This window comes from Zymoseptoria tritici, chromosome 7 (assembly GCF_000219625.1).
Source record: "Zymoseptoria tritici IPO323 chromosome 7, whole genome shotgun sequence".
Classification (NCBI taxonomy): Eukaryota; Fungi; Ascomycota; class Dothideomycetes; order Mycosphaerellales; family Mycosphaerellaceae; genus Zymoseptoria; species Zymoseptoria tritici.
In genome coordinates, this window is record NC_018212.1 from 2,524,655 (window position 1) to 2,665,280 (window position 140,626).

Below are 140,626 nucleotides of genomic sequence, written 5' to 3' on the forward strand. Positions count from 1 at the left end.
ATCGGCTACTTCTATAGCGACAACGTAGCTAACAACGACACTTGCATAGCCGCTCTCGTAGTAGAGTTCGACTTCGACGCTATTAAGCGACGACTACGCTATGTCGGCTATATCCTTAACCTCGTAGCTAAGGCCCTTATGGTCGGATATACTAGCGACGACGACGTGCTCGAGCTAGAGCTAGACCGAGATAGTAAGGAAGAGCGTAAACAACTCCTTACGTAGCGGCGTAAGGGACTAGTTAGTAAACTCTACAACCTCGTTACCTATATCCTTTAGTCGACTTAGCGTAAGGAGCTGCTCGCTTCGCTATAGGCGGAGCCGTATATTAACTATGTTATTAAGGTAAGGATCTACCGTCTTATCCGTAATAACGACATAAGGTAGAACAGTATGTATACTATAATTGAACGCGCTCTTATGCTCCGAGAGGCACTAGACGCCTTCGTACAGCTCGAGGTTAATAAGTAGACCGCTTATAAGGTTTGTAAACGTACAATAAATATCGCTACTTCTACTAACACCTCGTAGAATGCCTACGACTACAAGAACGGCTATAAGCCTATGAACTAGCGACCGGCTAAGCGATAGCGTCTATCCCTTCTTAATAACCGCCTCTCGTATAAGGACTAGCGTATATTATAGCAATACTACACTCTCTTAAAGCCCTTAGCTACAGCTACTCTTCGACTTTAAGGCACGGTTAGACGACATAGTTAGATATAGCTTGTGTTGCTAGTCCTTAAGAAGCTGCTTACTTACTTCGAGGACAACAAACGTATATACAACGTCGACAACGCTATAGAGGTTATTATATAGTTTCCTAAGGCGGTAGAGCTAAATTAAGAGTAATACTTCCGCGCTAACATTAACCTCGCGTAGAAGAAGCTAGATGCCTACTACACCCTTATAGACAATACGCCGGTCTACGTCGCCGCGGTCGTCCTTTATCCGCGCTACAATATAGCTTAGTTAAGGAAGTAATAGAGTAGTAGAACGGCGTAGATTACTAACGTAGAAGCTAAATTAAAGGACATATAGGCTAACTATTTAAAGAAGCTAGACCTCTTTAATAGCGACGACGACGACGATACGATTACGCCCTTATAGTTAGCCTTACAACTACAACCTTATATAACCGGTAGACGACATAACCGAGTCCTTAACTAAGAGCCGTCCGACTTCGTAGCTATAGCCGGCAGTAGTAACGAAGAACGAGCTAAGGAGCGGCGACCGGCAGCAACACTTAATAAGCAATAGTCACTTTATACGAGCCTTAACTATAACTACTATATCGACGACCCCATCGACATCCGCACTTCCATTGCACACCCAATATTGACCCGATTATTACCAAACACGCACTATTCGAAAGCCCTTATTAAGGCCGTTCTAACGAACCCGCATTCACCCCGCTGCCCTTAAAACCTACGCCGCTACTAGAGTTCAAAGATTCACCTTGTTGCCCCCTTTGGGGTGCAAATTTTGAAAGTTGGACCCTAAACTCCGGGATTTGGCCCCCACCTTCGAAACCTTATTCCGACCTTACCTCCCCTACACTCGAAATATTCCCTGTTTAGGGCATTGCATAAGGAAGGTTTATAACCTATACTACGACACTTTAATACACCATAATACAACTAATACGCCGCCGATTCGGACGCCGTGTAGCCTGTTTAAAAGCCCTCGACGAGAGCTTTTATTCTAGCTATTAAACGCCTAATTTAGTCGAATTTTAAAAGAGCTAAAGGCTAAACAAGAGTAGTGTTCCTAGGATATATAAACATATATATACACTTAGTTCTCTCTACACTAGAGTTACCTATTGTCCTACGCCGCCGAGAGAGGAAGCTAAAGGAGCAGTATAGTTTAGTAAGGACGAATTTGCACCTCTAGGGATTAGAGTAATAGTACTAGCTATATAGCTAGATACTCTATATAGAGTATAGGCCTACCTTTCCCTAGAGACAAAGGTTGTCCTAAACCTGCTACGGCTACCTATAGAACGCCTCTAAAGCCTATTATAAAGACGCACGTTACTATAGGCTAGAGTACTTCCTAAAAGTAGAGGTATATTTATATATCTCTTCTCTCCTCTTTAAAGTATACCTTCTCCTACTTTGTATAGTAGGGAGAAGAGTGCCCTAGTGTCGTAAGTAGGCTAGGACCCGAACGCGATTAGAAATAGAGATAAATAAGCAGCCTTCTTAGTATAAGACTGCTAAGCCTCTTTTTAAATAACAAATAATAATAATAAGACAATATCTACCGAGACGGAAATAGAAATAACAGACGCAAGCTTAGCCCCTTAGACTCTAAAAGCTACGGCTAGAGGGGACGAGGAAGTTACGTTTAAGTCTCTTAAAACCCTGCCGTTACCGAAGGAACTACTAAAAAGAACCGGCATTCCTTTCCTACCTAGGAAAAGGCAAAACCCCTTCGAATTTAGTAGCTCCCCGACTCGTAGCCCTTCTCTCGGAAAGAAACAAACACTCTCTCGCATACCCGCGAACAAGAAGATCCTACAAGCCCGATAGCTACTAGTCGAAGCGGCGGGGGATCTAGGCGGGATTCTAGAAGAACAAACCCGGGTTCTCGACCTTCTCGAAGTCTTTCGGCACTTTACCAAGTGTATAGACTTTAGGATAACGTCCTAAATCCTCGTAAAGTAAGTCTCGAACCTAGAAACGACAACAAAGAAACTAGCAGCATAGGCGAAGAAGCCTACTTTCATAGACGTTATTAAGGGAGATAGCGGATCCGCTACCTCTACCTCTACCTCCTCGACAACTAAGACAATATAACAACAATAACAATAATAGTGGACGACCGTCTCCCGGAGGGCTAGTAAGCCGAAAGAACAAGTAGAACCGATGCCTCTTATCCTTGTACTAAAGGATAAAGAGAAGGAACTCGACTAGATCGCAACCCGAGACAAAATCAACAACGCTCTTAAAGGCGAAGACTAAGAGCTAGCTATCCTTGCGATAAAGAAATTAGTTTAGGGTAACATTATCCTAAACTTTGTAACAGAGAAAGCCCGCTAATAAACGATTAATAGCCTTACTAAGGTTACCGATATCGTAGGCGAGGCATAGGTAATAGAGGACTCTCTCTAGCATAAGGTCGTAGTCTACGGCGTCTCGACCGCAAACTTTAACACGCTAACGGGCCTATAGGACATTTAACGAGAAATTAAGACCTTTAATAGAGGTCTTAAACTCGCAGGCACCCTAATTTAGCTAACAAACGAAGAGAGAAGAAGGACTCTTACTAGGGCGACAGTTCTAGTAGGTTTTGCTACCGAGGAGGAGGCAAAAAGGGCTATTTAAAACCGTCTATACGTAGGCGCGGACAGCCTAAGAGTTAAGAAGGCGAAGGATCGTATACAATAGAAAGGGAGGCCCCTAGAACGTTCTATATGTTAGAACACTCTCTACGGATTTTCTATGTTAATCTTAACTAATCTATCGAGGCTATAGAGTCTACCTTAGACGTCGCGGTTAAGCAGAAAGCCGACCTTCTACTAGTCTAGGAACCGTGGACTATAGAAGACCCGATAACAGGCTACAAAGAGACAAGATCTATCGTACACCGGGATTATAACTAGCTATTCCTAACGACTACGGATTCGACGATCCGGCTAAGAACAATGCTATATATTAGCATAAGACTTAACGTTAATATCTCTCCTATTTTATTAGACGACAGCGACATACTTTCCTTTGTTATTTTAGACAAGAAGGGCAATAAGATCTAGATAGTTAATCTCTATAACGAGAAGGACCTTCGGGATACCGAGAACCCGTAAAACCGACGAATAATAGAGAGAAGCCTCTACTCTCTACGCAACACGTTCCTTCTAAACACTCTACTAGTAGGAGACTTTAACCTTAGACACCTGTCCTAGGATCCGAGGGGAAAGGATACTACTAGTGCCCGCGAATTTATAGAGTGGATAGAAGACTAGGGCTTTACTCTACGTAATACGATAGGTGTCGGGACCTTCTATAGGCCGCACCTAGACGCAGAGTCGGTCCTAGACCTTACGTTTACAAAAGGATCCTTATCTACGAAAGAAATCGACTAGAGAACGATTCCGATAGGCTTAGACTATAAGGCTATATCTATAGACCTTATTAGCGCGCAAAATCGAGCCTAACAGAAGAAAGTAGTACTAAATATAGCTTCCGCGGATTAGGAACTGTTTACAGATCTCCTAATAAGCAAGGCGACGTCTATTAACTATACGAACTCCCTCGACGACATCGTAGACTCCTTTACCTCGTATATTACCGAATCGATGCAGGGAGCAATCCCAGAGAAAGTAGTACACGCCTGCGCAAAACCTTAGTAGAATAGAGAGCTACGCACGCTACGCCGTACAATGTCTAGAACATATAGACAGACCTTTACCTACAGACGTACGCCGACGCTAGACGAGAAAGAGGCGTATACGAAAGCGAGAAACGAGTACTTCTAGGCTATTAAAACAGCTAAGAAGAACTACTAGAACGCTTTCCTTAAAAAAGAAGACTCGAAATCTATCTTTAAAGCTATATCCTATACTAGGAATAGTAGCCGAAGATAGATACCTACGATAAACAACGAAGATTCTTTCGAGGGGAAATGTAAGGCCTTCTCCGAAGCCTTATTTCCGCGCCCTCCTGCTAAGGAACTTCTACCTAGCCGTTAGGAAGCGTATACAGCCGGGGATTAGGGCTAGACTACGCTAACTAAAGAGGAACTCGCTGCCGCCTGTAGTACGAAGATAGTAAAAGGAAAAACGCCGGGCCTAGACGGTATTACGTAAGCTATTATTAGTAAAGCGTACAGCGCTATTCCTATTACCTTTCTACGTATATATAGTAGGCTACTCGACGAAGGACACTACCCCCAATGCTAGAAAGTTGCGACAGGCGTAGTTCTAGCAAAGCCGGGAAAACTAGACTATTCGGTCCCTAAGGCCTACTAAGTTATCTCTCTCCTAAACTGCCTCGGTAAGATTAGCGAGAGAATACTCGCAAAACGCCTAGGGATTATCGTAGAGACAAAGCCCCTTCTACACGACTCGTAGTTAGGAGGGCGAAAGAAGAAATCGGCTATCGATATAGTGCTTCTCTTAACGAACGAAATTAAGGAGAATCGAAGAAAGAAAAAGAAGACTTCGGTTATCTTCCTCGACGTAAGAGGAGCATACGACTACGTTACAAAGAACCGACTATTAAGAATAATAATCTAGTTAAGGCTTCCGCATAGCCTTATATATTAGGTTTAGTCGTTTATAAGTAATAGACGCTTACGAATAGCATTCGACGGACAGATATAGGAATTCTAGGACGTAGAGATCGGCGTTCTGTAAGGCAGCCTAATGTCTCCTATCCTCTTTCTTATCTATATGCGCAATATATTCTTCTCGCTATAAGGAGTTACTCCTAGTTCCTATGTCGACGACATTAGACTATCTACCTCGTCTACGTCCCTTAAGAAGAACTCTAAGGTACTAGAACATAAGGTAAGAAGGCTAATAGACCTAGGAAAGAAGAACTCGATTGCTTTTAACCTAGCAAAGACAGACCTAGTACACTTCTTAAAAGGGAAAGGGTCCGATTGCCTAGTAATTCTTCTAAATAGTAATATTGTTCGCCTAGCAAAGAAAGCGATAAGGTAGCTTAGGATTTAGCTAGACGCCGGTCTTACCTTTAAGGAGCATATTGCAATAAGATCGGCATAAGCATAAGCGGCATTCTATCGATTAGAAAGACTAGCAAATACCGAACGCGGTCTATCTTCTATATCGTTAAGAAAGATCTACCTAGCCTGCGTTACTACAATAGCAGACTACGGGGCCCCGGTTTGGTAGCGGTCGAAAAAGAGTATAAAACCTCTAGTATCTCTACAAAGTAAAGCTTGTAGAAAGATCCTAGGCATTTTCCGTACCGCCTTAAACGTCCTGTCCGAAGTAGAGTTAAATCTCTTCCCCCCGGATCTACGCCTAGAGAGATAGTTAATTTTATACTCTCTACGCGTAGCAAAGCTACCCGAAAACTACCCTATAAGACTCGCTATCTAAAGCGCGCCTTCGGATACGCGAGAAGTCTGATATAAGGACTCGAGAGAGACACTTCTACAAAAACGATAGAGAACATAGATACAACTACTCTGTTATCGACTCTAATAATACAAGCATTTCGTAGAACACGAGAGGGCTAACTACGCAAAAGACGATCTCTTTAGCGTCTAGAAAACCTAATACGAAATAGTAAGACAACGGGAGATTAATAAGGTACCTAGGAATACAAATAGCTACCTTAGTCGATTTCTATAGAGCTCGCTAGGAAAACATAGAATAGGAGGAAGACGCGCTTTAACTAGTGCCTTCTATACTATCCTATTAGGACACGGATACCTAAAGTCCTATCTCTATCGCTTTAGACACGTAACGACGCTAGACTGCCCTTACGGACGACGAGAAATAGCAGAACACCTCGTATATAGCTGCCCTATCTACGATGTATTTAGGCTACTACCGCTACGACAAGCATAATCTCTACTAGAAATAGTAGAAGATAAGGAACTCCGGAAACACCTTACTACCTTTCTCTCGGATACAAAGATTGCTTCTAGGTCCTAGCACCTAGTAAGAGGCGAAGACGAGACCGTCTAGCCTACACTCCTTTTACTTTTCCTTATTTGTCTTTCTTTAAAGTCCTTCGATACTAGCTTGCTACTATCCTAGGCACGGGTCTTTCCCTAAGGTTAAGAGATATAAGAGAACAACGATTGTACATAGATAGACTGCTGTCGCGAGACAGCCGTCCTACATAGTCATAGACTCCTATAGGACGTAAATGGAACAAACAAACAAACAAACAATATATCGACGACCCCTACGCGTAGTAGTAGAAGAAGCGCTTCGAATGGCCTTAATTAATACGTATAGCATTAGATATCCTTACAACGCCGCCGATGAGCGACGAGCTAGAGCGTCTATTTAGCGCGACCGGACTTATAGTTACTAACCGCCGCAACCGCCTTAAAGAAGACACTATTGCCGCTTTAGCGTTACTACGAAGCTAGACTCGTAAAGGTGCTATATTATAGGCTTAGTTCAAGCCGGAAGCTATGCTAGTAGACGCAATAGCCGGATAATATAGTTACTAAGAGCCTTACTACGAGCCTTACTACGAGCCTTACTAACAACACCTTAACCGCGCACACTACTATAAACATGACCGCGGCTAAGTTATGAAAACTAAAGGAGTTTCTAGCCTTCTTATTAGCCGACTATTTAATAGCAGATTCGTCGTTTCTAGCTTCCGTACGAGTCGATTGCGTAAGTAAGAGATGTGCGCCGTCGTGCTCGAATCTGCGGCCGGAGGTGTCGATATATATACAACTATATCCCTTAATCCAAGCTATATCCTTTAATCTATTAATCCACTACTAATCCACTAATCCATCTAACAACACTATTAATTAATTAATCCGTCAATCTATGCTCAACATGAGGATTAGTGGATTGGCACCCCTGCAATGCTGAGAAATAGCGAGGATTGATTAATGGATTAACCAATCCGGTGGATTGGTCAATCCAAGGATTGATTGTTCACCACACTGATTGTGTCGAGATACCACTTGGCCCCCGTGAAGTGCTTACACAACCAACGACAACGTCGAGCTCCGCCACGACCTCGTCAAGCACCAGAGGTACAGACTATCTCTTTCTCTCTCTGGTCTCGAACTTTCATTACTCTTTCGCAAGCTCTCATACTCCTTGCCTCGTCCTCGAGATAGCACGGGGGCGGTGGAGGGTCAACCACAGCAGGCTAGCGCAGGCCTCTTGGCGAGGCCGAGGAGTTTCTGCATCTTCTCGGAATGAGTTTGACGGCAGGGAGCAGTGAAGTACCGCTGTCACCGGCGTGTCTGCGTGCCAGTACGCGGTCTGATATCTTGGCCTGATTCACGATCATTGACACGGTTTCCCTCACCTCGCGGCCGCCCAGCTCCAGCCCACGATGGCTCACAACTCCAATTGATCCATGCCACACCACCAGTCCAATCAAAGCGATGACGGCGATTGTCACGCCGATATCTGCCTGGCGGTCATCCGCGATCTCACTATTTCTGCTGGCGCTCCATTCATGGGATGGTGCATCTCTGCACGTTCAGATTGTGCGTTCAGGGTCTTCCAGGCTTGTCTTCAGCATATCTCATGGCCTGTTGGCCCGGCTCGAACATTTTCGACACTTTGCTGACACTGATACTCTTTGCTCTCAGCCGGACACTTGGTACTCCAGTAGATGCCTGCCGCCGTGGCAACTTTCCGCACGGAGGAGGTTATTGTGTCTTCGCAGCGGTGAGCTTCAGTACATTCCGATCTCTCGTATAACCATTCTGACGTTCTGCTTGCCAGGACTGTCGATCCGGAACCAACCAGCCTGGCGGCAACGGGTAGGTCGACGAGATGAGTGACTTGTCTGAACCACAGCTGACCTCTCGAAAAGAAACTGCAACGCCGAAGAGGTAAGATGAAATTGCAAAGTTCTCCCAGCTCTGTCCGAGGATGTTGGCCGCGCTCTGCCCGTGTTCAAATGCTGATCACTTCCTCAGGATCCTTGCAAGAAGCCTGAGATTTTTGTCGACGATGGAAGGCTCAGATGCAGCAGATCACACTGGCACTCTGAATGCCGTCGGAGGCGCTCAAGAGTGAGTACCGAGGAGCCCGAGCTTGCGAGGACAGCGACGGGCGTACGATACCCGAGCGCGTGAGGCATAGGCTCGTTAGAAAGGTTAGCAAAACTATTCTGGCCGCCGGAGGCTCCAATGCGAAGGTGTTGGAGAAAGCTCCAAATAGCGAATTGCTGATAAATCGAATAGCTCCAAATAGCATCGAGCAAAGACACCTGCGGACCGCCTCCTGGATTCAACTGCCGCGCTCGAAGCGGGTGACCGTGCATGAATCCGCCCAAGTCTGGTCTTGTGAGGCGTGGAGGGCATGCCGCATTATCGAATGATCGTTCGATCGAGAAGTCCATGCTCAACACGGATATACACACGATATTGAGTGTCATGCTTACCCTTGGACAGGATCACTCCACATCCGAGACACTGCGAGAGTGGCGCGGTCACTCAGATTCGCTGTGATATGTGCAAAGTGAGGCAAATTCTGCATTGAATTTGCACTTGGAATCGCAACAGCTCGCCACGGACAAAGATACAACAGACGCAGTGCATTGTTTCGCTCTTTTGCACTGCGTGGAACATCGTGTCGTTGCTGCAGTCAGCTTCGGGCGCGGGATGAGGTCAAACTTTGCTGCTCCGGCAGGGACATGGATTGGCCTGATACAACGACCACAACGTCCGAGATTGAAAGTCAATTCTGATCCCTGGACGACATTACTTAGCAGCCGTACTATTGCAACACGATATAAGCTTAGTGCCTCGACAGTAGTACGTATCCGGCTGTTATTCGAGCTCTTTAGAACAGCGTATCCACCTTCTCTTGTTCGCCGTAGCCGACCTTATATCCTTAACTAAGCTTAGCAGCTTAAAGTCCTATAATACGTATACGAGTAGCCGGATGCCTACCTCGATAAAATAGCGTAGTTCGTGTTCGATATAACCGGAGTAGTGTTATACGATAAGGCGATATATAACCTGCTAAGTAGGCATAGCTTTAGTCGGAAGGTAGCTCGAAGGATTGCTAGCGAGCGCAATAAGGAGTTAAGATACTACTAGAGGGCAAAGTCGTTAGGCTAGCAACGTAAGAAGCTAGTGTTTATCGACGAGTCGGCGGTAAACGAGCGTAATAGTCTAAGGAAGTATTCGTAGGGCCCTGTTGGTAGTCCGGCGGACATACGGTTACTATCGAAGCGGTTAGAGCGGTAGTTATTAGTGCCTACGATTACTATTAATAGATACCTCGAGGGCCCCTTACTTAAGTAAGGAGCGATTAATGTAGAGGATATTATCGTATAGCTCTAAGATATAGTCCTTCCGTAGCTAGTACTAGGCTCTATCGTTATTATAGATAACGCTAGCATTTACCGGTACGAGGATGTAGCGGTAGTCGTCGTAGACGCGCTCTACTTCCTCGAATACCTCCCTCCGTACTTACCGGATTATAACCCTATCGAGCAGTCCTTTAACGTACTAAAGTCGTAGATTAAACGGTACCGGATAGACCTGCCGGCATTCGATAGATTCGAGGCGTTCTTAATGCATACGGTACGTAAGCAGAAGTTTAATAAGACGGCGTAGAAACACTTTAAGAAGAGCGGTTATCGCTAAAGAATTCGTTATCTAAACGGAAGCTCCCTATTAGCCTCTACCGACCGGGAGCGACCGTTGCGATATATTACTAGCGCGAATTAAGGTAAATATGTCTACTCGAATTGCACCTTCCTATGCTAGTTGCGCAACAACTATTTAATTATATATCTCAAATATCGAACTCTATATATAACAAGAGCGCGCGAGCAAGCACGAGGAAAAAGCTAAGCAAAATGTAGTAGTAGTAGCCTACAATCGCGACGGCTACTTTAACTTTACTCTCGAGGGCTCCGGCGCCCCTTACGAATGTGCCTTTTCTACGCCTTTATAGCGCGATAATACTTTAACCGGTAGCTAATATAGAAGCCCTCCTATATATTCTAATACTCCTTGTCTAGCGAACAAAGGTTAGCAATAGCCTAGTTACCTCTAGAAACCGCTCGTTGTATAGCCTCTAAACCCTTCTAACCGGTAGGATTACTAAACTCCTTACGAGCGCGTATAAAGGCGAAGAACGCGCTAATGTCGTTAACGTCGTCCGGCTAAGAGCTCGGCGGCTTACGCTCTTAATAGCCTAACGAAGGCCGTAAGGGTTTACTAGTTCTAGTAGGAGAGACTAAAGCCTTAGCTAGGTTAGTTAAAGAGCCGGCTACGTAGATGTAGAAGACGAGGTCCTACTATATAGTGTAAAAGGTGCAGTTAAGAATAGAGTAGCAGTATGAATCACTTCAGAACAGACTCGATTCGATACTCTCTCGGAAGGAGGAGATTCTACGTATCCTTATACTACGGGCGCAATCTAGCTTAAACGAGCTTAAAAGGCCCTAGTAGGGGTGCATATGCCGCTAAGGCAGGGGATTAGATGCCGATTGTCGGTATTCGGCGGAGGCAGATGTAATATAGCCCCCCTCCTTGCGCAGAGCGTCGCGCTCTAAACGGTTTTACCTCGAGTAAATTCTTTTTGGTGTTTGCCAAGTTTAATAGCCTAAGGCCTTAATCGGGGTCTACTGCGGCTTTAAAACCTAGGCTCGGATCCCTCGAGTTCTTCTCTTCTTTAACAACCTTGTGCAGACTTAGTAAGTGTAACTTAACCCTATCCGATAGCTAAACAGGTCTAAAAGTGCCCCCCTAAGGGGCATTTGTAGCCTGTATAGTGCTAACGTAGCGTTTAGTTCCCTTCTAGCCCTATTTTCTACCGGACGACCTCGAATTTCATCGAAAAACCGCTATTCTTACTAAACGACGCTATCCGCGACCGAACGAGCCTATTATAACGCAACCCGCCTCTATCGCGACCTAACGTAAGCAATTCGCCGCTAACGGCATCTTTAAGGGCAATCTGTGCATTAACTGCCTTAACAAGCCCTTAAACAAGGCCGATTTGGCCTAGTTCTGCCTCTTTGCGCGCGAATCGCCGGACAAGTAGGCAACTAATAATAAGGACGAATATTACCTAAAGTGTTATAATTGCTCTAACCGCGATTGTTTCTAGGTATGTACATATGGGGTCAAAAGGGGGCTTTCGGGGGCTAATGTGGTTAAAAGATGCCGGAACTAGTTAAAGGCGACATTACGAGGGCTAATAAGCTCTACCGGGGACGGCCGAACAGACTGCACCTTCACGTGGTGGCCGTCGTAAGTACCTTCCTCAGAAGGGAAACCAAGACAGTCTGGAAGAAACCTCCTCGAAAACCTCTCGAAAACCTCTCGAAATCCGCCCAAAATCCTCTCGAAATCCGCCTCGAAAACCTCTCGAATCCGCCCGAAATCCTTCTCGAAATCCGCCTCGAAACACGAGCTACAACAGAACAACAGCACGATTCGAACGAATAGCCCTCTACGCTACGAACGAGAAGAAGAAGCAGTCCACTCTGCCCTATACGCGCACCTCCTCGAAATCCGAATCGAAATCGCATGTCCCTTCTCTAGAGACTTCGTCGCCCTCGAAGGAAGCATACATGCACTTCAAAGAGCTAGAACTCGGTGGAATCTACAACTCTGCGATCAACCTGCGTAGCTATATGCGCTAGAAGGCGGCATATAGTTCCACAAAGGCATATTGAGGACAAGAGAAGGCAGCGAGTTGGACAGCTGCTTTTTGCGCCTTGCGCTGCATCGCCTTGCGCTGCATCTCTTTCGAATTCGCAGCGTGTGTGTGTGCGAAGCGGAAGGATCCGCTGAAAATTCTGCAAAAAGCTTGGCGCGAAAATTCTGCAGCCCCGGCTGTAGTGCAGCCCCGGCTGCAGACAACGACACTCGTTTGATTTCCTTTGTCTTGCGCTGCTTTTAAAGTCCTTTGGCATTTTGCCTTAGGCACGGGGTTTCCCCTAAGGTCAAAGAATACCGAAAGAATTTGATTGTAACTAGATCTACTGCTTTGCCTTTATGGCAAAGCCGTCCTACATAGTCTTGGACTCCGAAAGGACGTAAATGGAACAAACAAACAAACAAACAAACAACAAGCTCTACCGGGCCGCTATTGCCGCCGATAGTACCGAAGCGATAGCTGCGGCGGCTTGTTCGGCCTACAAGGCGGTCTACGTGCGCATTTAGGGGTATGTGTAGTTAGTTCGGGTCTGTTTGGCTCCGTTAACCCCCTTTTAGGCGCTTTAACTCCTTTACCGGTGTTAACGGCCTCTATCTGCACTAAGGCAAGGCCGAATTCGACCAGAAGGGACCGCTTGTGCTTAGAAAACGCGAGAAGTTGCTCGCTAAGGAGGCTGTAAAGCGAAAGAGGGAGCTTGTAAGTATTTAGGTCCCTTTTTGCCCAAAAGTGCCCTACTAACCTTAACAGGGTAAAGACGTGCCTAACACCCCCTGTAAGCGACTTATTCTAGCCTAAGGATCTACCGAGGACCGCCTAAGGCGTCGCGTTCGGGCCCTTTCGGCCGCTCTAGATACCGTCTACACCCGTGCGGGCGCTAAGAAGGGCTCGAAGGCCTCTATTATAGAGGGAGTGCTCCGTCCGACCGAGTACGACCTCTCTAGGGACCTTAAGCCTAAGGAATAAGTATATAAGCGCTTTTTCGTGTTTCTTTTGTTTCTTTTAGCCTCTTTTAGGCTCGTTTTAGGACTAATAGGCGCGGTAACGCCCGGGTTGTTTCTTTTTGCTACGACTTAGCGACTTATAGATTAGATAGAATTAAAATGACTTTACTATGCTCGATTGTCTCTCGTTGTGTGATAATATCGTCCTTAGGGGCCCGTTTGGCCCTTAATTTCCCCCCCTAGGATTTTATTAGATTAAAATTCTTCTAAGGTAGAGAAAATTTTTAGGTAACTAGGAACCGGACTAAGGAGTCTATATAGTATTAACTAGTGTCTTTTGGGCCTTAATAGTAACTAATAACGCGTTTGTATATCTATCGTGCTGGTCTACCGCCCTTAGTACCTCCCGTGCTTTTATTAAATGCTCTTATCGCAGCAGGGCTAATATAAGTCGCAGGTTCCTAAGTGTTTTCAGACGCGGGCTAGCCCTTCTACGCGATCCTATATATCTATCTGCCGTGTTGTTTCTTACGCTTTAGGATCTTGTCTACTACGTAAACGTCGGGTTCCTCTAATCGGATCTCCTTTAGGCTATTCTAGGCCCGTTTAGTAATTTTAGTAGGTTTTTCCTCTTCTAGCAGGGAGATGTAGAACATAGGATAGATGTTTATTGTTTCCGGCAGTTCTAGCGTGTACGCGACGTCGTTTACGACTCGCTTAATCCTATATAGGCCGACATACTTGTAATCGAGCTTTTCCGACGGCCGGATAGACTTTAAATATCGAGTAGAGAGGTACATACGGTCGCTAACCTTATATGTTTTCGCAGTTTTGCGAGCATTATAGTATCGTGCGTATCTCTCCTGTAACGCAGCTAGTCTTTTATGTAGCGTTTTCTACAGGCCGATTACTCTGTGCGCTATTTCCGCCGCACTAGGAGCTTTGCCCTCTAATTAGGGCAGGTCGGGCTATCTAGCGGCAATTAGATCGCGAACATTACATACTTAGAATAGTGTTACCCCTGTTGTCGCATAAACGCTATCGTTGTAAGAGAATTCGGCTACCGACAGTATCTATGCCTAGTCGTCCTGTTCGTAGTTGTAGTACACTCGTAGGTATTGCTCTAGCGTTTAGTTCTAACGTTCCGTCTGACCGTCCGTTTAGGGGTAATATGCGGTGCTTAGGCCCCTTCGGACCCTAAGGTAGTAGCAAAGCGTGCTCTAGAACTTAGATATAAGGATTAGTCCTCTGTCGGACGTAATTAACTTAGGAGTTCCGTAAAGGCGGAAGATTTCTCTTAGGAAGACCTCCGCGAGGGTTTCGGCGTTAATGTCCTTCCGTACGGGAATGTAGTAGGCTATTTTGGACCACCTGTCTATAACGACGAGGATTAAGTCGTATATGTGCCCTATAAACGTACTTAGGGGCAGATCGGTAATAAAATCTAATATTAGGTCCTCCTAGGGCCCGTTTGGTAGAGCTTCCGCATAGAGTTCTCTATATAGGCTATGTCGCCGTAGCTTCGCCCTATCGCATGTCTAGCAGCTGTTTACGTAGTCTTTAACGTATTTTCTTATGTCTGGCTAGTAGAACGACCGTTGCAACAGCTCTAGGGTCCGTTTAAAACTAAAGTAGCCGGCCAGGGGATCGTTATAGCACTGGCGGAGAGCTGCTAGGCGTACTAGGCCCGCAGGTACGTATAGTTTCCGTTCGTAGAAGAGGAATTCGCCCTATATAGCCTACCTTTAGGTCCATTCCGGCGGATCCGGGTTATTTATAGCTAGTTCGACTATCGATGCTATAGGGTTATGTTTTAGGCTTTCGCGTATTATATTAATTAGCGGGGAGTCTAATAATTCTTCTATTAGAGTGCTCGCTATTATATACGTTTTGCTATAATAGGTCCTAGCGAGCTGCAGATAGTAGGTTATAACTACTATTATAGACCGAACAGGGCTAGATTCGGCCGTTATTCCCTCGGACAGACCTAGTTAGTGCCGAAGGGTGTCTAATGTAGGAGCACTGTCGCTTTCGTTAATCTACCGTCCCGAGTAGTCCCTATCTTCTAAGTCTAGGCGTCTGCTTACTCCGTCCGCGGCGGCATTAAGCAACCCCGGGTTGTACATTGTGCGGAAGTCGACGTTTGACAGCTGCTCTGCCTATCTTGCCTATCTTCGGCTTAGTTGCTTAGTTATTATAAACTATTTTAGGTTATAATAGTCTGTTAAGACCTTAATTTGGTACGAAGCGCCCTTAACGTAGTGTCTCTAGTGCTTAAAGGCCTCGACTATAGCGAGAAGCTCTTAATCGTATATGTTATAGTTCCTTTCGGCCGCGTTTATCTTGCTAGAGAAGAAGGCTACTAGGTGCTAGTGCATTTTGCCCTCCGTTTTATGCGGTTAGGACAGTACTGCCCCGACGGCGAACCTAGAGGCATCTGTTATAACGCGGATAGGCAGTTTTAGGTCGAAATGCCGTAAGATAGGCGCTTTAATAAACCTGGTCTTCAACTGCTAGAATGCTTGTACTACGTTAGGTAGGAGTTCGAGGGGAACTAATTCCTCCTTTCTCTGTCGGTGTCCTCCTTTAGCACTATTTGGGCCTCTCTCTATTAAGCGGTTTAGTAGGCTAGCTATGCGGGAGAATCCCTTAATAAACTAGCGGTAGTAGTTCGCAAATCCGATAAAGATGCGAATGTCCCTAACTAAGGCCGGAAGGGGCTAGTTAGCGATAGCTTAGATCCTTTCTGCCTCTATTTCGACCCCTTTTAGGGTTACTACGAACCTAAGGTAGCTAACTTGCCGCTTAAAGAACTCGCACTTTAATAGTTTAGCAAAGAGTCGGTGTCTTCTAAGTCTCTCGAGGACTATCCTAACGTATTTCTTGTAGCTTTTAGCGTCTTGTAAGTATATTAAGATATCGTCGAGGTATACTACAACATAGTAGTCTAGCAGGCCCCGGAGGGCGTGGTTTATGTATCCTTAGAACACTGCTAGGGCGTTAGTTAGCCTAAACAGGACTATAGTGTACTTAAAGTAGCTATACCTCGTCCGAAAGGTAGTTTTCTACTAGTTACTCTCCTTAATTCGGATGCGATAGTACGCGTCTCGTATATCTAGCTTTATAAAGAACTTTGCCGGCGCTAACTAGTCCAGAGATTCCTAGACGAGGGGTAGGGCGTGTCTATTCTTAATAGTAACGGCATTAAGGGCCCTATAGTCGACGCATAGACGTAGGCTACCGTCCTTTTTCTTTACAAAGAGGATGCCTACCCCCGCTAGGGAGGTTAAGGGGCGGATCTACCCCTTCTCTAGGCTGTCGGCGAGGTAGTTGCGTAGAGTCTCTAGTTCTGTTACAGAGAGGTTGTATAATAGGCCGTACAGGGCCTCCTTGCCTTCTTCGAGGTCGATACTAAGCTTATTCGGCCCTGTCTCGGGGAGAAGGGACTCGTTTCCTTCTACGAAAACGTCCGCGAAATCCGAGAATTCGCTTAGAAGTTCCGGTTCTTTTGGCGCGTCGTCTGTGCGTTAAGCGGCAAGGGCCTAAACGCGCCCTGAAGGGATGCCGGAGGCGTCCTTCTAGAACTCTTTAGGTAAGACGAGCCTAACCGGCCTCTATTGTCTGCCTTTCGTCCCCTTCTAGGTAACACTTTTGCGGATGAAGTTCACCCTCGGGTTCTATCGTTCTAGCTAGGGCATGCCGAGGACTAGTTAGAACCTGTGGATTCTTCCGACTACGAAGGTTTCTATATATCCTCTTATATATCCTTAAGTGTCCGTTACTTTGAACAGGACGCGGCATTCTCCCTAAACAGCTATCCTCTAGCCGTTTAGTGCTACGTATTAGGCCGTTTGCCCTAACTCGGGGCTTAGGCCTAGCTCTTTAGCTGCTATGTTGTCTATAAAGTTGCTTTGCGCTCCGCAATCGAGCAGTGCTTAGAGTGTCTTAGTCCTATTAGGACCCTATATCTCTACTTTAAGGCGTATTAGCCCTTCCCCTGTAGTTCGGGGAATTCCTCCTAGCTTAGCAGCCTTTCTTTAGGCCTCTAAGTACTAGACTTAACCCGCAGCGATTAGAGGAGATCTACTACGGGCTCTCCCTTTTCCCGACTAGTCCTTGTTAGGGCATTCCTAGCGCCGGTAGCCCTTTTTGCTATATGTCTAGCAGGCGGTAGCCGACTTCTCCTTATTAGCCGCCTTCGGGGGGGGTTTGGCCCTTCTCGGCCTACTCGGGGGCTTATTGTTTTTGTTTAGGCGCCTTCTGTTAGTCTCGTCGACGGAAGTCTTTGCTAAGCGCTTTTTGTTAAATTCCTATATCTGTCGGTATAATATGTTAGCTCGTTCCTCCGTATCTACGAGGGTCGTAAGGGTAACTTGGCCCTGTTCGAGCCTGTTTCTAACCGCCGGGGTAAAAGCTCCCTTAAATTTATAGATTATCCTAGGAATGTCGGTGCAACCGATCTTATCCTACTGTTCTTTTAGGTAGTTTATTAGCCCGGTTAGGGTCCTGTCGCCCTATTTGGCCTCTTTAATGTTGTCCATAGCTCTTTGGGTGCGTTCGTCTTTTATACCTATAGATTGTTTGTTTGTTTGTTTGTTTGTTCCATTTACGTCCTATAGGAGTCTATAACTATGTAGGACGGCTGTCTCGCGACAGCAGTCTATCTATGTACAATCGTTATTCTCTCGTATCTCTTAACCTTAGGGAAAGACCCGTGCCTAGGATAGTAGCAAGCTAGTATCGAAGGACTTTAAAGAAAGACAAATAAGGAAAAGTAAAAGGAGTGTAGGCTAGACGGTCTCGTCTTCGCCTCTTGCTAGGTGCTAGGACCTAGAAGCAATCTTTGTATCCGAGAGAAAGGTAGTAAGGTGTTTCCGGAGTTCCTTATCTTCTACTATTTCTAATAGAGATTGTGCTTGTCGTAGCGGTAGTAGCCTAAATACATCGTAGATAGGGTAGCTATATACAAGGTGTTCTGCTATTTCTCGTTATCCGTAAGGGCAGTCTAGCGTCGTTGCGTGTCTAAAGCGATAGAGATAGGACTTTAGGTATCCGTATCCTAATAGGATAGTATAGAAGGTACTAGTTAAAGCGCGTCTTCCTCCTATTCTATGTTTTCCTAGCGAGCTCTATAGAAATCGACTAAGGTAGCTATTTATATTCCTAGGTACCTTATTAATCTCCCGTTGTCTTGCTATTTCGTATCGGGTTTTCTAGACGCTAAAGAGATCGTCTTTTGCGTAGTTAGCCCTCTTATATTCTGCGAAATGCTTGTATTGTCGGAGTCGATAATAGAGTAGTTATATCTATGTTCTCTGTCGTTTTTGCGGAAGTATCTCTCTCGAGTCCTCGTATCGGACTTCTCGCGTATCCGAAGGCGCGCTTTAGATAGCGAGTCTTATAGGGTAGTTTTCGGGTAGCTTTGCTACGCATAGAGAGTATAAAATTAACTGTCTCTCTAAGCGTAGATCCGGGGGGAAGAGATTTAACTCTACTTCGGACAGGACGTTTAGGGCGGTACGGAAAACGCCTAGGATCTTTCTACAAGCTTTACTTTATAGAGATACTAGAGGTTTTATGCTCTTTTTCGACTGCTACCAAACTAGGGCTCCGTAGTCTACTATTATAGTAACGTAGGCTAGGTAAATCTTTCTTAACGATATAGAAGATAGACCGCGTTCGGTATTTGCTAGTCTTTCTAATCGATAGAATACTGCTTATGCTTATGCCGATCTTATTGCAATATGCTCCTTAAAGGTAAGACCGGCGTCTAGCTAAATCCTAAGCTACCTTATCGCTTTCTTTGCTAGGCGAACAATATTGCCGTTTAGAAGAATTACCAGGCAATCGGACCCTTTCCCTTTTAAGAAGTGTACTAGGTCTGTCTTTGCTAGGTCGAAAGTAATTAAGTTCTTCTTTCCTAGGTCTATTAGCCTTCTTGCCTTACGTTCTAGTACCTTAGAGTTCTTCTTAAGGGACGTAGACGAGGTAGATAGTCTAATATCGTCGACGTAGGAACTAGGAGTAACTCCTTATAGCGAGAAGAATATATCGCGCGTATAGATAAGAAAGAGGATAGGAGACATCGGGCTGCCTTGCGGAACGCCGATCTCTACGTCCTAGAATTCCTATATCTATCCGTCGAATGCTATTCGTAGGCGTCTATTGCTTATAAACGACTAAACCTAACGTATAAGGCTATGCGGAAGCCTTAACTAGATTATTATTCTTAACAGTCGGTTCTTTGTAACGTAGTCGTATGCTCCTCTTACGTCGAGGAAGATAACCGAAGTCTTCTTTTTCTTTCTTTAATTCTCCTCGATTTCGTTCGTTAAGAGAAGCACTATATCGATAGCCGATTTCTTCTTTCGCCCTCCTAACTGCGAGTCGTATAGAAGGGGCTTCGTCTCTGCGATAATCCCTAGGCGTTTTGCAAGTATTCTCTCGCTAATCTTACCGAGGCAGTTTAGGAGAGAGATAACTTAGTAGGCCTTAGGGACCGAATAGTCTAGTTTTCCCGGCTTTGCTAGAACTGCGCCTATCGCAACTTTCTAGCATCGGGGGTAGTGTCCTTCGTCGAGTAGCCTACTATATATACGTAGAAAGGTAATAGGAATAGCGCTGTACGCTTTACTAATAATAGCTTGCGTAATACCGTCTAGGCCCGGCGTTTTTCCTTTTACTATCTTCGTACTATAGGCGGCAGCGAGTTCCTCTTCGGTTAGCGTAGTCTAGCCCTAATCCCCGGCTATATACGCTTCCTAACGGCTAGGTAGAGGTTCCTCGGCAGGAGGGCGCGGAAATAAGGCTTCGGAGAAGGCCTTACATTTCCCCTCGAAAGAATCTTTATTATTTATCGTAGGTATCTGTCTTTAGCTGCTATTCCTAGTATAGGACATAGCTTTAAAGATAGATTTCGAGTCTTCTTTTTCGAGGAAAGCGTTCTAGTAGTTCTTCTTAGCTGTTTTAATAGCCTAGAAGTACTCGTTTCTCGCTTTCGTATACGCCTCTTTCTCGTCTAGCGTCGGCGTACGTCCGTAGGTAAAGGTCTGTCTATATGTTCTAGACATTGTACGGCGTAGCGTGTGTAGCTCTCTATTCTACTAAGGTTTTGCGCAGGCGTATACTACTTTCTCTAGGATTGCTCCCCGCATCGATTTGGTAATATACAAGGTAAAGGAGTCTGCGATGTCGTCGAGGGAGTTCGTATAGTTAATAGACGTCGCCTTGCTTATTAGGAGATCTGTAAACAGTTCCTAATCCGCGGAAGCTATATCTAGTACTACTTTCTTCTGTTAGGCTCGATTTTGCGCGCTAATAAGGTCTATAGATATAGCCTTATAGTCTGAGCCTGTCGGAATTGTTCTCTAGTCGATTTCTTTCGTAGATAAGGATCCTCTTGTAAACGTAAGGTCTAGGACCGACTCTGCGTCTAGGTGTGGCCTATAGAAGGTCCCGACACCTATCGTATTACGTAGAGTAAAGCCCTAGTCTTCTATCTACTCTATAAATTCGCGGGCACTAGTAGTATCCTTTCCCCTCGGATCCTAGGACAGGTGTCTAAGGTTAAAGTCTCCTACTAGTAGAGTGTTTGGAAGGAACGTGTTGCGTAGAGAGTAGAGGCTTCTCTCTATTATTCGTCGGTTTTACAGGTTCTCGGTATCCCGAAGGTCCTTCTCGTTATAGAGATTAACTATCTAGATCTTATTGCCCTTCTTGTCTAAAATAACAAAGGAAAGTATGTCGCTGTCGTCTAATAAAATAGGAGAGATATTAACGTTAAGTCTTATACTAATATATAGCATTGTTCTTAGCCGGATCGTCGAATCCGTAGTCGTTAGGAATAGCTAGTTATAATCCCGGTGTACGATAGATCTTGTCTCTTTGTAGCCTGTTATCGGGTCTTCTATAGTCCACGGTTCCTAGACTAGTAGAAGGTCGGCTTTCTGCTTAACTGCGACGTCTAAGGTAGACTCTGTAGCCTCGATAGATTAGTTAAGATTAACGTAGAAAATCTGTAGAGAGTGTTCTAATATGTAGAACGTTCTAGGGGCCTCCCTTTCTATTGTATACGATCCTTCGCCTTCTTAACTCTTAGGCTGTCCGCGCCTACGTATAGACGGTTTTAAATAGCCCTTTTTGCCTCCTCCTCGGTAGCAAAACCTACTAGAACTGTCGCCCTAGTAAGAGTCCTTCTTCTCTCTTCGTTTGTTAGCTAAATCGGGGTGCCTGCGAGTTTAAGACCTCTATTAAAGGTCTTAATTTCTCGTTAAATATCCTATAGGCCCGTTAGCGTATTAAAGTTCGCGGTCGAGACGCTGTAGACTACGACCTTGTGCTAGAGAGAGTCCTCTATTACCTGTGCCTCGCCTACGATATCGGTAACCTTAGTAAGGCTATCGATCGTTTGTTAGCGGGCTTTCTCTGTTGCAAAGTTTAGGATAATATTACCCCGAACTAATTTCTTTATCGCAAGGACAGCTAGCTCTTAGTCTTCGCCTTTAAGAGCGTCGTTAATTTTGTCTCGGGTTGCGATCTAGTCGAGTTCCTTCTCTTTATCCTTTAGTACAAGGATAAGAGGCATCGGTTCTGCTTATTCTTTTAGCTTGCTAGCCCTCTAGGAGACGGTCGTCTACTGTTGTTATTGTTATTGTTGTATTGTCTTAGTTGTCGAGGAGGTAGAGGTAGAGGTAGCGGATCCGCTATCTCCCTTAACAACGTCTGCGAAAGTAGGCTTCTTCGCCTATGCTGCTAGTTTCTTTGTTATCGTTTCTAGGTTCGAGACTTGCTTTGCGAGGATTTAGGACGTTATCCTAAAGTCTATATGCTCGGTAAAGTGCCGAAAGACTTCGAGAAGGTCGAGAACCCAGGTTTGTTCTTCTAGAATCCCGCCTAGATCCCCCGCCGCTTCGACTAGTAGCTATCGGGCTTGTAGGATCTTCTTGTTCGCGGGTATGCGAGAGAGTGTTTGTTTCTTTCCGAGAGAAGGGCTACGAGTCGGGGAGCTACTAAATTCGAAGGGGTTTTGCCTTTTCCTAGGTAGGAAAGGAATGCCGGTTCTTTTTAGTAGTTCCTTTAGTAACGGCAGGGTTTTAAGAGACTTAAACGTAACTTCCTCGTCCCCTCTAGCTGTAGCTTTTAGAGTCTAAAGGGCTAAGCTTGCGTCTATTATTTCTATTTCCGTCTCGGTAGATATTATCTTGTTATTATTGTTTATTATTTAAAAAGAGGCTTAGCAGTCTTACGCTAAGAGGGCTGCTTATTCGTCTCTATTTCTAATCGCGTTCGGGTCCTAGCCTACTTACGACACTAGGGCACTCTTCTCCCTACTATACAAAGTAGGAGAAGGTATACTTTAAAAAGGAGAGAAGAGATATATAAATATACCTCTACTTCTAGGAAGTACTCTAGCCTATAGTAACGTGCGTCTTTATAGCAGGCTTTAGAGGCGTTCTGCGGGTAGCCGTAGTAGGTTCGGGACAACCTTTGTCTTTAGGGAAAGGTAGGCCTATACTCTATATAGAGTATCTAGCTATATAGCTAGTACTACTACTCTAATCCCTAGAGGTACAAATTCGTCCTTACTAAACTATACTGCTCCTTTAGCTTCCTCTCTCGGCGGCGTAGGACAATAGGTAACTCTAGTATAGAGAGAACTAAGTATATATATATGTTTGTATATCCTAGGAACACTGCTCTTGTTTAGCCTTTAGCTCTTTTAAAATTCGACTAAATTAGGCGTTTGATAGCTAGAATAAAAGCTCTCGTCGAGGGCTTTTAAACAGGCTACACGGCGTCCGAATCGGCGGCGTATTAGTTGTGTTATAGTGTGTTAAAGTGTCGTAGTACAGGTTATAAACCTTCCTTATGCAATGCCCTAAACAGGGAATATTTCGAGTGTAGGGGAGGTAAGGTCGGAATAAGGTTTCGGAGGTAGGGGCCAAATCCCGGAGTTTAGGGTCCAACTTTCAAAATTTGCACCCTAAAGGGGGCAACAAGGTAAATCTTTAAACTCTAGTAGCGGCGTAGGTTTTAAGGGCAGCGGGGTGAATGCGGGTTCGTTAGAACGGCCTTAATAAGGGCTTTCGAATAGTGCGTGTTTGGTGATAATCGGGTTAATATTGGGTGTGCAATGGAAGTGCGGATGTCGATGTTATACCTATAGAATCTAGCATTACGAGCTGCATGTCGCTCCATGTTGGCCGAACAGGTGCCTTGTCGAGAAGGTAGCGCTTCTAGTGCTGCTTTTAGGGTCTCGCCATCTATTCTTTAGCGAATTCTATCTTTTCTTCGTTAGTAGCTATACTAGCCCGGTTAATTGCTCGGTTAATGTCTTCCTGCTACTATTCCTAGTCGGCGCGGTTCTTTCCCTCGAAGATGTAGGGATTCCGGGCCTTTAGGAGCGCGTTCTTAGGGATAGATGGCCGAACTAGGGCATCGGGCAGGACAGTAGGGATAGATCCGTTCTGTACCTAGGCGATGCGGTCCCTTATAGCCTTGTTGCGTGCCTAGAGAAGGCTAAGCTAGAGGAGGCGCTCCTGTCTAGCGGTAGCGGCCTCTTCCTTACGGATTTGTTTATTAATGTCGTCTTCTTCTTCCTTAGGTAGAGTGTCTTCTTCCTGTAGAGGGTTCTCCGGTTCTTCTTCGCCTTCGTTAGCGGTATCCTAGTGCCCGATAGGTTCTTCCGGGTTTTTAGGCCCGCCTTCGGTGTCTTCGTCGTCGCTAACGGCAGTCTAAGTAGAGGTTTCTATAGTCTCCGGGTCGTTAGCGGGTTCGTTCGTACGGCGACGGGTGCTCTTGCTCCCTAATAGGCCGGGACGAGACGAAGCTATATCGGAAGTAATTCGTCGTACTGTAGGGTAGATCGAATCGTGTGTAAAAGGTGCAGTTAAGAATAGAGTAGCAGTATGAATTACTTTAGAACAGACTCGATTCGATACTCTCTCGGAAGGAGGAGATTCTACGTATCCTTATACTACAGGCGCAATCTAGCTCAAACGAGCTCAAAAGGCCCTAGTAGGGGTGCATATGCCGCTGAGGCAGGGGATCAGATGCCGATTGTCGGTATTCGGCGGAGGCAGATGTGACATATAGCGCCGCCCTTTATCTTAGATCGCATAGTGTTAATAGAGTAGTCGTCGGCGGTTATACTATTAGCCTTCCTGTTTACTAGATCCCTATATATCGTAGGCCCTAGATCCTTAGCTATAAGTTAATTGTTCGTAATACTAGTAGCCTATGCTATAAGGTAAGGACTATATAAAGGGTAGTAGTTAGTAGGCTCGTCGGGGCTATAGAGATAGTACGTCTAGCTAACGTTCTTACAACGAGTGTTAGTGTAAGGCTATCGTCTTATAATATCCTTAGCTCTGTTACTAGAGCCGACTTACGCCTCTCGATTACTAGGCAATTAAGATAGTTATATCGTAGTAGCCGTTCGTCGCCCTAGTGTAGAACTAACGACCGGAATCTTAGCCTTAACAATAATATCTACCTTTAAGTCCACCTTGCTAGAGCGATACTATAACTCTAACTACTTAATAATACTGCCCTAGCTATGCTCGTTCTTCTACGGAAACTATATATACGAGCGGACGGCTAGCTTAGAATACGACAGACTTATCTTTACGCGACTAATAGCGATCTTAAGGTCTATCGCCGCCGACGAGATCTAGTCTTTAACCAAATACGCCGCTATGTCTTAGTCGTTACTAGAGCTATATTAAGTATCCGCCTATAGCTTACTTCGTCCTTAGCGTACGTATAAGGCGACCGTAAATTCGAACGGTATGTCGTCTACTTCCTCTTCCTTATCGACACGACGACGAGCTAACCGCGCTAACGAAGGAGGATAAGAGCGGCGAGCAGTAGTAGCGGACCTCTAATATAATAGCGGCGGCGGTAATAATACTCTAGCTTTATCCTTATCCTTATCCTTATCCTTATCCTTATTCTCGGCATTAACACTAACATCTATACGCTTCCTCTTGCCGGTTATTACTATAATTATACGAGCAGCCTTCTTAGTAGCCCTACGCTGCCTATTAACCTCCGCCTTCTTCGCTCTTACTAACTTCCTCTTATTATCCGCGGCGAGCAGATCCTATAGATATTCCTTTTGCCGAGCGGCGAGAGTAGCACCGATAGACTCGACTTCCTTATTAACGGCTCTATCGACTTTCTTATTAGCAGCTCTATCGACTTCCTCTTTATACTCCTTAATCGTACTTAGATCTACCCTCGATTCCGCCTCTTGCGCGCGCGCACTAACACGACGACTACCTAGCTTTAACGCGGCGATAGCTTCCTTACTATAAGGCGTTCGCACCGGCGTTCGTACAGAGCGACGAGGACTCGATTCGTCTTACTAAGGGCTCGAAGGTAGTATAAACAGAGGGCTCGATAGCGGCACTAAAAGAGACGGCATAGCGGCGGCGATAACAACACTTCAAAACGATAGATAATAGTCTATACCGACGACATAAGAGCATAGAGACAGTAAGGGTGAGATTAGGGCAGGGTGGAGGACGCGCGCACCAAAACAAGGTGAGCGCGTTCTCTAGCTTGCCCGTGTGCCACCTAATAATTCTAGCGTTCTAAGATTGGCTGACATGGCACCACTCCAAATCACAAACGGCATCACTCCAATCACGCTCGTGCAGAGAGCTGTGCGTGGACCGACTTCTCCTGACGAGCGCACAAAAGCAGCAAAGCATCCTGTCCCAATTCTGCTTCCTTCAACAACACACTTCACACGAGTACCATCAAGATCCACTCAGTCATCATGAAGATCACACTCCTCTTGTCCATCCTTTCCGCTTCGGGCGCTCTGGCCGTCTTGGTCAAGGACGCAGGCGAGCTCGGCTTCGAGAGTGAGTGAGCATTTGAGTCCTGCAGGAGCTCGAGACTGTTCGACGGGAATGCCAGAAAATCTTGCTCTGCGTCGTGTCCTTACCGTCTGCACTATGGCTGACTTGGACAGGCGGCGTGGGAGGAATGCGTATGCTGGAAGCGCGCGAGGAACGCAAGTCGGTATGCCAACACTTTTCGCCAAGAAGTACTGCTTTCGATGGACTGACGCAATCATAGTGCCAAAACAACGTCGATTGCAACGGAGGTTGCAACGCACACCCATGCGCGGGCAATGGCGTCGTGAGTACCAGGTCGCAGAAGACGAGCACCGTCATGGTCTGGCTCGAGACGTTGCTGATCATTTTGCTCTCTTGCTATTCAGGGCGAAGACGTTTGCTGGAATAACAAGTGCTGGTGAGTGGCGAACGCCGCAAGGCTTGGTTGAGACAGTCCTTGTCGTCCTCGACTTTGATATTCCTCTCGCAATCTTGACGCTTTGGTCGATCTGCTGCTGACACTCTTGCTTCGTTCGCCACAGGTGTGGTGTAGGTCTCCATGATTCATGCCTTCTCGCCGATGCTCGACCGAATCTGACCTATCGACCATAGGTTCAATTTGTGAAGGACTACTGCAGCTGGTAAGCAATTTCTCAAGCCGGAGGCGGAGCCTCACTCCTGCTTGAGTACCCAGGAGTTTCCAAGACCTTACTGACTTCCCTGACTTTCTGTTTAGCATGTAAGAATTCTCTGGAGCACCCTCGGCTTTGTCATATTTGACCAGCTCCTGATTTGACGACGCCAATGTGTTTGAGCCTTGCTAACCTCCTTCGAGCTATCAGCAACAAGCCATAGACGGTTCTCCTCTCCTTTACACTCCATCCTACTCATGACACCCGCTGACGAGTCTGCTTCGTTTTCTCATTTGCCGCCGAGTGAGTAGGCTTCGCCTCGACCCTCAGCGCATGCTAACAGACAGCAGAACGAGGGCGAATTCCCAGGCGGACAAGGCTTCTGTGAGTCCTCCGAAGGGGACAAGACCTGCTGCAGGCGTGAGAAGGCCTCTCCGCTTGCTCCAGGTCTTGTATCCGCGCCAAGATTATCTTTCTTGAACTGTTTCGCTGACCTGAACCTTCGGCGTCTTCCACTGCGGTGAGGAATTTTGCTGCCGACATGTTACAGATCTGGTCTCTGACTTTGGACACAAGTTCCTGTTCCGGGAGAGACAGGCAACGGGTAAGCTTGGTGGCAGAGAGTTCACGTCGATCCGCTGACACTTGAACGTACGCTGACCTTGTTCCAGACTCTGCGACGCGGTAAGCAACCGAACGGCAGCCATCGAACATATCTTGACTGCTTTCTTTCCCACCCGATTGTCCAAGTCAAATGCTGATATTCGCTGCCGTGAAAGGTCCTCGACCCTTGCAAGGCTTCGTAAACGGAAAACATCGCGGCACTATGTGCTGCTTGGGGCCGAGAATCTCATTGGTCCTGAGATGGTTCGCTGGTGGATATTGGAAGGCTGTGAGAAGGATGACTGCTGGGTTTGTGGGAACGAGGCTGGCAGAGGTGGGTGGGAGGAGACTGAGATCTGGGAATGGGTTCAATTCTTACTGTCTTTTGGAGTCATCTCTGGCATTGTGGAGTGCACCATTTTGTGGCTGGAATGTTTGGTGGATGTGTGGTCGAATACAATGGTGCCTTCATCTCGCCTGTCCAGTCTTGACGTCCCTTCTCCGTGCGTTTATGTCTGCTCCAGGTTCGCATTCGTCGTTGCTCTCTTCGAACGCAAACGCAATGGCGTGCGGTTAAAAACCTCTTCTGCAACGCCGAACGATGCACTCCAGAAATTTGCTACATCCTTCTCTACTCTGCAATCCCAACATACCCTTTCAGACCCTTGATCCGCTCGCACCATTGTCGCACATTCGGAAGCTCCTCCCACTGAAAGCCAGCATCACGGGCCATATGCGTGTAAGCAAACAAAACAACATCCGCCACAGAGACTCCTCCACCGATGAACCATTCTCTCTTCTCCAGATACTCACTCATTAACTCCAACGCCGCCTTCGCCTTCTCCGTCAATCCCGGCAGTGCAGCCTTCTGCTAATCCGACAGATTCGCCTCGCCAATATACTTGATCCAGATTCTCACTACAGCAACTGACGGTTCGTGACTGTACTGCTCCCAGAACATCTACTGCAGCATCTGCGCATGCTCGAAAGCGTCCGTCGGGATGAGATCCGTGCCGGTCGCGAGGTAGTAGCCGGCGGCATTGCTCTCCGGGAGGAATTTGTCGGTGCCGATTTGGAGGACTGGCACTCTGCCGTTCTTATTAACCTGCTGGAGGAACGCTGGAGTGCGAGTCTCGCCTGTAAAAGTGTCGTATTCGATGAGGCGGTCGTGTTTCTGACCGGACAAAGCGGCTGTGAGTCGGACCTTGTACGAGTTTCCGGAACTGGCTTGTTGGTGGAGGACGAGGGATTGCCGTGCTGGCGACATGATTCTTGGAGCTTATGTCCGAACTCGTGCGTACTAATTTCTCGGAATCGTGGACTGGGAGAGACTGCGGGAGAGAAGGTAGGATCTGGGTGGAGGTGAGGTCGACAAACCAAGCGCTGCCAAGCCCGGTGGCATGAAGGCGGGCGTGCGGCTGAAACAGATAAGGCATAGCAATTTGGTCGCGGGATGGACACGAACGATGATTATACCTGACGCAGAACGTTCATATCGTGTATCAGGAGAGGAGCCGACGTCCTGCCAGCGTTGAGGGTTGACTCTATGGCTGCTTTCGAAGAGTGTCTGATAGTTAAGCCATGGTTTTTACGGACAACTAGAACGGATATCAACAACAACACAACAACGGCGAACAAAGGGAAAACGATATTCAATGAAAAGAGCTTGGAACACTGGTTGAGACAACTTTGATTGTACGTATTGAATCTATGCATACGTACTGTTGTTCATGACCATACTCTGTCTCGAAAGCCACTAGCACTGTTTGTAAAATGCAATGTACTCTCAGTCGCCGCCATTGTTCTGACACCCATAATCCCTCATGAAACTTCTTTCTCCGTCCGGCTGGCTATCGACCAAATGCGGCCGAATCCTTCATCCCAGCATAACCAATCACCGACGTGCAGCGCCCAATCGCTATCTTCAGCTCCTCTTCCTTCTGCAGATTTGCTGTCCAAGGCGGCGATATGCAGTAGAATGAACCGACTGAAGGAGACCAACGATAATTTAACAATTTCCCGACTATGCTTCACAGGGCGGACACCAATCTGGGTTCTGTCGCTCGAGGAGCTGCTCGGAAGCAGGTAAGTAGTCCTCATAGTCATTGCTGTATTCAGAACTCCTCAGTTTCAGATTCCCGACGTGTACGTAGGGATGCCGGACGTGTATTTGGGATCCGCAGGCGAGTCAATGGGGTATTCGCAACGTACGGGCGAGAATGGAGCAGGAGTCGTGGGCGAGTACACGGGACTCTTGGGCTTGTATTTGAGACTCGTGGGCGAGGATTCGGGACGCTCGAGGGTCGCATCAGGAATCAGCGAGTCGTCCTTGCAGCCATTGCGGTGTTCGGTACTCACGGGCGTGTGTGTTGGTTTCTCGGAAGAGGATACGGGACGCTCAAGCGACGAATCTGGAATCGGCGCGTTGTCCTTGCTGCCATTACTTTGTTCGGAACGCTTGAGGGGCGGCTTGGGAACCGGCAAGACTTCCGTGGAGGGACGCTTGCCCTTGTACAATGGCGCTGAGAGACCATGCGATCCGAACCAGGCCTTGCGCTCGTCCAGATCGATCTCAATATTCCTGCTGCCGATGATGTCTGCGCCGATCAGGATAATGCGATCTGCTCCCCCGAAAAGGTGGACTTCCTCCTCGACTCTGGCTAGAGCGTATGCACCTTTCGCGTCCTCTACGGGAAACAAGAGGACGACAGTTGCGAACTCCGTGCAGGTCCCTGAGCCAAAAGCGCCAGTAAGCTCGAGAGGCTCGTTCATGCGCTGGATGGAGGCGTCAGGATAGTTCTCCACCAACCATTGTTTCGACGCTTTTGTCACACAAGAACCCGTGTCGAGGAGAGCTCGGATCGTAGGACCATCCGGATGCGATTGAATCGAAATGAATGGGACCCCGTGCAGGCGCCATTTGTCCCCGGACTTCATGATCGGTTGGAAGTCTTTGAAGATAGGCTCCATGTTAATGATGCGCTGGGAGAATTTCTTGGCAGTGGGTGCGAGACCTTGTGGGGCTACCATTGGAAGCGATGGTGCGATCATATTGGGGTTTGCCGTTGGTGAGGGGGATTTGAGCTTTGCCATCGTTGGTTGCTGGTATCCTGTCGCGCCGGGATTGGTGTAGCGAGCGTAGTTGAGGTGGAGCGGACGACCACCGTACGAGTAGCCCTGCAACCTCATGATCGCAGTAGTGGCGTCGCCTTGACTTCCGAACTGAACGACACCGGCTCCACGATGACGGCCATTGGCTTTGTACTGAACTTCGGCACGCTCGACTATGCCGATAGTCTGGAAAAGCTCAACGAGGTCGTCGTCGCTAGTGGCCCAGGGAAGCTGTTTCATGTTAGATATGTAAAGATATTCGTGGCGTTTAGGAGATACTCACGTTCTTGACGTAGATGATGGCGTTGGGCTGACCTCCACCAGAGACCTTATTGGTGAACGGGTTCGGAACGACGTTGGCGTGAGCAGCCGGAGCAACTGAAGAGCCTCCGCCATCTTGATGATCACCGTATTCACCGCCGTCTCTACCGCGTCCTCCTTGGAAACTTCCTCCACCATTGCTGGAGCAAGGAGGAGGTTGGGTTTGAGGCTGGACACTCGGGGCAGCAGAGGTGTTGTTGCTGCCGAACGCACTTCCATTAGATTCAGTAGTCTGGCCGAAGCTACCGGCTTGTCCGTTGGTGTTGCCGTCTCGTCTGCCCTGCATGTAGTCTTCGACCCTCAATTCCTCAAAGCTCTTGTTTCGATAAGGCTGCTGGGAGGTGATTGACTGGTAGTGGGCCGTCTGATTGGTAGTGCCATCTTTCTCGGTGAAAAAGATGATTGGGCTGCGCTCGGTTGCAACAGGACTGTCCCGCAAACGGCCTCCCTCGGATCGTAGCGTCTCCAGATCCAAAACTCCTCCGCTTGCCAGATAAGTTCTTCGCAGGAACAGGAACAATTTCAGATTAGGATCGCAGAGCATTTTACTGATGCTTGGACCCTCGGCCAATGTCCACAACGGTGTCCCGTTGTAGGCGGAGCTAGCACCGAGGATGGTGACCCAGGAGCGTCGTTCGATGTCTTCGGGGCTTTGAATTCCCATCTGATCCAGAAACGTTTGCGCTTCTCCGAAATATTTGAGACTGTCGAATATCTGTCGCAATCTCTCAACCTCAACCTTCAGTTCGTCGTAGCGCGAGTGTTTGAAGCCAAGCTCGATGAAGGCATCGTGCGCCTGCTTCATGTCGCGCAACAGGTCCGCGGCACCGGTGATCAACGCCATAGCTGATTCTCGTTCCCCCGACGTACAGTCGTGAATTGCGCGGATGAGAGATTCCGCCATCAGCACCTTTGAATGTCCACACCGTTCCATCTCTGGTATTGCAAAACTTGCTGCAACAGCTTCGGTTTCGTCGAGATTCTTGCACCTGTACTGAAGCCATTGCATCAGCGGGTCCCGCGGCCTGTCTTGTTTTGCCGTCCTGTTTGGAACTGCTTTCTCGTCTGACGCTGCCCTCGTCTCCGGCGCAGGCTTCTTGTCGTACATTGGTTCAGGCGCGCTTTCCTTCGCACGGAAAGCCAGGTCGACCGGATCACCCATCGTAGCGATTACAAAGGCGAAGTCCAACGAAGGTATGTTCGAAGATGTTCGGGAGAGAAAGTTGAAGTCGAGGTAAGGCTTCGAATTCGAGGTCGAGAAATGTTCGGCGCTAGAGATCCTTAGCGCAGAAATATGTGTTGTGACCTGACTTGTCTCGTGAATTGCGCGCGACACGTTCGGAGAAGGCTGAGACTTTCCGAAACATCCGGGAATGGCCGTGTGATTGCACATTCTTGCCGCCGTACAAGGCTGGTACCGTCAGTAAATTTAGAGTCAATAGCACTGCTCGGGACAATCAGAAAACATATCGTTAGCCAAAGCTGTCTGTGCTGTCGCCTAGGGTCACTCTTTATTGGTTCGACGATACGAATATTTCCATTCGTCGAAGCGGGGGTTAAGACATGATTGCTCGTCCCCGTGTATACTTCTCGCCTTCGCGCTGTGTATATTAGGACGGCTGCGAGAAACCGGATGCCGCGAGTGTGTTTGCCGTAGCGAAGCATGTCTTGTCTCCTTCTATTTCGAAGTTTCATGCCATGGTTCCAAATCGAGGTTTGTGCTGTTCGCCAAAATGCTTTCCATGGTATTTCGAGGTCGGCCACGGTCGTTTGCCAAGATGATTCGCGGCTGGACCATGGCGAATTGTCCGACGTAGAGCTGCACGGAGTGATCACAGGCCCATGCGACCGAAAGCACGCATGGTGGTCAGCGAGACTGAGCACCATGCCATGCTCTGCCGTTCATAGGGCCGACCTTGCGACGATAAGATGTAAGAGCTAGTGAGAAAATTGTGTCGACTTGCAATGGTCTAGATGCTGCTCCTTGCTCAAGAGGTTTAGGCTGCTTGCCAACCGATCGAAGTTCTGTCAAATGATATTAGCTTTCTTGTTACGTTGCTACAATGCCTTGTATAAGATCGCGGTGGCTTCGGATTGTCGCTAGTTTCCAGCCATTGGTTCATTGTCCGCAGCAAAATCGGTAGCTGGTACCAGTACACCGTCGGACTCCTCCTCGGCGCATGCCTATTCATGGGTCTTGCTGCAACGACCGTTCTGGTTCGAGGGATGGCGCCTGTCGGCAACATTGAAGGCCAGCATCGAACCATTCTTGACCTTACCAGTTCGGCCCTCGTTGCGACTCGAGCTCCGCGCTGCGCAGCGTAGCCTTCTCGCGGCATCACACAAGCCGTGCGTAGACGTCTCCGTGCGAGCGAAAGTAGGCTTTACATTCGACGCCGCTGACAACGATATGTCCCTTCGTCATGATGTCCCATCCGATCAGGACATCACGAGGGCAGTAACTGGCAGCCCGGACCTCGTGTTCAATCTCAGCTAGAACTTCCCTCCCTTTCCCGTCCTTGACTGCAATCAACAGGATCAGAGTTGCAATCTCGTCGCAGCTAGTCCGGTGACCACTAAAGTCCACAGACCACAGAGGCTTGGAGAGAGTCCGGATGGTTGCGTCGAGATAGTGCTTGACGAACCATACTTTCGCCACGCATGATGCCGTACAGCCACTGTCTAGCAGAGTTTTGGTCCCGGGACCTTGCGGTGAAGCATGGACCATAATGTCAGGCTTGCCGCACCCTTCCCACACATATCCTGTCGCGTTTTTGACCGACTTGTCACTGGATTTGCTTATCTGAGTAGTTAGCATCAAAGTGGATTGAGGTTGTCCAGATCCCGATTTCGCCTTGGACGGGTTGAGGGTCCCGCCGGCAGAGGAAGAATTCGCCAGAGGGGACTGTGACTTGACACTTAAAATACTCTCTTAGGTGGTAATGGCGAAAGAAGGCGCCGCAGCTCCGGGCGATCGATCGACACGTGTCGGTCGGGGATTTTGCTCGGTGGGGATTCGATCTCCGGGAACAATGTGTGCACACGTTCGCACAGCGCTGTCTCAATGAGGTGGATAGACACGTCCGTATCCCCTCCTCCCGTCAGGCGCGCTTTCTGCAATAACTCTAACAGTCTGAGGTTCGGATCGCGTAGCAGTCCTTCAGCAGTTGGGCCCTCTGGTTTCGTCCACAACGGAACGGCATTGAAGACGGCGCTACTTCCAAGGTAGACGACTTGCTCAAAGCATCGCAGGCCCTTGGGATCCTGTGCGGCAGTCATGTGGTCCAGTATCGTTTGCGCTTTTCCAAAGAAGGCGGCGTGGTTCCAGTGAATGCGCAGGCGTTCGATTGCGAGAGCGAGCTTCTGGTATCGCAAATCTGTTGGGCCTAGGTCGACGAAGCGACTGTTCATGCTGCGCGGCAGATCTTCAGCAGCAACGACCATCGTCACGCCATATTCTGCATCACTCTTTTGCCATTCACCGACAAGGCGGACCACGCTTTCCACGGCCTGCACTCTCGTATATCATTTTATTAAGAGCATCTGCATTCTGAAATTTATCGCGGCAGAGGCTCTTGAGTAAAGTCCCACGTGGCCGATGACGGACTGACTTCTCTGAACTGCCTGCTCTTCTGGAACAATTTCAACCGTTTCGGACGGGCCCGCCATAACTCTGGGATTGCTCTTCGTGGCGGCCGGGATGGTGAAGTGAAGGACGTGTGAGGATATCAGAGTTTGCAAACGCCCACAACGAAAATTCCGGATCCATAGGATCTGTTCGTGGCTTAAATCCAGAATGATTGGCTTGTGAATCTTGGCACTAGAGCCTGCGCCGGGAGCTGCGCACGACAATCTTGTGGGCTCGCACTTGTCCGTTTGGCGATCGCAACGCTTCCTTCATTCTCCGTCCGAGTTTGTCTCTTGCCCGCCAGGTCCTCAGACACAATATCTCGCAGACGAATGCACATCAAACATCCTACCGACGCAAACCGTTGCTTCTGGAACAACTCGAAGCGCATCGATATGAGCGACATGTGGGTTCCGCCGCAGTCCGCAACAGCACCAATATCGCCCCGACAGCCTCTAGCAGGACTTACAGAGCCCGATGCCATCTACCTGCCCGGACCAGACAGCCACCTCTTTCTTGAAAGGGCATACAAGAGCTACTTCATCAAAGAAGTCGAGCGTGGAGCTCTGGGATTTTGATGCTTTGCTGGTCGTTCTACTCAACGATGCTCTCAATGCCTGCGCGGACGAACTCCGCTTCGACGGATGATTTCTTCTGCGACAGGCGCCTGAACTGGACTACCATCGATTCGAGCCACAGGCATTTCTGGCGATGACGCCACGCTCAGCAGAAGAGCGCAAGATCTGGCGCAATTCTTCGTTTAGCTAAAAGGACAACATGTCAGTCGCTAGAGAGTCGTCTACTTCTTTTACGAGGATGACTCCGGTGCTTCTAATCTGGACAGTGAGCTTGAAGACCAGGCCAGTCTTTGCGGAAGAAAAGACATATCCACGACCCTCGGCTTTTGTGCCTACGTATTCGATCACCGTGGCCGACAAGACGGTCGCAGTGCCCAAGTAAGCTGCTGCCGCGAGGAAAGCAGAAATCCCGGGTCTGCTGGGCGTCGAGATTGACATGTTTGAGAGCCTGTTTGTGCTCAAAAACGCAGCAGAAGCTCGGGAGGGCTGCGACTCCTTCGTGGGCTGGTCCATAGCTGGGGCATGGGAGCGCTCAAAGGCAACCTTCAAAGCCATAGTCCACGACGAGCATACACTGGCACCCGGAGAAGGAGAAGATCCGGTCATTCAGCTTCTGTCGGCGGTTTAAGCGTGCGCGGCAGGCGCATAGGAACCCACGGACGAATATGAGGTTTGTTACGACGCTGGACTTGTGGAAGTCTGCTTTGGCGAGTTACAGTCGCTTTATGGCCCAGGAAGAGGATCGCGAGAATGGCTCGCGGAAGGATTTCACTGCTGACGGTGATACGAGTCATGACGAGGAAGTGCCAATGCCGGCCTTGAGATTGCCAGATGTAGCAGGCTCGAAGATCTCCGACAAGGTCAACAGCGACGGAAGTGAAGAGAAGGGTCCATGGCTAGAGCTGGCAAGTCCAAGCCAGACGAACTCTGATCACATTGGCGATGACAGCGGACATCGTGGCATCGTGGCGGAGATAGAGAAAAAGGGAAGATCACGAAGAGAGTGACGAGGGAGCGGGTGAAGAATAGTTCAACCGAGGACAGCTCATCTCAGCCGAGTACATGAGTTCCGTTGGCGATGAAGGCGAAGAAGCACCGGAGGTCGGCAGTGATGCCAGCTCCAACGAGGTCGAGGAGGTGCCAACTATTCCCAGTGGCGGGTGTCGTTGTCTTCAACAACGCCAATCAGAGCACCACGGGTTGGATCATCCCTCGCGACAGACGCATGTCAAGCCGAGCTCAGCTCGAGCTAGCGCTCTCATCTTGGGTGGTTCTGGGTAGTCCCTCTGGACACAATCTCGGAGCAGGAATGTTGATTGCTCCGGCTGCCGCATTCTCCAGGACTTTGACCGACGCGAGAGCGCAATTCAGCAATCGTTGATTCCATTCATCATTCGTAGCCCGTCAGCGATCATCGCCCGGAGAGCTTCATGTCCGGCCTTCCCTTTCTGCACTTGCTCTCGACGCTTCACATTCGCATACAACTCCGACGATTAGAACGATTGACGAAGATGCTCAATGCCGTTAACTCGAGCTCATTCAGATCCAGAGAAGATTCTCGGCGGCAGAGCGCCATGTTTGCGGTGCGAGTGGCGCTTCCTGAGTTTGACTGTACATTCGAGTAGTGCAGGTAGCCTCGAACATCGCTCTTTGTTGATTCTTGCTTGATCGTGGCGTATGAGATGTGGCTTCGACCACAGACTGCTTGCTTCCCATTGACGAAGTGTCGGTCAGGCTTGATGTACTACTGGCTGCTGACTCGTCATCTGCAGATAGACATTCATGTCGTGGTCGCCGGTTGAGCTTCGCTCAGTGAGGTTTCCAATGTACCATGGCTCCCAACGCAATTCTTCATCTCAGCCTGATAGTCGGTGCCCTCCAAGTCTCCTCCGGCTTCCCACCCAAAATCCCTTCCACAACCTCACTCGTGCTCCACTCCCGTCCATCTACGAGCTCGCAACCTCCGTCCCAATGATGAAATGCAACCGACAAACATCTATACGGCAGGACCTCCCTCGCCAGTTCCACAATCGTCTCCGCTCTCTCCCTGTACCTCACCTCCCTCTCCGTCATGCCCTTCACCCTTCCATTCCGTCGCAGATCCGTCCCGGCAGCAACGAGATACCACTCATCCACTTTGAGGAAGAGGTGAACAGATTTCAAATTCGGACAGTACGTGGACAGCATGCGGAGTTCAGCACACTCCCGGTCCATATTCAACATATCCACAAACTGTCTCGAAAACCTCTGCGTGAACGGCGCTCGCAAATCTGAGACCGAGACATGCAGCTGGATGTGAGTGAGACTTTGCAGCAGTACCGAAGTCGGATGCTTCGTCACACCACCCGGCGGAATGAGCGCCACTGCAGACGCTCTGATGTCGGCACAGTTCAGCACCGCTAGATTCGAGCGGAGGAATTCGTGCTTGGCGATGGCGTAGAGACGTGGATGGCAGCGGAGTGGGCCGAGCAAGTGGCGGAGAGAAAAGTGGATGTCGCCTGGAATCACTCCCGATGGGTAGGAGAAGACGGATGTGACGGCTCTGGAGCTTCCTGTGTGGATCATGGCGAAGGAGAGGATGAGGGAGAGGAGTTCGTCGGAGAGGCTGAGGAGGGAGGCGGGTGGTGGAGGAGCGGGTGAGGTGGCATGTTGGGTGGGTGGAGCGGAGACTCTTGCCGGAGATGAGAGCGATGAGGGTGCTGGCGGTGCAGAGAGGGATGGCGGATTTCCTCCCAGCGCCGAGAAGTCCCAGGTGGGTGCAGACCAGGACACCGCGGCCTCCAGCCGACTGCCGAGAGCGGTGGTCAAGGCTTCAGCCATCGAGGCGGAGCGGAGCGGAGGAGGAAAAAGAAGCTGAGGTCGACGGTTAGGTCCTCTTTCTGATGGCTGAGGTTCTGGGATGATGTTGTGTATTACGAGGATGCATGTCCGAGGATGTCGAAAATCTACCCCGCAGGGATATGTCTATAACAACCTATTGACCGCGCCCGTGCACACGCCCAAGCTCAGAACCTCCGGAGGATGCTGGATCCACACTGTTAGCCAATTACCGGTGCGAGTCGCGACTCGCTGTTACTGTCGCGTTCTTACCGTAGGATACCTTACCGTCGCCGTCGCTGTCGTTTTAAGGGTAGTAGATAGAAAGTTAAAGGAGTTTCTCGCGCTCTTATTAGCTATACGTTTAACAGCGGCAATAACGTTTTTAGCTTCCGTACGAGTCGTTTGCGTAAGTAAGAGATGTGCGTAGAGCGTGCTAGTAAATGTCTACCTTTAGACTATAACTATCGTTCGTTTATTAACATTACTGTCCGTTTTGTTTATTACGTTATATCTACTATATCTATAGTGTTCTTACTAGCCGGCGCCGTCGCCGCCGTCGCTCCTACCTTCCGTCGTTTCTTTAGTAGGCCCTTTACTATAGAAGGGCTAGCCTCCGGGTTATATTGCCCTCCTTACGCCGACGGTAGAGGTTAGTATAGATTATTTAGTATTGTCGTTACCGTCGTTATTACCGTCGTTATTACCGTCTTCTTCTTCTTTATAGTCGTCTTAGTAGTCGTTATAGAGCTTCCTACCTTAACCGCTACTACCTTCCTTAATGCTCGCTTCTTCTTCGTCGGTAGTAGTAGAGCTACCGGTATAGGCTCTAAGGGTGTTATTATTGTTGTCGCGGAGTCGGTAGATTCGAGGGTAAGATCGATATAAGGCCTACCCTTAATAGGCTCTAATTTGACGTAGAACTAGCTTAAGGGGAAGCCCTTATCGAGTAGTCGTTACGTAAGCTATAGTAGAGGTGTTTTATTAGGAAGTTCTTAATTAAAGTGCTCTCGTATAGCGAGTCTTACTACCTCCTTACGCACTAATCCGGCTATATAGTATAGTATATTAATCTACCTCTTCTAAGTACGTAGCTTCTCGTCGTAAGAAGCGTTGCGGCGTTCGAGGCCCTCCTCGATATTATATATAGCTTAGCGGATGTCGTAAGTAGCCTCGGTAACCGTAAGTCGGTAAGCTTATAGCGGTTTAATATCGTCCTTAATGTTACGCGCGAAGTAGTCCGTTAAGGCGGTATTAAAGACTTCTATACCTTCGAACTTACCTATGCTTATAAACATAAAGAGCTAGCGGTCCCTATGCTCTTGTTTAATGTAGTTAAGAAGCTTATACTAGTACTATATGTACGTATACGGAAGGTTGCTCTTACGGTACGCCTTATACGTACATCTAAGGTCGTTAGTTAATAGCATTAGCGTAAATCCGTCCTACCTTAAGAGCTATATCTAAGCGCTAATCTCCTATTATATACGCTATAGAAACTAAGGTAGCTAGTTACTAAGCTAGTATAAAGGACCTTTAGTTATAATTAGATAGACTCGGTGGCCTTCGCGCTTACGCTCGTTCGTAGTCCGTTAGTCGAATTAGACGTACTTCTACTCGTAATGTATAGCCGTACTAACGAACGTAAAGTTAGCCGCTATCTATAGCTTCGTATCTATCTTATATACGTTATGTACGCCTTCGAGGGGATTAGTCGATAGCACCTAAAGTAGTAGAAGTAAATGTATACGATAATAAAGGGCCTAGAGCTTAATGTTGTCCTTTAGCTCCTTCTTAATATAGTTACGGCTGTCGGTGTCGTCGTCCGGCAGTAGGTTAAGTGCCTCTTTAAGGGAAGAACGACAACCGGTAACTAACTGCCTCGCTACAACCGCCGAGAAGAGCTTTTAACGCACCTTCTCGTAATTCGTACTACTAAACTTCCGCTTTATCGTCCGCTATATATAGATATAGTAGAGTAGGTAGACGACGACATAAAGGCTAAAGTTACTAGCGTCTTCGTCCTTACTATCCTTAGCTAGACCGTCTTCCTTATCGCTAAACGCTAGCTTAATAGTACGTCGTTTAGTAGCTAAGTCGTTAGTTATAAAGTAATACGGACGCTAGCCTCTACGACCGCTAGACTACCGGATAATTCGCCTTAAATAAGCAGCGATAATGTCGCCGTCTTTAGACTTCGTAAGGAACTAAGCATAAGGGCGCTAGTAACTATACTTATCGCGAACAATAAGGGTAAAGAGAAACTAGCCGAGATAGTTAGTTTTGTACGTTAAGTCTATAAGGGTAAGGTAACTACGGCGTATAAGGAGTCGGATACGTTCTAGATAAGCCTAGACGATGCTATAAGCGGTCTCGCCGTCTAGTTCGCGTATAGCCCTAATCTTAGAGCATTTTATACCGTCTATAAGTAGAGAGAAGTTAGTATATATTATTTAAAGCTCGAAATTCTCGGAAGTTTTAAGAAATAGTCGAAGTTCTACTAGCGTTAAATTCGAGTATATTCTCGAATTTATAATTAGCTTAAATTCGCGGCCCGCGCGCGGCCCGCCTCCGAGCCGAAATTCTAGGGTCCTCTTAGCGACACCTTAAAACTTCTAAGAATTGCTAGCTTTAAAACTAAAGCTCGGAATCCTCTTCTAAACGACTCGAATTCGAGCGCGTTTAAATAGTAGTAGTCGTAAGGTAACGTCGAGAGTTATAATAGCCGGATTAGGTAGGTCTCCTTCCGTATTAGGGTATTACTAGGAGCTCCCGCTACTAAGTAATCTAAATTCGACACTAATCTTTAACTTCTTAACTTCTCGTTTTCTCGTTCGTAAAAACTTACTACGTTGTTTATACTACTCCTTTAGCTCTTACTACTACGCCGGCTAGTCCGTAATAGTACCGCCGAGTCGGAGGTTAGGGAATGCCTTCCGGTATACGGTACCGGCGTTATTAACGTCGTAACGGACTATATAGAGCCTACCGGCTACCTTAAATATCTCTCGAGCCTCTAGATTGCTAAATGCTTAAATACTATTCTATACGGTCGTAGGGCGGTAGCCCTTATAACACTAATAGCTAGTAGCCTTCTAAAGTGCCGAGTAGCGCCGGAATAGGTCGAATTAACGTATAGTATAGTACTCGGTATACTTAACTCGGCTACTTATCTCCGTTCGCCGGATTACTACGCGGCTAATAACTAGAGCTCTACCGACCTTATTAGCGTCGTCGTCGACCTTAAACGACACCTTTATCCTTACCGGATACGAGTATCTACGCTTAATCTTCTTCGGCCGCGGCTTCTTACTATCGCCCTTCGTTATAACAAGGGCAGTCGCGAAGTAGCACTTATAGGTATATACCGCCGTACCGTCTACCTTATATCGTATCTCCTTCCGAATCTAGAAGTTGTCGATAAACGGCTCTACCTACGACTATAACTCCGGCGTTATAGTTACTAGAGCGTCGAGATTAACTATCTACTTACGTAATGCTCTAAGGTTGTCGACGCCTTAAGGGACTATTAATATGCTATAGCCGGCGGCAACGCTTTTAATAAGACGCCTCTTTATACGCCGGCGTCGGCGGATAACCGGCCTATTAGTCCGCTCGTCTATACTCGATTCTTCTACGTTAACTTCTACGCCTTTACGCGTTAGTAGCTCCTCGGTATGTACGATAACCTCCGGTAATAGTAGCGCTATAGGAAGGAAGGCGTCTAAGTTAGCGGCGTTAAATACCTATAGTAGTCCGACGTCGGCGTCGTCTATAGCGGCGGTAAGGGCGGCGGTAAGGGCGACGGTAAGGGCGACGGTAAGGTTGTATGAACGCGTGAACAACAACAACAACAACGCGAGATTACACTGCCAAGGGTGTGGTGTGGTGTGTTACTAATGCCGGAGGGGGCTGACTTAATAGGTTGTTTTAGACACCACCGCCCGCAGTGGACCTGAACCCTTGCTGTCGCCATCACCCTTTGCCCCACCGCCATCATCCGGGCATCAACACTCCCCATTCCACCTCATCGTCGCCATTCCACCTCCACCGCCATGTCACCCAGCATGTCCTCCACCGTTCTCCTCCGCCGCACCCTCACCGCCGCCACCTCCACCCGCTCCTTCTCCACCACCCGCCGAGCTCCCGCCTCCCTCCTCTTCGCCCTCGGCCAACTCTCCAACACCCGCGAAACCCAACACTTCGCCAAACGCTCCAAGCTCGATCACGTTGAACACTCTCCGCCTCTGCAACTCATTCGTAGCAGTGAAGTCGATCCTTTCGCTCCGCCGAAGAAAGTAAGAGCTACGAAAGCGAAGGATGCCACGGCGGGCACAAGAGCTGCGAGCATCAAGGAGGAGTTTGAGAGGAACATGGCTCAGTCAGATGGCAGTGGGGTCGCACCTCTCACGGGTGTGCGCATGAACGTGGATACATCTCCGTGCGATGCTCAACTGGCGAGTGTCACGCAAGAACTCACGGCTCGACTCGAGCGGTCTGGAAGGGATATTCAGGATCTAGAAAAGGGTCTCGCGGCGGTGCAGAAAGAGTTGGGATCTCTGGTCAAGACTTTGGGAATATTCATGTTCTTGCTCGTTGGTGGTGTGACGGGTGTAGCGATGTGGAATTTCTGGCCGCAAGAGAAGAGTGGGAGGACGGGTGAGGAGTTGGGAAAGAAGGTGGCGCAGAGGACACGGGCTGCGAGGCCCTTGCCGGCGGCTGGATCGCTGAGGAGGGATGTTGGGATCCAGACTGGACTGGGGGCGACGAATGCGGGTTTGGCGGAGGTGATGGGCGAGGCGGCTGTGTTGCCTGTTGCTGCGAGTGCTGTGAGTGCTCAGCCTGTGGCACCGGGTGTTCAAGGTGTTCAGTCGACGCAGGATGAGTGGAGGTGGTACAAGAATCTGTTCTGGAAGCAGAGGTGAAGAGCTAGGTGAGGGGGATGCAGGATGGCGATGGAATACGACATGGCACGATTTGACGAGATTTACGATACGACGAAGCGGGAGAGGATGAGGAGCAGGATCACACATGACACAGAACTGAGGAGGAATTGAGGATGGGTATACATTTCGAGCTTGGAGTCGCCTTTTCTTTTTCGACGAGCACACATTTTCTGCAATCTGTTCCACATTTTTCTCTCACATTTCCTGGTCCAACTCACGCATTCACTGCTCTGACTCAAATGAGGTGGAACGATCGAGCATCTTCTGAGACATCGGCCTGCACGCTTCCAAGAGCACCCTTTGCTCTCATCCATTGCCTCCATCTCCCGGGCCGTGATGACAGAGATGCCTCGCACATTTGGCCATATTTTCACTGCGTGCGCGCAAACTCCGATCACATCCAACATATCGGAGCTCTTGGATACGTCCATTATGGCCCTGGAGCAGACAAAGCCGACTCAGGATAACATTTTCGAGATCATTGTTCTCAACACGCCGCAAGGAAAAGATATCGACGCTCTTTTCAACGACGCCTGGTTCGCAATGCCTCGCCCGGTCGCAACTTGAGCAACGCTATACTGAAATTCCTCGCTGGCAGTCTCTTTGCATCCATGCCCACCAGAATTGGTGTTCATTGCCAAACACTGTGGGACTGACCTGGTTGTGAAGCCGTCGACAAGTGGCTCCCAGACATTGTATGAACGCACTGGATCTCCATAGAGCCAGCTCCATCCTTGCCGCGGAGAGGGGCTTTGAATAACAAGATTCTTCTCGGGTTCATCCCCGTGGGAAAGCGGAACGACATGCAAATGCACCGGAGTGCTCATGCAGAGACTGGGCCGGACTTTCTGCCAATACTTTCCTGGCAATCCTTTCGCAAGACCGGCTAGTACTACTGTTCAGTACTCTGGAGTACCCCGGCTTCTACAAAGAGATGCCCTCCCGCTTGCAAACGAGGCTCACTGCCGACTGTACAGTGTACACCGAAAACGAGGCGACCACCCCGAGATGCGTTCGCACAAACTTGTCCCTCTTTTCGTATTTCTTGCGTGGTGTGACCTGCATGTACAAGGCAGTCAACTGTGCTGATAGAGGACATATAGCGCTGCATTGTCGCCCTCGTTCGGCCTGTTCCTCAGCGGTAAGATGTACCCTTTCGTCAGCGCAAGCGTGATGATCGCACACCTGCATTACTATGTCTATGGCTTGAGTTTCTGCATATGCAGGCTCCAGGAATCAGGCAACTACCGGCACTCTCCAAGCGGACCTCCTGCGGCGGAAAATTTTTAGAAGAACATTATCTCAAGGATCCCATTGCACAACTCGACCGTGGGCGACGCCCTGTCCTTCGCATTGTCGGCTACTCGGCTTGCTCATGGCCAGCAATAGGCTGCAAAAATTGGCTGGAAAATGCCGTCTCTCGATGTCAAAGCAGGAAGCCGACGACTGCGAGGCGAATCCGGCCTCAGGCTACATGGTATGATTAGCGTGTCCGTCCGATCATGGATGCCAATTGTGCTATACAAGCCAGAGATCGAACGACAGGAACCTCCATCTTAGCAGCCATGCTTGCTTCCACCGCCGCCCTTCCCTCCTAGAGCTTCGGCCAACGGCGCGTGTCTGGAGGAACGGGTGTGTTCCTTGCTGCGTCGTCGAGGCGTACTTCAACAATGTCGTGGGCTGGTATTTGCTCGCAGGATTCGGTGTCAGCAACAATCCGCCACCAATTCAACTGTGTTCTCGGCATCTGCAAAGCGAATGAACTACACAAGAATTAGCGTCCATGGCCAAAACTCTAGGATCACGGTTGCAGCGAGCACGGGGCGCTCTGTGTGGAACAGCCACATACTGAAATGGCGTACTGCGACTGCGAGGCGGTAAGTGTTTCGAAAGGCAAGAGGTCCGCGGCCTAGATTCAAACAACTCATACCCCGCGTGGACTCTCGATGCTGCACTCCTGCCTCGTCCGATCGGATATCGCTGACGCTCATACTTTTGTTGGTAGCAACACACGTGCTGGACCTCTAATCCCTCTTCAAGCCCACCAGTTCATGACGATGGCTCGGCCGGCATATGGGCGACGGACTGCGTTTTGTTGAAAACGTTACTGCGGCACTTTCGATTCCATGATCGGCCGCAGGCAGATGTTGGCGTCGCTGAGTGTCTCCGCTGATTTCGACCCCCCAAGCATTTTATATCACAAAATCGAGGGACTCTGAACTCATTCAGCCGCTCCAACACCACATCCTAATGATCATAATGATCATATGCGGCACGATCGCGAACCCGGAAGCGGCAAGCTGATGCACCACAACGTGCTCGGCCAATGCATATTGTCGTCCGCTGTTCTGACCCGTTGTCTTGTCGCCTTCAACATCTGAGCGGCCGCAGAATCGCCGTCGGTTGTCTCCTTGAAGTCGTATGGCGTCTTGCAGTGCGTGCTGGACGTCTCTCGTCTCGGCATCGGGATTCTGCGTGCAGTCCTACACAGTGCTCCGAGGCTCGGCGACTTCAGCGCTGAGTCATTCCACATCGTTGGGTACGTGGCTCCTCCGTCCAGGGAAATGCATCACTCTTGGCCTGGAAAGTTTTGGTTTCTGCAATGTCGTTTGGCCCCCAATCGCTCGGAGTAAGGTGTTACGAACCGGACCAGGGTTCTGGCAGAAGCTTTCAGGGGGGAAGTTTGTTCTATCCGGTCTCTTTTCTCAACTTGCGACTTGCCTGACCAGTCCTTCCACCAAGACCGTCGCAGAAGGCTCACTACTCAGCAGTGAGAAGACTGTTCGCGATGCACAAGGACAACTTCGGACCGAGCGGCGTCCGGCATGGCAGAGACGGCATCATCCAACAGACGCGACCCATGTTCGGCAATGTCATCGTCGATCGAACCTGCAGCATGTTCGCAGCTTGTTTGCAGCAGGACGGACGCCGAACTTTTGCCGTCCAAATCACGAAGCTTACGTTACTTCCTGACCAGGCTGCCTCATCATCAATCCGAACTCTATTCTCAACTGCCGCAAATCTTGTTGTCAAGAGGATAAGGGATACTTTTGTGTCTCGCCTCGGTATGGCCCTGACACCATCCCACGGATGGACCGTAGCATGACTGAATTCAGGACGGCCTTTGACAGGATTCGCTTCCTATAGACGGCCTCTGCATATGCAAAGATGTGCCGCGAACCGAACTCTCTCTGCCCATGCAATGTCTCAGAGGATATCCTGGTCCGTCAAGTACCCCGGAAAGATCGCCGAAGTCCCCGAACCAATTCAAAAGAACGTCAGCCATCGATCCCTACAAGAAAGGTCGGTGACATGGGTTGTGGCAACTGAAGTTCGAGTCCCGCAATTTTCCTACAGGCGGGACGACTGACGAACGCCTGCCACGTCTTCCTGGTTTGTCGTTCGACTTTGGAACCCTGGCTCCAGGGAAGCGTGTGAACTGTGAACTGAGCCCAGCTGCCGAATGCCGAATCAATCCATTACAGACGACATTCCACAGTGTATACTGCTTGTTGTTCTCACTGGCAGAACCGGTAAACCTATACCACTGGCAGACGATGCTTTCCGGGCCCCCCAAGCATGAGCTCGCCGACAAGCAAGCCAGCTTACATCAGCTTGTCTGATGCACCCGGCATCTTACAAACGAAGAATCGTATCCGCACAGACTGGTCTGGTCACTAACGCGGCTGTCCGGCATAGGAGCGAAACCGGCAGTTCGATCATGCAGAGAGACACGTTGTCCATCCTTGACGATAGCCTTTCAGAGATTCAATCACAGCATGCTCTCGAGGGCCATGTCCAATATAGAGCTAGTTTGTACGGTGCGTTCGTATACTGCACATGGCCATATCGAGAAGACAGCACAAAAGGTACAGCACAGAAGTCATTGCAACGGTGCAGCAGGAAGTATTCCACGCTCAATACATAAGGTCACAATATCCGCACCATTCCACTCTTGAATCATTCTCATCACCTTGCATCCCATATCCACTGCAACACCTTCCCGCCTCCTCAATCGATCGAAGTGCACTTTCTCCTTTCACTCTTCCAGCCTCCCTTCCAGCAACCTTCCACGTCTACATCAACTTCAACATGCAAATCTTCATCTCCGCGACGACTTTGCTAGTCCTGGCCACCAACGTCGGTGCTGCTGCTCTGGCGCCACGCGAACCGTTCCTCACCGAGAACAGCCCAAACATCTATATCGACGCCGCCTCCCTCATGCCGCGAAAGGAGATCAACATCATCGGCAACAACCCAAACCTGCATGCCGGAGCTCATTGCCATTTCGCCAACAAGCAGCAGCAGGCGAGCTGCATTTTCCAAGCACTCGAAGCTCAGGGATGTCGCTGGCTTGGTACGTTGACGCATCTTATGCTGCTTAGGACCTTCTTCGTGAAGTTTTCGCTGACGAACAAATCATGTTAGGCTGCGCCGCTGCGTACACCGCGAGTATCGCTGCCTGTGCCGCCTGTTTTGCGGCGCCTGTGGCTGAGCCGCTTCTGATTACCGCTTGTATTGCGGCGGCGGGTACTGATGTGGATGCGTGTGCTGACTGCGGCATTTGAGTTGAGATTTCAGTCCAGCATCTGAAGACGACGGACGGCGAGGTTCAGCTGGCTGCGTAGGGTGACTGCAGCGAGGAAGAGCGTAAAGAGACCTCGTCGGGAGGCAAGCTGTAGCCAGAAATGTAATGAGCATGACCGGCCTATAATGTGTGTGATTTGATCCGCTGCGAACAATGATTGTTCACCTTGACCTCTTCTACTTGTCCTTCCTGTAAACGTCTCCAATCTGTGTTCAAATCAGTCCACAGTCAACTTCGACCCGGTCGACCAGTCCTTGACCTTATCTCATGCTTCTTGGGGAGAGGAGTCGTTCGGTATGTAGTGGCATGTCCCAGCATATGTGGAAGAGCCTGTGCTGCAAAACGGTTTCCATTTTGTGCAACCCTGACCTCCTGACAAATGATTTCAGATCCTTGTCCACCCCTTGCACTTCCGAGACGATCCCGCTCCGCCCAGCCGCCGGCGTGATCGGAGTTGCTCCCTGTCCTTGGCACGACTCGTTCGCCGTGAACGCCGCCAACGCGAATCTCTTCTGCTCATCGAACATCGATATCTTCGTCAACATCATCCCGACCTGGAGATGAGCCACGGACATTCGAGCGCAGCTCGCGGACTTGGACGACCACGTAGACGGCGGCACCGCGGGTATGATGCGGATCGCCTTGCACGATGAGCCTTCGTGGCTCTCCCGGCGTTCTTCCGCCTCCAAGATTCGACGTGGTACAACCCGCACCATTGCTCAAAATGCTCGAGATGGCCGCCGCCGAGCTTGGCAAATATGCAGCTCGCCATATACGTCGGTCTGCATGGAGCAGTCCCACCTGGTAAGTTGAGCCGTCCTTGATGAACATGGTCTGCTTTGCGTGCTGGCCATCGGAACATAAATATCGCTCAAGAAGACGGCGTGCTGCACTGGGTCCTGTCCTCGCATCCTCGCTTCATTCTTGACTGTGTTCTCCATTGTCATGAGACCGATCCTCCCGACTGCAGCCGTTGCGGCGTTGACTTTCGCCTCCGCCGCGGCCGACTGGCGATCTTACACTCAACATGTCATCGACGGAAATATAAAATCGACCAAAAGCGCAAAGTATGACTATATTATCGTTGGAGGAGGTACCGGCGGATTGGCAGTGGCCCATCGTCTTGCTGAGGATGGTCGCAATTCTGTCGCCGTGATCGAGGCGGGCGGCTTCTACCAGGAGTCTGGGAATTTCTCGGTCATTCCGGCATACGGTGAAGCTGCTTTCACTTCGATCAGCCCGGACGCCATCAACGAGAGTCCGGAAAGGGACCTGACCTGGCCTTTCGTTACCGTGCCACAAGCCTCTGCGGGTAAGACTCACATGGAGATCTCTGCCGGGACAGTAGACTGACACTTTGACCTCAGGCGGTGCTCAATTTCGCTATGCGAGAGGCAAGACGCTGGGCGGAACGTGAGTCAACATTGTCTCGGCGCCAATGCATGATCGCTGACACAGCAACAGATCCGCTCTCAATTCGCAGAACTACCAGAGACCTCCGGTCGGCTATCACAAAGTCTGGGCGGAACAGGTGGGAGACCCGAGCTACGAGTGGTCCAACATGTTCCGGTACTACCAGAAGTCTACAAATTTGACCCAGCTCACCCACCTGAGAGCGAAGAATGCATCGTTTCCGCCAAACAACCTGGCCGGAGAGACGTCCGGTCCTCTCCAAATCTCCTACGGCACCTGGGCGACTCCCATTGCATCTTGGATCCAGCGAGCTTTCCGCGAACTCGGCGTTGCTGACGCTCCCAGTCAGATCAATGGAGCCATTCTCGGAGCACAGTACAATCCTGTTACCCAGAACTACGATACTCAGACCCGAGAATCCTCCCAGACCTCCTACCTGGACGCCTCGTTCAAGCATGGTCGCACCAATCTCAAGGTCTACAAACACTCACTGGCACAGAAAGTTATCTTCAACAGCAAGAAGGAAGCCGTCGGAGTCGCCGTGCAAGGTCTCGAGTCAGGACATCCTTTCGTCTTGTCTGCCGACAAGGAAGTCATCGTCTCGGCTGGCGCTTTCCAGTCGCCTCAACTTCTCATGGTCTCCGGTGTCGGTCCCAAAGCTACGCTACAAAAACACAACATTCCAGTGGTCGCCGACCGTCCTGGCGTAGGTCGGAACCTTCAGGATCATACAATCTTCAACGTCGCCCAAGAAGTCAATGTCCAGACGTACACTGGTCTGGCGGGAGACCGTGCAGCCATTGATCTCGCGGAAAAGGAGTACAAGAACAACTCGCCGCCGCGAGGAATTCTCGCAAGTCAGCTTGGAGACTTCCTCGCCTGGGAGAACCTACCCGCCAAGTACCGCACGGCCTTCACCGCCCAGACTAAAGCCGATCTTGCGCAATATCCAGCAGACTGGCCAGAGGTCGAATACATCGTCGCTTCTGCTCCCTTTGGCGCCGCCGAATTCTCCACTCCCAAAGACCCGAAGAATATCTTCTACTTCACTCCCTGCCTCAACCGCCCACAATCCCGCGGCAACATTGCCATTTCCTCCTCCAACATGCGCGATCAACCACTCATCAACCCAAACTTACTCTCCACCAAGACCGATGAGCAAGTCCTCGTCGCTACATTCCGCCGCACGAGAGACTTCTTCAACGCTAAGTCTTTCAAGCCGGTGCTCATCGGTGAAGAGCTGCTGCCTGGAAAAGAGAATGTACCGCTCGATGCGACGGATGAGGAGATTTTGACGTACCTGAAGGCTTCCAACTCGGGTTGGTCTTGGCATGCGTCTTGTACTTGTAAGATGGGTAGGAGGGATGATCCGATGGCTGTGGTGGATAGTGAGGCGAGAGTCTATGGTGTGAGTAGGTTGAGGGTGGTGGATGCTTCAAGTTTCGCGGTCCTATCTCCTGGCCATCCGCAGAGTGTCGTCTATGCATTGGCGGAGAAAATCTCGGAGGACATTTTGAAGGGAAGATGAGGAGGTTGCGAGGATTCTTAGTAAGTGTGTCTTTGCTTCGGAACTTTCTGGTCGGATGATCAACTAAGCCCTGCGGTACACTTGCCGTCTCCTCTCTCTCGGTGCACGTCGCAAACTTGCACCCCTGGTATCTCAGGCTTAACACGAAGAAGTTGGAGCACTGACCAAAAGCTCTTGCAGCATCGAGTCGCTACTGAAGTATTCAACTCGGCACAAGAGCTACGCACATCACGTATAAAGATAGCCCAGGCAGCAGGTTGCAGGCAGCTGCATTCATGAGGGATTCTGAAGTCGACGAATCCTTTCGCTTCGGAATTCTCGTTTGATCCTTCCATTCTCCGTGCCATCCTCCCAATCGTCGACAATCATGCGTCAACATTACTCGTGCACTCCCCCTTCGACAAGATCATCTCATGAAACCGTGAAGCAAGTCCTCAGTTCGGAATCGGGCAGGACGCACGGAAACAAACACGCCTTTCGTTCTGACGATCCGGAAGCAGTGACGACGCTGTGTAACCTGAGATGTCAGCAGCTTTGTACACTCCGTTTGCCGTTTCAGGCAGCGAGATTGATCAAACACTCGGATCGTGCGCACAACCGCAGCGGTCTCTGCACTTTCGGCGACTTGACCACATCCGACGACGACCAATCTGTCCTTCAAACACTCCTCGAGCCGTCTCCCGGCAGCAAACCTCGTCAACATTGAATGCAGCATGGCGAACGGAATTCCAGGTTTGTCGATATCGACCGGAGCTGTGCAGATCATCCCTGCTGACCATCCGACTCAGTCAAAGGGAGCATCTACATCTACGCACCGAACAAAGGAGCACCAGTCTTCTTCGCAGTCGCCTTTGCGCTTTCGCTCGCATTTCACACCTGGCAATGCCAGTGAGTATACCTTCATGGCCGCTCATCCCCGGCCAGCGCTGACAGACATTGCAGCCGCTACAAAGCATGGAAGATGATCGGCCTCCAGCCACTCTGCGCACTCCTCTTCACTCTCGGCTATGCGATGCGAGAGTGGAATGCTTTCAACTACATCTACGTTGACAAGACGACGTCTTCAAATGTCCTCTTGGTCTACATTCTCAGCCAGGTCTTCGTCTACATCGCTCCGTACGCAGTTGTCTCGAAAGTCTACACCACATCACCGCTAACATGTCATTTCCAGACCACTTCTCGAACTCGCCAATTACCATGTGCTCGGTCGCATCCTACACTACGTACCCTGGCTCTCACCACTCCGACCAAGCTTGATAACCTCTCTCTTCGGCGGCATTATGCTAGTCGTGGAGATCCTGAACAGTGTCGGCGTCTCACTCAGCGCCAATCCATCTGCGACAAAGGCGACTCAGAACCTGGGTGCGATACTCACCAAAGTGGCCATTGCACTCCAACTCGCAGTCCTGCTAGCCTTCCTCGCCCTCGCCGGCTGCTTCCACTTCCGCTGCCGCAGACACTCCGTGCCGGACAAACGTATCAAAACGCCCTTGCTCACGCTATACTGCAGCACAGCCCTCATACTGATCCGATGCATCTATCGCCTCGTGGAGCATCTCGGACAAACTCGGGTGGACTTCCGCGATCAGGACGCACTTCGCAGACTGTCGCCACTCCTACGCTACGAGTTCTGGTTCTACATCTTTGAGGCGACGTTGATGCTTCTCAACTCGGTTTTGTGGAATGTGTTCCATCCTGGCCGATTTCTGCCGGCGGAGCAGAATGTGTTTGTTGGGAGAGATGGCGAGGAGACGGTTGATGAGGTGGAGGTCGGTGACGATCGAGGAGTATTGAAGAAGACGATGCATGTTCTGACGTTTGGGGTGTTGTTTGGGAGGAAGAGTGGTGCTCGGCAGGAGTTGGAGACAGAGACTCGGTCGAAATAGCGCGGTCAATCTCGTCAAGTCTCGGGTAGAAGAATCGCGGTGTCGTGAAGTGGCAGAGAGATCGGTACAGAATGCTAGAGAGCGGCGATGTGGATCTTCAATCTGTGTTCCGCTCTTGCATACCTCAACCAAGATTTGATCCATTGCTATCTACTTCCTGTGCAAGGACGACGAAAGGAACGTATGTCTCTATTGCCACTGCCGCAAGCACTCTTCACAAGAAGACTGTATTCAAACCGCCAGCTGCCTCCAGTCGCATCTGCCACCAGCAAAACAGCCTCAGGCGCCCAAAGCCTTCGGATCCGGAGCGTCATAGAACTTCTCCGCGGAATTATCATCGCTATCCGTCTTGACCCTCGCTCCAGCCTCATCATGCTCCCGATCCCACTCCGCAAGCTTCTCAACCGGCACCTTCACCAAAGCGTGCGCCTGCGCCCCACCCTCCAGCACCAACAACTCCGGCCGTATCTCATACCCCTTCCACTTCGGAATCAAGTTGACCCACATCACATAGTACACGCCGGCGGTAATGAGCAACGCGATACTGACGACCACGTAGGTCGCGTACCAGAAGCTGACGTCGCCGCGACCTTTGCCGGGAGGATACCATGGCATGACGAGCGTGTAGACCATGACGAGGATGTTGAAGTAGAGGACTATGGTATAGACTTTGAAGGTTGGTTCGGGGAGGTTGAAACGGGCGCGTTTGCGACGGAGGAGGATGAGGCCGATGCCCATTGCGAAGGCGAAGACTGCTGCGGGATAGATTGCTAGGTCGACGACTGGAAGGAGGGTTAGCGAGATTGGGAATGGAGTTGAGGGAGATGTGGTGAAGATGTACTGAAGCTGAAGGCATCACCCGATGGGACGGCCACGATGACCAAGATGGTGGTTGCCCAGATGACGAGATATGGTCCGGCTGGGGTACCGAAAGGTTTGGTGGACGCCCAGAATCTGGAGAATGGAAGCACGCCTTGCCGTCCACACTCTCGAAGCATGCGGGAGCTACCGAGGAGGACGGCGATCAAGTTCCCGAAAGAGCTGAGTGCGATGAGGATGTTGAAACCACGCACGGCTTTGTTCCCAGAGCCGAAGATGGAGGTGAAGAAGTAGCTGGCGACGATCTGCTTTCCTTTCTCGATCTGCAACTTGGGGACTGGAGATGTCAGCTGGGAATGGGAGGTCGGTGTCATCTCCAGACCAGTACTCACTGGCAGCAAAGAAAGCAATGTTGCAGAGGATGTATAGGACCGCCGTCATAGTCAGAGCGCCGAAGCCGCTATTTCGGATGCTTTTCACAGGGTCCTGCCTCGTGTTTAGCGTGAAGACTTGAGCAGTGTTCAAAGTGGGTGGCATACCTTGACTTCATTGACGACGTTGAAAGCGTTCTCGAAGCCAACATCTGGGGAGAAGAAGTCAGCGACGGTCAGATCATCATACACCAGCGACTATCTTACAGGAAAAGATGATCTTGTACAATGAGCTCGTGAGTCCGTACGGCGTGGTCTCTCCCTCAAAAGCGTTGCGGAAATTGGCGCCTGGATCTTCGACTCTGGTATGGCCACCCAGCACGACCAGGCCGAGAATGGAGACGAAGATCAAGGTCAGAAGCTTAATCCCGCCAATCGCGTTCGAGACGGCGAAAGAGAACTTGGTGTTGAAGAGCACGAACACCACGGCCAGTGTGTAACAAGCCACAGCGAGACCCTTCGATTGCCATTCCGTTGGAGTGTGGCCGCCAATCGCAAAAAGATACTGCGCCATGACGATGGCGTTGCTGCTTCGGAAGGAGAGCAGGACGTTGAGGATTGCGAACGTGCTTGGGAAGAACCACTTGGGACGTGGGTATGCTTGCTCCAGATATGCGACCTCGGAACCGGAACGACTGGGGAAGTAGGCGGCGTACTCCAGATAGACGGAAAGTGTGGAGAGCGAGATGAAGTAGCCGAGTGCCCAGAAGATGAGACTCAGTCCAACGGATCCCGTTCCTCGGAGGATGGTAGACGCTGGGAGAGGTGTGAGCGAGGACTGATAGTGTAGCAGTCGCACTGCTCAAGACTCACGAGTGGAAAAGATGCCGGTGCCGACCATTCTGCTGAGGTTCAAGAAGAGGATAGTAATCGGCCCAACATTGTATCCCAACGGCGAGTCTGTCTCGACAGGTGCGCCGCTGGCCTCCTGGTATGCGACGGTCGCGCTGTTACCGCCCTGCTCTCCAACAAACTTCAAGTCGCCATCAGTCACTGTGGTACTGCCGGTCGCAGACGTCGCCCGTGGTTTGTCACTGTCCACATTGGACTTGAAGCCGGCCCTTCGAAGGAGTCCCGACATGTTGACTCCGCTGGCAAGATGCGCTGGACTGACTCCACGTGGATTGTTCGAAGACGATGTCCATCGCAATGTCTCTGCGGCGGGCGCCAGCAGTGGTCTTGTAAGCCAGCAATGTCCGCTGCCAGCATCTGACCCCTTGCAATCCAAGCGGCGTTTGCATGCTGTCAGCATCGCACGCCATACCAGCGGCCGGAAGATCTGCCGTTCGTCTTGCAGGTGCTCTGCTAGGACAGTGAGACTAGACGACGAGCCTTTGCCAATCGTTTGATGTAGTCATCAAGGTGAAGCGAGTATCTAAAACCTTCTGGGCGGAGATCTGCTCTGCGACCGGGTTTTGTCCGTCCATTGCATGCAGTCGGATACGACGGACCGAAGCATAGCCGAAGAATGCGACGACTGTAAGCATCTCGACCGGCCGGAGTTGTGGCCACGGATTTGATGTGTTTGACGGGAGATCCTCGCATCCGAAATCTGTCTTGGGAGTACGTCCGAGACAAGTCGCAAATCGGTAGAATCGTACGGCCTTTGCGACAATTCGCCGATGCCTACGTGCGTACGGCTCGGGCGAAGAAGCGGCGTTCGTCTCACTCTTCGAACGAGAGCTCAGCTTGGGATGAGAGGAGAGACGACACGAGACGAGAAGAAGGAGGGGCAAAGACGATGTGGAGGAGGAGGTTCGGCAGAGAGGAGATAAAAAGAGGTTAACGTAGATATAACCCGGAGGAAGAATAATAAAGGAAGGACCAAAGAGAAACTTCTCCGGCGTAGCCTTAGGTACGCTAGTATAGACTTTAGTACGGCTTTTCATCGCTACTGCAGATAGATACTTATTTAATAAATAAGTTATATAAAAGTTTAGAACGGTAGTAAAGCTAACTCTATAGTATAATAGAACGTGTCGGTAGTACTAGTACGTAACCTTATATTCCGAGTATTAGGGTTAAGCTTTAAATATTCTCCCTTAAGGAGATTAGGTATAGAAGAAGCCTAAGGGTACCCCTACTAGAATAATTCTAATATATATAGGAGCGGCTTAGTCTACGTAAATTAAATACTATTATAATTTCCTAGATATTAGAGCTTACTACTATCTCTATTATACTATTAGAATTTCCTATATATTAGAGCTTACTACTATCTCTATTTCGAGCCCGCTAGTATTAGTCTTTATATTATAGTAGTAAGAGTCGACTAATCTAGCGGTCTAAGGAATTTTCGCCGAAAAGGGTTAAATTCGTATTATAAAGCGTCGTAACGATCGAAGATAGGTCGGCGACGAGGAACACCTGTACGTGGTGCCGGCTACGAACCTGCGACGATACCGTCGTTGCAGAGCTAAGTTTCCTCCGGAGGATTGTTTGTTTGTTTGTTTGTTTGTTTGTTCCATTTACGTCCTTTTGGAGTCTATGACTATGTAGGACGGCCTTGCAAGCAAGGCAGTAGATCTATTTACAATCAAATTCTCTTAGTATTCTTTTGACCTTAGGGGAAACCCCGTGCCTAAGGCAGGACCTGCAAGCAGAATCTGCCAAAGGACTTTAAAACAGCGCAAGATAAAGGAAATTAAACGAGTGTTGTTGTCTGTAGAGTGTTGTTGTCTGCAGCCGGGGCTACAGAATTTTCGCGCCAAGCTTTTTGCAGAATTTTCAGCGGATCCTTCCGCTTCGCACGCACGCTGCAAATTCGAATATAAAAGCAGTGCAAAAGCAGTGCAAAAGCAGAAGCAGCTGTCTAACTCGCTGCCCCCTCTTATCCTTAATATGCCTTTGTGGAACTATATGCCGCTTTCAGGCGCATATAGCTACGCAGGTTAATCGTAGAGTTGTAGATTCCACCGACTATTCTAGCTCTTTAAAGTGCACTTTTCCGTAGAGGCGACGAATCTCTAGAGGGAAAGAGGTGCGATTTCGGTTCGGATTTCGAGGAGGTGCGCGTATAGGATAGAGTGGACTACTTCTCCTTCTTCTTCTTCTTCTTCTTCTTCTTCTTCTTGTTTGTATCGTAGAGGGCTGTTCGTTCGAATCGTACTGTTGTTCTATTATAGCTTGTATTTCGAGGCGGATTTCGAGAAGGATTTCGAGCGGATTTCGAGAGGTTTTCGAGGAGGTTTCCGAGGAGGTTTCTTCTAGACTGTCTTGGTTTCCCTTCCGAGGAAGGTACTTACAACGGCCACCGCGTGAAGGTGCAGTCTGTTCGGCCGTCTAGCGGTCGTAGTAAACTGTTAAATATAAGCCTATTTCCTAGTAGAAATACATCCTTTTTAATACAAATGTTCCTAATTTATTAAGCGTTTAGTTTACGCCTTAAGGATTTTTAGATTCGAGATATATATACTTTCCTATAATATCTACGACTAAAGATTTACTTTTATATATAAAAGTACGTTATATGTTATACTATATAGCAAAAGACAGCTTTTCCGTAACAGCTATATGTCCGTTCTGTACGAATATTCCTTAGGCGCTCCGCTGTAGACTCGGGAATACGCTAAACTATATCGGTAAGGACAACGTAGAGGAAGGCAAGAAGGAACACGTTATGCAGCAACCGTAACAACAATCGGGTCTACCTCGGAGCGCGCTAAAGAGGAGGCAGGCGTGCTAGACGTTTCCTTTAGGCACTATCGGGTCTACTACTCTCGGATTTAGACCTCCGCAGGATCTTATGCTACCGAACGAGTCGCCGCTTTCTACTTAGCGACATTTACTTCTATCGGATTTGTCGCAAGAGGGGAAATACTGCTGCTAAGCGATACCGTCGCATTTTGTACTGCTAGTCTTTTCTAACCCTCTTGCGCGCTCTTTCGTCGTCGTGCTCAGAAGACGATTTGCGTTTGACTACTTTGCTTCCCAACGCACTCAGAGACGGTGTCTGCGTAACCTCTAGCGTGGACAACTCGACATCAAAACGGCTGCGAATCCAATTACGGAGTTCGACTCCAGCCAAGGAATCAATGCCGTAATCAATCAACGATCGTTCCTCCTCGATGGGTTGCGTACTTTGAAGGATCTTTGCGAGATGGGCCTTGATGGCCGCCACAGCTCCCTGCTGGAGGGAGGCAGTATTTGCGCCGTTCTGGACGAGCGTTTTGAAAGCGCGCACCTCTGCAGCCCCTCCAGCTTCAATCTCGTCGGCCGAGTCATCGTCTTCGCCGATGTAGCCGCGGCCCAAGGCACCAAATCGGGCGTCGGACAAAAGTGCGCCGCCAGGCTTCTGATGATGGGAGATGCTGGTGACTAGCTGTGCCGAGCTGGCCGGGTTGATCGGGGCTTCCTTGTCCTGCTGCTCAATTGAAAATTGAAGGATCTCGTGCAGTAAAGACTGATTGATTGGGGTCCACGAATCGGTGTCCAGTGCCCTCAGAAGGTCGACGTGCTCGCTCATGTATCCGACATCGTCGATGGCGCCCAGGTCGATGGAGCATGCAGGCAAGCCACGGGCCTTGCGGTGCTCGGCCAAGGCATCGAGAAAGGCATTTCCGGCAGCGTAGTTTGCTTGACCCTTCTGTCCGATCAAGCCCGAGATGGAGGAGAACAGCGTGAAGAAATCCAGTGAGATTCCCAACTCTTCAGCCGCGCGATGCAAGTTCCACGCCCCCTGCACTTTGGAGCGCAATGCCTGATGGTACTCTTGATTCGTCATGGACGCAAACACTCTGTCCCGCAACACCATTGCGGCGTGAACTATGCCTCGAATGGGAGAGCCAGCTGCTTTTAGACATCGGCCAACGTCTTCGTACCGAGCAACGTCGCCTTGAACCAGCACAACCCGCGTGTTGAGAAGTTCAAGTTCTCGCAAGACGGCTTGCGACTTGTCATCGTCGTAGCCACTTCTGCCAAGGACCACGAGAGTCCTCGCTCCCCAGAGAGCTAGTTGAACGGCGATCCCACCGTTGAGACCTTTGAGACCGCCGATGAGCACATATGCGGCTCCCGGGTCAAGATGCAGGCGACGCGCGCGAGGTCGCACTGGGATCAACACGTCAGGGGGTGCTGATCGTGACACCACGACACGACCAATGTGATAACCGCCCATGGCACGAAAGGCAGCCGAGATCTGATCGAACCTGAAGACAGTGACCGGCTCAATCGGCTTCAACACTCCTTGTTCGAGGAGCGTGATCGCCTTTTTGAGAGTCTCGCCAATCAGCTCATCTGGCATCTCACGGTGCCCAAAGTCAATGCATCGGTAAGACGTGTTGCGTAGGAAAGGCTGGAGTGGCAGGTATCCGCGATCCAGTAGATCGCGTTTCCCTAATTCGATGAACGTGCCTCCTTCGGCAATGCATCGCCATGACTCTTCGAGAAGCTCTCCCGTAAGCGAGTTGAGCACGATGTCGACACCCCGACCGCCAGTGATCTTCTTGATGCCGTGGGAAAAGGCCGTGTCTCGGGAACTGAAAATGTGGTCCTCTGGGATGCCGTATTCACGAACCAGGAACTCCTTCTTCTCGGCACTGCCGACAGTTGCAAACACTTCAGCCTGCGCTACCTGGCAAAGCTGAATGACGGCTGCTCCGAGCGCTCCAGAGGCCGAGTGAACGAGAACTCGACTTCCTTTTCGCAATTTGGCGAGGCCTTCCAGCGAATGCAGAGCCGTGATAAACGGAGTGGTTGCGACCTGTTCGAAGCTCATCCAGGCCGGTAACTCATGAACTCTGCAGGCTGGCTTGATGACACGATTGGCCAGGACTCCGTGACCGGAAACGACGACTCGCTGTCCAGGTCTGAGGGCGACGACTCCACTGCTGGCCACTCGTCTCACGATGCCCGCTCCATCGAGACCCAGGACATGCTCGTTCTCCGGAACCAGACCCATGGCAACGGCCACATCTTTGAACGCCAAGGAGACTGCCATGATCTCGACTTCGACTGTTCCCGGTTGCAGCGTCTCCACTACATCTTCTTCTTGCCACGTGAGTGAGTCCAGATCGCCCGGCTTCTCACAATGTAATGCGACGCGGGCATCGAACGACGACAAAGGTCTATGTGTCGTCGGAATACTCCGACCTGCTCTCCCACGCTGTGCTGCCGCCGAGTTCAACTCTGTATCCGGCACCACCCGGGGAACATAGACTACGCCTTCACGCTCGGCAAACTCGAAGTCGACGCCGGTCCCTTTCAGCTTGCCAGCCTTGAGACGCTGCAAAACATCCAGAACGGCAGGCACCGTGTTTGGTCCATTGATGCATTCCACATCCAAGGTGATGAGTTCCAGCAATGGGTCCTCGGCTTTTGCCGTCCTGCGAAGACCGTGGATCAGAGCTTTGTGGGGTTGGCTGGGTCTCATTTGCGAGCCTTCTGTGATCCAAAGGATCGGAGCTCCGCTGGCTAATAGCTCCTGAAGGCTGACCCAGTCCTTCTCGGATATGTCGGGGAGAATAGGCTGTCCAGACTCAATTACCAGAGAGATGGCGCTGGAGTCCACCTCGGCAGGCGGCTCGCCATCATGTGTCATTCTCCAGCCTGCCTGAGCTATGCCACCGAGCAGAGCTCGTACTGCTTCATCCGGTCTCGTGAGGCTACAAAGCTTCACATTTCCGCCCGCACCGGCTGAGTTTGAGTGAGAAAAGTCGGCCCAAAGCGTCACATCCTCGCGAAGCAGAGTTCGGGGAATGTCGAGCTGTATGCGCCGAAGGTCCTTCGGACACAAACCCTCGATATTCGCTTTGCGACGGATGCCATTGCCGCCGCCGGCAATCTCTTCGTGGGATGAATCGACGGGATCATCGTGGCCATCGATTCCCGCGTGTTCCTCGCTCGATGATGTGTCTTGTTCTCTGCTCCACAGCAGGTACCCTCCGTCTTTGAGATACTTCCGAGCTGACTGTACGAGCTCAGCATCGGAAGCTAGTCCAGATCTATATATGACAAGATCATGCTGGAAACTTTCCGGTTGCGCGAGAGCAAATGCTTCGAGTGCTTCCGTCGTGCGCTCAATCACGACAAACCTCCCGTCTGTGGCGTCTGCCGGATATTTGGACTGGAACTTGACCAGCTCGTCGAATCCGGAGACAGCGAGCGTAAAATCGCTGGCTGCCTCGCGGAACTTGCTCGACCCTCCCAGCCACAGACTCTGATCCGCATCGGGAGTGTGTACAATTTCCAAGACGGACAATCTGGAATGTTTGTGCAATACCAGGCTGATGTACTCGTCCGTGAGCGACAACGATCCCGCCGGGTAGGCCTGGCGCTCGAAGGTGATGTCTGGCTTCCACTGCACCTGGCTGTATCGATGTTTGTCGTATATCGAAGGCGAGCGATCGATGATGCTATGGCTCAATCCGGACACCTGCAGCACGAGTTGTCCCGAACTTGTGTCATGCGCGGAGATGTGGTAAACATGGCTCTTCGCGCTCTCCGGCCGGCCCACCCCCGAATAGTCCGCCGTGGCTTCCACTCGAGCCTCGTCCGTGCTGGGTGTCAAGTGCGAGGAGACGAACATGTCATTGATGCTTACCGGGACCAGGAGTTCGTTCACGTCCCATCGCACGCCTTCCCACATGGCGGGAGCCGTACTCTGAATGCAACCGTCAAAGGTTGCTGGATGGATCAAATAGCGTGATGCTGGCCTTTGGAGCGCGGGCTCCCGGAGTGAAACCAGCGAACGACTGCGACGTTGACCTGGGTATGCCGATATTGCTTTCTGGGTCCGAAAGCTCGGCCCGAACTTGTATCCAACATCACGCATCGCCTTGTACCAGAGATCCCCGGGAACGGGTCGTTCCAAGGGATGAGCCTCTTCGCCTTCCGCATCTGCAACAGCTAGTCAGTGACCTCCGCAGACTGATTTCGGAGCGTCTACCGTGAGACGTACAACGGGCAGCCTCTTCCGCGTGCGCTAATCGTACCAGCCCAGAGCTATGTTCTTGCCATCGTTCGAGGACAAACGAAGCGACATTGTACTCGTGCCATACCGACTTGTCCCCTGTGCGTGGCCGCAATGTGAGCCTTATCCTGACATCGGATTCCGACTGAAAAGGGAGTGCACGGTGGAATTTGATGTCTCGAAGGCGGACGCCATGGATGGAAGTCTGTGGTACCACGCCAGTCAATCCCTCGTGCTGCTGCTGTATCGCTTCAATGGCCATTGCAAGAAATGCAGTTGCCGGGAAAAGGATTTCACTGCCAATCTGCAAGATCATGTTAGCTCAAAAACGACCCGAGAGAGGAGGATTGAGTTGCCTTGTGGTCCGCCAGCCAAGGTAGGTCTTCCACCCGCAGCGTGTTCTTCCAAGTTGGCTCCTGCCAACTTGTGCCCAGGACTTTGCTTCCGAGAAGCTCGTGATGTGGATGCAGGCGATGACGCCAGTCAGCGCTCGACTCGTTCTCGTACCAATACTCTTGCGATCGGTCCCAGGAGTAGTTGGGCAGATCGACAAGCACGGGGGGTCGATGCTGCGAATCGATGGCGTTCACCCGTGAGATGTCCACATCTGTGCCAGCGATGAACGCCCGACCCGCACATTCGACCAGGGTTCTGATTGCGTTTTTCCCTCTTGCGAACGCCGGAGTGTATGAAACTTCTTGGTGGCGTTGAGCTTGCTCCAAAACTTGTTTGACCGGGCCTGCCAGCGCACCAGAGGGTCCTATCTCTACCAAGAAGTCAATGGAGGCGTCGGTGTCTTGGACTAGTTCGGTCAAGGCTTCATCAAAGCGCACGACGGACGCCATGTTTTTCGCCCAGTAGTCGGCATTGACTTTCAATCCTCTCTTTCTGCCCGTCAGGGAAGAATACATGATCGGCCGTTCCCCTTGACTCTCCTCGTCCGAGACGATTGGCGCAATGAGTTTTCGGTAATCATCTGCGACCTCTTTGATGAATTGAGAGTGGTAAGCCACATTGACGCGGAGTGGTCGAGCAAACAGTCCAGCAGCCTCCAGCCGGCTCTGGACTGTATGCAACTGTTCGACTCTGCCAGACAACGTGGTACTCCTGGGACTGTTGCAGCATGCGATCTCAACGCCGTCTTCCACGCCCTCCAAGAATGGTCGGACTTCAACAGCGCCAACTCCTGTAGCCAACATACCGTAACCGCTGACTTGTGCGGCTCTTTCTGCGGCGTAGCCTCGGTAGTACGCCAGAGTGATTGCTTGAGCATTGGTTATGATCCCCGTTGCTGCTGCGGCGGCGATCTCCCCAGACGAGTGACCAAGCACGGCGGTCGGTATGACATTCCATTCTTTGAGAATGTGAACCAGGGCTAGCTGCAGCGCGGTCACGAGCGCCTGCGAGAGTTCCGGCCTCTGTACTTCGTCCGCAGTTCGCGAAAGTGTCAACTCGTCAATCAATTTCCAAGCAGGCGGGTGCGGCAACCTCGCCAAGACGTCGTCGAGGTCCAGGATGACTTTCTTGGCCTGCGGATAATACTCCAGCAGCGCTTTGCCTTGCCGTGGCCACTGGGCACCCTGGCCCGTGAAGATGAATCCAATGTTCGGCGGCTTCCCACGTCGTTTGCCAGTGACGAGATGGCCCACGTCCAGCTCGCTTGAATCCGTGACGATAAAACCGCGGTGAAACAGGCGGCTTCTACGCTCGGAGAGAGTGTAACTCAGACTGCCCAAATCTGTCGATATGCTAGGGTTCAAGAGGTGTTTTTGGAGCGAAAGGAAGTTCCGACGCACAGCTTGTTCGTCATGGGCGCTCAGGACAAGCAAGGTCGGTCGCGAGGGTCCTCGCTCCTGTTGCAGCAATCGCCCGGTGTCGTTGCCCTCGTACGAGAATTGAAATAAACGTCGTTGCTCGTTGTTCGGAGCATCTAGGACAAGATGCACATTGGAGCCTGGTCAACCGTCAGTCTCACTTTGTGCACACTTACGAATCTACGAGAACAGAACACCAACCTCCGTATCCAAAGGAGTTGACGCTCACTCTTCGCAATGCCACTTCAGGCCATGGGACAGCATCTCGTGATACTCTCAGCCTGAGTCCCTCGAAATCGACTATGGATGAATGTGTTGGTCAGCTTGCGCGACGTGAGATGACATGGCGGGAAAGCGACCGACTTTGAGGATTGGGAGTCTGGAGAGATGGTAGGCCCGGGATGGAGTCACTCTCCAGCGTGAGAATGGCTTTGATGAGTCCCGTGACGCCGGCCGCCGGCTCCGAGTGACCAATGTTCGCCTTGGCCGAGCCGATGATGAGTGGGTGCAGAGGATCTCGTGTTTCCGCAAAGACGGAAGCGACTCCCTGCGCTTCAGCAGGATCTCCCGCCTGTAGAAATACATCATGTCAGCCCGAAACGGCAGTAAAGGAGTCGAGGGAATCATACCTGCGTGCCGGTGCCATGGCACTCGACGTATGTCGTTGCATTAAAGTCCGTAATGCCTGCATTCGCATATGCAGCTCGGATGGCCACGGCCTGCGCTTCAGGACTGGGCGCGGTGATTCCGCCAGTTCTCCCATCATTGTTGGTGGCGGAGCCGCGAATGATGGCTCGAACAGGATCTCCATCTCGAAGAGCATCGGAAAGACGCTTGACGATGACGGCGTTCACGGCTTCGGCCTTGATATACCCATCAGCCCGGGCATCGAAGGTATGACATTTTCCGGTGGGTGACATGGCCCCGTTGATCACTCCCTTGTCCATGGCGTGCTCCGGGCTGAGATAAATGTTCGCCCCGGCCACAATCGCACCATCGATCTCACCACTGGAGAGATATCGAGCGGCAACATCCAACCCAACCAAGCTTCCCGAGCAAGCCGTGTCAATGGTCATGCTGGGGCCTTGCGTATTGAGGAAATAGCTGATTCGATTGCTCAGGATCGCTCTGCCGACGCCCACGGTCACGCCGGGAGCTCGATCCGCCGGATCTCGACCTTGAATATCGCCATAGTCTGATACACACGTCACGGTCAGCGGGGGTGCTTTTGTCCACCAATTATCCTACAAGACAAGCCTTACCGACTGCGTACGAGCCAACAAAGCAGCCGATCGGCTTCTTATTGACGTCTTCCAGCCGGATCCCGGCGTTCTCCATTGCTTCGTAGACGACTTCCAGGAGTTGGCGCTGTTGAGGATCCATTGCGACCGCTGTTTGCTTGTTGATCCCGAAGAATGTTGCATCGAATGTTTTCGGATCGATATCCTCGATGAACATGCCACCAGGAGACCGGATTGACCCCGGTTGGTTTGGACCAGCGTAGAAGCCATCTCGATTGAACCTGGACTTGGGAACCTCGATAGATGCAATTCGTCCTGCTTGGAGGAGATTCAAGAAGTCTCTGGGTGAATTGCAATGACCCGGCAAGCGGCAAGCCAAACCGACAATGGCAAGGGGCTCTTGCTTGAACTCCTTGGAGGAGCGATGTTCACTGGCCATGGCGATGAGATTATCAATGAAGAATGTCACAAGATTTCTGCAGTAATCCGAGGCTGGAAGAGGAATATTGGTTCGAGAGTCCACCACTATATGCTATCGAAACACCTAGCCAACGCCCACAGAATCACACCAACACAAACTCGACGCAGTCTGCATAACTACCAATCGCACCCATCTCCTGCTCGATGTGACTCTGCAGCTAACAGAACAGGGAGGACGATAGTTTCCCAACCGAGCCTGCAAGCATGAATGACCTCAAAGGCGTGACAGCTTGCCGGCAGCTCGACAACGATGATACAGAGGAAGTGGCGGTCTGGCAGCTATGCTGTATCCCATCACCCTGGCAGAGTGGTGACGTGACTGCGAGGGAAATGTCGTGTGCATTCGAACAACACATCGACTGTAATCACGCCATCCTGCAGCCATATGGCGGCAGGAAACGGATACTCGTTCAGTGATCGAAGAGGAGAGAGATATCTTCACGCCGCATGTACGCATACACACACGCACACCAAAGAAGGAGAGTATCCTGTCCATTGCACGCATCATGGCCGTTGTCCACGACGCACCAGATCCTGCCATCAATGGTTCTCCAAGCCGTCCACCACTGCAACCCACCGGAATTCTCGATGGAATCCATCACGTCGACTTGACTCCGGTCATAGGCCGCGAGTTTCCTACAGCCCGTTTGGCGGATTGGATCCATGCGCCCAATGCGGACGAGCTTTTGAAGGAGCTTGCATACATCAGTCAGTTGCGCTGGAGCGATTGCAATCATCATTCCACCTGTATCATCCGCTGACTCCTATCAGTCTCATCCCGAGGGGTCGTGTTCTTTCGATCGCAGGACAATCTGACCAACGAAATGCAGAAGCGACTGATGCAACGACTGGGAGAGCTATCGGGCAAGCCCGCCGATTCCACGTTACACATCCATCCCGTGCTCAACACGTCGAGCAATGTGGCCCAGGACCGCGATCCCGACCAAGAGATCTCCACCATTTCGTCCAGCCTCATCCGACAGCTCGGCTCCTACCGCAGTGCCGAGTCCGGACTGAGTGGCAAGAAGCAGACGAGTACGGGCTCATGGCATTCCGACATTGGATATGAAGTCGTTCCAGCCGACTACACCAGCTTGCGGCTGACGCAACTGCCCACCACGGGAGGCGACACATTGTGGGCATCGGGATATGAGATCTACGACCGCATTTCCCCGCCGTATCAGAAGTTCCTCGAGGGACTCACGGCGACCTTCGGCCGGCCGGATTTTCTCGCTGCCGTTCAGAGTCACGGCTATGAATTGTACTCCCAGCCTCGTGGTTCTCCCCAGAACGTCGGTGGCGCTCTGACTGCGGTTCACCCGGTCGTCCGCACGAATCCTGTCACGGGCTGGAGGAGCGTGTATCCCGTGGGGCAGAACGCACGATTCATCAACGGAGTCACGGCGGAAGAGAGCGAGAGCTTGCTGCAGTGGTTCAAGGCATTGCTGATACACAATCACGACGTGCAGGTTCGATTTCGCTGGCAGAACGTGAACGATGTCGCCATTTGGGACAATCGCTGCACCTTCCACACTGCCACGTATGATTTCGACGGCCTTGGGGAACGCAGTGGCAACCGAGCGGTCGGTATCGGAGAGGAGCCGTACTTTGACCCGGCATCACAGTCGCGCAGAGAAGCGCTCGCTGGTCAGGCTATTGGGAGTCCGTTCAAGGATGGTCAGGATCCGGGCGGATTGGGGATGAGAGTGGGAGTGTAAATTCTTCACAATGTTGCGTGGTGGTGCTTGATGATGGAGCTTGGTAGTCCGATTGCTCAAATTGCATACACAGCTTGTTTCTCTCCACACCTCAATCCCCCCATGATATTATTCAACCCGAGATGAGGTTCTGCCCACCATCCTGCGAAGAGCATATGTTAGCAGCTTCCCTCTTCTGTACAACATGTCATTTCCACATACCAGAAGCAGCTCGGTGCCGTTCAGATAGGCGCCCGCGGGACTGGCGAAGAAGAGAATGGCCGCGGCAAAGTCGTCCTCACTTCCCGTGCGCTCGCTCGGATTCCGGTCCTCCGGTAGACGGAAGGCGCCAGAGAAGGCACCGTGGCGGTCCTCATACGCGGGCAAGGAATTTGTGAGCGGCTGCGTCATTTCCGAAGGAAAGAAGCCCGGGGCGACGACATTGACGCGAATGCGGAAGTGTTGCTGTGCAAACGTTCGTGCCAGCATCTTGGCCAAATGGTTGACGGCCGCTTTGGAGGTGGAATAGGCGAAGCTGTGGCCCAGCTGGCGAGAATAGGATTCTTTCGACGACGTGATCAGGATTTGGGCGTCCTGCGGCACATTCTGTCTCTGGTTGCCGGCGTGCAAGAGCGGCAGGAAGACGGCGGCCGTGAAAAAGACGGCGGTGGTTTGGACGTCGAACGTGGACGTGAAGTCTTCGGCCGACGAAGCGATGCACGTTGCTGCAAAGTCGGCCACGGTGCCATCTCCACGACGATGTACGGGACCGGCGATGCCCGCATTCGCCAGGACGAAGTTCACAAAGCCTCGTTCGGTTAGGATCTGCTCTGTGATGGCCTTGAGGCTGTCGCTGTTGGTGATGTCGCCGACTAGGGGTCGGATGCTTCCGTTGATGCCCAGACGGGCGCATTCGTCCAACGCATCCCGTCGCCGTCCGATGATGTAGACCGCTGCAGCGCCTTGAGCGTCCAGAGCAAGAGCTGCATATCGACCCAGTCCCGTCCCACCCCCGGTGATGACTGCAACGAGGCCGTCGACGCGAAAGCGGTTCTGCGGTTGTCCAGGTGCCATGGTCGAATGTGATACGTGTTCTCCACGCAAGGTCCACAACGTTATAAATATCCACAAGCACGTAGGAACGTGACGTGGCACTACATGGGAGATGGCGCGATACAAGGATGCCATTATCCCATGCTGCACGATGATGGCTTTTTAGCTGGTGTTTTACCTCGTCAGGTTGGGAAGCGAAGGCGTGATGGAATCCCCTCGCGATTCGCAGTAGTTGAACATGGACTGGAACGGACTAGGCCTAGCCTGTGTGTGCCGTGGCAGCAAATTAGAGGATCGTTGATTGGAGTGTACAGGGATGAGTGACAGCAATACGAGGTGGAAGTAGAAAGCTCACTGGGATGTTCTCGGCCTTTGCAGCTACCCAATGCGTCTTATCGCTTCCACACGGAGCCCCCCGTAACTGTGACTAAACTATCGAGGGAATTGCACGTGAAGCCAGGCGGAGAGAATGCGATTGACGTCCTGCCACTTCTCCATGTGAGCGTAGTGGTGCGCGTCGACCGAGGTCCGTGACAGTTGCGGAATGAAGTGCTCCATATCTTGCGCGAGTGAAGCCGAGAAGACACGATCGCGCTCGGCGGCGATGTACAGGACAGGAACATCGATGATGGTGGTGGGCAGGCTGCAAGGATGAAAATCAGTCGTGTTCTTGATCCTTGATCGTGTCTTGGGCTAGCATACAGTTGGTCGTCTTCAAAGTTCTCCCGCCGCGTCCGATACCAGTTGCCTGTAGAAGGTCATCGGTCAGTCGCTTGCGGTGTTCATGTGATTGAGGGAATTGACGCAGCGCATACAAGGACCGTGCAAGCCGGTTTGAGCGTACTTGGACAGATAGATGTCGCGCTCCTAATAATCAGGTCAACACAAAGCCCGGAGAACGAGCAAGCGGTGGGGTGCAGAGCGGCGTACCTCGTCGGTCAAGAGACTTCCTCTGCCCAGTCCTTTCAGATGCTCCAAATGGAAGCCGTAGGTAGGGTCGAAAGAGGCTTGGTTCTCATCATCGCCGCTGAAGTCGAGAATGTTCAGGAAATGAGTCAAGCCTTCGGTCGTGTGGAATTCGCGCTCGAGGATGCCGCTGGCAATCTGCTTTTGGTACGCGAATTGAGGGGCGCGCTTGACCATGTCGTCGAGCGGAATCCAGTGCGTCGCAGGTGGACGATACGGACCGGCGATGGAGAACAAGTGCGAGACCAAGTGCGGGTGCCATTGCGCAACCCGCCATGCGACTTGAGCGCCCCTACACCATGGGAACGGAACGATCAGTCACATGCAACGAGGGAGGATGGATGGATACCAATGGAACGTACCAATCGTGACCCCCCAAGACAATGGTGGTGCAGTTCAATAGGCAGGCCAATTGGCGAAGATCGTCGGCAACGCTTTTGTACGTGTAGGCACGGAGGTTTGATGCGGGAGGAACTCGAGGCGCTTCCTAAGGTACCGAGCGAGCTCGTCAGACGAGACTCTGATGGAACAGGATGATACCCTATGAGATGGAACGTCATGCGGGAGACATGCCGTGTCGCCGTAGCCCATCATGTCGGGCGCCACCACGCGAAAGCCCTCATCGAGCAGCATGGGCATCTGGTGTCGCCAGCCAAAGGCAAGATCGGGCCATCCGTGCAGCTAGGCGAGCAGCAAAAGTCAGTGGGTATATTTGGATCCACAGCGAGTCGATACTTCTACCAGGAAGACGGTGGCAATAGGGCCACAGTGCTGCGGAAGACCGATGTAGCAGGCATAATCATGACCATTGAGCGTCAACCGCTCCAATCGCACTCGCACGTCGCCAAAGATGGTGCTCATGGATGGCAAGATGCAAAAATCGCAACGACGCAAAGACGAGTTAATACGAGGACGTAAAGACAAGCAAAAGACTTCTCGCTCCCGTCTCTCCGTCAGCTCATAAACCTTATATAGAAGAGCGGTCGCTCGTATGCACGGTCGCAATTAGAGAATCCTTCTATCTCCACTACTACTTCTATAGCTACTAACGGTATAACTCCTAGTCTAATAGATATAATATATAGCTGAAGATAATAGTATTAATTGTATCTATTAGCTCTAAGTAGCCTAAAGGTATTATCTTAATATTAAAACTATTAGTAGCTAATAGGATTTTGCTACTTATTAATCCCTCTTCCGGCTTATATCTACCTTTAATACTATAATTAAACCGGTTAATCTCCTACCTATCTTCTATAGCGCTTAGCTAGTAGAGATATATAAGTATAGGCTTAGAGGTCTATATTTTACTATAAATTAGCTATTCTCGTCTCTAGTAACGAAGCCTTCTTAGCGCTCTTAGATACTACTTTAGTAAGTCTATTTAACTTAGCTTCTACTCGCTCGTTAGCTCTTAATTAATTATCTATTTTCTTAATAATAGTAGTCTCTTCCTTCTTATTCTTCTTCTTAGTAACCTTCTTAGCCTTCTTTATAGCTAATAGCTCTTTACTAGCTTATAATTTAGCTAGTAAATAGAACTATATAGCCTAACTATAATAGTATTACTAAGGCTTAAGTAAGAATTATTCGATCCGTACTATATAAGGTTAGTCTCTAGTCTTATAACTATAGGAATAACTAATACTTAGCGTAGCCTATATATATATATCTTACGAAGGGTTTGCGCTTATATACTAAATTCTATAAGAATTAGTCTTATCTTTTATCTATAGATACTAGGCCTTCTCTATATTACTATATATCTTTTTTACCCTTATACTAACTATAAGAAATATATAGTAGCGGCTTACTATATTATCTCTTCTTCGTCTTATACCTAAAGGATTATTAAAGGCTAGTATTCTTACTCTTAAGAATCTAATTTTATAATTAGATATATAGAAGGATATTCTTTAGCTACTAGATGTTAGAGGCTAGTACCTAAGGCTACATCGGCTATACCGATGCTATTAGGCGAACGCCGGTTTAGAAATCTACTAGGCCGAATTAGGAACAAGCTTCCTTTCGGCCGACTAGAAGGCTACGTATACGCTAAGCGACGCTACGCGTATATATAGCTTATACTCGATGTTTCGCTATTCTAGATAGATCTTCTTTTCGGTAGCTTTAGAATTTTATATATACGGATCTAGACCTTTATACGCAACTTCGGTTTAGATCCTTATACTAGATATATATACTTTTATTATTATTCTCTAGCTAATTAAGTATACTATTTATAAGGGTCCTTATCTTATACTAGTTATATAAGATAATAGAGGTATCTAAAGTAGTAGTAGTTAGTCTAGTAATATTAGTATTATTAAAGGTACCTAGCCTAAAGCTATTACTAAAGTAGACGTTCTTCTTCTTACTCTTACTCTTACTCTTAGTTAGTCTAAGCTTCTCTATAACTAGTAATAAGTCTAGTAGATAGAGTCTAGTCTTATAGAAGCTAGACGCTATATTCTTTAGTATAAATGCTTTCTACTAGACTAGCTAGAGTAGCTTAAAGAATTTACGCTTTAAGAGTACTAATAAGCCTTTCGAGTAGTAAAGGAAGCGTAATAGTTTAGTACTATTAAAGCTAGCTAGTAGATTAGAGAGATATATATTAAGAGGTTAAAAGTAGTATATTAGGTAAGGTAGGAAGACTACTATAAGTATCCGATAGTTTATATAATACTAGAGGAATAGGATATTTATATAAGAGCTATAGCTATTAATAACTAGTAGTCTTTAGCCTCTACTAGCCTTCTACTATATAAGAGGCTTAAATACCTTTATAAGCTAGTAGAGTCTAAGGCTATTATTAGTCTAGCCCTTTCGTAAGGATATAAAGAAATATACTTATACGGATTCTAGTCTTAAAGCTACGAGGATGAGATATTACTAGTTACTAGCTTATATATTAATACTAGTAGTAGTATAGTACTATTAGTATAGATAGCCGTAATTAAGGTAATTTAATTACGACTACTATCTTATAGGTTGCCGAGAAGGGAGTCTAAGAGGTCTTACGACTTTATAAAGACTCGCTTTCTCTTCTAAAGTATACTACTAAGGAAGCCCTTCTCGTCTATATTATATATATTCTATATCTTAATATCATACTACTATATATTTTCTTTAAGGAGCCTATTGTCAGGGTCCGGCCGGAAAGCTCCGGCTCGAACCGGCGACCTTTGGGTTCCAGGGTGGGGCGCTTTACCACTGGGCCAAAAGGAAGCTAAAAGACCAGAATCTAAGAACGGGTTCTCAGATTGCGCCCCACTTTTAAGGCTTGGCAAAGCCAAGCTAAACCCCAAGGCACAGCCTGTGACATTACCTCTCCGCCCCCCCCTCGCCTCTTAACAGGTCACAAGAGGGGGTACTGCACATCCTCTCCGGATGTGTAGATTAGAGTGCCTTAAAAGCGGCCCCTATGCAAGGCGAATGCGCACCGCATGTGAGCCGTAGCAGAAGCCACGACCCTTTTTGTTCTTAGATTATGTTAGGGTCCGGCCGGAAAGCTCCGGCTCGAACCGGCGACCTTTGGGTTCTAGGGTGGGGCGCTTTACTACTAGGCCAAAAGGAAGCTAAAAGACCAGAATCTGAGAACGGGTTCTCAGATTGCGCCCCACTTTTAAGGCTTGGCAAAGCCAAGCTGAACCCCAAGGCACAGCCTGTGACACCTATAGTATACCTTATATTAGTATACTAAGTCTACTATCTTACGGTTCTTATTAAGAGGGTTTAGATATCGTAATTAAATAGTAGTACTATATTAAGTTATAAACTCTCCTACCTACTACCGTCTTAGGGCTACCTTTATAATATTATAAACGAAGGTAAGGACTATTACTAGTATCGGTAGTATACCTCTACGTATTAGAGTATTAATATATTGTACGAGGGTACGCTCTTACTAGTATAAAAGAATTATATTGTTTTTATCGAATTTAGCTCGCGAATTAGTTACTCTACGAAACCGCTTAGATAATATCGTATAGTATACGCTATAATCTCGCGCTACTTTTAAAATATTCAGCTTGCTTCCCTCTCTTAGCTCCTATAGCGCCAAGTCTATTAGAGTTGTAGTTGTTGTTAATTAATTCGTTACAAAGTGTACTATATTATGAATTTTAACGTTCTTGAAATTCGAGCTGTGTACGTAACCGACCGTGCGCACGAGCGACCTTTCTCCTATCGTATCCCTGCAATGGATGGCGTGCTGGCATGGCGGAAAACACGCCATCTCTCAACATCGACGACGGCGTCCATATGAACCGCCCTTTACCACCCGAGCATCTCTTCCAACGACGATGTTGCCCTCCCATCCCATCCTGTCCTGTCCTGTTTCCCGCATCCCTCCCTCCCGGCCCTTACCCATCGCGCCATGGCCACCGATTCGTCCTCCCGATCGGCGTCCCGCTCCCGATTCCGAGACTGGGATGCCATCTTTCTTCCCGACCTCTCTCCTACTCCCACCACCGTAGCATTCGAAGGAAAACTGCCGAAGCCGAATGCCATGGTCCCCGTACCCACGGTTGCTTCTGCCGTACTGTCAACCATCACACTCCCATGGCGCGTCGGCCAGCGCTTGTTCCGGCGAACCCATGAAACTCCCCGAAAGCCCATTTTTTCTCTCTTCGTACGTCCCGGCGAGATGGTCTTGGTGGCGAGCGCCGAGCCGGCCGAGTGTACACAATTGCTGCGCGCTATTGTCCGGCACGTGTCGTATCCCGGGGTTGCCGTCTTCTGCAGCGCCGACGATGTCCATCCGCACGTGCTAACGGTGGAGCAGCTTCTGCGCTTCCGGTTGCGCGCGCGGGCCGTACGCTCACCCAGCGCCGAGGACGACGCTGTCGAGCTTCTCCTACGTCTCTTCCGCATCGAGTCGATTCGCAATACCCTCATCGGCAACGCCGTCGTGCGCGGCATCTCCGGCGGCGAGCGCCGTCGACTGTCCGTGGCCGAAGCGCTCCTCAGCGGCGCCAACGTCCTCTGTTTCGACGACTTGACCCGCGGGCTCGATGCGGCCATCGCGCTGCACTGCGTGCAGTGCCTTCGCTCCGTCGCCGACGCCTATCGCCTGACCATCTTCGCCAGCCTCTCGGCCGCCTCCGACACCATCTATGCCACCTTCGACCAGCTCGTGGCCATTCGCGATGGGCACCAAGTCTTCGGCGGGCCGCCCACCGCAGTCCGCCCCTGTGGGGATGATGCGCAGACCCAGCCTGCTCCACCTCTCGCATCGTACTTTGACCATCTGCACGCCCGCATCGCTCCGCGTGCATCGTCGCCCACCGCCCACGATATGGCCGACGCTTTTCGGCGGTCGGCGCACTACGCAGACACGGCTGTTTGCCTGGCTACGTATCTCGCCGAAGAACAAGCATCGTCTGGGAGTTCGAATCAATCGCCTCGGCATCACCAAAAACGACATGCCATGAACAGAAAAGTCGTAGCCTTGCTGCAACGCCAGATGTTGCTCGCATGGAAAGATCGCTTCGCCTTGACCGTTTCGTGGATCCTGTTTCTCGTCCTCGGATGTACGATCGGCCTGGCTTGCTTTCAGCTCCAGCGCACTGGAGCAGGCGCGCAAGCGCGTGGTGGTCTCCTGTACACATGCGTCCTCGGCATCGCCGTCTCGGCGCAGGTGGAAGTGGCGAAGACCACTCTGGGCCGGCCGTTGCTTCGCAAAGTCTTTGCCTACCGATTCGAGAGACCCGCTGCCTTCTGGACCGCGCAAATCGCCGTCGACACTATGCTCGAAAGCATGCGCGTCTTCATCTTCGCCATCTGCGTCTACTTCCTGACGGCTCTCCACCGCACCGCCCCTGCTTTTCTCTACTTCCTGGCAGTGCTCCTTCTTTTGTACATGTGCAACGTACTGATGAACCGCGCCATTGGATGTATGTGCCGCAGTTTTGACAGTGCCATTCGGACCGCCACGTTCGTCTTCGTCTTCTACATGATCACCGCGGGCTACATCGTGTCGCAAGCAACGCAGCCGTCCTGGCTCAAATGGACATACTACTTGAATCCTTTGGCTCTCGCCTTTTCTGCCTTGATGATGTGAGTCTTTCTTTCACCTCCTCCCGCCACTCTGACTCACCAGGCCCTGACCTCACCCATTTTCAGGAATGAATTCGAGCACATTACAATCGACTGCCAAAGCAGCGTCTTATCCTTCCCTCCCACTCGACCGCTACCGGTCAACGCTTTGCAGAGCGGCGTGACATGCGGTCTTGCTACCTCCGCAGATCGTACATTCCTCGTGGCGGGCGGAACATACTTGCAACTAGACTTCGACTACGACACCCACGACAAGGTGAGAACTATCCTCAATCTGTTGGCCTTGGTGGGTCTGTTCTTCATCGCAAACCTTGCGCTAGCCGAGATATTGGATTGGGACTCTCCAGCGAGCAGCGTAATGGTGTCGGTCCCGAAGAACATCCAGCCTCCGCAACAGACCAGGACAGCGTGCATGACCGCTTTCGTCCCTACCCCTCCAACCTCAGAGTTTGTCCAGTCTCCAGCAGCATGGACTCGTGGGGTGTCCCGTCTGACCTTCTGCCGACTTCGCTACGACATTGCCACGGAAAGGGGCCAGCAATCGAGACGACTCCTCGACGAAGTGACTGGTGTCCTAGAATCTGGCCAGTTACTGGCCGTCATGGGCGCTTCAGGCGCAGGTAAGACCACCCTGCTCAACCTGCTCAGCGGTCGCGAACATTCGGGAGTCCGAGGTGGGACAGTCAGCGCATGCACTTCTCGGGGTCTCCCGCCGACGATCGGATACGCTGAGCAGGTGGATATTCACGAACCCAAGTCTACGGTCCGCGAAGCCATGTTGTTTTCCGCGTGCCTTCGGCAGCCGAAGCACGTGTCTTTTGCCGAGAAAAGGGCCTGGGTAGATCATTTGATCCCTCTGCTGGAGCTCACTCCTATCCAGAATGCCATCATTGGTGTGGTGGGATCGGGCTCAGAGTTGTCCGCCCGCGACCGCAAACGGACCACCATCGCCGTGGAACTGGCAGCGAAGCCGGATATTCTGTTCCTGGACGAGCCTACCACCGGGCTGGGCAGCGAGGGTGCACTCGCCATTGCGCGCTTACTACGGAAACTGGCAGACCACGGTCAAGCAATCGCGTGCAGTATCCATCAGCCCAGCGCGAGTACGCTCGAAAATTTCGATCAGGTCTTATTCTTGCACAATGGGAAGATGGTATACTTTGGTCCATTGGGATCCGGACTCTGCCGCCCAGCGGAATACATAGCACGGCAGACGTGCTCCTCCTGCCCCGTAGGCCGCGATCCTGTTGAATGGATGACTACCCAAGTGATCGGGAGCTCGCCAGCTCACCATGAGACGTGGAGTGATGCTTGGGCCAGCTCAGAAGAGGCAGACATGCTCCAAGCCAGTCTGAAACCCACATCATATTCCGAAACCTCGCGAGCGGAATCCATGCGAGGCCATCCATGTCAGGCATCCGTCTGGTACCAGATTCACCAACTCACCCTTCGAAATAGTACAGCACTTTGGCGAACGCCCGAATATGGATTTTCTCGGTTCATCAACCATGTCGCCCTTGCCGTCACCATCCGGATCGTTTTACCCCATGCCGGCCACTCAATCCGTGACATGGTCCACAGGGTGCTGGCGCTTTGGCAGACCACCATGCTCCCAGCCTTTATCCTCACCACGGTGGAATATCGTTTCCATGCTTCACGACGCCTCTCTCTGCGGGAAAGTGCCACATCCACCTACAGCAACACCGCACTTGCAGTCTCAGCCATGCTCGTCGAGATACCATATTGCTTCTTGTGCACTGCTGGTTTTGTGCTTCCGCTCTTCTCTCTCGTCGGCCCGCTGGTTCTCTCGCAAGTCACGTATTTCGCCCTGGCCGTGTTTCTGGTGCAGATCTTCTGCGTGACGTTGGCACAGGCCATCGCTACCCTCTCACCGTACGAACGTATTTCGACCCTGTTCAACACGCCGAGTATCACGGTCTTCGCTCTATTTTGCGGCATCTCCGTTCCTCGCTCCGAACTTCCCGGCTTTCTGCGCAATTGGCTTTACTATCTCAATCCGTGGGTATCTTGTGGTGTTTGTTGCGAGGTGGGGACCGAAATGCTGAAAGTCACACTTACAGGTACACCTGGCTCATGAGCGGGCTCCTCACGAATTCCATCCATGGTTTCAACGTCCAGTGCGCAGGAAATGAGCTCACGGATATCACTGTTCCCCTTCCTCAGACGTGCCAACAGGCCATGTCTCTACTCTCCACCTTGCACGATCCAGGTTACATAGCCGGCAACACCTCGGAGGTCTGTCACTATTGCCCATTGACCACCGGAGACCGTTACTCCGAGTCTCTCGGGCTCAGTTACGCCCAGAGATGGAAGTATTTGGGTGTATTGTAAGCTCATCGCTTCTTGGAGACGTTCAGTCTATTTTTTTGCTGACAGCACAGCTCCGTGTTTTGCGTGAGCAATGTAGGCTTGATCCTTCTTGCCCAACAATTTCGACGTCGATGAGAGACTAGGAGCAGAGACGACGAGAACCTTTCAAATTCTGTCTGGCAGCGGAGGACGAAGAACAAAACAGATCAAAGCTACAACGGACGCTAGCAGTTCACCCACTCGCGATCGGACTCTCAGTTGGTTCTGCGCGACAATGATTTTCCTACCTTGCCTAGTACCAGATCAGTCAGTCTTGATGGCATGGAGGACTCCGCTACCATCCTGCTCAGTTCTGTCGAGGAGGGAGAAGCGTCAAACGGAGAAGAATAAACCTGCTCACTGAGTTGTCACCGCTGTCTCGGGGAAGCACCGACTGGGCTACTACCGTAGCGACATTCGCCTTCTTGTCGCGTAACAGGAAAGGCTTGGGTCACGTGTGGAAAGCGGCAAGCACTTCCACTTCAGTGCCACAGGTAGCCAGCCTTATTCACGACAATTTTCAGGCTATCAAAATCCACGTTAACCGGTGCTGGTTCAGTCTGCACCACATGTGCTGTCGGGTCACGGCCACACGTTGATTTCGGGGGATCCCACCTCCTTTCTGGGCGAATCTTTGCACGCTTGGCTCATCCGTGACATCGACGAGCCATTGCGGCCGCCAATGCACCCCCAGCTGTCGCGGAAACTGACGGCAGTTGCCAGGCCCAGTCCCTTGGATGCACTACTGATGAAGACGGCTGGAACGGTGATATCGAACCGCCGAGGATTGGTGAAATCGCAGGGGGCGTGGTGGATGACAGCTTGGGCTGCTCGTGGATGTGGATTCCGATCGATAATGCGTTGTCAACATGGTGAAGGAAGATGGGCAATGTCTCGCTGTCATCAGGGGTCCGTTCGGCCAGCAGTACAATGGCGCAACATGCGTTGAGCTTTGCAAATCGCTGCTCCCTGCCATGCGACGTGTTCAAACTCCTAGTATGCAAGAGGCTCAGGGGAGCTACATGCTTGATTGAAGAAAGCTCACCACTGCGTTATTGTTGCTCCGATCTGTACACATGCATGATGGATACGAATCACATCGCCAGGGACGCTCAGTGTACCCGGTAATCATCTGCATCGTGCCCATCAGGCTAGAATAACCCCCTGTACATATCAAATGCGTGTTGTGCCATTGTTGGTTTAGAACTATATCACATCATCGGCAGGGGATAGGTCCTGCTAAAAATGACCAGGAAGTCCCACCGACACTCATGGATAGCTGAGCGTACCAAATGCACGTATGATGCCTTCGTAGGGATCAATCGCACAGCAGTGACACCTCTGTAGGGAACGATCGCACAACAATGACACCTCTGTAGGGAACGATCGCACAGCAATGACACCTCTGTAGGGAACGATCGCACAACACTCCCCGGAAAGATACAATGCCAGGAATACGTATGATGCCTTCGTGAGGAGCAATCGTGCTATCGTGCTACAAAGCTCGCAAGGTTTATTGGATTTGGATTCACCACGAATGTGGATTGAGAACATCCACAGGCCGCAGAATGAACATGATGTCACATGTCTTGTAGTAATCATGGGCTTCTTCGGAATCATTGGATGTCATGGTAGTCCTACTTGAGCACACCTTTACCGGCATCCGTCCCGCAACACTCGCGACTTGGGTAGATGGCGGAGACTGGGACTTGATCCATAGATGGGCACGCTGTCTCATCTGGAACCATCCGGAATCCTCCAACAGTTCGAGACATTCCATAGTCAACAATGGCTTTCCACATCTCGACCTTTGACTACTCCAACCCAGACTGGGCCGTGCCTCTTGCCGTTTCAATCTTCTTCTTCTACATCGCCTGGCCTGTTTTGTACAATCTCGTTCTCAGCCCAGTGGCCAGCATTCCGGGTCCAAAGCTTGCGGGCCTGACGCGATGGGTGGAAACATACCACGAGTGCTTCAACAAGCAGGGAGGACGCTTTCAGTGGGCGTATCGACAATGGCACGACTTCTACGGACCGATCATCCGCATTGCCCCCAACGAGATTCATATCCGTGACTCGGACTTTTACGACAAACTCTACTCTCACAAGCCCCAGGACAAGACCCATCGACTCCATAATCGATTCGATTCGAAAACTTCCATCTTCGATACAACGCATCATCAGCTCCACGCAAAACGTCGTGCCGTCCTGGAGGGCTTCTTCTCCAGGAAGCGTATCTCTGAGCAGACTCCAGAGATGCAAGTACACCTCGATCGGTTGTGCCAGATTATACGGAACCAGTACCTTGGGACGGGTGCGATCCTTTCTACAGAGGATATGTGGAGTTGTTGGACGTCAGACATCATCGCCGCATACTCGTTCGGCGACGATGACAATTTGATTGGTTTGCCGGGCTTCAAGTCGCCGCTGAGGGATTCTCTGAACGAACTTCTCGAGCCAATGCACTGGATCGTACAGTTTCCGATCCTGAAGCGTATCTTGTTCAGTCTTCCTCAGTGGTTTGTGCTGATCATCAACCCGTCTATCCGACCAGTGATCGCCATGAAGAATGGCGTTCTCCGCCGGATCCAAGATGTCAGGAACAGCGTCCGTCAATCCCCCGATGGCGACCACGCCGACACCATATTTGGAACCATCATAACGTCCGACCTGCCAACATCTGAGGGATCCAATGAGCGCCTCAAGGATGAAGGGATCGGGCTGCTGGGAGCGGGGACTGAAACAACGATGCGGACGCTTTCGCTCGCTCTATATTATCTCTGCGAACAACCAGCGGCGAAAGCCAAACTCTTGGCCGAGCTGAAGGAAGCAATTCCCGACCCGAACGTCATCCCACATTGGGACGTATTGGCGAAGCTTCCCTACCTTGCAGCATGTCTGAGTGAAGGTACGTCTATTTAACGTCCAGCCCATGAAGTGCACCACAACCTGACTCTTGTTCCAGCGATGCGTTTGTCGTACGGTGCCTCTCAGCGTCTGATACGAGTTTTCGATCAGCCCGTCATGTACGGACAGTATGTGATACCCGCTGGGATTGAAGTCGGCATGGACATCTGGGACGTTTGTCACGACGAGTCGAAATTCCCGCAAAGCCATGAATACCGCCCAGAAAGGTGGCTGGAGGATGAGCAGTTGTCGCGATATCTCGTGGTTTTCGGCCGGGGCCCGCGCTCTTGCATTGGGCGTCAGCTCGCGTATGCGGAATCATGCCTCGGACTGGCCACATTCGTGAGACGATTCGACTACGAGCTGTACCGCACGACACGTGTGAATGTTGCCTTTGAGCGTGACAGGCTGGCACCACGGCCGTTCAAAGGTACGCCTGGGATCCGGATGAGGATCACCGGGGCCCACGAATAATCTATGCAAGAGTCATTGTACTCCACGCTTCTTTGATGGAATCTGGTGCATGTGCTATGAGCATGATGTTCCCCAGATACTGTGGTATGGTTTGTCCGTGGCCGCTCAATCATGGCTGTTACGAGAAGCAACGCTATATGGGTGACGGACAGAGGTAACAACGTCGGACACGTATCGGAGTTTGCGAATTGGGGACTGTATGTACCGGAGTCGAATCGACCAATTCCAAACACCATCTTTCTATGTACGGATCAGACATGCTTGATCCATCTCACGGACGTTCGTCGCCTCGTTCTTCCAACACACGTGGCAAGGTAGAATTGTTGTTCGTTCCACTAGTCATTGTTCCACTCGTCATTGTTCCATTCGTCATCGTTTCCTTGACTGTGACTACCGGTCAACAGTCTGCCTGTCCTGCTTCCTTCCCCTCTGCTCGATTGCTCGACCTGTAGCGGTCGCATCGGTTTCATCTCTCTTTGGGCGTGTTCCCCTCCTGTTTCTCGCCAAGCACGATGTCCGTTGTATGTAGCAACACCACGAGGACGTGGTGAATGGGAGAGGGGGCATGTGTGACGGACCAGCTCCATTCTTTAGCCACTTTATCGAAATTCTTCAGTCCTTGAACGTGTCTCTTATTGAGCCGTGACACTCGTTCTCCGTAGAAAAAAAGAAGTTCTAGTTTCGCTCGCCCGGATATCAAATCAAATCAAATCTAACCGAGCTATCTCATTCCTATTTTAACTCATTTGCAAGTTCCTGCTGTCTAAGTGCGTTTACTAGCCGTCGAGTGAATATCTGGACCTTCTGGTAGTCGTCTGCGTAGCAATCCCAAATACGCATATCGTCTATACTTCCAGGATCAAAACCAGGTACAAGAAGCCCTTGGCTTCCTGATCTCTGTAGTGGTGGTCCGACAACCAAAGCACGGCCTGAAATACGTTCATCGGCCACCAATCGCGTTGCAGCCTCGACTACATCATGCATTTCCGCCAGCTTGGTGCCCTCGAGCAGCGGCTTAATATGAGGCGCTACCATAGCACTGTCCACAAAGTACGGACACAAAAGCGTGACCCGTATTCCAGACAGGAAACTCGTCGCCCTCAAAGCCCGGAAGATACCCAGAACAGCGTGTTTGGATCCAGTATATTGAGGTCTTCCTACCACTGGTGTCAGAGAGGCCACGGAGCCGACGAGTAGCAAGTGACGGTCTCGCGATGTACGAGTCGTGCCTACTGGAGGCTTCGGCGAGCATGGCGTCGATCCCGGATTGTGCGCCAAATAGTAGGACGCGAGATGAACAGTGTACAGCAGGCCGACGTAGTTGGTCATTGTGGTGCTGATATCCGGAGGAGCATGTGGCCTGGGCAATTCTCTGTTTGGAAGTCCCAAGACGTCCGGTCCTCCAGCACCAGCGTTGGCGATAACCGCATCAATCCCGCCGTGGAGGCTGAGCCTGGCGGCTTCTTGGAATAGATTGACTTGTGACTCCCACTGAACGATATCGCACTCGACAAAAAAGGCGACATGGTCCCTCTGAAACTCCTGTCGTAGCTCGGCGACGAGTTGCGAGCCTTTCTCGGCATCGCGATCCCCAATAACCAGAGTTGCTCCAGCCTTGGCCCACCGACGAACGAAATTGGACCCGAGAGCTCCGGCACCGCCGGTGATGAGGACATGTCGGCCGTTGAGCCAGTCATCCGAGAACGACTCCGAAAGATCCAGATGTTCTGACAAATTGATCACGCTCTCAAAGGATGTGTTGGTGTCGGCCATTTCACGAAGCGGGAAAGGGACCTTGACTGATTTCGACAGAGGCAACAAGCACTTCACAGTAGGCTGCCGAAGAAGAAGGTTCTACTTATTGTCGAAGCATTTCTATCGGCTGTAAGCTGTTGGTCGAATGGCGTGCTTACTGGGATGCTGAGTGTGATTGCTAGAAATAGTTATTCTATGGCAGTGCCGGAAATCGTGATCAAAGCTAATGAACAAGGTGCCCTCGGCTGCCTCCTGCGACACTCGACGTGCAATAGAGTATCATATCACTGCAGGCTACGATCCTCCTCCGCTCCAACTGACTCCATAATGAAATCGAGCTGCATCTGACACAGCGCGTCGAAGCCGTCGCCGGTCAAAACGTCCATGTGATTCCTGCCGGGGGCTATGTGTACCTTTTTCGGACATTGCAAGCTCTCTGTCATGGCCATCTGCTCCTCGAATGGGGATAGGGTGTCAAGCTCAGGAATGATGACGAGTGTCGGGGTTTCCAGACGCGCAATGAGCGAGAGCGGACTCCAAGTCAGGATCTTGTAGTATGACTGGACGGTGAGGCGATTCTCATAGTTGACGGCACCCAATGACTTGAGCGTGCGCATGTACTCTGCCTCTGAGGATTTGACGCCGTTGGACATGCCTCCGGGACTTTCGAAATTGATATCCAGTATCGGCAGGTAGTATGGGTCGTTGCCGGCCATCTGGGACTCCCGATCCTGCATCGATTTGGCGAGGGCGGCCCTGTATCTGGTCCAGTCACGATCAAATTTCAGATTCGGGCACACTGCAACGACCGCTTTCGCTCGATGGTCGAGCGCTGCCGCGCAAAGCGCCGCAGCCCCAGCGAATGACTGTCCCCAGAATACGATCTGCGTGGAGTCGACGATAGGCTGGCCTTTCAGGAAGGTCAGAGCATCGGAGTAGTCGGAAATCTGCTTGTGTGGATCGATTTCATTCCGAGGAGAGCCTTCACTCTCGCCGAGATTGCGCGGATCGTACGCAAAGGCGGTGATGCCTGCCTTTTGCAGGTATTGGGCGACATCTGGCACGAACATTTCCTTCACGCATCCCATCTTGAACCATCTTGTCAGCCAGAGCACAGTTTCAACGGTGGAGTGTTCAACCTTACTCCTGGGTTGATGATGACGGCAGGGCCGCGCTGTGCTGCGGGATAAAGATTTCCGCACAGTTGCAAGCCATCCATCGTCCGGAAGGAGATCTTCTCCACCGAGAAACGGGTGCCATTTGCATCCGACATTTCGATGGTCACTGTAAAGTCCTGACCGTTCTTTTTGATGAACGATGAATGGAATGGGGTGAGATGCGAAACTTGCCTGTCCGCTATATGGAACCGGAAGGTAACCAGCGAGAGCAGCTCTTCAAGGACCCGAAGATATCGCCAGCGCAATTCTGGTATCAAACCGCCCTGCAGGTCGGATCCATACGCGAGACTGGGTAGCTCTGGCGTGACCAACGGCCAGTAACACAAGCTGGTGCCATCCTTGCCTGGTTGGCGGCGTGGACCTGAGAACGGCCGACGCAGATCTGAGACTTCTGGAAATGACTTGCACGGAAGCTAGAAAGCTCGAATCCGGTGTCAGATAGTCGGCCAGTGAGAAGTCAGAGAACACTATAAAGTTTTTATAACTTAGCCGGCCTGTGAGACCATTGTATCTATCTCTTGCTAACACTTAGTAAAGCAGATGCCGCTACTAGTAGTGTCGGTATTAAAGTCGGTGTCGGTAAGCGTAATAGCGAACGTTTAGAGCTACTAAGGTTTAGTACACCGGCGTAAACGAAGGGTTCGTAGCTTATTGTACGTAGTATAATATAAAGCCTATTTTGCCGAGCGGTGCTTAAAGAGTTAGCCCGAAGGGCTAAGACGCATTCGGTATAGCACCGGCTCCGGCCGAAAGTTTAGGGTCTAAATATAACGATACTTAGCGTTATTTACTTTACTATTATTCTAATTATAGCCCAGATGTTATTTGGAGCTTGAGGTTTTCTTATTTGGAGCTTATAACGTCAGGATTTCAACTTGATCCTCACTTTCCCCTCGACGGCGATAACACTACAACTACCTTAGTAAGCGCAGTAAAACATTGTAGAGGTTGCAAGGGAATATTATGCGAGCAAGCTCGTATAATTAATATGTATATAAGTAGTGTAGTAGAGGTAGTAGAAGGAAAATCTAGGCTAGGAAGTCCTTAGAACGCCGGCGTAGATCTCTTACTTGCGCAAACGGCTACTCTTATAGTAAGATCTGTCGATTGCCGGTGTATTTAGTAATTCTCGGTAAGCTAATAAGAGCGCGAGAAACTCCTTTAGTTTTACTAACTAAAGGGGTCGTAGTAGTAGAGGTAGTTTATGCGTTAAAAAGCTCGCGGCTGTAGTAAACGCTATAGCTAGAGGTTAGGTAGCTCCTGTTAACTAGGCTACTAAGGCGCGTTCTACTACTAATATTAGTAAGGATTGTGCTGTTAAGTCCTATATTGTTAGAGCGGCTAGTAGTAGTAGAGTCGTTAGCTAGAGGGCGGCGGTATCTGCTAGCTCTAAGGCTAGTATTATTAGCTATAGCTATAGCTATAGCTATAGCCGTAGCTAAGGTAATAGCCGTAGTAATATAGCTGCGGCGGTGCTATAAGTGTTGCGGCTAGTTAAGACCTTACCGCCGCCGCTACTCGTTTAGCTATAAGATCCTTATTTAGCACTGCCGCTAGCTTGTTGCTATACGGTCTATTGCTATAGTAGTGCTCTATACATTGCGTGCTAGCCTTTACGTAGCTACATTGCCGCTTCTAAGGATTGTAGCCGCCCTTGCTACTATAGTTACAGCCGAGTCGTTAGCTTAGTATTAGCAGACGTTGTAATAGATTGCTAGGCTCCTCGTTGCGGCGGCGGTTGTGCAATGCTATAGCCTCGTTCTCGGTCTGTTGCGTAAGCCGCTCCGGTCTAGTTATCTTACGCTTAAGGCTCTATAGACTATATTGTTACTAGTCTAGCTTACGTTTATTAGTGCGAACGAGGGGATTATATATCGTCGTCGCTATAATCTTAGGGGGCAGTTAGCTACTAGGGAAGATCTACGCCTTCTCGAATACACTAGCATCTAGCGTAAGCGGTTAGTTGTTAGCCTAGCCTTTAAGATATAGCCCTAGCTCGTATAAACATAGTATGCTAGTCTTAGCTCTAAAGGTATAAGTGCACACCGGCGGCTCGTCTATCTTCTTATGCTACTTCTACTTTATAATCTGCTCGTTCGTTATCTTTAGAGCGTCCTTATGCACTACGTTAACTACCCTACTCTAGAAGGGCTTGCCTCTAAACTAAGTAGATGTACGACCCTTAACCTTTATAGACGCCTTATAACGGTTAATAAGGTGCTCGTAATATAGCTCTATAGTGTTAAAGAGGCTAAAGATGTCCTTGCGCGTAGACTTAAGCTATGCCTTTAGACCGCCGTGTATACCTTTATATAGTAAGGTTGTTGTAATGCCGTAGCTATAGATCTTCTTCGTCTACGCCTTTATATAGAACTTCTTCTCTTACGACTACTACTAAGTTAGTAGATACACGTTACAGAGGTAGAGCTATATCCTCTTCTCGTCCGGTGTTAGTAGCGTTTCCTTATCCGTAAAGGAGTCTATAAGGGGCTTCTTAGCGCTAGCCCTATAAACGTTACACTATAATTCGAAGTCGTCCGGTGTTGTAGTATTAAGGCAAGCTCTATATCCCTTAAGCTATTCCTTAGTAACCTTCTTACGTACAGTCGATAGCTTCTTACTAGGGGCTCTAGGTGTAATATTAACGCTAAACTTCGCATTAGCGTTGCTCTTAACAGCAACGTTTATATGCTATATATAGAGCCGGTATAGCACATAAGGGAAGACTGCCTTAAATAACTTCTATATCTGCCGGTCGCGGTTATATATTATATACGACGGCTCGTTAATGCTATTCTTATCTAAGCAACGCTTAATCTACTACTATGCCTACAAGAAGCTAGCCTCGGTCTCGTCCGGCATAAGGACGTAGAGCACTAGTAGGTAGATGCCGGTGCGTATACGTATAACAACTACTATAAGAGGCATGCTATATAGGTTAGTTTTGTAGGTACAATCTACAAGCTAGACGTCGCTGTTATCCTTAAATATCTGTAGTAGCTCTAGATTGCACTATACTAGTCTAGTAAGGTTTTTAGCTCGATCCTTTAAAGGCTCGCCGTACTAATAACCCTCGTCGTCGAGCGTCTTTAATACCCTCTTAACTAGCGTAAGGCTATCTAGCTGCTCTAACCGTAGTAAATACTATGCGTTATATATGTCTCGTAGTAGCTATAGAGTCGTCCGGTTACTACTAAACTGCTTCTTACACTAGTAGCGGCACTCCTTTATAGATATACTAGCCTTACGTACATTTCTAAGGAACTTAAGTATCTTAGGTCTACAACTAGCGCGGCGATGTAATAGTAGTGCAATAGCATAACTAGAGGCGTAGTTATAGCAAGGCTATTTACCGAGTAATATCTTCTACTTATTAGACGACGCCCTTACTACTATTACCGCTATAGTGTAGCTACTCTTCTTTAAGGAGGTGTTGCGCATAACAGCGATTCTACGGGCATCTAATTCCTTCCTTCTTTTAACTATAGTCTCGTTACTCTTACCCTTCGCATAGACGAACCGCTAACTAACAACAATATCCCCCTTTAGGTATAGACCGCTCGGTCGAATAGGCTCCTAGCCTGTCTCCTTGCCGTACTATAAGAGCTATTCTTTAGTAGCGTCTTATAAAGGAAAACGTAGACCTTCGACATCCGGTAGAGCAATAGTATTAAAATAAGATATATAGTAACCGGCGTAACTACTACCGCCGTACGAGAAGGCGCTCTTATTAACGAAGATCCGCGCGGCGATAGCTCTATTACTTCTTCTATTAATAACACCGGCCGCTCTATCGATATTAACACTAATACCGTTGTAATCTTACTAGCTAACCGCGCGGTAGAATCCCCTTAAACGCCTTCGTTCCTTACGCTCCTCGCGCTCCTTTAACACCTCCTCTTTCTCCTAAGGCTCTAGGCTATCGAACTTGTCCTACGGCATGTTACTATCGTCCTTATCCTTATCCTCGTCCTTATTAAGAAACGCGCGTTCGTAGGTAGACGGCGGCGCGGCGGTAGTAGCTATAGCGGCGGAGCTAGCGGTAGCGGCGGATATAGCGGAAACAATAGGAGGCATAGTATACTACGGCGACGACGAGGGCACGGGAGAGTGATTAGAAACTGTCCATTATTACTGCAAAAACAGGTAAGGAACGCGACACGCGTGGATACGAGTCCCGAGCACGTGACCTCCTTAAGCTCCAAATAAGAAAACCTCAAACTCCAAATAACACTTGGGAATTATAGTAGCCTTTCTTTTCTATAGTATACGTACTAGTTATAAAAGAAAAGGAAGTATAATATAGAAAAAGTTAATAATAAGAAGAAATCTAAATAAGAAATCTAAACTTCTCCTCTATCTTATAATGTTTTTAATTCTATAAGTAACTACTACTACTACCTCCGACTCCGCCGCTACTACTATAGATAGCCCTTCCTCCTACTTCTTACTATTACGAGCTATAAGTAATTTAATCTAGTAACCTTATTATATACGGAGACTAACCTTTATATAGAAGAGACGATAAGACGCGGCGCTACTATATTTACTACTCTATAAGTTATTAGTCCTTTATTTTCTAAACTAGTACTATAGCTTATAAAAGAAATAAAACTAATATCTAATACCTACGCCTACTTATATCGTTCGTAGGAATTACTTAGTCGGACCGAGCGCGGATAGAGATTTAGTTTTCGAGAGGGCTATAGAGTTTTTAGAGCTTAGCTAGAGGTTTTCTAAGCTTCCTCTATATTTAAATATATATAGAAAACCTATAGCTAGTCGAGGAAAACCTCGTAGCTTAAGAGAAAACCTCGAATAGTAATAAATACTAGGAATTTACTAGTAAAAATAAGAACTCGAGGTTTTTAAAAGAGCTACGAAGTTTTAAAGGCTTAGCTAGAGGTTTTCTTAGCTTCCTTTATATCTAATAGTATAGGGAAAACTTATAGCTAGTTAAGGAAAACCTCCTAGCTTAAGAGAAAACCTCGAATAGTAATAAATACTAGGAATTTACTAGTAAAAATAAGAACTTAAGGTTTTTAAAAAAGCTACGAAGTTTTAAAGGCTTAGCTAGAGGTTTTCCTAACTTCCTTTATATCTAATAGTATAGGGAAAACTTATAGCTAGTCGAGAAAAACCTCCTAGCTTAAGAGAAAACCTTAAATAGTAATAAATACTAGGAATTTACTAGTAAAAATAAGAACTCGAGGTTTTTAAAAGAGCTATAAAGTTTTAAAAGCTTAGCTAGAGGTTTTCTTAGCTTCCTCTATATCTAATAGTATAGGGAAAACTTATAGCTAGTCGAGGAAAACCTTCTAGCTTAAGAGAAAATCTTAAATAGTAATAAATACTATAAATTTACTAGTAAAATAAAGACTTAGAGGTTTTCTTAAGAGCTACGGAGGTTTTAGAGCTTAGCTAAGGGTTTTCCTAGCTTAGGGTTAGCGTTAGGGTTAGGGGTTCATTGTACTTGTTTATATAGGCTAGTCTACCTTTGCACCTGATCTGAACTAAAGCCCCATCCAAGCCCTTGCTCCCGGCTCTTTTGGCCGTCTTTAGAGGGGAGGAAACAGACCTACGCTCCTACGTAAAGCGCCTCGCGATGCACGGCACCGCAGCTACTCCTAGCCTAACTACGTTTTACAGTGTCCTTTTTACTATCTCCCGAGTTAACTAAACCGCTAAAAAGAGAGACTACCGATAGGCTAGTCCGCATCCTAACGCAAAATATCGCTCCGGCAATCGCTTACTATCGATCGTACCTTAGGTTTCCAAACCTCCTAGGTGACGGACAAGGTGTGCGTCTCCTCATCCGCCCGAAACTATAACCCCGTCTCGTTAAGGGGGAATATCCCGCTTTAAGACCGTCCGGTAGAGCTCTGTCCTCCCTCCGTCCGGCGTATCTACTGTCGGAGACATTCGATTCCGATCGAGCCGCTTGCACACTAGTCTACAAGTGCTTCCCGAACGGTTCGGGGAGAGCCGTCTTCCCTTCGGCTAGAATTCCTCCTCTAGCGATCGTCGTCGTCTACTCCTCTCCCCTACTACGCCGTCGCCTTCGCTTTCCTCCAAGCCTCCTACTGCTCTCCAGAGGTACTAGTTTTCTTCCTCCCGCTCCCCGGCTTTAAGAGGAAGCAGCCGTAGATCTAGGGTACATGCCTTACATCTACTGCTAGGCCTTCCGGATAGAGTTAATCGTCTAGTGCGGAGCTAGTCCGGGCCTCGCTAGTCGCCTACGTCTCCTACGTCGTAGCGCAGCCTTTTAACGTCCTACCGATCGGACGCCTACTTTTATCTCGAGGGAAGAGACTCCTTTTCGATAGGGTAAACGCCTAATTTATCCTCGAGGGATGATCTCCGCTTTTACGTCCCGGGTCGACGGAGCTACTTTACGTCCTACTTATCGGACGGAGCTACTTTACGTCCTACTTATCGGACGGAGCTACTTTACGTCCTACTTATCGGACGGAGCCACTTTACATCCTACTCATCGGACGGAGCCTTTTAACGTCCTACTTAGGACAGTGTGCACTAGGTCTGTGCCGCCGCTTCCTCCGCTTCTTCCTTCGTAGCTTCCTCCTTCGTAATCTTCGTCGAGATTCGCTCGAGGATCTCGTTAGCTCGCTCCTAGCATCCTATATTTAGAAGGAAGTCTACCTCGGTAAACTTCGTGTTCGTAGTGCCCATTTTCTTATGCATCTTCTGCTTCGCCCGTCGTTCCTTCCTCGAGAGCCAGCTCGTCCTATTTTCCTAGTAGTAAGTCTCGTATCCTCGGATAAATTTGCTCGTACAGACGTAGAAACTATAGGTATAGAAGGTTCTACGCCGATACTAGAGGAAGCGCTTCTAGAAGGACTACGGCGCCTTTAAAAAGTAATCGGCTCCTCGTAAGTCCTGCTTTAGGCGGCTTTCTTCCGGTATAATCCAGGTTAGGCTCCACTTCTTAGCCTCTTCGGCTATATCTTCCTCTCTCTCCTAGCGTAGGAACCGCTAGATAGAACGGCGGTCTTCGCTAAGGCTTCGGTCGCGAGGCTAGGACTCGGGTGTCTTACGGTACTTCTCGTAGAGCTTATCCTCCGTTAAGCGCCGGAAGAACGCTTTAGGTTTCTAGATTAGTAATCCCAACTTCCGTAGCGGACTTTCTTCCGGAGCGTACTTCTTTACGACCTAAAAGCTAGTTTTTAGTGCCTTAAATCGCGAGGGTAGGGCGGAGATTCCTAGGAGATTACGAGTAAAGTAAGGGTTAGAAGCATAACCCGAGATCTACTTCGTTAGCTTCGTAACGTCCTTAGTCGTCTCGTCCTAGAACTTAGGAGAGTCCTCGGCAAACGCCGCGAGGAGAGGCGCGCTATACTCGAACATCGGTGCGAGATACTGCTGATAGACTCGCAGGCGATGCGCGAAGCCCTAACCGTCCGCGTCGAAGGTTAGGAAGTCGCTTCGTTTCCCGGCCTATTCGAGCCGGCTCTTAAGGTGCCTCCTTAAGTCAATCCCTCGCGCCGTTATAAGAAATCCGAGGTAGGTATATACCTCTCTCCTCGGTACCTCTGTACTAAAGAGGTAGATCGCCTCCTACGAAGACGCCGGCGCTAGATAGGCGCATTTTTTAATGTTTAGGGCGATATAGTTAGCGGAGGACTAGCGCTCGAGGATCTGGATTAGTATACGTACCTCGTCTAAGTCGCTAGCGAGGAGAACACTATTATCGGCGAAGAACAGCGCACGAGGAATCGGCAGCGCCGCGGGCATTACGTCGGAAGAGCCGGCTAGGGCGAGTATCTTAGGTCGATTTAAGTCCTCGAGCAAGCTATCGATAAAGATGTTAAATAGATAGGGCGAGAGGGGTAAGCCCTGTAGAACTCCCCTCGTCCGCGGAAACTACTGAGAAGCCATACAATCCGAAACGATAAAGGACTAGACGTCGAAAAAGCAGAGGCTCGTAATTAGAGCTAGCATATTCTCCGGACATCTCCGCCGGCGTAGAACGTCTGCGAGTAGTACATGATCTACGACGTTAAAGGCGGCTTGAAAATCGAGGAACACGGCGTATATAATCCGGCTCGATTCGAGGAGGGCGTAGACGACCGCGGCGTTCGTTATGGTAGAGTAGTAACTTCGAAATCCCGCCTAGTTAGGATGTATCCTCGCCTATGTCCTACTATTAAAGCGCTAGAGGAGTAGGCGCTTAAAGACCTTTCGAAACATCGTTACTAGCGAGATCGGACGAACGTTATTAGCGTCCTTTGCCGGCATCGTACTATCCTCCCGTCGGGTCTTGTCCTTAACGACTAGACAGACGATAGTTTCGTTCTAGCTCCGTAGCGTCTTACTATTCCGGAGATAGGAATTGTAGAGGGCGGCTAGGATCCGGAGGAAGCTCGTCGTCGCGAGGGTTTTCATTAGACAGATATATACCCTATCGTTTCCGCAGGCCTTCGTAGCATCCTAGTAGGTAAGCTCCTATATTATCTCGTCGATCGAGAAGGAGAGCGAGGCGGATCGATCGTCGATAGGAAACATCTCCTATACTAGGAGGGTCGCCGTCGAGACGAATCGACCGGCAAATCCCTCCATTACCTTGTCGATTGCCGTTATCCCTCTTGCCTTCCCCGCTAGGGTCGGCACTAGCGGTGTATTCTCGTTCGCGCGGCGCTACGCTCTCTTATAGAGACGGACCGTCTTGAGCGTCCCGCTATCGGCATCCGGATTCGGCTTCGCTATCGCCTTAAGACGCTAGTCCTTCTTCTTCTTACTACGGCGGCGTAGCTGCTTTAGCTTACGAGTAGCGTCGTTATTATCCTCGGCTCGCTTTCGCTTCGGGTCTGTTATCGCCTTTCGAGGCCCGTCGTTCTTCTCTCTACCTCTATTCTTCTTCTCTCCCTCTCGATCCTTCTTCTCTCCGCCTTAATCCTTCTTCTCTCCGTCTCTATTCTTCTTCTCTCCGCCTCTATCCTTCTTCTCTCTGTCTCTATTCTTCTTCTCTCCGCCTCCGTTACTTATATCCTCCGCCTTTCGTCTACCTAGAGGACGATTTCGATAACGCGTAGAGGCGAGTCCTAGCACGGCTTCGCTTACCTACTAGCAGAGCGATACGATTTCCGCATTCCGCTTGTCTACATCGGCGCTTATATAGTATAGATGCCGTCGATGCCGCGCCCTTCTCTCCTAGCTATAGTAGAGCGCCTGCGCCGTATCGTCGTCGTTTAGCTAGCTTATCGTATAGCGTCGAAGTTAATACAGCACGGCTAATCTACCTAGAGTACCTATAGTCGGGTCTAGCTAGAGGTAGAGCTAGTAGACATAGTCGGTATTTATCTTCTCCGTTAGTCGCGGTAGAGCTAGCGTCGCATACGGCAGCGTCCGGCGGACAAAGCAGTAGTTAGTCGTTAGTTGTTTCTTACATACGGCGTCCGCAATCGTAATCGGCTCCTAGATCGGTATTAGATAGGTTATCGCAGAGTCCTCGATCTATTGCGAGACGACCTTCCGTCTCGGAAGCAGCGACGCCTTCCCGCTCTAGAGAGACATCTTACTAAAGCGGACGTTAATATCTCCGAGAACGACATCCGAGCCGGCAACCGCCTCGAGCATAGACCGGACCTCATCCGGCTTCTGCTTAGGGGGAAAGTAGACTCCGCTAATCGTTCCCCGGTCCGTTAGTAGGGTTATAGCGTCCGTCCTAATGATCTACGCCTCGCCGGTAAGCTAACTTCGCGCGCGTACTGTCCCTATTACTAGAATCCTATAGCCTAAGCGACCCTTTCTTAGCACCGTATCGGGCTTTACTGTAGTCGCAATTACGCGGTAATCCGCTTAGCGCTTCTTATGCTCGACGAACTAGGTCTCGACAATAAAGAGGTAGTCGAGGACGTCGTCGTTAATTAGCGCCGCTAGGATCGGCTACCTATTATCCCCTAAGCCCCGGATGTTAATATATCTAATCCTAGCATTCCTCCTAGTCTCGCGACCCGCGAGAGGACTCGCCTCCCCCAGATGCCTCTCGACTCTCTCTCTTAGAGGATACTCCTCGAGTCTCTCTCTTCGAGCCTAGGCTATCCTCCCGTCCCGCCGGCTCCTCTTCTAGCCCCTGCCGTATTAGCTCGGCTTTAAACTCGTCGAAGACGCTAGCACTCTTCGCCTTCTACTGTACTACTTGCCTTTTGAATTTGTTATCGGCTTCTCGATAGCGATTAACGAACTCGCGGACCTAATCCGTAGACGATCTCCTAGGAAGGTTTATAGAGCAGGGTTAGAGTGGTTTCCGCTTACGGTCCGCTAAAGGAGAGGTCGGTTTCGTTCGTAGCTTCGGCTCTACGGAGAGAATCCGGAAGGTCTTCGCTTTCGGGGAGGGCGTTACTAGTTCGGCACGCGCGGCTAGGTCCGCGATCTACGGCCTCTACCGTCCCGACGAAGAGAACGGAAAGGGAGTAAGCTCCTTCGCCTTTATAGGAAAGGGCGTGTCCGGAGAGGGTACGAGGGGAGGAGGGACGGATACCGTAGAAAAGGGCGAGAGAAGGTCGTAGTCCTTACTAGGAAAGAGGTCGTAGGGTTGCACCTTAGGAGGAACACTCTTCCCTCCGCGCTTCTCCTTGATAGAACGGTACGGAAGACTCTTCCTCCGCCGTCTCTCCTTAATCGACTCCGCTCGCGCGTCGTTCCGGCTAGGCGGTAGGGCTCCGTTCGTAGCAGGTCTCGATTCCTTCTAGTGTTCGCTCGCGCCGTCTTTAGGTCTAGGAGGGTCCGGAGGATCTTTACTCGAGTAATAAGGAGGACCTTCGTCCGAGCGATGAGGAGGACCTTCGCCTAGGGTATATAGGAGGCGGTTAACCGATCGCTTTGTCTCCTTCGCCGCGCGGATTAGGCAGGCCTCGGCGTATTTCTAAAAGAAGGGTATCTATATAATAGGCTTCGGTATAGGGTCGACTAGAATCGCGGAAGGGTCGGTCTCTAAGACGAGGACGGTAGGGACTATTAAGGGGATGTCGATAGAAGGCAGCCCGGTTAAAGGGATGTCGGTAGGGAGCCTCGTAGAAGGAATGTCTATAGAAGGAATGTCTGTAGAAGGAAGATTCGTCGACGGAATCTTCGTTAAAGGGATGCTCGTAGAAGGAAGATCTATAGAGACAATATCTAGGAACACGTCCTCCTTACGCCGGATCGTCTTCCTTAACCGACAATCCGCGGACGCAGTCTTAATCGAAGACTCGGACTCGAGTGCTCGCTTTGCTAGCGCGGTTACCGGCTCCTCTAGTCGATCTTTAATCTAGGTAACGAGCTAGGCCGTATCCTTACTACGGTTACGAAGCTAGTCTAGGATCGTTTGCGCTATAAGCGTAAGTCTCGACCGGCCGATTTCCGCGGTAACGCTCTTAATCTACGCCTTAATAGTACGCCTTTTGTTTGTACGACACTTCTTATACTCGAAGGTGCGGTAGTATCGTCCTTCCGTATCGGGATGTCTAGTCTTATTCCTTAGGACGCCAAAGTAGTCGATCTCGCCGCCGTACGGGATAATGCCCTTATAGAGCTCCCAGAGGGCGTCCGCAAAGGCCGTTAGACCTTCCTAGGGCCGTACTACGCTCGTCGACAGTTTGGATAACATCCGAAGGTTAGAGGGCAGAGAGGGCGACGCCGAGGGTAGAGGGGAGGAGGAAGCCACGAGGAACGTCGAGGGAGAGGTCGGCGAAGTAACGAGTTAGGATCGGTAGTAGGAGGCACTCGAAGGAGAGGGCAACCTAGGTAGAGAGTGCTTATAGATAGTTCGAAGTCTCTACCGTAGAGGAAAACTAAGGCTAAGAGCGTAAACGGATAGTAGCGAGGCTCTAGAGAGGAGGGAACACATCCGGCTCTTATAGGGCCGGGGTATAGTCGTCCTTCTTATAATCACGAGTAGGGTTAGCCTTACGATCGTCGATAGTTATCGTCGATAGCTATCCTCTTATCTCGCCGTCTACTAGGGTCTATAGCTTAATTAGAATCGTTATACTCGACGAGGTGGTAGTATAAAGGGCTACCCTCCCCTCCGTACTTACTCGTCCTACTCGTCGTCTCTTCCTCTACTCCCCGGTCCGAGAATAGGCTATCCCCAGCATCGTTATATCGTCCTCTCTAGGCATCGTTATATCGTCCTTATCTCGATACTATCCTGTCCTGCTAGGCCTATATCCTCTTCATCCTCCCGTCTTCCTCTCCCTTCGCCTAGCTCGTCTCCGGTCTCGTCTGTTGCCTTACCGTCTCGCTTTCGAATCTCCTATGTCTACGTCTTCTCCCTCCTCCTCCTCCGCCCTACTCTCGTTAATCTGTTCTCCCTCGTACCGTTCTCGTACCCGAGCCGTCCTCTATAGGCTGTTAAATCTACGTTAGACTCGCTATCCGTGTATTTTTGCTAACAAGGAGCTCGACGACGTAGTGTAGTGCTCTCCCGTCGTAGTAATTCCTGCCTACATTTAGTACTACCCCCTCCTTATCGGGCACCCAGTGGAAAGCGTAACAAAGCTGCACGTAGTAGCGCTAGCGTCGCAGGCTCTTATATCGTAGGACTTCTATGTCTATAGAGGTTTCTACGGTAGCTGTTCTTAAGCGTCGAGTAGGAGGTATAGGCCGCTTACGTGTTCGGCTGCTAGGTTAGCTCTCCGCCTATCCTAGCATTAGGCGAGAAATCCGCCTAGCGGCAAGGTGGGCTGGAAATCCGCCTATCCCGGCATTAGGCGAGAAATCCGCCTAGCGGCAAGGTAGGCTAGAAATCCACCTATCCCGGCATTAGGCGAGAAATCCGCCTAGCGGCAAGGTAGGCTAGAAATCCACCTATCCCGGCATTAGGCGAGAAATCCGCCTAGCGGCAAGGTAGGCTGGAAATCTACCTATCCCGGCATTAGGCGAGAAATCCGCCTACACCCGTAATCCGTAGCCGGCCTGCCCTAGCATCGTCTATATCGTAAGAAGGGTAGACTTTAGCTATAGCTCCGGAAAGCGATATAATCCGCGTTTAGGCGGAGGAGGTAGAGCAGTTCGCAGTGTAGGCTATAGAGGCAATCCTAGCGGAGGAGACGGCGAGGTTATAGTAGAGAGGGAGGAGTCTCAGCGGGAAGTTCAGCGGTGCGCCAATTAGTCCTAGCGACCGGACACGGACCCTCCTTAGTTAATTAACTAAGGCGTAGGGCTTAGAGTTTGCGGTCGACTAATTAGAGGAGCCGGACGGGTCTAGAGCAGGGCTCTTTCGACTAGTGCTCTTGTTAGTGTAGTGGATTTAGTTAGTAGTAGTAGTTAGTACGGTTACCGGTTGGTTTAGTAAGCGATTTATCTGGTAGTACGAGACATATCCTTTACCGGTAACTAGTAGAAATAGTAGAAACGGCGACGGCGAGGTCTAGAAGTGCAGGCTGTAAGGGCTCGATCTACGGAAGTAGCAATCAAGCCGAATGCATCGATTTGCGTCCCTCTTATAAGGCTTCGGATCGATAGTATCGTCGCTGCCAAAAAGTCACATTTTGGCCCCTAAATAATAACTAAGAATAGCACACTTAGCAGTGGAGTTAGTATAGACCTCGCAATCTCTTAGTAGTAGTAGTAAGGGGCTAATGTCTACTAGTAACTATACGAACAAGAGCACTGCTTTCGACAACTCGCTAGACCTCGTCTCCTTCGCGCTTCCTCTTAACTATCGAAAATCCTTCTTAAGGGTCTGCCGACTAGTCGGGGCGAACAGACGAATTCGAGGCTCGTCGTATACTTTTAGAACCCAACTTCTTAACCTTACGACGGGTTCTTTCGAAACTAATACAAGCTCCGAGTGCGGGTTATAACAAGAAGAATTGTCTGTTTTTAATCTTCGATATCGTATATATTAGATCTTCATTCGCCCGCTAGCAGATTTGGATTGTACGAAATCTACGTCGGAGTCTAGGAGATAGAGGAGTTCGGAGCGGAGGAGACGGCGAGGTCGTAGTAGAGAGGGAGGAGTCCGGGTAGGACAGTTCAGCAGTACGCTTCTATGTCTACGTAACCGGACACGGACCTACCTTGGTTAATTAACTAAGACGTAGGGCTCAGAGTTTGCAGTCGACGAATTAGAGGAGCCGGACAGGTCTGGATCGAATCTATACTTGGATAACTCGCTAGACCTTATCTCCTCCGCGCTTCCTCTTTACTATCCTCTTCCGCAGTAGTACTATGTCTTGCTCGGGTGTTGTTAGTTATAGTCGAAACCCGAAAATCCTTCGTAAAGGGTCTGCCGGCAAGTCGGGGTAGTAAGACGAATCCGACGCTTGTCGCATACTTCGAAAACCTTACTTCTAAACCTTGTAACGGTTTCTTTCGCAACAAAGACGGGCTCCGAGACTAGGCAATTACGAGAAGAACTGTTTATTAAAAATCTTCTATGTCGTATCTATAAGAGCTTGTTTTACCCTCGAGCAGACTCGGATTTAACGAAATCCGCGTCGAGGCGGACGAGACGGAGGAGTTCGCCGTACAGGAGATAGAGGCAATTACCGCGGAGGAGGTCGTAGAAGGGAGGGAGGAGTCCAGGTAGGACAGTTCAGTAGTGCGCTTCTATGTCTACGTAACCGGGTACGGACCTACCTTAGTTAATTAACTAAGACGTAGGGCTTAGAGTTTGCGGCCAGCTAATAGGCAGGGGAGGACGTAGCGGCCCTCCCGTCGCGGCCGATTCGTCTACGCGACCGGACACGGACCTACCTTGGTTAATTAACTAAGACGTAGGGCTTAGAGTTTGCAGTCGACGAATTAGAGGAGCCGGACAGGTCTAGATCGAATCTATACTTGGATAACTCGCTAGACCTCATCTCCTCCGCGCTTCCTCTTTACTATCCTCTTCCGCGGCAGTACTATGTCTTGCTCGGGTGTTGTTAGTTATAGTCGAAACCCGAAAATCCTTTATAAAGGGTCTGCCGGCAAGCAGTAAGCTTGTTGTATTGTATCCTTGTTATATTATATTGTATTGTCGTATATACAGCTGTCGTAGATCCTTACCTTAAGGCTAGTGTATTATATTGTCGTGCTGTACGGCTGGATATAATACAGCTGTATCTAGTAATAGTAGGCATAGTTTTAAGGGCTATGTTTATAGTAGTATATTCGGAGGTAGTGTTTTTAGAGGTGTATTCGGAGTCTGCGCCGGTGTTGTTGCACTGCATAAACAGAGTCTGCACCTAAGAAGTTAGCTATTAATCCACTACTCTTATAACTATTGTAACAACACTATTGCTATTAACATAGCCTTATCTTTAGCCTTAACACCCTCGACAGTAGGCTAGCAACTGCTACTACGCAAGGATCGCACCTCCGACTATGTTACGCTCTGTAAGAGCAGCGCTGTATTCGACAAGGCCCTTCAGCCGGACTCCTTTAAGATTAAGGGCACTAAATATACTCGTTGTGCGAACGCACACTACTATTCGACGCTATTGCTTGGTGGATAGCTCGTCGCCGTTAGTAGCTATGCCTCTCACGAATGGCACTCGACTGCCTTTTAGTCCCCCTCATAAGCGATAACCCTAAGCGCTTATTTAGCTCCGGCAGAGATATAATTAACTACCGCCGTTTACAGCTCTATAGCGACATTATCGAGGCTTGTGCGTTCCTTCGCAGTGCATATGGACCTCTAATTAAGACAACAAGAGCCGGAGTAACAACACTAGCATTTAACGACGACGAGGACATTAAGAAGTCTATAGATAGTCAGACAACAAGCTCATTTATGAGCGATACAACAGCCGGCTTTACAACCTTTTGTACTACTTAAGGAGACTTATAAGTAACAGTGGTGGACGATAAGGTCTAAGAGTGTTGTATATAGTAGATATCCACTGTATGTTGCCAAGATATACGTTATATTATATTGTTACTACCCTTATATACAATACAATCTAATATAACAAGCTTACTGCCGGCAAGTCGGGGCAGTAAGACGAATCCGATGCTCGTCGCATACTTCGAAAACCTCACTTCTAAACCTTGTAATAGTTTCTTTCGCAACAAAGACGGGCTCCGAGACCGGGCAATTACGAGAAGAACTGTCTATTAAAAATCTTCTATGTCGTATCTATAAGAGCTTGTTTTACCCTCGAGCAGACTTGGATTTAACGAAATCTGTGTCGAGGCGGACGAGACGGAGGAGTTCGCCGTACAGGAGATAGAGGCAATTACCGCGGAGGAGGTCGTAGAAGGGAGGGAGGAGTCCGGGTAGGACAGTTTAGTAGTGCGCTTCTGGGCCTACGTAACCGGGTACGGACCTACCTTAGTTAATTAACTAAGACGTAGGGCTCAGAGTTTGCGGTCGACGAATTAGAGGAGCTGGACTAGTCCGGATCAAATCTATACTTGGATAACTCGCTAGACCTCATCTCCTCCGCGCTTCCTCTTAACTATCCTGTCCCTCCGTAGCCCTTCCGCCTACGTCCTCGTCGTTTAGAAAGGTCGAAAACGACGAACCCTAGTCGACGTCGGTTACCGCATCGCTAGGCTGCGATAGGATACTCGGATCGTACGTCCGCGGCCCGCTGTCCTCGCTGCCCGAGAATTCAAACTACTACGTTAGCGATAGCTCGCGATACCTGCGCATCTCGAGCTATAGGTTCGCTATGTACGGTTTCGCGGCGGTTCGCGCGCGGTCGTAGTACCTCCACCTCTAGAGTCGCTCGGCCGTCGGCGCAATCTCCGGCCGCACTTGACGGATAAGATAGACCTAGGCGACAAAGACGGGAAGCGGGATAGTGTGCTAGATATAGGACAGATCCCTCCCGAGGTCGATAAGGAGCAGGGCGTTAAGGTTTAGAACCCTTACGAACCTCCTCTAGCGCCTCCCTACCTTAATTATACGCTTAAAGGCGTTCTATTCCGTCCCTAGGCCCTCCCGCACTACGTCCTCTTTTGTAAAGCCGGCGGGGAGTCTGTGTTATGTCTCACACTTCCGAAGAGGTATAAGGCACGGGTTGGTGCTCGTCAGTTTAAGGAACAAGTGTTCTTGCAATGGATGCGAGTGAAGGCGGGAATTCTAATTAGTAAGATTGAACAATAAGTTGTATACGATGTTTAGAAGGAACATCGTTAAGGTCTATATACCTATCGCTGCAAGCGTTGCTCTCTATGCTCTCCGCGCTCTCTCGGGATTAGGGAGAGCAGAGAGATTAAGCTGCTCTCTTATAATCTCTTACTAAGCAGGAGATTAGAGGGATTACTAAGGAGAAGGGTCTCTCGTCTAATAAGGCCGAGGGCACCCTAGTTCTCCTGCTATTCGTGCATGCCCGTAACACTATCCCCCTTCTAGACTAGCTTCGTCCCGAAGCTTTATCTAGTACTACGTTCTTCCTCGTCTGCTTTGTCGTTATTAGAATAACTTCTTGTCCTTTCCCTAACTGCAATCTGTCCGTCTATCTATCCCTATCGGCACACACCCTCCGTCGTCGTAAGAAGGCCGTCTAGATTTTCGAGGAAGGAGACACTGCGATAAAGGCATGCAGCTCGTGCAAAGAGAAGGGCCGAGTTTGTTAGGTACATATCTCGTCGGGTCGGTGTGCGGAGTGCTAGCAGCACAATTTAAAAGGTTGTGACGCGAAGGTTACGGAAAGCGAGTAGAAACGCCTTGCTTCTAAGCGAAGCAGGCTTCTTCTTAAGCTGGACGCAGCAAAGGAGGCGCTAGCTACTGCTTACGCGAAGGAAATGCGTCTTCGCAAGCAACTAGATACTGTAGATCGAAAGGTCGCTAAAGGTCGTGCTCTAGGGGACCGCGTGCTTGTGGAGGAGTGTTCCGAGGAGCAGCCGGTTCCTAGCGATCCGTCCTCCGATCCGCCTCTTGCCTTGTCTCCTTAGACCTAGAGCGCTATAGGCGGCATAGAGGACGCCTTCTAGGACGGGCCTCTTCCTTCGTTCCTAGATACAAATAAAATTCCTACTAGAGGAAGTGGTAGTTTATAATAGTTCGTAATTCTTCCTATTCCGTTAAGGCAGTTGGTGCAGCTGGTTAACGTGTTTAACTAGCGTCCTAGGTTCGATTCCTAGTCTTAGTGTTCGATGTACTTCTACCTATAGCGTAGTTAGAAGTACATTACTTTTTGTAGAATTCTTCGAGGAGTTGTCGACAGTTCGAGAGATTCTCTTTTAGCTCCTAGGTATTCTTAGAATCCGGGTATCCTTTCTATTTAACGAGGTATCGCTAACCTCTCCGTTGTAGGATATTCTCGACTTCGAATTCGTCTTCTTCTTAGACAGCGAAATGAAATGTTTCCTACAAGGGTGTGTTTAGATCCGCTAGTTCGAGGAGTGATACGTAGAATACTAGGTGAACTTTAGCGTTAGGTAGCAGTTCTAGTCTGTAATTGTTTAGTCCTCGTTTCTTAGCAATTAAAAATAGTCCGACTTTAACGTAGTCTAATTTCCTAGTCTTTCTTCTAGTTTTCAGATTTTTCGTTAGAAGGTAAGCCTTATCCCCCTCCTTAAGCTAAGGTGCTATTTTCCGCTTGCTGTTAATAGCCGGGGATATTCTGCGTTGCATCTTAGCAATGCCCTGCTACAGGTGCGTATGCAGTTTCTTTAGGTCTTCCGCTTTGACTAAGGCTCTGTCGGCCTGTGGGTTATCGCGTGGTATATAGAAGAGGTTTGGGTTCTTTCTAAAATTAGCAAAGAACAGTAAGACCTTCGTTATCTCCGACTAGCGGTTGTTTAAAGCTAGTTGTGCTATAGGTAGTAGCGATACCTAGTTGTTTTAAGCATAATTTACGTAGTATCTAAGGTATACTTCTAGTAATTAGTTCATTCTTTCTGTTTGTCTATCCGTCTTAGGGTAGTATAATGTAGACAGTTTGTGCTTAATTCCGATTGTAGCGACTAAGGTCTTCTAGTAGTTACTCGTAAAGAGTTTGTCGCGGTCGGTAGTAAATAATAACGGTATTCTATAGTATCTGATTAGTCGGTTAAGGACGAGGTGTCCGAGTTGTACTACTATTATGGATTCGTTGCACGGAATAAAGTGTGCGTACTTCGTAAGACGATCGATAATAACTAGAATAGAGTCGTATCGTTGTCTATTTGAGGGATCTGTAGAGGGTAGGAGTTTGACAATAAAGTCTATCGTAACTCCGTCCTATAGCTCCTTTGCTAGTTCCTAGAACTAGATGTGTCCGTATTTTGCATGTCGCTCTGCCTTGTTACGTTAGCAGGTGCTACACTATTTGACGTACTAATGCACTTTCCGTCGCATCTACGGGAAGGTAAAGTGTCGTTAGATTAGTTCCGTTATACGCGCAATTCCTAGGTATCTATTCGTTAGTTCGTCGTAGTGCCGTCGTATACACTCCGTCTGCTAGTGCTCTAGCACTTGTCGTTTTCCTTAAGCGATAGGAAATTCTTCCCTGTCGTCGCTCGTAATCCTTAGCATATGGTTAAACTCGAGAACGTTAGCACTAAGGCTGCTATCTGCGTTCTTCTTCAAAATGCTGTGTTTAAGAGGATCCTTTCCTTCTATGTAGTTGTTGTTTGTTTGTTTGTTTGTTTGTTCCATTTACGTCCTTTCGGAGTCTAAGACTATGTAGGACGGCTTTGCTATAAAGGCAAAGCAGTAGATCTAGTTACAATTAGATTTTTCGGTATTCTTTAACCTTAGGGGAGACCCCGTGCCTAAGGTAGAATCTACAAAGCAGAATCTACCGAAGGACTTTAAAAGCAGCGCAAAACAAAGGAAATCCAACGAGTGTCGTACAGCCGGGGCTACAGTGTTATAGCCTAAGGCTACAGAATTTTCGCGCCAAGCTTTTTGCAGAATTTTTAGCGGATCCTTCCGCTTCGCACGCACGCATGCTACAAATTCGAAACGCAGTGCAAAAGCAGTATAAAAGCAGAAGCAGCAGAAGCAGCTGTCTAACTCGCTGCCTTCTCTTATCCTTAATATGCCTTTGTAGAACTATATGCCGCTTCCAAACGTATACAGCTACGCAGGTTAATCGCAGAGTTATAGATTCTACTAACTGTTCCAGCTCTTTAAAGTGTTTCGGTTCGGATTTCGAGGAGGTGCGCGTATAGGGCAGAGTAGATTGCTTCTTCTTCTTCTTCTTCTTCTTGTTTGTAGCGTTTGTAGCGTAGAGGGCGTTCGAATCGTACTGTTGTTCTATAGCTTATGTTTTAATAGGAGGCGTACCTCTAGGTCGTGTTGTTGTTGTTATTGTAAGGGAAGAGGGATCGACGGCCTCTCCAATCCTCCGGAGGAAACTTAGCTCTACAACGACGGTATCGTCGCAGGTTCGTAGCCGGCACCACGTACAGGTGTTCCTCGTCGCCGACCCCTTCTATATAGTTACTTCTTCGGCTAAGCGCGTCTGCCCGTCTATTGTCTTTGCCTAGAGTATATCGGATCTCGAATTTGTATTGTCCGAGGAGCTTAGACTAACAAGTCTGTCGTCGGTTTAAAACCTTAGTAGTCGTAAAGGTAACGAGGTTCTTGTAGTCCGTAAGGATAATTAGTCTAGGCGCTCCTTCGATATATACTCTCTAGTGCTGTAATGCGGCTACGATAGCAAGTAACTCCTTATTATAGATGTCGTAATTCTGTTCCGCAGGTAACATCTTGCGTAAGTAGTACGCAATTAGATAGCGCTTACTATTTCGCTCTTGCGTTATACAGGCTCCGATAGCTATATCTAACGCGTCTGTTTCGATTTAGAGTAGTAGGGAAGGGTTATACATTTAGAGTGTTAGTGCTTGCGAGCATATGTCCTTTAACAGCTTAAATGCCTTTTTCTGTCCCGTATCCCATTTAAACGCTTCGTCCTTTCTTATAAGCTTAGTAAGTAGCATCGCGATTTTCGAGTAGTTGGCGATGAACTTTCGGTTGTAGTTTGCCAAGCCTAAGAAGGATTGTACGTCCTTAACGTTCTGTGGTTAAGGCCATTCCCGGATCGATTCTGTCTTTGCGGGGTCGATGCTGATTCCTTATGTTCCTATAATAAAGCCTAGGAACTTGACTTCCTTCTTATGGAACTCGCACTTCTTTAGTGCGGTCTTAAAGTTAGTCCTAGATAGTCGGCGGAAGACTTCTTTAACATCCTTTACGTAATCGGCCAGCGACCCCTTTGTAAAGATAAGGATGTCGTCAATGTATGCAATAACGGAGATGTCGAGTAGGTCTTTTAGGGTCTCGTTAATTAAGGCCTGGCAGGTTGCCGGCGCATTAGTAAGTCCTATCGGCATAACGAGGTACTTGTAGAGTCCGTATCTCGTTCGTATTACTGTTTTCTATTCTTCGCCTTTTCTCATCCGGATTCTGTAGAATGCATCCTTAAGATCGATTTTCGTAAACTAATCTGCGCTAACGAGTCGGTCTAGGGACTCGTCAATGTTAGGCAGAGGGTATCGATTCTTAATTGTAATGTCGTTAAGCTTACGGAAGTCGGCTACCAGCCGCAAGTCGTCGGGGTTTCCTGCTTTTGGAACGAACAGAATTGGTAATACAGCTAGGGACCTGGACTCGCGTATCTAGCCCTTGCTCAGCATCTTCTTTAACTATTCCCGGAGCGCTTTTAATTCTTTCTCGGATAGCGCGTAGATAGGTCCCCATAGAGGCTCCTTTCCTAGTTAAAGTTCGATTGTGTAGTCCTATAGTTCGTATGTAGGTAAGGCTTCGAGCCCTTCCTCTTCCTAAAAGAGGCGCTTCTATTCGTTATACTCTTTAGGGATCTTAAGTAGGGCGTTACTTCTACTTTTGCCTATAACCTTGTTTTGTTTGTTTATTTGTTTGTTTGTTCCATTTACGTCCTTTCGGAGTCCAAGACTATATAGGACAGCTTTGCTATAAAGGCAAAGCAGTAGATCTAGTTACAATTAGATTTTTCGGTATTCTTTAACCTTAGGGGAGACCCCGTGCCTAAGGCAATGCTAAAGGACTTTAAACAAATTCGAGACAAAGGAAATCAAACGAGTATTGCAGCCTAAGGCTGCATACAGCCTAAGGCTACAGAATTTTCGCGCCAAGCTTTGCAGAATTTTCAGCGGATCCTTCCGCTTCGCACATACGCTGCAAATTCGAAATGCAGTGCAAAAGCAGTGTAAAATACTGTGCAAAAGCAGTGCAAAATGCCGTACAAAAGCAGTGCAAAAGCAGTGCAAAATGCCGTACAAAAGTAGTACAAAAGCAGCTGTCTAACTCGCTGCCTTCTCTTATCCTTAATATGCCTTTGTAGAACTATATGCCGCTTCCAAACGTATATAGCTACGCAGGTTAATCGCAGAGTTGTGGATTCTACCGAGTTCCAGCTCTTTAAAGTGCATATATACTTCCTTTCGAGGGCGACGACGTCTCTAGGGACATACGATTTCGATTCGGATTTCGAGAAGGTGCGCGTATAGGATAGAGTAGACTACTTCTTCTTGTTCGTAGCGTAGAGGGCTGTTCGTTCGAATCGTGCTGTTGTTCTATAGCTTGTGTTTTAATAGGAGGTATGCCTCTAGGTCGTGTTGTTTTTGTAAGGGAAGAGGGATCGACGGCCTCTCCAATCCTCCGGAGGAAACTTAGCTCTACGACGACGATGTCGTCGTAGGTTCGTAGCCGGCACTACGTACAGGTGTTCCTCGTCGCCGGCCCCTATAACCTTGTAACCCGGCTTGCCTATACTAGTGTCTGTCCGAGTTGGAACACCTCTCGTGTTTCCTGTCGATTAGGACTACGTTGTGGCGCTAAATTCCCTAATCTTATCTACCGTCGAACGCTGTCGGCGCGTAGGCCGAATGTCGATAACGCAATCGCATTCCGTGAATTTGAGTACTCCTATTATCTAGTTTACTACTAGGTTATGCTTTCTTAACTAAGGTATGCCTAGAACGATGTCGTGACTAGCTATGTCGACGATATCTAGGACAACTTCCTCGTAGTGCCGTTAGAGAGCTAGTAGTATCGGTATTGTCTCTCGATCTACATCAGGTAGGGGTGATCTATCGACTACGATTAATTCATACCCTTCCTTCTTGCGTCGGGTTGCGATCCTCGTACGCGTAACGAACGACTAGGACGCAAAGTTTCTACTTACGCCTAAGTCGATCATAGCACTTGTCTTGTGCCCGTTGACAATAACTTATGTACGGAGGACTGCTATTAATGCTTGGACATTTGTTGCGACATTAAACTCCCTTCGGTCGTCCGTTCCTAGAGAGTCGATCCTTTTCCCGACTAGTGTTAGTTCAGCCAGTCGTTAATGATCTTCTTATGTTTTCTAGCGGAGTCGTTTATTTCCTTTTCTTGTCGTGTTTTAATAACTACTCGAGGTTGCTAGCAGATCTAAAACTATCGGTATAATTCTTTTGTGGAGTGAACTAATTCTCGCATTCGTCTTATAACTACATCGCCGCATAGCGTAATGTATCTGTGTAGAGTAAAGGTAGATCCGATTAGGGGACATTCTTACACGATCGCATAGAAGTCGTTTTAAGGTTCTAGTTGTAGGCGGCTCTAAACTACTCGTCGCATCTGGTTAAGCATGCGATCGAAGTTCTCGGCGTAGAGTAGTCTTTGCCCTTCTTCCTTAGGGAATATTTCTTCACTCTTCCTAGTTAACAAGAGTACTAGTTCGGCTAGGGGCTAAGGTGCATCCATGCTGAATTCCAGTAGCATATTCTCGTTCTCGCCTAGTTCGTCTAATTCGTCGTCGCTAGAGCTAGAGCTCTTAGATTCCTCGATCTCCTCGGGAATCCTATCTATAGGAGGCACGTTTTCCTTGTCCTCGTATAGCTCTATTTCTTCCTCGCTCGATTCTGCTACTTCTTAGTTTAGGCAGTCGATTTAGCGGAGGTGTTGCTCCTATACTGGTCCTTAGGCGGTGTCGTAGGTGTAGGGGAATTCCTCCTAATGCTTACACTATCCGGCGCGACACTTATCTTTCTAATGTTCGCTGCAGTCTCGGTCTTAGCAGTTGTCCTAACGAAGGGCACCGCACCCCGAGTCTGCACGTAGGACTATTCTAAAGGTTCGTCTTTCCTTTGGCTATATCGTGTTAAACTGTCGTCGTAATACTATGTTCCTCTAGCGACAGTCCCTTGCTATATGTCCTTTGTTACTACAGGCGTAGCAAGTTAGTCCTTCCTGCTTTCTTCCGTTGTTCCGTCCTCCCTGCTTCTTCTAAGCGAAGCGTCGTCCTTTAGTCGTAACATCCAGTTCTATTAGCATTAGTCTATAGGGGTCGCTGTAGCGAGGCTTCCCTTAGTTAGCGAACTGGTTTCGTCCGAAGCGAGCCTTGTCGTTATTATAGGTCTTAAAGGTCCCTCCTAGGTTTCCTCTAAACCTCTTGCCCTAGTAGAGTTCGTATAGCTAATTATCTAAATAGATAGATGCTTAAATTAGGCTATCGAGAGAGCTGGCATCTCTACCGTAGCGCATAAGCTCTGCCTTAACTAAGTCTTTCAACCCTTCTTTGAACGTGTCTATTAAGGACTTGTCGTTCTATCCCGTAATGACAGAGTATTCCTTGAACTTAGCAGCATACTCGGCGGCCGAAGTTTTCTGTCTTATTCCTCTAATAACTCGAATGGCGGTGTTCTGTTCGTTAGAGATTCCGAACAGCTTCTTAACTTCTTTCTTAAATACTATGTAATTCTTAAACATTCCGATATCGTCGACCTTACGTATGCTGTCGAGGTAGCTGCGGAGGTAAGGCTTTATCTAGTGCTAGGCACGTCTACGGAGGAAGGTAGCAGCGAACAGAGTGTACTGCTTACACTCCAACTTCTCGTTAAACATAAGATATATGTCTATCTGGTTAAGCTAGTTGTCGAGTTTGTCCCGGTCTCTATAGTAGAAGTCCGGCTTAGCAACTTTGAAGTTAATCTCGGCATCGTTGTTGTTGTCTTCGTTATTAGAGGTAATTATCGGGTCGGGTTTGTTAGACGGTAGGGAGCGGATCCTTCCGGCTTTACTAGGCGCGGGTGTGCCCCGAACACTTAAGGAACTTATCCTTTGAGGGTGTACAAAGTTGTTATGTCTCACACTTCCGAAGAGGTATAAGGCACGGGTTAGTGCTCGTCAGTTTAAGGAACAAGTGTTCTTACAATAGATGCGAGTAAAGGCGGGAATTCTAATTAGTAAGATTAAACAATAAGTTGTATACGATGTTCAGAAGGAACATTGTTAAGGTCTATATACCTATTGCTGCAAGCGTTGCTCTCTATGCTCTCCGCGCTCTCTCGGGATTAGGGAGAGCAGAGAGATTAAGCTGCTCTCTTATAATCTCTTGCTAAGCGGGAGATCAGAGGGATTACTAAGGAGAAGGGTCTCTCGTCCAATAAGGCCGAGGGCACCCTGGTTCTCCTGCTGTTCGTGCATGCCCGTAACAGTCTGTTAGTCCAGTCCGGACGCATCTCCTAGAAGAGGGCCCCCCTCGCGGAGGGCGTTTTGTCCGGAAGTACTGTCGCCGTCGTCTACGACGATCCTCGCGGCGGGAGCTTCTTGTAGAGGTCTAGCTAGTCCGCTAGGCGCACCGTCGCGTGGCGAAACTCAAAGTTCGACCGCCAGATCCCTACCTTGTAATCTACGGCCGTACAGTACTCCCGATATGCTACGGCGACCACCTCCCGCCTCTCCTCCTGCCTCTCGTCCTCGACGAACGCCGTCTCCCCCTCGTCCCTATCCCGCCGGCATAGGTCTCGACTCTGTTATAAAAAGCCTCGCCACTCGTCGATTACGGTTGTTCCTATAGTCCTACGAGCGATGGCGAGGCATTTCTCGAAGTACTTCTAGAGACCTAGGTCGACCTCCCGTGTTTTCCGTAGGCTTTGCGCGCTTACGTAATAGTCCTCGGCGCTACCGGCGTTATCGGCGACGTCCTAAACAAAGTTACACTAGAGGCGGTAATCCGGGTAGGTAGGGAAAATGCCTCCTACTCCCTCTACACTAGATACAGCGCCCGCCGCCGCAGGACGCTAGCGGAGCTGTAGGAGGCCCTCCGCACATCGGGCCTTAGCGCCGGCTTCGGATAGTTAGTAGCGGACGGTATAGGGCGGAGGGTTTTAACGTACTATAGGGCGGCTGGCGAGTATCTTCCTAAGAATCCGGCGTCCCTCTAGTGCTTATAGGAGGATCTAGTCCTCCTCTATTGCTTCTAAGAGGGTCTAGTCTTTCCTTAGTATTCTCCGGAACATCCGACGTCCCTCTAGTGCTTATAGGAGGATCTAGTCCTCCTCTATCGCTTCTAGGAGGGTCTAGTCTTTCCCTAGTGTTCTCCGGAACATCCGACGTCCCTCTAGTGCTTATAGGAGGATCTAGTCCTCCTCTATCGCTTCTAGGAGGGTCTAGTCTTTCCCTAGTATTCTCCGGAACATCCGACGTCCCTCTAGTACTTCTAGGTAGGTCTAGCCCTCCTCTAGCGTTCTCGGGAGGATCTAACCCTTCTCTGTCGCTTCTAGGTAGGTCTGGCCCTCCTCTAGCATTCTCGGGAGGATCTAACCCTTCTATATCGCTTCTAGGTAGGTCTAGCCCTCCTCTAGCGTTCTCTAGTCTGCTATTCCCCTCCGGATCCGTAGGGTCCTACTCTCTCGCTTCCGCTACTGCTCCCGGTTCTCGACCTGTTATCTCGTCTATACTCTTACGGGAAATAGTCGATCTTAGGGTCCCCTTACTAGACTTGCGCTTCTATAGTAGTAGGTCCTTTAGTACCTTAAGCTACATCGGCCTCTGCTTCGGATACCTTTTTAGGTAACAGAATAAGGAGGCGGCCCTTACCTTAGCGACTACGATCTCCTCGGGCTCCCCGTTGCCGTCGTCGCTACCGTTGTCGACAGCGTCTTCGTCGGCGTCGTTTTCTACTACCTACCGTAGCGAAATAGGCTTCCGACGCTTCTTTAATAGCTGCTCGTCTTCCGGCTCGTTTTCTTCCCTGTCGCTCTCCGCCGGCTAGTCTTCCTTTACCCCGTCTTCTATAGTAGGTTTAGAGTACTTCTTTCGACAAGGAGAGCGTCGAAGGGGTAACGTTGCTAGGCAGCTCTATATGCGGTAGTCGTCCCGCTTTCGCTTTCTTCCCAACGTAGGAGCTGTCTCCTTACTACCCGCTCTGCCTAGTGCCGGCTGCGTAGAGGAGGGATACTCCGTATACGCCGGCGGAGGCGAGGAGGTCGCGCGTAGGCGTTGTTGTCCCCGCCTTTCCGCTCCTACTACCGACGAGATCCGTCGGTAGGCCTTCTCTTCGAAATATCGCGATATGTACTAGCGGACCTCCTTATTTATACAAGTCTCTATCTCTTTCTCTGTATGCGGCTTTAGTCGCTCCTTAGCCTAAGCCTCAGAGACGGCAAACGGTTCCCGAAGGCGTTAGGATCCTCGAGAGAGATAGTAGACCTTACAGCGGTCCTAGGCCTCGTTAGCGCGAACAATAACGAAGTCGTTCGCATCGCCGGCTTACTATTCGGTCGCCTAGAAGAGCGCGTCCAGGATGTCTAAGGGAATTCGCACTACTCTATCTACTTCGTCGAGCATCGTTAGTAAGTAGGCGGTTAGGAAGGTTACGGGAGGAGGCGACTACGACAGATAGGACTACGGAGAATTCGATCGGGGAGGAGGCGATTACGGTAGATACGACTACGCTACGATTGCGACAAATGCGACTACGGAGGATTCGAGGAGGAAGGAGGCGATTACGCTAGATGCGACTACGCTACGATTACAATAGATGCAACTATAGAGGATTCGAAGAGGAAGGAGGCGATCGCGCTAGATGCGACTATACTACGATTACGACAGATGCGACTACGGAGGATTCGAGGAGGGAGGAGGCGATCGCGCTAGATGCGACTACGCTACGATTGCGATAATAAAGGCTCTTCGGAGGATCGGGTTAATTAAGGCGGCTACAATATAAGAGAAGAGGTAAGGAGGAAGAAGGCTATAGGGAGGAGAATTGCGATTCGGTTCGTAACTCGTTAGAAACAGAATAGTTACGGAGAAGAGAACTCCGAAGAGGAAGATTACGAAGAGGAGGAGAGAGTACACGGCATAGGCAACGACAGCGTAAACTCGTAGGGATCATCCCTCTCCGCTAGGTTCGGCAGAAACCCTAAGCTAGGCCTAGGGTAGGGTAACAAAGCCTAACTAGACACGGTTCCTAGAGGTGCCTTAGTTCTCTCAGGCACGGATAACCCTCCGTGCTATCCAGCCCTCTACTTCGAAAGCTACGCCCCCAGCGGCGAGAACCGCCGTAGAGAACTATCCGCGAGAGCAAGGACTTTTAAGCCGCCCTCTCCGAGCATACGAAAGAGCGAGGGACGCCAAACCCCGAATACAAGAGGCCTGGGCCCAGCGCGATGCCGTAGCCGGACAAGGAACAGTCGAGGAGGACCTCAAGCGTTCGTAACAACACTTAAGCGAAGACTCGGGTCACATGCCACCGCCCTTAAGTAGGCGTGCGTAAGTAATCTCGAATATAATCCATCTCACTTCCACTGTTTAAATTTGACAGCGCTGACATATACTATTCGCGATGGCGGCCATTACGGGCATTAAGGTGCAGGCGCGGTCAAAAGTTAATAGCTGGAACATCCTTAGTCGCACTTTAAAGCTTCCAGACCATACTTCATTAACTACCTTACAAAGCAACGTTTTACCGGCAAGTTGCGCGCATTCCTTTTTACCTCTACGGATATTCGTTTTGCGGATATCTTGGTCTGCTATTTCTTCTAGGGTTAGGGTTAGGGGTTCATTGTACTTGTTTATATAGGCTAGTCTACCTTTGCACCTGATCTGGACTGAAGCCCCATCTAAGCCCTTGCTCCCGGCTCTTTTGGCCGTCTTCAGAGGGGAGGAAACAGACCCACGCTCCCACGTAAAGCGCCTCGCGATGCACGGCACCGCAGCTACTCCCAGCCCAACCACGTTTTACGGTGTCCTTTTCACCATCTCCCGAGTTGACCAAACCGCTAAAAAGAGAGACTACCGATGGGCTAGTCTGCATCCTAACGCAAAATATCGCTCCGGCAATCGCTTACCGTCTATCGTACCTTAGGTTTCCAAACCTCCCAGGTAACGGACGAGGTGTGCGTCTCCTCATCCGCCCGAAACTGTAACCCTGTCTCGTTGAGGGGGAACATCCCGCTTCAAGACCGTCCAGTAGAGCTCTGTCCTCCCTCCGTCCAGCGTATCCACTATCGGAGACATTCGATTCCGATCGAGCTGCTTACACACTAGTCCACAAGTGCTTCCCGAACGGTTTGGGGAGTGCCGTCTTCCCTTCGGCTAGAATTCCTCCTCCAGCGATCGTCGTCGTCTACTCCTCTCCCCTACTACGCCGTCGCCTTCGCTTTCCTCTAAGCCTCCTACTGCTCTACAGAGGTACCAGTTTTCTTCCTCCCGCTCCCCGGCTTTAAGAGGAAGCAGCCGCAGATCTAGGGTACACACCTCACATCCACCGCTGGGCCTTCCGGATAGAGTTGATCGTCCGGTACGGAGCCAGTCCGGGCCTCGCCAGTCGCCCACGTCTCCCACGTCGCAGCGCAGCCTTTTAACGTCCTACCGATCGGACGCCTACTTTCATCTCGAGGGAAGAGACTCCTTTTCGATAGGGTAAACGCCCAATTTATCCTCGAGGGATGATCTCCGCTTTTGCGTCCCGGGTCGACGGAGCCACTTTACGTCCTACCCATCGGACGGAGCCTTTTTACGTCCTACTCATCGGACGGAGCCACTTTACGTCCTACTTATCGGACCGAGCTACTTTACGTCCTACTCATCGGACGGAGCCACTTTACATCCTACTCATCGGACGGAGCCTTTTAACGTCCTACTTAGGACAGTGTGCACTAGGTCTGTGCCGCCGCTTCCTCCGCTTCCTCCTTCGCAGCTTCCTCCTTCGTAATCTTCGTCGAGATTCGCTCGAGGATCTCGTTGGCTCGCTCCTAGCATCCTGTATTTAGAAGGAAGTCTACCTTAGTAAACTTCGTGTTCGTAGTGCCCATTTTCTTATGCATCTTCTGCTTCGCCCGTCGTTCCTTCCTCGAGAGCCAGCTCGTCCTGTTTTCCCGGTAGCAAGTCTCGTGTCCTCGGATGAATTTGCTCGTATAGACGCAGAAACTATAGGTATAGAAGGTTCTACGCCGATACTAGAGGAAGCGCTTCTAGAAGGACTACGGCGCCTTTAAAAAGTAATCGGCTCCTCGTAAGTCCTACTTTAGGCGGCTTTCTTCCGGTATAATCCAGGTTAGGCTCCACTTCTTAGCCTCTTCGGCTATATCTTCCTCTCTCTCCTAGCGTAGGAACCGCTAGATAGAACGGCGGTCTTCGCTAAGGCTTCGGTCGCGAGGCTAGGACTCGGGTGTCTTACAGTACTTCTCGTAGAGCTTATCCTCCGTTAAGCGCCGGAAGAACGCTTTAGGTTTCTAGATTAGTAATCCCAACTTCCGTAGCGGACTTTCTTCCGGAGCGTACTTCTTTACGACCTAAAAGCTAGTTTTTAGTGCCTTAAATCGCGAGGGTAGGGCGGAGATTCCTAGGAGATTACGAGTAAAGTAAGGGTTAGAAGCATAACCCGAGATCTACTTCGTTAGCTTCGTAACGTCCTTAGTCGTCTCGTCCTAGAACTTAGGAGAGTCCTCGGCAAACGCCGCGAGGAGAGGCGCGCTATACTCGAACATCGGTGCGAGATACTGCTGATAGACTCGCAGGCGATGCGCGAAGCCCTAACCGTCCGCGTCGAAGGTTAGGAAGTCGCTTCGTTTCCCGGCCTATTCGAGCCGGCTCTTAAGGTGCCTCCTTAAGTCAATCCCTCGCGCCGTTATAAGAAATCCGAGGTAGGTATATACCTCTCTCCTCGGTACCTCTGTACTAAAGAGGTAGATCGCCTCCTACGAAGACGCCGGCGCTAGATAGGCGCATTTTTTAATGTTTAGGGCGATATAGTTAGCGGAGGACTAGCGCTCGAGGATCTGGATTAGTATACGTACCTCGTCTAAGTCGCTAGCGAGGAGAACACTATCATCGGCGAAGAACAGCGCACGAGGAATCGGCAGCGCCGCGGGCATTACGTCGGAAGAGCCGGCTAGGGCGAGTATCTTAGGTCGATTTAAGTCCTCGAGCAAGCTATCGATAAAGATGTTAAATAGATAGGGCGAGAGGGGTAAGCCCTGTAGAACTCCCCTCGTCCGCGGAAACTACCGAGAAGCCATACAATCCGAAACGATAAAGGACTAGACGTCGAAAAAGCAGAGGCTCGTAATTAGAGCTAGCATATTCTCCGGACATCTCCGCCGGCGTAGAACGTCTGCGAGTAGTACATGATCTACGACGTTAAAGGCGGCTTGAAAATCGAGGAACACGGCGTATATAATCCGGCTCGATTCGAGGAGGGCGTAGACGACCGCGGCGTTCGTTATGGTAGAGTAGTAACTTCGAAATCCCGCCTAGTTAGGATGTATCCTCGCCTATGTCCTGCTATTAAAGCGCTAGAGGAGTAGGCGCTTAAAGACCTTTCGAAACATCGTTACTAGCGAGATCGGACGAACGTTATTAGCGTCCTTTGCCGGCATCGTACTATCCTCCCGTCGGGTCTTGTCCTTAACGACTAGACAGACGATAGTTTCGTTCTAGCTCTATAGCGTCTTACTATTCCGGAGATAGGAATTGTAGAGGGCGGCTAGGATCCGGAGGAAGCTCGTCGTCGCGAGGGTTTTTATTAGACGGATATATACCCTATCGTTTCCGCAGGCCTTCGTAGCATCCTAGTAGGTAAGCTCCTATATTATCTCGTCGATCGAGAAGGAGAGCGAGGCGGATCGATCGTCGATAGGAAACATCTCCTATACTAGGAGGGTCGCCGTCAAGACGAATCGACTGGCAAATCCCTCCGTTACCTTGTCGATTGCCGTTATCCCTCTTGCCTTCCCCGCTAGGGTCGGCACTAGCGGTGTATTCTCGTTCGCGCGGCGCTACGCTCTCTTATAGAGACGGACCGTCTTGAGCGTCCCGCTATCGGCGTCCGGATTCGGCTTCGCTATCGCCTTAAGACGCTAGTCCTTCTTCTTCTTACTACGGCGGCGTAGCTGCTTTAGCTTGCGAGTAGCGTTGTTATTATCCTCGGCTCGCTTTCGCTTCGGGTCTGTTATCGCCTTTCGAGGCCCGTCGTTCTTCTCTCTACCTCTATTCTTCTTCTCTCCCTCTCGATCCTTCTTCTCTCCGCCTTAATCCTTCTTCTCTCCGTCTCTATTCTTCTTCTCTCCGCCTCTATCCTTCTTCTCTCTGTCTCTATTCTTCTTCTCTCCGCCTCCGTTACTTATATCCTCCACCTTTCGTCTACCTAGAGGACGATTTCGATAATGCGTAGAGGCGAGTCCTAGCACGGCTTCGCTTACCTACTGGCAGAGCGATACGATTTCCGCATTCCGCTTGTCTACATCGGCGCTTATATAGTATAGATGCCGTCGATGCCGCGCCCTTCTCTCCTAGCTATAGTAGAGCGCCTACGCCGTATCGTCGTCGTTTAGCTAGCTTATCGTATAGCGTCGAAGTTAATACAGCACGGCTAATCTACCTAGAGTACCTATAGTCGGGTCTAGCTAGAGGTAGAGCTAGTAGACATAGTCGGTATTTATCTTCTCCGTTAGTCGCGGTAGAGCTAGCGTCGCATACGGCAGCGTCCGGCGGACAAAGCAGTAGTTAGTCGTTAGTTGTTTCTTACATACGGCGTCCGCAATCGTAATCGGCTCCTAGATCGGTATTAGATAGGTTATCGCAGAGTCCTCGATCTATTGCGAGACGACCTTCCGTCTCGGAAGCAGCGACGCCTTCCCGCTCTAGAGAGACATCTTACTAAAGCGGACGTTAATATCTCCGAGAACGACATCCGAGCCGGCAACCGCCTCGAGCGTAGACCGGACCTCATCCGGCTTCTACTTAGGGGGAAAGTAGACTCCGCTAATCGTTCCCCGGTCCGTTAGTAGGGTTATAGCGTCCGTCCTAATGATCTACGCCTCGCCGGTAAGCTAACTTCGCGCGCGTACTGTCCCTATTACTAGAATCCTATAGCCTAAGCGACCCTTTCTTAGCACCGTATCGGGCTTTACTGTAGTCGCAATTACGCGGTAATCCGCTTAGCGCTTCTTATGCTCGACGAACTAGGTCTCGACGATAAAGAGGTAGTCGAGGACGTCGTCGTTAATTAGCGCCGCTAGGATCGGCTACCTATTATCCCCTAAGCCCCGGATGTTAATATATCTAATCCTAGCATTCCTCCTAGTCTCGCGACCCGCGAGAGGACTCGCCTCCCCCAGATGCCTCTCGACTCTCTCTCTTAGAGGATGCTCCTCGAGTCTCTCTCTTCGAGCCTAGGCTATCCTCCCGTCCCGCCGGCTCCTCTTCTAGCCCCTGCCGTATTAGCTCGGCTTTAAACTCGTCAAAGACGCTAGCACTCTTCGCCTTCTACCGTACTACTTGCCTTTTGAATTTGTTATCGGCTTCTCGATAGCGATTAACGAACTCGCGGACCTAATCCGTAGACGATCTCCTAGGAAGGTTTATAGAGCAGGGTTAGAGTGGTTTCCGCTTACGGTCCGCTAAAGGAGAGGTCGGTTTCGTTCGTAGCTTCGGCTCTACAGAGAGAATCCGGAAGGTCTTCGCTTTCGGGGAGGGCGTTACTAGTTCGGCACGCGCGGCTAGGTCCGCGATCTACGGCCTCTACCGTCCCGACGAAGAGAACGGAAAGGGAGTAAGCTCCTTCGCCTTTATAGGAAAGGGCGTGTCCGGAGAGGGTACGAGGGGAGGAGGGACGGATACCGTAGAAAAGGGCGAGAGAAGGTCGTAGTCCTTACTAGGAAAGAGGTCGTAGGGTTGCACCTCGGGAGGAACACTCTTCCCTCCGCGCTTCTCCTTAATAGAACGGTACGGAAGACTCTTCCTCCGCCGTCTCTCCTTAATCGACTCCGCTCGCGCGTCGTTCCGGCTAGGCGGTAGGGCTCCGTTCGTAGCAGGTCTCGATTCCTTCTAGTGTTCGCTCGCGCCGTCTTTAGGTCTAGGAGGGTCCGGAGGATCTTTACTCGAGTAATAAGGAGGACCTTCGTCCGAGCGATGAGGAGGACCTTCGCCTAGGGTATATAGGAGGCGGTTAACCGATCGCTTTGTCTCCTTCGCCGCGCGGATTAGGCAGGCCTCGGCGTATTTCTAAAAGAAGGGTATCTATATAATAGGCTTCGGTATAGGGTCGACTAGAATCGCGGAAGGGTCGGTCTCTAAGACGAGGACGGTAGGGACCATTAAGGGGATGTCGATAGAAGGCAGCCCGGTTAAAGGGATGTCGGTAGGGAGCCTCGTAGAAGGAATGTCCATAGAAGGAATGTCCGTAGAAGGAAGATTCGTCGACGGAATCTTCGTTAAAGGGATGCTCGTAGAAGGAAGATCTATAGAGACAATATCTAGGAACACGTCCTCCTTACGCCGGATCGTCTTCCTTAACCGACAATCCGCGGACGCAGTCTTAATCGAAGACTCGGACTCGAGTGCTCGCTTTGCTAGCGCGGTTACCGGCTCCTCTAGTCGATCTTTAATCTAGGTAACAAGCTAGGCCGTATCCTTACTACGGTTACGAAGCTAGTCTAGGATCGTTTGCGCTATAAGCGTAAGTCTCGACCGGCCGATTTCCGCGGTAACGCTCTTAATCTACGCCTTAATAGTACGCCTTTTGTTTGTACGACACTTCTTATACTCGAAGGTGCGGTAGTATCGTCCTTCCGTATCGGGATGTCTAGTCTTATTCCTTAGGACGCCAAAGTAGTCGATCTCGCCGCCGTACGGGATAATGCCCTTATAGAGCTCCCAGAGGGCGTCCGCAAAGGCCGTTAGACCTTCCTAGGGCCGTACTGCGCTCGTCGACAGTTTGGATAACATCCGAAGGTTAGAGGGCAGAGAGGGCGACGCCGAGGGTAGAGGGGAGGAGGAAGCTACGAGGAACGTCGAGGGAGAGGTCGGCGAAGTAACGAGTCGGGATCGGTAGTAGGAGGCACTCGAAGGAGAGGGCAACCTAGGTAGAGAGTGCTTATAGATAGTTCGAAGTCTCTACCGTAGAGGAAAACTAAGGCTAAGAGCGTAAACGGATAGTAGCGAGGCTCTAGAGAGGAGGGAACACATCCGGCTCTTATAGGGCCGGGGTATAGTCGTCCTTCTTATAATCACGAGTAGGGTTAGCCTTACGATCGTCGATAGTTATCGTCGATAGCTATCCTCTTATCTCGCCGTCTACTAGGGTCTATAGCTTAATTAGAATCGTTATACTCGACGAGGTGGTAGTATAAAGGGCTACCCTCCCCTCCGTACTTACTCGTCCTACTCGTCGTCTCTTCCTCTACTCCCCGGTCCGAGAATAGGCTATCCCCAGCATCGTTATATCGTCCTCTCTAGGCATCGTTATATCGTCCTTATCTCGATACTATCCTGTCCTGCTAGGCCTATATCCTCTTCATCCTCCCGTCTTCCTCTCCCTTCGCCTAGCTCGTCTCCGGTCTCGTCTGTTGCCTTACCGTCTCGCTTTCGAATCTCCTATGTCTACGTCTTCTCCCTCCTCCTCCTCCGCCCTACTCTCGTTAATCTGTTCTCCCTCGTACCGTTCTCGTACCCGAGCCGTCCTCTATAGGCTGTTAAATCTACGTTAGACTCGCTATCCGTGTATTTTTGCTAACAAGGAGCTCGACGACGTAGTGTAGTGCTCTCCCGTCGTAGTAATTCCTGCCTACATTTAGTACTACCCCCTCCTTATTGGGCACCCGGTGGAAAGCGTAACAAAGCTGCACGTAGTAGCGCTAGCGTCGCAGGCTCTTATATCGTAGGACTTCTATGTCTATAGAGGTTTCTACGGTAGCTGTTCTTAAGCGTCGAGTAGGAGGTATAGGCCGCTTACGTGTTCGGCTGCTAGGTTAGCTCTCCGCCTATCCTAGCATTAGGCGAGAAATCCGCCTAGCGGCAAGGTAGGCTGGAAATCCGCCTATCCCGGCATTAGGCGAGAAATCCGCCTAGCGGCAAGGTAGGCTGGAAATCCGCCTATCCCGGCATTAGGCGAGAAATCCGCCTAGCGGCAAGGTAGGCTAGAAATCCACCTATCCCGGCATTAGGCGAGAAATCCGCCTAGCGGCAAGGTGGGCTGGAAATCTACCTATCCCGGCATTAGGCGAGAAATCCGCCTACACCCGTAATCCGTAGCCGGCCTGCCCTAGCATCGTCTATATCGTAAGAAGGGTAGACTTTAGCTATAGCTCCGGAAAGCGATATAATCCGCGTTTAGGCGGAGGAGGTAGAGCAGTTCGCAGTGTAGGCTATAGAGGCAATCCTAGCGGAGGAGACGGCGAGGTTGTAGTAGAGAGGGAGGAGTCTCAGCGGGAAGTTCAGCGGTGCGCCAATTAGTCCTAGCGACCGGACACGGACCCTCCTTAGTTAATTAACTAAGGCGTAGGGCTTAGAGTTTGCGGTCGACTAATTAGAGGAGCCGGACGGGTCTAGAGCAGGGCTCTTTCGACTAGTGCTCTTGTTAGTGTAGTGGATTTAGTTAGTAGTAGTAGTTAGTACGGTTACCAGTTGGTTTAGTAAGCGATTTATCTGGTAGTACGAGACATATCCTTTACCAGTAACTAGTAGAAATAGTAGAAACGGCGACGGCGAGGTCTAGAAGTGCAGGCTGTAAGGGCTCGATCTACGGAAGTAGCAATCAAGCCGAATGCATCGATTTGCGTCCCTCTTATAAGGCTTCGGATCGATAGTATCGTCGCTGCCAAAAAGTCACATTTTGGCCCCTAAATAATAACTAAGAATAGCACACTTAGCAGTGGAGTTAGTATAGACCTCGCAATCTCTTTGTTAGAAGCACCTCGAGAGGGAATGTAGGCTTGCACCGAAAACAAATGGTTGTAGAATGTAACGAGTCGATTCGATAAGGAAGGGAATGGACAAGAGCGTCCCCCGAGGCTATGTACCCGCCCTTCGTGTTGCCAAATGCGTCCCTCCGCCCAGACCAGGCACCGGTCGCAGTCCGACGTCCGCTCGGGGGCCATCGTGCGCCCGTGAGGTTCGTCCCTCTACAGGATGTCCCAGTCTGGGCCAGATAAGATGGCACCGGTAATCTGTAGTGCCAGGATGGTCCAGGTTAGGACAGGTAGGGGGCGTCATCGTGAGGGTGTCCTCACATTGCCCCCCTCCCCTCTCTGCAACTAACCTTAGTTGCGGTAGAAAATTCACAAGCTGTCAGCTGCCAGATGTCCCAATCTGGAAGGATTTGCGGGTCCGTGGCGTCGCCATATTAATTTAATTCTTCTTCTAAACTTTCTCTCTTCTTTACTAACTACCAAAAAGTAAGTAATCTAGGGTGGTGCTAGTATAGTCCAGTTTGGGTCCAGCAAGGCTAACATTAGCGCAGACACACTATGTCTTCCGCCGCCGCGGCCCTCGTACGCAACGATTACGCCAAAAAGGTCCGCAACGGGGCTTTCAACCACAATCCGTGCTTCAATTGCATTAAAGACGTCAAGCTAAACAAAGACTTGACCAAACTGTGCTAGTTAGGGCTAGAGAAACCCATTAAGGGCATTACTGCCAAATGCGCCGGCTGTCTGGACGACAGAAATGCCGATTGCTTCCAGGTAGGATATTTCTGGACTATTCTGGAGTCTTCTAGATCCAGGCTAACCCTAAATAGCTCCCTCCGGCCTGTAAGGGCGAGTAGGACACCATTAATGCCTAGATTCAAGTAGAGTACGCCAATCCGGTGGTGAACGCGGACAATAGGAAGAAGTTGAGGAGCAAGGTGCTCCTATTTGCTGGTTCGATTGAGTTGTATGTGCCGTTCTGGCTCATTTTGGACTAGTATGCTGACAGTTGGCGCCTTAGGGAGCTAGGAAATAGCGTTCGCGGCCCGGAGGGTCTCACTTTGTACTAGGGTACCCGCGAGTAGGACACGACGGGTCAAAAGGTTAAGAAGCGGGACAGGTCGGCCGCTGCTTACATAGAGAAGGCCGTGAGTGTACCGTTCTAGCGCATTTTGGGCCATGCTAACGCCAGGATGTAGGAGCAGGCTGCTGCCGGGACCCCGAGGGCCAAGAGAAGCCGCCTGATTGATCCAAAGGGCGCTATTACGGTCCAGTCGTTAACAGACAAGCTTAACAAGTACAAGACTGCCTTGCATCGCAACAGCAAGGCCCTGGAGAGGTTTAATTCGTACGCTAGGGGTACGGGAAAGACTAATAGGGAGGCGTTGAAGGCTTTAGTGAGCACTACGGCCGCTTGGGAGCGTAGAGAGGACGCTTCGGACGAGGATAGCGATAATTAAGCCGGTTTGGTCCAGTTAGCTCTAGCAGTGTGCAGGGTATAACAGATAACGCTATTACGCAGAGTAATGGGGCCCTTTTGAGTTATGATAGCGCAGAATAGCTTAACGTGGACCAGAATGGTCCAGAATGGAAAGCCTTGACACCCAAATGAAATCCCTAGAATTATTAAAAATGTTAAAGTCCAATGTCATAAAGCAAAAAAGGATTGAAAAATTGACTAAGGGGGTCAGCGTTTTTTCTGGAATTTACCGCGCGCAGTCGGTCCTTCCTGGCCTATTCTGCGCCGGTAGGCCCGCATTACTGCCGGGCTGATGTTAACTGCTGCTTCCTAGGAGTTCTCGGACCAGTCGTAGTCTTTCCACTTAATAAGGTACTCCCGATTGTTCAGTTCGTCTACACGTTCGGCTAGAATAGCCTCGACTTCGTATTTATTGTCCTCTCCTGCGTCGTATCGCATCATCCTGTCCTGTTTGCGACCAAACTGGTCCGGGATAGATAGTTCTAGCAGAGAAACATAGAAGGTTAGGTAGATCTTTAGTGAGTCTGGTAGATCGAGCGTGTATGCGACGCGGTTAATGACCGCTTTTACCTTATAAGGCCTAATGTATTTGTGATCGAGCTTCGCCGAAGGTCTCAATAACCTAATGTTGCGTGTGTTAAGGTAGACTTCGTCTCCGACGTTGAAGGAGATGTCCTTCCTGTGCTCGTTCGCCCACTTAGCCATTTGCTTCTTTGTTTTGGCCAGTCTGACCCGCAGTTTCTTCTGGTTGGAGATAACGCGGTCCGCAAGTTGTACGGCGAACGGGGCTTCTCGTCCATTCTAGCGTAGTCTAGGCTAGTAGCACCGCCGAGGGTCCCGTGTCGTGTACGCCTGGAATGGCGTAACCCCTGTTGCGGAGTGTACACTGTTATTGTACGAGAATTCCGCAGTAGAGAGTAGGGAGGCCCAGTTGTCCTGTTCATAGTTGCAGTATGTGCAAAGATACTGCTCTAGCGTCTGGTTTTGGCGCTCTGTTTGCCCGTCTGTTTAAGGGTGGAACGCTGTGCTCAGCTTCCGGCGTATGCTAAGGCAGAAACAGAACGTGCTCCAGAATTTTGAGGTTAGGATGGGCCCTCGATCCGACGTGATCGTAGCTAGTGCGCCATAGAGTCGTACGACTTCCCTCATAAACACCTCTACGAGCTCTGCTGCGGTAATCGTCTTCTTACATAGCGCATAATAGACCATTTTAGTGCATCTGTCCACGATCACCAGGATTAAGTCGTAAGCCTGGCCCAGAAGCATGCTAGGTGGCAGGTCCGTTATGAAGTCTAGCGTCACATCCTCCTATAGTGTGAGCGATAGTAGCTCTGCGTGCAGCAATCCGTGAGGTTTGTGCCGCCGTGGCTTTGCCCTGCTGCACGCTTGACACGTTCGTGTGTAGTCCTTAACGTATTTCCTCATTTTGGGCCAGTAGAAACTCCTTTGTAGAAGTTCGAGCGTCCGAGAGAAGCCGAAGTGCCCTACCATAGGGTCGTCGTAGCATTCCTAAAGTAGTTAGAGTCTTATGCTTCCTTTAGGTACGTAGGCCTTGCCGTCTATGTACGCGACTCTATCCTCGTTAGTCTATCGATCTGCCCAGAAAGCAGGTTCCGCTTGGTCCTTCTCCTCGTTGATCCTGTTAAAGGTCGGATCTTTTAAGAGGGCGCGTTTCAGGCGCGTTTTCAGGTCTGGGGCGTCCTTCACTACCCCCACGTGCCTTACTAGTCCATCATGGTCCAGATGCGGTTGGAATGCCGTCTAGAGGAGCCGCAAGCTTGTAGACGACTCTTCGTCTGTGGCCCACCGTCCAGAGTGGTCCTTGTCCGTAAGGTCGGGCCTTCTACTCAGTGCATCCGCCGCCCTATTGGCCTTGCCGGGTCTATAAATGGTCCTGAAGTCGATCTGCGATAACCACTCGGCCCATCTAACCTGCCGCCTAGACAAGGTCTTGGTCGTTATAAGAGTTTGTAGGTTTGTATAATCCGTTAGTAGTTCGACCTAGTGTCGAGCCCCCTCCAGGTATTGTCTAAAGTGCTTAAAGGAGTCCACGACTGCTAACAGCTCAGCGTCTTCCGTAACGTAGTTCCGTTCTACCGCGATTATCTTTCGTAAGAAGTATGATACAGGGAACCACTACGTCTTGCCGTAGTCTTCGTATAGTTAGCTTAGGATGCCCGAGATCGCCTCGCCTGAGGCGTCGGTTTCTACCCTACAGGGCAGTTCTAGGTCAAAATAGCGCAGGATGGGAGCTTCCGAGAACCTTTTCCGCAACTCGTCGAAGGAAAGCACAGCTTGCTCGTCGAGCTCCAAGTATACTCGTTCCTTCTTACGTTAGTTTACTACCTTTTTCCCCTCCGTGTAGCGGTTGAGTACCGCAGCGAGGCGTAAGAAGCCCTTAATGAAGCGCCTATAGTAGTTCGCGAAGCCGATAAAGACCCTAATGTTATGTATTGACCGGGGAAGTGGCCACTCCTGGACCGATCTGACCCGTTCTGGGTCGATCTCCAGCCTATCACGTATAATAACGTACCCGAGGTAGTCAACGCGGTCCTTGTAGAAATCGCACTTAGACAGGTTGGCGTACAACTTGTGTTTCCGGAGGCGCTCCAGCACCTCCCGGACGTGGCCCTCGTACTCCTCCACCGTTTTGGAGTATATAAGGATGTCGTCGAGGTAAACGACGCAGAACACGTCGATTAGCCCTACCAACACGCTGTTAATGAAGTTTTGGAACACCGCGGGGGCATTGCAGAGCCCAAAGGGCATCACGGTGTATTCGAAATGGCCGTATCTAGTCCGGAAGGCTATCTTCTACTCGTCGCCTTCCCGGATACGGACACGGTAGTACGCGTGGCGGAGGTCTATCTTCGTGAAGTACCTGGCGCTAGCCAGCTAGTCCATTGACTCGGAAATCAAGGGAAGACCCCCCCTGTTCTTTACCGTAACCGCATTCAGGCCGCGGTAGTCGACACAGAGGCGGAGTGTGTTGTCCTTTTTCCTCGCGAAGAGGATTGGCGCGCCCGCCGAGGATGTTGAGCGGCGAATGAAGCCACTCTTTAGATGTTCAGGGAGCTGCTTGCGCATCGCATCTATCTCTGCCTCCGACAGAGCGTACATAGGGCTAAATGGGACCCTTGCTCCCTCAACTAGGTTGATCCTGAGATCGTGCGGTCCATGCGGTGCCAACTCGCTAGCCAACTCCTCCGAAAAGACGTCGGAGAAGTTAGAGTACGCCGTTGGGACGCTATTCTGGTCCAGTTCGAGTCCATCCTCGACTTCTTAGATCGACATGACGTAAAGAGCTGCCTCGACTTCACTAAGATACTCCCGGTAGAACCTGTCCGGGGACACTACCGCCATTGCTTAACGCTTTCGAGGTTTCTGCCTCCAGAAGACCTCCTTCAGAGCGAAGTTAACACCCGGGTTGTACTTCTCGAGCTAGGGCATGCCGAGCACGACTTCGAAACCGTGGATACGTCCTACCTTAAACGTGTCTACGCACCCCTGCGCCTTGCCAGAGGTGTCCACAGCCTTATAGGAGTTTCTCGTTTCTCCAAAGACCTGCAGGCTCTAGCTATTCAGAGTCAGGTACTTTGTCTAGGTGGATAGCTCGGAAACCGTCCACCCTATTTCCTTTGCCAGCATGGAATCGCAGAAGTTGTCCTAGGCGCCGCTATCAATTAGGCCCCGGACCTTTCTAGACTCCCCTGGGCCGTTCAGCGTCAACTCGACGCTAATTAGGCGCCCTTGCTGGGCGCGGCGCTTTCCTAGCTCAGCCGAGCGCCGCTGATCCTTATTGTAGAGGACTTAGCCCACCTAAGCAACAGCGTCTACTTAGGGGGCGTCTCTTTCCCCGAATCCTTCCACAGGTGCTAGTTAGTGCAGTCGCGGCGGATATGCCCGACCTGTTAGCATCCGTAGCACGTAGCCTTGGAGGGGGCCTTCGGGTTCTGTTCGCTATCGCTAGTCCTTACCTTCTTGCCGTCCGGAGCAGCAGAGCCGTCGCTAGGGCGCTTCTTCGCCTGCTTAGCGGACCTTTTAGCAGCCTGCCTCTTACGAGCCTCCTGTTTGGAGCCCTCGTTAGCACGGTAGGCCTTTTTGGCCCTCTCCTCGGCGTCCACCAGGTTCAGTAGGGCGGTAGGGTAGTTCGAGAGGCGGTTGCGAAGGGTCTATAGAAGGGCGCTATAGAACCTAAGGATCTTCTTGCCATCGTCCCTTTCATCGAGCTCCTTCCAGAGTGTCTTTAGCTCCTCGAGGAGTTCTTCCGGCGTACGGTCACCTAGGGTGACCTTTTTCAGCTTCTCGTAGGCCTTCTCGCGCCGTTCGGTCTCTGTGCCTATCGAGTTAAGCATAACCTCCTTTATTATAGACCAGGTTAGCTCAGACTGGTCGTTGAGGCCGTCGACGTGGCGTTCCTAGTAGTCTTGCTAGAGCTTTCCTATATAGTCGGCAGCAAAGTCGACCTTGCGGTCTTCGCGTTCGGCGAATCCTTCGTGTCGTCTAAAGGCTCTTTCGAGGGCTCGGACCCAGTTGTCGTAGCTCGCACGCGACTTGCCCTCGAAGACTGGTAGCTCCTTCGACTTGGGGAGGTTATCCCTCGTTTTGGTGTACTAGTCAGGTTCGGAGAAAAGGTAGCGGAGGGTAGCCGTCCTTAGGTTCCCTTCTGGCGTAGGATGGTCCAGTTCGGCACGGAGTTCCTTAATCTTCTGCTAAAGGGTCAAGAACTCGAAGGTAGCGCAGGCGACTTCGTTGTCGTGCTCCCGGGTAGCCCTTTCTTCCGCGGTCTCTCCCGAGCCAGGCTGGTTGAGAAGGTCAACGTCCTACAGTTGACTAGCAGGCGTGGCCGATAGCTCCGTGGAGGAGGCGCTCGCCTACTGTCGGGCGGAGGTATCAGGAAGGGAATCGTCCTAACGACGGGTGACCTTTGGAGCTATGTCGGTGGTTTTCGGTACAGTTGTACGGTTGTTTTTGATCGAATCGAATGTTAGAAGCACCTCGAGAGGGAATGTAGGCTTGCACCGAAAACAAATAGTTATAGAATGTAACGAGTCGATTCGATAAGGAAGGGAATGGACAAGAGCGTCCCCCGAGGCTATGTACCCGCCCTTCGTGTTACCAAATGCGTCCCTCCGCCCAGACCAGGCACCGGTCGCAGTCCGACGTCCGCTCGGGGGCCATCGTGCGCCCGTGAGGTTCGTCCCTCTACAGGATGTCCCAGTCTAGGCCAGATGAGATGGCACCGGTAATCTGTAGTGCCAGGATGGTCCAGGTTGGGACAGGTAGGGGGCGTCATCGTGAGGGTGTCCTCACACTCTTAGTAGTAGTAGTAAGGGGCTAATGTCTACTAGTAACTATACGAACAAGAGCACTGCTTTCGACAACTCGCTAGACCTCGTCTCCTTCGCGCTTCCTCTTAACTATCGAAAATCCTTCTTAAGGGTCTGCCGACTAGTCGGGGCGAACAGACGAATTCGAGGCTCGTCGTATACTTTTAGAACCCAACTTCTTAACCTTACGACGGGTTCTTTCGAAACTAATACAAGCTCCGAGTGCGGGTTATAACAAGAAGAATTGTCTGTTTTTAATCTTCGATATCGTATATATTAGATCTTCATTCGCCCGCTAGCAGATTTGGATTGTACGAAATCTACGTCGGAGTCTAGGAGATAGAGGAGTTCGGAGCGGAGGAGACGGCGAGGTCGTAGTAGAGAGGGAGGAGTCCGGGTAGGACAGTTCAGCAGTACGCTTCTATGTCTACGTAACCGGACACGGACCTACCTTCGTTAATTAACTAAGACGTAGGGCTCAGAGTTTGCAGTCGACGAATTAGAGGAGCCGGACAGGTCTGGATCGAATCTATACTTGGATAACTCGCTAGACCTTATCTCCTCCGCGCTTCCTCTTTACTATCCTCTTCCGCAGTAGTACTATGTCTTGCTCGGGTGTTGTTAGTTATAGTCGAAACCCGAAAATCCTTCGTAAAGGGTCTGCCGGCAAGTCGGGGTAGTAAGACGAATCCGACGCTCGTCGCATACTTCGAAAACCTTACTTCTAAACCTTGTAACGGTTTCTTTCGCAACAAAGACGGGCTCCGAGACTAGGCAATTACGAGAAGAACTGTTTATTAAAAATCTTCTATGTCGTATCTATAAGAGCTTGTTTTACCCTCGAGCAGACTCGGATTTAACGAAATCCGCGTCGAGGCGGACGAGACGGAGGAGTTCGCCGTACAGGAGATAGAGGCAATTACCGCGGAGGAGGTCGTAGAAGGGAGGGAGGAGTCCAGGTAGGACAGTTCAGTAGTGCGCTTCTATATCTACGTAACCGGGTACGGACCTACCTTAGTTAATTAACTAAGACGTAGGGCTTAGAGTTTGCGGCCAGCTAATAGGCAGGGGAGGACGTAGCGGCCCTCCCGTCGCGGCCGATTCGTCTACGCGACCGGACACGGACCTACCTTGGTTAATTAACTAAGACGTAGGGCTTAGAGTTTGCAGTCGACGAATTAGAGGAGCCGGACAGGTCTAGATCGAATCTATACTTGGATAACTCGCTAGACCTCATCTCCTCCGCGCTTCCTCTTTACTATCCTCTTCCGCGGCAGTACTATGTCTTGCTCGGGTGTTGTTAGTTATAGTCGAAACCCGAAAATCCTTTATAAAGGGTCTGCCGGCAAGCAGTAAGCTTGTTGTATTGTATCCTTGTTATATTATATTGTATTATCGTATATACAGCTGTCGTAGATCCTTACCTTAAGGCTAGTGTATTATATTGTCGTGCTGTACGGCTGGATACAATACAGCTGTATCTAGTAATGGTAGGCATAGTTTTAAGGGCTATGTTTATAGTAGTATATTCGGAGGTAGTGTTTTTAGAGGTGTATTCGGAGTCTGCGCCGGTGTTGTTGCACTGCATAAACAGAGTCTGCACCTAAGAAGTTAGCTATTAATCCACTACTCTTATAACTATTGTAACAACACTATTGCTATTAACATAGCCTTATCTTTAGCCTTAACACCCTCGACAGTAGGCTAGCAACTGCTACTACGCAAGGATCGCACCTCCGACTATGTTACGCTCTGTAAGAGCAGCGCTGTATTCGACAAGGCCCTTCAGCCGGACTCCTTTAAGATTAAGGGCACTAAATATACTCGTTGTGCGAACGCACACTACTATTCGACGCTATTGCTTGGTGGATAGCTCGTCGCCGTTAGTAGCCATGCCTCTCACGAATGGCACTCGACTGCCTTTTAGTCCCCCTCATAAGCGATAACCCTAAGCGCTTATTTAGCTCCGGCAGAGATATAATTAACTACCGCCGTTTACAGCTCTATAGCGACATTATCGAGGCTTGTGCGTTCCTTCGCAGTGCATATGGACCTCTAATTAAGACAACAAGAGCCGGAGTAACAACACTAGCATTTAACGACGACGAGGACATTAAGAAGTCTATAGATAGTCAGACAACAAGCTCATTTATGAGCGATACAACAGCCGGCTTTACAACCTTTTGTACTACTTAAGGAGACTTATAAGTAACAGTGGTGGACGATAAGGTCTAAGAGTGTTGTATATAGTAGATATCCACTGTATGTTGCCAAGATATACGTTATATTATATTGTTACTACCCTTATATACAATACAATCTAATATAACAAGCTTACTGCCGGCAAGTCGGGGCAGTAAGACGAATCCGATGCTCGTCGCATACTTCGAAAACCTCACTTCTAAACCTTGTAATAGTTTCTTTCGCAACAAAGACGGGCTCCGAGACCGGGCAATTACGAGAAGAACTATCTATTAAAAATCTTCTATGTCGTATCTATAAGAGCTTGTTTTACCCTCGAGCAGACTTGGATTTAACGAAATCTGTGTCGAGGCGGACGAGACGGAGGAGTTCGCCGTACAGGAGATAGAGGCAATTACCGCGGAGGAGGTCGTAGAAGGGAGGGAGGAGTCCGGGTAGGACAGTTCAGTAGTGCGCTTCTGGGCCTACGTAACCGGGTACGGACCTACCTTAGTTAATTAACTAAGACGTAGGGCTCAGAGTTTGCGGTCGACGAATTAGAGGAGCCGGACTAGTCCGGATCAAATCTATACTTGGATAACTCGCTAGACCTCATCTCCTCCGCGCTTCCTCTTAACTATCCTGTCCCTCCGTAGCCCTTCCGCCTACGTCCTCGTCGTTTAGAAAGGTCGAAAACGACGAACCCTAGTCGACGTCGGTTACCGCATCGCTAGGCTGCGATAGGATACTCGGATCGTACGTCCGCGGCCCGCTGTCCTCGCTGCCCGAGAATTCAAACTACTACGTTAGCGATAGCTCGCGATACCTGCGCATCTCGAGCTATAGGTTCGCTATGTACGGTTTCGCGGCGGTTCGCGCGCGGTCGTAGTACCTCCACCTCTAGAGTCGCTCGGCCGTCGGCGCAATCTCCGGCCGCACTTGACGGATAAGATAGACCTAGGCGACAAAGACGGGAAGCGGGATAGTGTGCTAGATATAGGACAGATCCCTCCCGAGGTCGATAAGGAGCAGGGCGTTAAGGTTTAGAACCCTTACGAACCTCCTCTAGCGCCTCCCTACCTTAATTATACGCTTAAAGGCGTTCTATTCCGTCCCTAGGCCCTCCCGCACTACGTCCTCTTTTGTAAAGCCGGCGGGGAGTCTATGTTATGTCTCACACTTCCGAAGAGGTATAAGGCACGGGTTGGTGCTCGTCAGTTTAAGGAACAAGTGTTCTTACAATGGATGCGAGTGAAGGCGGGAATTCTAATTAGTAAGATTGAACAATAAGTTGTATACGATGTTTAGAAGGAACATCGTTAAGGTCTATATACCTATCGCTGCAAGCGTTGCTCTCTATGCTCTCCGCGCTCTCTCGGGATTAGGGAGAGCAGAGAGATTAAGCTGCTCTCTTATAATCTCTTACTAAGCAGGAGATTAGAGGGATTACTAAGGAGAAGGGTCTCTCGTCTAATAAGGCCGAGGGCACCCTAGTTCTCCTACTGTTCGTGCATGCCCGTAACACTATCCCCCTTCTAGACTAGCTTCGTCCCGAAGCTTTATCTAGTACTACGTTCTTCCTCGTCTGCTTTGTCGTTATTAGAATAACTTCTTGTCCTTTCCCTAACTGCAATCTGTCCGTCTATCTATCCCTATCGGCACACACCCTCCGTCGTCGCAAGAAGGCCGTCTAGATTTTCGAGGAAGGAGACACTGCGATAAAGGCATGCAGCTCGTACAAAGAGAAGGGCCGAGTTTGTCAGGTACATATCTCGTCGGGTCGGTGTGCGGAGTGCTAGCAGCACAATTTAAAAGGTTGTGACGCGAAGGTTACGGAAAGCGAGTAGAAACGCCTTGCTTCTAAGCGAAGCAGGCTTCTTCTTAAGCTGGACGCAGCAAAGGAGGCGCTAGCTACTGCTTACGCGAAGGAAATGCGTCTTCGCAAGCAACTAGATGCTGTAGATCGAAAGGTCGCCGAAGGTCGTGCTCTAGGGGACCGCGTACTTGTGGAGGAGTGTTCCGAGGAGCAGCCGGTTCCTAGCGATCCGTCCTCCGATCCGCCTCTTGCCTTGTCTCCTTAGACCTAGAGCGCTATAGGCGGCATAGAGGACGCCTTCTAGGACGGGCCTCTTCCTTCGTTCCTAGATACAAATAAAATTCCTACTAGAGGAAGTGGTAGTTTATAATAGTTCGTAATTCTTCCTATTCCGTTAAGGCAGTTGGTGCAGCTGGTTAACGTGTTTAACTAGCGTCCTAGGTTCGATTCCTAGTCTTAGTGTTCGATGTACTTCTACCTATAGCGTAGTTAGAAGTATATTACTTTTTGTAGAATTCTTCGAGGAGTTGTCGACAGTTCGAGAGATTCTCTTTTAGCTCCTAGGTATTCTTAGAATCCGGGTATCCTTTCTATTTAACGAGGTATCGCTAACCTCTCCGTTGTAGGATATTCTCGACTTCGAATTCGTCTTCTTCTTAGACAGCGAAATGAAATGTTTCCTACAAGGGTGTGTTTAGATCCGCTAGTTCGAGGAGTGATACGTAGAATACTAGGTGAACTTTAGCGTTAGGTAGCAGTTCTAGTCTGTAATTGTTTAGTCCTCGTTTCTTAGCAATTAAAAATAGTCCGACTTTAACGTAGTCTAATTTCCTAGTCTTTCTTCTAGTTTTCAGATTTTTCGTTAGAAGGTAAGCCTTATCCCCCTCCTTAAGCTAAGGTGCTATTTTCCGCTTGCTGTTAATAGCCGGGGATATTCTGCGTTGCATCTTAGCAATGCCCTGCTACAGGTACGTATGCAGTTTCTTTAGGTCTTCCGCTTTGACTAAGGCTCTGTCGGCCTGTGGGTTGTCGCGTGGTATATAGAAGAGGTTTGGGTTCTTTCTAAAATTAGCAAAGAACGGTAAGACCTTCGTTGTCTCCGACTAGCGGTTGTTTAAAGCTAGTTGTGCTATAGGTAGTAGCGATACCTAGTTATTTTAAGCATGATTTACGTAGTATCTAAGGTATACTTCTAGTGATTAGTTCATTCTTTCTGTTTGTCTATCCGTCTTAGGGTAGTATAATGTAGACAGTTTGTGCTTAATTCCGATTGTAGCGACTAAGGTCTTCTAGTAGTTACTCGTAAAGAGTTTGTCGCGGTCGGTGGTAAATAATAACGGTATTCTATAATATCTAATTAGTCGGTTAAGGACGAGGTGTCCGAGTTGTACTACTATTATAGATTCGTTGCACGGAATGAAGTGTGCGTACTTCGTAAGACGATCGATAATAACTAGAATAGAGTCGTATCGTTGTCTATTCGAGGGATCTGTAGAGGGTAGGAGTTTGACAATAAAGTCTATCGTAACTCCGTCCTATAGCTCCTTTGCTAGTTCCTAGAACTAGATGTGTCCGTATTTTGCATGTCGCTCTACCTTGTTACGTTAGCAGGTGCTACACTGTTTGACGTACTAATACACTTTCCGTCGCATCTACGGGAAGGTAAAGTGTCGTTAGATTAGTTCCGTTGTACGCGCAATTCCTAGGTATCTATTCGTTAGTTCGTCGTAGTACCGTCGTATACACTCCGTCTGCTAGTGCTCTAGCACTTGTCGTTTTCCTTGAGCGATAGGAAATTCTTCCCTATCGTCGCTCGTGATCCTTAGCATATAGTTAAACTCGAGAACGTTAGCACTAAGGCTGCTATCTGCGTTCTTCTTCAAAATGCTGTGTTTAAGAGGATCCTTTCCTTCTATATAGTTGTTGTTTGTTTGTTTGTTTGTTTGTTCCATTTACGTCCTTTCGGAGTCCAAGACTATATAGGACGGCTTTGCTATAAAGGCAAAGCAGTAGATCTAGTTACAATTAGATTTTTCGGTATTCTTTAACCTTAGGGGAGACCCCGTGCCTAAGGTAGAATCTGCAAAGCAGAATCTACCGAAGGACTTTAAAAGCAGCGCAAAACAAAGGAAATCTAACGAGTGTCGTACAGCCGGGGCTGCAGTGTTGCAGCCTAAGGCTACAGAATTTTCGCGCTAAGCTTTTTGCAGAATTTTCAGCGGATCCTTCCGCTTCGCACGCACGCATGCTACAAATTCGAAACGCAGTGCAAAAGCAGTGCAAAAGCAGAAGCAGCAGAAGCAGCTGTCCAACTCGCTGCCTTCTCTTATCCTTAATATGCCTTTGTAGAACTATATGCCGCTTCCAAACGTATACAGCTACGCAGGTTGATCGCAGAGTTATAGATTCTACTAACTGTTCCAGCTCTTTAAAGTGTTTCGGTTCGGATTTCGAGGAGGTGCGCGTATAGGGCAGAGTAGATTGCTTCTTCTTCTTCTTCTTCTTCTTCTTGTTTATAGCGTTTGTAGCGTAGAGGGCGTTCGAATCGTGCTATTGTTCTGTAGCTTGTGTTTTAATAGGAGGCGTACCTCTAGGTCGTGTTGTTGTTGTTGTTGTAAGGGAAGAGGGATCGACGGCCTCTCCAATCCTCCGGAGGAAACTTAGCTCTACAACGACGGTATCGTCGCAGGTTCGTAGCCGGCACTACGTACAGGTGTTCCTCGTCGCCGACCCCTTCTATATAGTTACTTCTTCGGCTAAGCGCGTCTGCCCGTCTATTGTCTTTGCCTAGAGTATATCGGATCTCGAATTTGTATTGTCCGAGGAGCTTAGACCAACGAGTCTGTCGTCGGTTTAAAACCTTAGTAGTCGTAAAGGTAACGAGGTTCTTGTAGTCCGTAAGGATAATTAGTCTAGGCGCTCCTTCGATATATACTCTCTAGTGCTGTAATGCGGCTACGATAGCAAGTAACTCCTTATTATAGATATCGTAATTCTGTTCCGCAGGTAATATCTTGCGTAAGTAGTACGCAATTAGATGGCGCTTACTATTTCGCTCTTACGTTATACAGGCTCCGATAGCTATATCTAACGCGTCTGTTTCGATTTGGAGTAGCAGGGAAGGGTTATACATTTAGAGTGTTAGTGCTTGCGAACATATGTCCTTTAACAGCTTAAATGCCTTTTTCTGTCCCGTATCCCATTTAAACGCTTCGTCCTTTCTTATAAGCTTAGTAAGTAGCATCGCGATTTTCGAGTAGTTGGCGATAAACTTTCGGTTGTAGTTTGCCAAGCCTAAGAAGGATTGTACGTCCTTAACGTTCTGTGGTTAAGGCCATTCCCGGATCGATTCTGTCTTTGCGGGGTCGATGCTGATTCCTTATGTTCCTATAATAAAGCCTAGGAACTTAACTTCCTTCTTATAGAACTCGCACTTCTTTAGTGCGGTCTTAAAGTTAGTCCTAGATAGTCGGCGGAAGACTTCTTTAACATCCTTTATGTAATCGGCCAGCGACCCCTTTATAAAGATAAGGATGTCGTCGATGTATGCAATAACGGAGATGTCGAGTAGGTCTTTTAGGGTCTCGTTGATTAAGGCCTGGCAGGTTGCCGGCGCATTAGTAAGTCCTATCGGCATAACGAGGTACTCGTAGAGTCCGTATCTCGTTCGTATTACTGTTTTCCATTCTTCGCCTTTTCTTATCCGGATTCCGTAGAATGCATCCTTAAGATCGATTTTCGTAAACCAATCTGCGCTAACGAGTCGGTCTAGGGACTCGTCAATGTTAGGCAGAGGGTATCGATTCTTAATTGTAATGTCGTTAAGCTTACGGAAGTCGGCTACCAGCCGCAAGTCGTCGGGGTTTCCTGCTTTTAGAACGAACAGAATTGGTAATACAGCTAGGGACCTGGACTCGCGTATCTAGCCCTTACTTAGCATCTTCTTTAACTATTCCCGGAGCGCTTTTAATTCTTTCTCGGATAGCGCGTAGATAGGTCCCTATAGAGGCTCCTTTCCTGGTTAAAGTTCGATTGTGTGGTCCTATAGTTCGTATATAGGTAAGGCTTCGAGCCCTTCCTCTTCCTAAAAGAGGCGCTTCTATTCGTTATACTCTTTAGGGATCTTAAGTAGGGCGTTACTTCTACTTTTGCCTATGACCTTGTTTTGTTTGTTTGTTTATTTGTTTGTTCCATTTACGTCCTTTCGGAGTCTAAGACTATATAGGACGGCTTTGCTATAAAGGTAAAGCAGTAGATCTAGTTACAATTAGATTTTTCGGTATTCTTTGACCTTAGGGGAGACCCCGTGCCTAAGGCAATGCTAAAGGACTTTAAACAAATTCGAGACAAAGGAAATCAAACGAGTATTGCAGCCCAAGGCTGCATGCAGCCTAAGGCTGCAGAATTTTCGCGCTAAGCTTTGCAGAATTTTCAGCGGATCCTTCCGCTTCGCACGCACGCTACAAATTCGAAATGCAGTGCAAAAGTAGTGCAAAATGCTGTGCAAAAGCAGTGCAAAATGCCGTACAAAAGCAGTGCAAAAGCAGTGCAAAATGCCGTACAAAAGTAGTACAAAAGCAGCTATCTAACTCGCTACCTTCTCTTATCCTTAATATGCCTTTGTAGAACTGTATGCCGCTTCCAAACGTATACAGCTACGCAGGTTAATCGCAGAGTTGTGGATTCTACCGAGTTCCAGCTCTTTAAAGTGCATGTATGCTTCCTTTCGAGGGCGACGACGTCTCTAGGGACATACGATTTCGATTCGGATTTCGAGAAGGTGCGCGTATAGGATAGAGTGGACTACTTCTTCTTGTTCGTAGCGTAGAGGGCTGTTCGTTCGAATCGTGCTATTGTTCTATAGCTTGTGTTTTAATAGGAGGTGTGCCTCCAGGTCGTATTGTTTTTGTAAGGGAAGAGGGATCGACGGCCTCTCCAATCCTCCGGAGGAAACTTAGCTCTACGACGACGATGTCGTCGTAGGTTCGTAGCCGGCACCACGTACAGGTGTTCCTCGTCGCCGGCCCCTGTAACCTTGTAACCCGGCTTGCCTGTACTAGTGTCTGTCCGAGTTAGAACACCTCTCGTATTTCCTGTCGATTAGGACTACGTTGTAGCGCCAAATTCCCTAATCTTATCTACCGTCGAACGCTGTCGGCGCGTAGGCCGAATGTCGATAACGCAATCGCATTCCGTAAATTTAAGTACTCCTATTATCTAGTTTACTACTGGGTTATGCTTTCTTAACTAAGGTATACCTAGAACGATGTCGTGACTAGCTATGTCGACGATATCTAGGACAACTTCCTCGTAGTGCCGTTAGAGAGCTAGTAGTATCGGTATTGTCTCTCGATCTACATTAGGTAGGGGTAATCTATCGACTACGATTAATTCATACCCTTCCTTCTTACGTCGGGTTGCGATCCTCGTACGCGTGACGAACGACTAGGACGCAAAGTTTCTACTTACGCCTGAGTCGATCATAGCACTTGTCTTGTGCCCGTTGACAATAACTTATGTACGGAGGACTGCTGTTAATGCTTAGACATTTGTTGCGACATTAAACTCCCTTCGGTCGTCCGTTCCTAGAGAGTCGATCCTTTTCCCGACTAGTGTTAGTTCAGCCAGTCGTTAATGATCTTCTTATGTTTTCTAGCGGAGTCGTTTATTTCCTTTTCTTGTCGTGTTTTAATAACTGCTCGAGGTTGCTAGCAGATCTAAAACTATCGGTATAATTCTTTTGTAGAGTGAACTAATTCTCGCATTCGTCTTATAACTACATCGCCGCATAGCGTAATGTATCTGTGTAGAGTAAAGGTAGATCCGATTAGGGGACATTCTTACACGATCGCATAGAAGTCGTTTTAAGGTTCTAGTTATAGGCGGCTCCAAACTACTCGTCGCATCTGGTTAAGCATGCGATCGAAGTTCTCGGCGTAGAGTAGTCTTTGCCCTTCTTCCTTAGGGAATATTTCTTCACTCTTCCTAGTTAACAAGAGTACTAGTTCGGCTAGGGGCTAAGGTGCATCCATGCTGAATTCCAGTAGCATGTTCTCGTTCTCGCCTAGTTCGTCTAATTCGTCGTCGCTAGAGCTAGAGCTCTTAGATTCCTCGATCTCCTCGGGAATCCTATCTATAGGAGGCACGTTTTCCTTGTCCTCGTATAGCTCTATTTCTTCCTCGCTCGATTCTGCTACTTCTTAGTTTAGGCAGTCGATTTGGCGGAGGTGTTGCTCCTATACTGGTCCTTAGGCGGTGTCGTAGGTGTAGGGGAATTCCTCCTAATGCTTACACTATCCGGCGCGACACTTATCTTTCTAATGTTCGCTGCAGTCTCGGTCTTAGCAGTTGTCCTAACGAAGGGCACCGCACCCCGAGTCTGCACGTAGGACTATTCTAAAGGTTCGTCTTTCCTTTGGCTATATCGTGTTAAACTGTCGTCGTAATACTATGTTCCTCTAGCGACAGTCCCTTGCTATATGTCCTTTGTTACTACAGGCGTAGCAAGTTAGTCCTTCCTGCTTTCTTCCGTTGTTCCGTCCTCCCTGCTTCTTCTAAGCGAAGCGTCGTCCTTTAGTCGTAACATCCAGTTCTATTAGCATTAGTCTATAGGGGTCGCTGTAGCGAGGCTTCCCTTAGTTAGCGAACTGGTTTCGTCCGAAGCGAGCCTTGTCGTTATTATAGGTCTTAAAGGTCCCTCCTAGGTTTCCTCTAAACCTCTTGCCCTAGTAGAGTTCGTATAGCTAATTATCTAAATAGATAGATGCTTAAATTAGGCTATCGAGAGAGCTGGCATCTCTACCGTAGCGCATAAGCTCTGCCTTAACTAAGTCTTTCAACCCTTCTTTGAACGTATCTATTAAGGACTTGTCGTTCTATCCCGTAATGACAGAGTATTCCTTGAACTTAGCAGCATACTCGGCGGCCGAAGTTTTCTGTCTTATTCCTCTAATAACTCGAATGGCGGTGTTCTGTTCGTTAGAGATTCCGAACAGCTTCTTAACTTCTTTCTTAAATACTATGTAATTCTTAAACATTCCGATATCGTCGACCTTACGTATGCTGTCGAGGTAGCTGCGGAGGTAAGGCTTCATCTAGTGCTAGGCACGTCTACGGAGGAAGGTAGCAGCGAACAGAGTGTACTGCTTACACTCCAACTTCTCGTTAAACATAAGATATATATCTATCTGGTTAAGCTAGTTGTCGAGTTTGTCCCGGTCTCTATAGTAGAAGTCCGGCTTAGCAACTTTGAAGTTAATCTCGGCATCGTTGTCGTTGTCTTCGTTATTAGAGGTAATTATCGGGTCGGGTTTGTTAGACGGTAGGGAGCGGATCCTTCCGGCTTTACTAGGCGCGGGTATGCCCCGAACACTTAAGGAACTTATCCTTTAAGGGTGTACAAAGTTGTTATGTCTCACACTTCCGAAGAGGTATAAGGCACGGGTTAGTGCTCGTCAGTTTAAGGAACAAGTGTTCTTACAATAGATGCGAGTAAAGGCGGGAATTCTAATTAGTAAGATTAAACAATAAGTTGTATACGATGTTCAGAAGGAACATCGTTAAGGTCTATATACCTATTACTGCAAGCGTTGCTCTCTATACTCTCCGCGCTCTCTCGGGATTAGGGAGAGCAGAGAGATTAAGCTGCTCTCTTATAATCTCTTACTAAGCGGGAGATCAGAGGGATTACTAAGGAGAAGGGTCTCTCGTCTAATAAGGCCGAGGGCACCCTGGTTCTCCTACTGTTCGTACATGCCCGTAACAGTCTGTTGGTCCAGTCCGGACGCATCTCCTAGAAGAGGGCCCCCCTCGCGGAGGGCGTTTTGTCCGGAAGTACTGTCGCCGTCGTCTACGACGATCCTCGCGGCGGGAGCTTAGGGTTTAGGGTTTTAGGGTTAGGGTTAGGGGTTCATTGTACTTGTTTATATAGGCTAGTCTACCTTTGCACCTGATCTGAACTGAAGCCCCATCCAAGCCCTTGCTCCCGGCTCTTTTGGCCGTCTTCAGAGGGGAGGAAACAGACCCACGCTCCTACGTAAAGCGCCTCGCGATGCACGGCACCGCAGCTACTCCCAGCCCAACCACGTTTTACGGTGTCCTTTTTATTATCTCCCGAGTTGACCAAACCGCCAAAAAGAGAGACTACCGATGGGCTAGTCTGCATCCTAACGCAAAATATCGCTCCGGCAATCGCTTACCGTCCATCGTACCTTGGTTTTCCAAACCTCCCAGGTAACGGACGAGGTGTGCGTCTCCTCATCCGCCCGAAACTGTAACCCCGTCTCGTTAAGGGGGAACATCCCGCTTCAAGACCGTCCGGTGGAGCTCTGTCCTCCCTCCGTCCGGCGTATCCACTATCGGAGACATTCAATTCCGATCGAGCCGCTTGCACACCAGTCCACAAGTGCTTCCCGAACGGTTTGGGGAGAGCCGTCTTCCCTTCGGCCAGAATTCCTCCTCTAGCGATCGTCGTCGTCCACTCCTCTCCCCCACCACGCTGTCGCCTTCGCATTCCTCCAAGCCTCCCACTGCTCTACAGAGGTACCAGTTTTCTTCCTCCCGCTCCCCGGCTTTGAGAGGAAGCAGCCGCAGATCTAGGGTACACGCCTCACATCCACCGCTGGGCCTTCCGGATAGAGTTGATCGTCCGGTACGGAGCCAGTCCGGGCCTCGCCAGTCGCCCACGTCTCCCACGTCGCAGCGCAGCCTTTTAACGTCCTACCGATCGGACGCCCACTTTCATCTCGAGGGAAGAGACTCCTTTTCGATAGGGTTTAGGGTTAGGGTTTGGGTTATAGGGTTTGGGTTATAGGGTTAGGGTTAGGGGTTCATTGTACTTGTTTAGGGTTAGGGTTAGGGTTAGGGGTTCATTGTACTTGTTTATATAGGCTAGTCTACCTTTGCACCTGATCTGAACTGAAGCCCCATCCAAGCCCTTGCTCCCGGCTCTTTTGGCCGTCTTCAGAGGGGAGGAAACAGACCCACGCTCCCACGTAAAGCGCCTCGCGATGCACGGCACCGCAGCTACTCCCAGCCCAACCACGTTTTACGGTGTCCTTTTCACCATCTCCCGAGTTGACCAAACCGCCAAAAAGAGAGACCACCGATGGGCTAATCCGCATCCCAACGCAAAATATCGCTCCGGCAATCGCTCACCGTCCATCGTACCTTGGGTTTCCAAACCTACTTATAGCGTAGCTCGGGTCGACGAAGTCGACCCGAGCGGAGCTATAAGGCGATTTTTCGCGAAGCGACGAGTCGTTCGAGAGGGCTTCGGGGATTTTTCTATAAGCCCTTAAGGCTTATAGATTAAGGAAAAAATAAGAGACGTCGAAAAAGTACTCTCTTCGGGAAGCTAAAATTATTTTAAGATAATCGGTATTCTAGATATAATTTTCTAGAGCTTACTATAATTTAGAATCCTTAGCTAGTATTTTTATTAGAATTAGAATACTTAAAGAAAGAAGAGAAAAATAGAATAAGGGCTAGAAAAAAAGATTAGAGCTTAGAAAAATTAAGAGTAGATATCTACGTAAATAGCCTCGGTTAGGGTTAGGGTTAGGGTTAGGGTTAGGGTTAGGGTTAGGGTTAGGGTTAGGGTTAGGGTTAGGGTTAGGGTTAGGGTTAGGGTTAGGGTTAGGGTTAGGGTTAGGGTTAGGGTTAGGGTTAGGGTTAGGGTTAGGGTTAGGG

General features: G+C 49.6%; 16 protein-coding genes across 16 annotated transcripts; 7 read left to right on the plus strand and 9 right to left on the minus strand.

The window, feature by feature from the left end:
* Window positions 1–26,047: 26,047 nt before the first annotated feature.
* MYCGRDRAFT_94851 (uncharacterized protein) lies at window positions 26,048–27,431 on the plus strand (the record flags this gene model as incomplete). The annotated part of the gene is made up of 7 exons (XM_003850885.1): window positions 26,048–26,135; window positions 26,353–26,529; window positions 26,724–26,752; window positions 26,848–26,850; window positions 27,094–27,127; window positions 27,294–27,347; window positions 27,415–27,431. 7 exons carry the CDS (start codon window positions 26,048–26,050, stop codon window positions 27,429–27,431), a joined length of 402 nt encoding a protein of 133 aa, XP_003850933.1.
* Window positions 27,432–30,475: 3,044 nt separating this feature from the next.
* On the minus strand, window positions 30,476–30,797 carry MYCGRDRAFT_28783 (uncharacterized protein; the record flags this gene model as incomplete). Its single annotated transcript, XM_003850900.1, has 2 exons — window positions 30,476–30,688; window positions 30,741–30,797. Coding segments are annotated over 2 exons (270 nt in total), but the record flags the coding sequence as incomplete, so codon positions are not given.
* Window positions 30,798–33,116: 2,319 nt separating this feature from the next.
* MYCGRDRAFT_94853 (uncharacterized protein) lies at window positions 33,117–34,812 on the minus strand (the record flags this gene model as incomplete). The annotated part of the gene is made up of 3 exons (XM_003850899.1): window positions 33,117–33,581; window positions 33,707–34,288; window positions 34,759–34,812. 3 exons carry the CDS (start codon window positions 34,810–34,812, stop codon window positions 33,117–33,119), a joined length of 1,101 nt encoding a protein of 366 aa, XP_003850947.1.
* Window positions 34,813–36,474: 1,662 nt separating this feature from the next.
* On the minus strand, window positions 36,475–37,804 carry MYCGRDRAFT_110300 (uncharacterized protein; the record flags this gene model as incomplete). Its single annotated transcript, XM_003850898.1, has 1 exon — window positions 36,475–37,804. The coding sequence occupies one exon, from the start codon at window positions 37,802–37,804 to the stop codon at window positions 36,836–36,838; it is 969 nt and encodes a 322-aa protein (XP_003850946.1).
* Window positions 37,805–41,824: 4,020 nt separating this feature from the next.
* MYCGRDRAFT_110301 (uncharacterized protein) lies at window positions 41,825–42,726 on the plus strand (the record flags this gene model as incomplete). Its single annotated transcript, XM_003850886.1, has 1 exon — window positions 41,825–42,726. The coding sequence occupies one exon, from the start codon at window positions 41,857–41,859 to the stop codon at window positions 42,724–42,726; it is 870 nt and encodes a 289-aa protein (XP_003850934.1).
* Window positions 42,727–46,839: 4,113 nt separating this feature from the next.
* On the plus strand, window positions 46,840–50,276 carry MYCGRDRAFT_100850 (uncharacterized protein; the record flags this gene model as incomplete). The annotated part of the gene is made up of 5 exons (XM_003850887.1): window positions 46,840–46,887; window positions 48,404–48,647; window positions 48,703–48,748; window positions 48,800–49,539; window positions 49,618–50,276. The coding sequence occupies 5 exons, from the start codon at window positions 46,840–46,842 to the stop codon at window positions 50,274–50,276; spliced, it is 1,737 nt and encodes a 578-aa protein (XP_003850935.1).
* A 787-nt stretch (window positions 50,277–51,063) lies between these two features.
* MYCGRDRAFT_16430 (uncharacterized protein) lies at window positions 51,064–52,069 on the plus strand (the record flags this gene model as incomplete). The annotated part of the gene is made up of 3 exons (XM_003850888.1): window positions 51,064–51,164; window positions 51,219–51,392; window positions 51,448–52,069. Coding segments are annotated over 3 exons (897 nt in total), but the record flags the coding sequence as incomplete, so codon positions are not given.
* Window positions 52,070–52,441: 372 nt separating this feature from the next.
* Window positions 52,442–54,493, minus strand: MYCGRDRAFT_45489 (uncharacterized protein; the record flags this gene model as incomplete). The annotated part of the gene is made up of 6 exons (XM_003850897.1): window positions 52,442–52,944; window positions 53,004–53,318; window positions 53,374–53,467; window positions 53,521–53,564; window positions 53,620–54,168; window positions 54,226–54,493. The coding sequence occupies 6 exons, from the start codon at window positions 54,491–54,493 to the stop codon at window positions 52,442–52,444; spliced, it is 1,773 nt and encodes a 590-aa protein (XP_003850945.1).
* Window positions 54,494–57,265: 2,772 nt separating this feature from the next.
* PKS7 (polyketide synthase) lies at window positions 57,266–64,815 on the minus strand (the record flags this gene model as incomplete). The annotated part of the gene is made up of 7 exons (XM_003850896.1): window positions 57,266–61,248; window positions 61,313–61,617; window positions 61,652–63,275; window positions 63,337–63,435; window positions 63,499–63,706; window positions 63,765–64,330; window positions 64,398–64,815. The coding sequence occupies 7 exons, from the start codon at window positions 64,813–64,815 to the stop codon at window positions 57,266–57,268; spliced, it is 7,203 nt and encodes a 2,400-aa protein (XP_003850944.1).
* A 547-nt stretch (window positions 64,816–65,362) lies between these two features.
* On the plus strand, window positions 65,363–66,574 carry MYCGRDRAFT_45256 (uncharacterized protein; the record flags this gene model as incomplete). The annotated part of the gene is made up of 2 exons (XM_003850889.1): window positions 65,363–65,564; window positions 65,628–66,574. 2 exons carry the CDS (start codon window positions 65,363–65,365, stop codon window positions 66,572–66,574), a joined length of 1,149 nt encoding a protein of 382 aa, XP_003850937.1.
* Window positions 66,575–66,682: 108 nt separating this feature from the next.
* MYCGRDRAFT_45561 (uncharacterized protein) lies at window positions 66,683–67,627 on the minus strand (the record flags this gene model as incomplete). The annotated part of the gene is made up of 1 exon (XM_003850895.1): window positions 66,683–67,627. The coding sequence occupies one exon, from the start codon at window positions 67,625–67,627 to the stop codon at window positions 66,683–66,685; it is 945 nt and encodes a 314-aa protein (XP_003850943.1).
* A 411-nt stretch (window positions 67,628–68,038) lies between these two features.
* MYCGRDRAFT_45185 (uncharacterized protein) lies at window positions 68,039–69,433 on the minus strand (the record flags this gene model as incomplete). The annotated part of the gene is made up of 7 exons (XM_003850894.1): window positions 68,039–68,249; window positions 68,309–68,354; window positions 68,422–68,473; window positions 68,537–68,864; window positions 68,935–69,046; window positions 69,142–69,253; window positions 69,314–69,433. 7 exons carry the CDS (start codon window positions 69,431–69,433, stop codon window positions 68,039–68,041), a joined length of 981 nt encoding a protein of 326 aa, XP_003850942.1.
* Window positions 69,434–72,953: 3,520 nt separating this feature from the next.
* MgAtr3 (ABC transporter) lies at window positions 72,954–77,155 on the plus strand (the record flags this gene model as incomplete). Its single annotated transcript, XM_003850890.1, has 4 exons — window positions 72,954–74,635; window positions 74,702–76,654; window positions 76,717–76,983; window positions 77,038–77,155. The coding sequence occupies 4 exons, from the start codon at window positions 72,954–72,956 to the stop codon at window positions 77,099–77,101; spliced, it is 3,966 nt and encodes a 1,321-aa protein (XP_003850938.1).
* A 1,638-nt stretch (window positions 77,156–78,793) lies between these two features.
* Window positions 78,794–80,386, plus strand: CYP-10 (putative P450 monooxygenase; the record flags this gene model as incomplete). The annotated part of the gene is made up of 2 exons (XM_003850891.1): window positions 78,794–79,913; window positions 79,971–80,386. 2 exons carry the CDS (start codon window positions 78,794–78,796, stop codon window positions 80,384–80,386), a joined length of 1,536 nt encoding a protein of 511 aa, XP_003850939.1.
* Window positions 80,387–81,118: 732 nt separating this feature from the next.
* On the minus strand, window positions 81,119–82,159 carry MYCGRDRAFT_44943 (uncharacterized protein; the record flags this gene model as incomplete). The annotated part of the gene is made up of 1 exon (XM_003850893.1): window positions 81,119–82,159. One exon carries the CDS (start codon window positions 82,157–82,159, stop codon window positions 81,119–81,121), a length of 1,041 nt encoding a protein of 346 aa, XP_003850941.1.
* Window positions 82,160–82,425: 266 nt separating this feature from the next.
* On the minus strand, window positions 82,426–83,414 carry MYCGRDRAFT_44980 (uncharacterized protein; the record flags this gene model as incomplete). The annotated part of the gene is made up of 2 exons (XM_003850892.1): window positions 82,426–83,229; window positions 83,286–83,414. 2 exons carry the CDS (start codon window positions 83,412–83,414, stop codon window positions 82,426–82,428), a joined length of 933 nt encoding a protein of 310 aa, XP_003850940.1.
* Between the last annotated feature and the right edge of the window lie 57,212 nt (window positions 83,415–140,626).